Here is a 144,179-nt window from a genome sequence, read left to right on the forward strand (position 1 = left end):
TACCTTGAAGGTAGAAAAGCGCTATACAAGTACAACCCATTTATCATTATCATTATAAGTCGCTCCTGAGTATAAGTCGCACCCCCGGCCAAACTATGAAAAAAACTGCGACTTATAGTCCGAAAAATACGGTATGTACATACTATTGTTCTTGTGATGAGCTGAATCTGGGAACTCAGGTACACAATGTTGTGTGCTGGTATGACAATAAAGTAAATCCTTGGAATACAACATGCACACAAGCACAGCCATGTGCTGCATGAGCTCGTGCTTGCTCCCACTTCCCCATCTCTGCTGGCGTTAGTGTGTGTGAAATGTCATCATTTAGCTCACCAGTCGGTGATTGTGCGACCACGCGTCCTTCTGCCATTGTGTTTGCGCATAAGAGTCATTCCCCAAGGACATTCCCATCAGGCCGTCCACCTGCCCCTCCTCTCGTGTCATCAAATGCTGGTGACAAAGGAAAACGCCCTTCACTTGTTTTTGTGTGCCAAGCACGTTTTTAGGATGTTTTCGTGCAATTGTATGATAACCAGCTATGGTCATTTGCTTCTAAGATAACAAAGGAATCTGGACATTTCAGTCCCTTCCAACCTCAATGAACTGATAACCTTTAATGGTAAAGGTGCTTACACATTCACAGCAGATTGGGATCAAGTCCAGATACGTTTAACAGCTTCTAGAGATTTATCAAAGTTGTGCCAATCTTTAACAGTTAGTTAATTATAGATGTCCTTCAAGAGGTCTACTTTGTAGCCACACTCTCTATGAGGGAACAATAATTTATACATCTATTTTACTTCAGCTGGTTTTTCATTGTCAGCAATAGCCATAGGGACTATGGCTATTATTAACTCACATGACCAAATATGACTTAGTTTTACCCTGAATGTCATTCCTGGTGCAACCCTGGCCAGGAATCGAACCTCTGTTCCTTGCCATGAAAGAAGTGTACCATTAAACCAAAAGGGCTCCTGGATTATTCATTAATGTCACCACATATTTAGCACACAAAAATAAATGTTGGCAACTTGAAATACTGGGCAGCTTCTTTAGCGAAGTAGGTTTCTTTGTTGCCGGTGATGGGGTTTCAGGTGGGTGATATAGTTGGATGTGCGTCTATATACAGTCGTGGTCAAAAGTTTACATACACTTGTAAATAGAGATGTCCGATAATATCGGCCTGCCGATAAATGCGTTAAAATGTGATATCGGAAATTATCGGTATGGTTTTTTTTTTATTATCGGTAGGTTTTTTTTATTTTTATTAAATCAACATAAAAAACACAAGATACACTTACAATTAGTGCACCAACCCAAAAAAACTTCCTCCCCCATTCACACGCATTCACACAAAAGGGTTGTTTCTTTCTGTTATTAATATCCTGGTTCCTACATTATATATCAATATATATCAATACAGTCTGCAAGGGATACAGTCCGTAAGCACACATGATTGTGCGTGCTGCTGGTCCACTAATAGTACTAACCTTTAACAGTTAATTTTACTCATTTTCATTAATTACTAGTTTCTATGTAACTGTTTTTATATTGTTTTACTTTCTTTTTTATTCAAGAAAATGTTTTTAATTTATTTATCTTATTTTATTTTATTAATTCTTTTAAAAGTACCTTATCTTCACCATACCTGGTTGTCCAAATTAGGCATAATAATGTGTTAATTCCACGACTGTATATATCGGTTGATATCGGTATCGGTAATTAAAGAGTTGGACAATATCGGAATATCGGATATCGGCAAAAAGCCATTATCGGACATCCCTACTTGTAAAGAACATAATGTCATGGCTGTCTTGAGTTTCCAATAATTTCCACAACTCTTATTTGTTTGTGATAGAGTGATTGGAGCACATACTTGTTGGTCACAAAAAACATTCATGAAGTTTGGTTCTTTTATGAATTTATTGTGGGTCTACTGAAAATGTGACCAAATCTGCTGGGTCAAAAGTATACATACAGCAATGTTAATATTTGGTGACATGTCCCTTGGCAAGTTTCACTGCAATAAGGCGCTTTTGGTAGCCATCCACAAGCTTCTGGTTGAATTTTTGACCACTCCTCTTGACAAAATTGGTGCAATTAAGCTAAATGTGTTGGTTTTATGACATGGACTTGTTTCTTCAGCATTGCCCACAGGACTTTGGGAAGGCCATTCTAAAACCTTAATTTTAGCCTGATTTAGCTATTCCTTTACCACTGTTGACGTGTGTTTGGGGTCATTGTCTTGTTGGAACACCTTACTGCGCCCAAGACCCAACCTCCGGGCTGATTATTTTAGGTTGTCCTAAAGAATTTGGAGGTAATCTTCCTTTTTCTTTGTCTCATTTACTCTCTGTAAAGCACCAGTTCCATTGGCAGCAAAACAGGCCCAGAGCATAATACTACCACCACCATGCTTGACGGTAAGCATGGTGTTCCTGGGATTAAAGGCCTCACCTTTTCTCCTCCAAACATATTGCTGGGTATTGTGGACATTCAGCTCAAAAGAGCGCTTGATTTGCTCAACCTAACCTACCTACAGCCCAGTATGAGCAATCTTACCTTAATTAAGTGTTTTTTATTTATTTATTTATTTATTGGTTATCGGATCTATTTTCAATGTTACCGGATTTATCAGTATAACCTCATTGTTTTTCATATCAGCCTGATAATTACCCATCCCGATATTTATGGTGCACCCATAGTGAACATATTAACACAGTCAGATTTTTTTTCAGCTATTTCTCGTTTAGAGTTTTTCCCAAGTGCACATTTTTTTGTTAGCTTCTGCCTTCTCCTATACACACTGCCGGCATGTCGATGATTCTAAGTATTTCAACCATTCAGATTGCAAATAATTGTCCTCCATTTTGTTGGCCATGTTTTCTGTTCTTGTTTTGTACTCTGTCCTTTGATTTTTTTTTTTACTTTTCCGTTGCTCTGTATTGCCTTGCGGTTTTCCTTAAAAAGCATTTGTTCTTACAAGCGTTTTTGCTCATAGTTGTGTTTACATTTTTGTATAATAAAGACTGTACAACATTCAACCCTGCGACTCATTTGGCACTCGTAATGGCACTCATCAAATCACTGGGGTGCTGGAGCCTATCTCAGCTGCACTCAGGCGGAAGGCGGGGTACACCCTGGACAAGTGGCCACCTCATCGCAGGGCCAACACAGATAGACAGACAACATTCACAATCACAATCACACACTAGGGCCAATTTAGTGTTGCCAATCAGCCTATCCCCAGGTGCATGTCTTTGGAGGTGGGAGGAAACCAGAGTACCCAGAGAGAACCCACACAGAGGAGAGGGTGGCAGTGTTGACAACGCTGTGGAAACTTCCTCAATGTTTCAAATCACACATTGCTTGTCCATTGCTTTCTTTGGCAGTGATGGGAAAGCTACTCGGAAAATGTGGTAAGCTAAACTACAAGTTACTCTTGTTTAAATGTAGCTAGGCTACGGGGGAAGCTATCCCCAGAGAATTATAGCAAGCTAAACTACAGGCTACACGGCAAAATTAGATTGCTACATCAAAGCTACATTTAACGGCATTTCTATCTATGGATCCACATTTATAATATCGATGTTAATGTAGCTGTGAGTGTATAAATGGACCCAATAAGGGCCCATTACTATTAACTATCTGTCATTTAGCTGAGGACACCCTACAACTACCTCAAGAGGTCCCTGCACCCCACTGTATGTATTTATTTAGTTTGCCTTTCCTTTGGCGCGCCCCTATAATGTTATTCATTTTTTTTACCTACGGTAAACAAACAGCATGTCTTTGGACAAAAGAAATGACTTGTGTGTTGTCTGGGAACAGTTGGTAATGGTTATGTGCAGAAAAACTTTTCATGAACTCAACTCACCTTAATGTGTGTTCTTAAATTTGTGTTGGACAGAGCATGACGTCTGAATCCCTAAAGGAAAAATCTAATCTTGTGGGAGAGAATTTCTCTGCCGTTTTCAAGTATGTTTCTTTTAACTCTTTTTTCCGAGTCGTCTGCTTGAAGCGAACCTCTGTCTCTGATTTCCTGTTATATACTGTTATGATTTTGCTTACTACACTGTAAAAAAAATCCTATTTTTATGGTTAATTTACTCTAAATTTCTACTGTAATTTTTCTATTTTTTTTTAAATAGTTTATAAAACTGTAGAAATGAAGACATTATCTGTAAATAAACAATCCGCCTGTTATTTTAAGTAATATGCCAGTAATGACAAACTATGTATATTTCTATTTCTTTTACAGAAAAATAGCAAATTAATTATTCATAGCATTTTCTGTTTTCTTAAATTACTTTCAAATTCATGTAAAATTACAGTAATTATCTTTCATTAAATATGTAGCTTGTTATATAAAAGTCTATGTCCATACTAACAATCTGTAGAATAAAGGTATTTTTCTGCAGAACTGTTTGCATCGTCACTTTATTAAAGGGGGTTGATCTTAACAATTCAGAAAAAATCTGTAAAATAATGGTATTTTTCTGTGGAACTGCCAGCATTGTCACTTCATTAAAGGTGTTTGATCGTAATAATTTGGAAAAACTCTGTAGAATAAAGGTATTTTTCTGCAGAACTGTTTGCATCATCACTTTATTAAAGGTGGTTGATCTAAATAATTTAGTAAAAATCTGTAAGATTACGATATTTTTCTGCAAAACGTTTCATGAAAATTTCTGTAAATATAATGTTCCGCCCGATTGTAGCTGATATAGGCTCCAGCACCCCCCGCGACCCCGAAGGGAATAAGCGGTAGAAAATGGATTGATGGATAATGTTTTTGATCATTATTTGGTTTACAATGTTTTACTTTAATTTTATGGTTTTCGTTTGGCAGCCGTAGCTGCCAGTAGATGACCGTTTTTTTTACAGAATTTTTTTTTACAGTGTAGTTTTGATGACCCACCTTTTCTTGCTTCTGATTGGCCAGTTAGTAATGTTTCGCCCTAACCTTAGCCAATTGTGACTCAGTATACGAACACCAACCAATCATCGTAGATTTTCTCCGTATGTGTGGATCTTCTCATTCATACAGGTTTTTGGATTTTCTAAATTTTTTGGGGGGTGGGCCTAGATTCGTAGTCTATTTTCTCTCTTTGTAGATTGTAGCTTTGATGTAAGGTACCTCGCTACATAGGTCTAAAAGTAACTAAACTACAGGAAAAGCTCATCGTTAAAAAAGTAGCTGAGCTACTTGAAGTTAAAGTTAAAGTGCCAATAATTGTCACACACACACTAGGTGTGGCGAATTTACTCTCTGCATTTGACCCATCACCCTTGATCACCGCCTGGGAGGTGAGGGGAGCAGTGGGCAGCAGTGGTGGCCGCGCCCGGGAATTATTTTGGTGATTTAACCCCCAATTCCAACCCTTGATGCTGAGTGCCAAGCAGGGAGGTAATGGGTCCCCTTTTTTTAATCTTTGGTATGACTCGGGCGGGGTTTACTTCCAAGCAACTGGAAAATGTTAAGCTACATAGCTTAGCTACGTGTAGCTTGTTCCTGCCCATTACTGTTCTTTAGCCAGCAAAACTAAAGATATGTCGTAAAAAGGCTAAAAAAATATATTTAAAAAAAAGTACTGTAGCACCAACAGCAGCATTCTGCTGACTGAATGAGCCAGTCCACAATGGATGTGCTGCTGGGCACAATATGGTTGCCCTGGGAGCCTCAAAATGGGTGGATGAAAGGTTCGTACACAGAGACAAGCATATTTTTGTATTGAGTTAATGGTTCGTAAATTGAAAGGTTGGTAGAAAAAAGGGGTTTGTAAATCGAGGTTTCAATGTACTGTACAATATGTATGTCCAGCACAACATCACATCAACAGTAAAACCAACCAATCCATCCATTTTCTATACTTTGTGCCTTAATTAGGGCCACTGGTGAGCTCGAGCCCATCCCAGCTGACTTTTGGGAAGATACACCTTCGAGTGGTCACCAGCCATTCACATGACATATATATATGAAGTACATACGGTTAAGGTCTACAATTGACATAACCGTGTTTTTTTGGACTGCCATGCTGATTATGTGGCAGATATCCAACGAGTGTGCATGGAAAAAAAAAAACACACAAACGCATGGAGAGAACATGCACACTTCAGCTTCGAACCCAACGTGCTAACCACTTAACCACTGTGCAACCAACAGACAAGTCACCAGTAGCAATTGCTGTAACTCGTTATTTAATTTGTCCGGGCATGATTTTGGGTCAGCATTGTGCAAGATCAACATGGTTCTAGTTTAGACACTAGCCCTGGAAACGCTGGCAACGTAAAAGTCTAGCGTTTCCAGTTCCTTCTCTCAACAATTATCCAGTACCTCCAGGATTTTACGAGCTTTTTTGTTATTGTTGCAGCCTGAAATGACTGACAGATTGTTTGATTTTATAAATGTTTCATCAATGTTGTAAGTGTTCCTGTTAATTTTAGTCTTAAAAAGTACACGCTTTCAACAAAAGTTTAAAAACAAATAGTCTATTGATATTTTACTCCTTTTATACCTAAAAGTTTTAGACTTAAAAGTAAACAATAGAAGGTAATAAAGGCTCATACTCAGAGCCCATTGTCACAATTGGTAAGACATATTATCTGGCATTTTCTTTCACAATATTATGCAAAAGCAACGTTTCTTACCTTCTGGTACCTGCTGATCTGTATTTGGGATCTGCATAAATCCTTAGTCAATAAGCCTCCTCTTTTTCTCTATTTTGTTGTTATGGGACATTGATCCATAGTTGCCATTTCTAATATAAAGTAGTGTAAAGTTCTTACTTATATCTGTCAGTAAACTCGCCATGAAAGCGCTAAAACATACCGGTGTAGTGAGTTTACATTATTCACCCAAGGAACTTTAGTTATTACAGTTCCGGTCAGACGGTTTTTCACGGGACACATTTCCGGTGTTGTTGCTTCCGGATGAGAAGATACTGCTCCGTTATTGATTGAAGTAAAGTCTGAATGTCACTAAAACAGTTAGCTCCATTTTTTGAAACTTCTTCCACACCGCTACAACAAAGATGACGGGGAGAAGACGCTGCCGAAGGTGAGCCACGTCAATAAGACCGCCCACAAAACGGCGCATCCTGAAGCGACTGTCAGAAAGCGGCTTGAAGATGATCTGTAAAACATAATCTATGCAACATTTTGACCAAAGAACCACCATTACATGTTATGTAGACCACAAGGAAGTGTTTTATATTTAGAAAAAAATATGAATAATATGACTCCTTTCATCCGCCCTATAATCCGGTGCGCTTAATATATGAAAAATGATAAAAAAATAGACCATTCATCAGCAGTGCGCCTTATAATCTGGTGCGCCCTATGGTCAGGAAAATACGGTATTTGATTACCCTGAAGGCTTAGCTCTACTATAGGAATCGGAAGTAGGTCTGAACTGCGGAGAGGAGGATGACAATTGTATCCTTTGAGCAATAAAGAGTTGATTATTGCACGTTGTTGTTTCTGCTTCGTCTACACCAGTGTTTTTCAACCACTGTGCCGCGGCAGACTAGCATACCGTGAGATATTGTCTGGTGTGCAGTAGGAGATTACGTAATTTCACCTAATTGGGTTAAAAATATTTTATGCAAACCAGTAATTATAATCCGCAAACGTGTCGTTGTTGAGTGTCTGTACTGTCTAGAGCAGTGGTTCTCAAATGGGGGTACGCGTACCCATTGGGGTACTTGAAGGTATGCCAAGGGGTATGTGAGATTTTTAAAAAATATTCTAAAAATAGCAACAATTCAAAAATCCTTTATAAATATATTTATTGAATAATACTTCAACAAAATATGAATGTAAGTTCATAAACTGAACATCAAATCAAGTAGGCTATTCTATTCATTACAATGCAAAAATGCAACAATGCAATATTCAGTGTTGACAGCTAGATTTTTTGTGGGCATGTTCCATAAATATTGATCTTAAAGATTTCTTTTTTTTGTGAAGAAATGTTTAGAATTAAGCTCATGAATCCAGATGGATCTCTATTACAATCCCCAAAGAGGGCACTTTAAGTTGATGATTACTTCTATGTATAGAAATCTTTATTTATAATTGAATCACTTGTTTATTTTTCAACAAGTTTTTAGTTATTTTTATATCTTTTTTTCCAAATAGTTCAAAAAAAGACCACTACAAATGAGCAATATTTTTGCACTGTTATACAATTTAATAAATCAGAAACTGATGACATAGAGCTGTATTTTACTTCTTTATCTCTTTTTTTCAACCAAAAGTGCTTTGCTCTGATTAGGGGGTACTTGAATTAAAAAAAATTTCACAGGGGGTACATCACTGAAAAAAGGTTGAGAACCACTGGTCTAGAGCACGGCACAGTAACTGTGTAATACCCTTCCATATCAGTAGGTAAGCAGGTAGCTAATTGCTTTGTGGATTTCGGGAACATGGTTTGTCGATATGCAGACGACAGCGGGAGGCAGTGTGCAGGTAAAAAGGTATCTAATGCTTAAACCAAATATAAACAAAAGGCGAGTGCCGCTAAGAAAAGGCATTAAAGCTTAGGGAAGGCTGTGCAAAACCAAACTAAAACTGAACTGGCTGAAAAGTAAACAAAAACAGAATGCTGGACGACAGCAAAGACTTACAGCGTGTGGAGCAGACGGCGTTCCACAAAGTACATCCGTACATGACATGACAATCAACAACAAAATAAGAAACACTACACACAGGAAAACAGCAAAAAACTCAAAATAAGTCACAGCATGATGTGACAGGTCGTGACAGTACACCTACTTTGAGACAAGAGCTATAGTGATGCATGGTTGGTTTTGGTTTGAAGTCATATCCAACAATTGCGAGAACGTCTTTTTACTGTCAATATCGGCTGCTGAGTTTCATTTTTTTATGTTTTCTGCTAGTGGTGTGCCTCGGGATTGTTCCAATAAAAAACAAAAGTGCTTCGGCTGGAAAAACACTGGTCTACACAAGAAACAAACATAAGTTTTGATTAGACAGCTGATGTGCGCCTTCGAGCGCTGCTAGGACACAACTTTGATTGGCCATAATGTGCGGGAAAGTTGAAGACATGGGACAAAGTTGCAAGGCCGCTCACAAATCGGATTAGTAAAATATAAATACACAGTGGGGATGGATTTCCTTCCAGCCCTTGTAATAGCACATGTCCTTCCATAAGGCCTACAACCTGCGTGCAGGATTCAGTTCTCCAGTTAGGTCAGTATTGAATAATGCAGACCCCTGTTACATTTCATCACCCAAATAGAAAAGCTGCAGCCGCTCCTTTGCCTTCACACCCATTATTCCGCTCGGATGGCCAAAACGCTCTCTCCGATTTCTTTGTGCACAAGAGCACCATTGCATTTACCTGCACCTTTAAATGTCAAATACATAAACAAGTTGGACACAAATATACAATGCCATGTTTTCAGTCTATTTTCATTTTTGTGCATCTAAAGTGCGTTCCGAGGGTACCACACGCTTCCCATCGTGCTGCACGGCTCCTCCTATCCTCCGAACCCCAACCACCCACATATACGCAGCCTCCTTTCTCTTCCTTCATCTTTTCCTCTTCTCCTTGAGCTGTTCCCACCTCCTCCGAGAGTCACACCTCATGAATTATTTACACCTGCAACGCCACGGGGGACCCCTGCCGCACCGCCTGACCGTTTACGCCTCAAAGGCAGCCAGAGAGGGTTTTCAAAAAGAGTGTAGCACCCTCGATTTTTTTTTTTTTGCTTCACACGCTGACGCACCGTCGAGCTGCAAAAAACAAACCATATTAAAGAAATAAAGAGAGAGGCAGGGCACGCCTTGTTTGAGTGCCATGTTGATTATGTGGAGGACATCCAGTGGGATGGAGTCATCTTCAAGACAGTTTCATAGCAATTTCAATACATTTGGACCGCCGCAGTAATGAAAAATTAATGGTGGATTTATCGTAACCTTCATGCAGCATGCAGTGATTCAGAAATAAAAGTGACTGTGGACCCGCCACGCCCTACAAGTGCCCCCGCATTACGGTTGCCTCACATGCAAACATGCCAGCTCTGCACATATATTAGTACTGATACATCACGCCTCCCAATCATGAAATAGCTTGGAAATGCATCTCAATCCTAGCACCGCGACGCTAATTTTGATTTACAGCTGTCTAATTAGAGGATACCTTTTCCATCGCTTCAACAACAATGGCCTCTTAATTTGGAGCACTTGGTGTATGTGTGTGTGCGGCAGCTGCAGGGGAGCTTGACTGTTAAATATCAATATCCTATAAGCATGGGACGCATTTTGAACGTCTAGAATGTTTTTCTTTAAGGTTTCGCTTTGTTTCATATGTAGGAATAGGCTGCTGCATGTGTTGGGGGAAGCCACACCCATGTGCCTCTTAATAGAGAAAGAAAAGAGGCGCGCGCACACACAGATTGAAGTCACCAGTGAGGTGTGAAAAGAGGCTACTATATGCGTCTATCACCTCTTCCCCCTCACCCATTGCATTATCTTCATCGAGGCTACAAAATGGAAGTGTATATTATCAATTATGTATTCTATCAGTTGTTTTATGTACTCATGTAATGTACAAAGTACATTTGTGTTTGCGGCAGCACCTTTGGCACTTAAATCTTGAAAATGTACATTTTAATATTCTTTTTTTTTTTTTTTTTTGTCCTGTCCAGCTTCTCAAGCAAATCATATAGTTGATGTAGATGCCCATATCGGCTGTTTAAATTTACTTTACAAAAGAGAAGTGTAGGATACTTCTCTTGTTGCCTTATTTGTATTTGACTTTATTAAATGTATTTATATTATCATTTGGTGCAGAAGGGCCGGAGCAGGAGGGGATAGAAAGAGAAAAAAAAAGAAGACAAAGGGGGAAATTGTGGGGACAAGAGGAGGATTAGACAGAGAGACAAAAGCAACAACAGCAAACACAACAACAACAACAACAACAATAGAGCAACATCAGCAAATACGATATGTACAAATATGATGGTAAAAGTAATAGCAAATAAGCAGTTAGCGAAAATAAAAAATAATACAGAAATGACAATGAGCATTATTACACTACAAATGGAGCAATACAAATACCAATAGAAATAGCGCTATTGATAATGAACAATACCAATACTTTACCTTTATTATCAACAATACAGTTGTTCAAATGCAACAATACATATACGTAATGACAACTTGAGATACGAAAGAATGCAGAAAAATGGAGGGGGAGAAAGAGAAGCAACCTACATTAACCTTGTAGATTGTTATAGTAACAATAGGTTAAGCTTTGTCAGTGTGCCATGCCATTTTAATATTCTGAATATTAACAATATTCTGTACTATGTTTTGAATTGATTGATTGAGAAGTGTATTGACATCTTAAAGAATTGAATCCATGTCATGCTTTAAATAGGGTGGCACAAAAAGCCAAAAGGCTTGTTTCCATTGTGGTCCATTAAATATTCATCACATTTGATACATTCAACAATAAAGGATATATAACGTGTAACATGTACATAAAAAATTACGTTAAAAAAAATGGATAAATTATGTACATATACACAGTATACATGTCAGGTGATTTGAACAACAATATATACGTTTGTCTTCATTTTAACGTCAACTTGCCAAGGGACTGAAGACGTAAATTAGCCTTAGGCTATAATCCCACATATTTACATGTCAAATGTTTGTTAATATGGATTTTGACTTAGACAAAATGTATTGATGCACCAGAGAAATTGTTCCACACAGTAGCTCAGTTTCAAAGGCTGTAAAGGCTAAGGATGGAAAGGATAATGCAGGTATTAAGTAGACTAAAAATGTACCATAGTAGCAATATAAAATCTAACATATATGTAATATTGATATATTATATATACAGTGTATAATATATATTGATATATTATATTATATTTGTATATAATATATTCAATACATGTACAATATTACAGTATATGTAACAGCTGCAGGAAAAAAAAAGGGCAGCATAAAATAGAGAGTAGATCGAGCAGAAAATATACATTATAAACAAAGAGAGGTAGCTAACATCAGGTAATAGACATATATCATTTATTGCTGTATGGCGAGTGATTATACAGCTTGATAGACTTAGAGTTAGACTTAGACTTCCTTTTTATTGTCATTCAAATTTGAACTTTACAGCACAGATTTCGTTACATATGCTCATGGTAGTGCAGGATAAAAAAGCAATAAGGTGCATATATAAATAAATAAATATATATAAATAATATATATATATATATATATATATATATATATATATATATATTTATATATATATATATATATATATATATATATATATATTATAAATATATATATAAAAATATATATAAATAAATAAATAAATAGATTACTGTACAGATAAATATATTGCACTTTTTCACATGCGTCCACGTTTATGGATGTATGTTATATTGTCTTGTGCGGAATGAGAGAGTTCTTGAATCGAACACTGTGAGATACTGTATGTATTGTCCCCTTTTTAAATAAACTCAATTTAAATCTAAAATGCAGTGTTAGTCGTTAAAGTATTGTGTATATAATGCCCTCATTTTTGCATACTTGTATCGTCTCGTATCTCTAAACTGGAACATCAGATGACAGTCATGGGTTGGAACGTATACTGTGTCTTTTACGCGTTTGTTTTCATAAATGTGCCTTGGCACATTAATTTTAACTATGGGGTGCTACTGTATGTAGTGAATTGTAAAAGCTGCCATGCCTCATCGCACCTGCATTGCTTTATGTCACATATCCAGAATTTGAATAGCTTTTTAATGCTACCAACATCAAAAATACATGTGGCATTGCCAATACTTTATTGTATCTTTGAATGACACATCTTTTGTTTTTGACAAACAATGAGAAGCAGTTATGCAATGAATATACGCAGGTGACCACACCCTGAAATGCTGATGATAACACCAGTGTTCCCCCGCAGCCATCAAACAACCACACACTGAAAAAAGCCCCCTGCAGTGTTACACAACAGATTTCTGCTTGTGCTGCAGACCCTTCTTTTGTCCAACTGTATCAACGAGCAATTATGCGCTGAAATGAATGCTTTCGGTAGTGTGAATGTGCATGGCACATTTAGAGGAACTGGCTATTAAGAGAAACAGGGCGTGTGTTCATTCACATTTCTAGGCCCACTGTAGATGCTTTAAAACTTGAGTTAATCAGGAAAAGGACAAAAGAGAATATGATGCTACCATTACTCGGATGATTCTCACAATATTGATGCATTTAGGGTGGGGTATCTGGCAGCATTTTCCTTTGTCTTTTCTGCAACATCTTTGACACAATATTAAAGAAGGTCATTGTGTTGGGGCTCCCAAGGAGGCCAGTGGTGTTGTATGACTAAACTGCCCCCACGTGGTAGAAAATGGTACTTGTCTTGTATTAAAGGGGCTCTAACTTGTATTGCCTGATGGTACCTGCTTGAGTGTGTTTGGGATCTGCATAAGTCATGAAAATATGAAATATGCAATTGCAGAGATATTTATAAAAAAAAAAAAAATATTGCCCTCCTTTCTACTTCCTCCAAACGGTCCACTTAAAACAGGGGTGTCAAACTCATTTTAGCTCAGGGGCCGCATGGAGGAAAATCTGTGCACACGTGGGCCGGACTATTAAAGTCATGGCATTAAAACAAAAAAATAAAGACAACTTCGGATTGTTTTCTTTGTCTTACTTTGGCCAAACATACAACAAACACATTCTGAAAATATTACAATAAAAATATAGAGACAAATACCGGGGGTCTCCAAACTGTACGGCCCGCGGGTTGGATCCGGCTCGCCAGTGTCCAAAATCCGGCCCGCGGGAAGAACACAGTTATATATATATATATATATACATACATACATACATACATACATATATATATATATATATATATATATATATATATATATATATATATATATATATTAGACTTAGACTTCCTTTTATTGTTTGGATAAAAGAGCAATAAGGTGCAGATATAAATAAATAGATTACTGTACAGATAAATATATTGCACTTTTGCATATGCATCCACGTTTATGGATGTATGTTATATTGTCTTTATATATATATATATATATATATATATATATATATATATATACCGGTATATATATATATACAACAGAATACAATGATTTGCAAATCATTTTCAACTTATATTCAATTGAATGGACTGCAAAGACAAGATACTTAACGTTCGAACTGGAAAACGTTATTTTTTGCAAATATTAGCTCATTTGGAATTTGATGCCTGCAACATGTTTCAAAAAAGCTGGCACAAGTGTCAAAAAAGACTGAGTAAGTTGAGGCATGCTCATCGAACACTTATTTGGAACATATCACAGGTGAACAGGCTAATTGGGAGCAGGTGGGTGCCATGATTGGGTATAAAAGCAGCTTCCATGAAATGCTCAGTCATTCACAAACAAGGATGGGTCGAGGGTCGCCACTTTGTGAACAAATGCGTGAGCCAATTGTCCAACAGTTTAAGAACAACATTTCTCAACAAGCTATTGCAAGGAACTTAGGGATTTCACCATCATGCTAAAAAGGTACATACCGTACAGGTTTTAGAGCAACATATGTTGGCATCCAAGCAACGTTATCATGGACGCCCCTGCTTATTTCAGCAGGACAATGCCAAGCCAGGGTGGCTTCATAGTACAAGAGTGCGGGTATTAGTCTGGCCTGCCTCTAATCCAGACCTACAGGCAGCTGATGTACGACTTCAGCTGTACATCAAGCAAGAATGGGAAAGAATTCTACCTGAAAAGCTTCAAAAATTGGTCTCCTCGGTTCCCAAACGTTTACTGAGTGTTGTTAAAAGGAAAGGCCATGTAACACAGTGGTAGAAATGCCCCTGTGCCAACTTTTTGGCAATGTGTTGCTGCCATTAAATTCTAAGTTAATGATTATTTGCAACAAAAAAAAAATTTCTCAGTCCAAACATTAAATATCTTGTCTTTGCAGTCTATTCAGTTGAATGTTAGTTGAAAATAATTTGCAAATCATTGTATTCTGTTTTTATTTACGAATTACACAACGTGCCAACTTCACTGGTTTTGGGTTTTGGCCCACCTCTTCCAATTTGTGCTAGAGGAGGGAAAGTGTGCTCTGCTCGGGTGCAGCCAAATTAGGACCCAAGCACGCAACAATTGGTCTGGTGTGAAAACACCGGTAAGTTTGCAATCTTTGCAAATGCATTTACAATTGGGAGAGTATGACAAATAATGACTTTTGGCACAAATTGTATGTTTTTCTACATGTGGAAAATGCTTGCTATTGTTAGTATAAAGATGTATACATATAAAATAAAAATGCTTTAGAAATTTTTTTAAATATGCAATTACCTAAACAATGTTACTTAACATAATACATTACTGAAATTAACTAGTTTTTTCCTTGTTTTTCTTTTTAACTTTTGATTAAAGAGTTAAAATGTCACCGGCGAGTTGTGAATTGAAATAGACCTTGCACCACGTGACTACCAAGGCACCCTCTACTCGTGACGTAATTCAAAGCCAGCCAATCAGGTGTTTGTATGCAGCACCACGAGGTTTTCACTTTTTTTGTACCGCTGCACATGCGCATTTCATTTCAAAAATGGCGGCCGTGCAAGGCGGTATGGCCGACGTAGATGAAATAAAGGACATTAAAACGGAACCATCAATAGATGGCATTGCAAACAACAACGCGAACGACGGGAAGATACACTCCACGTCCCCCGGTCCCGGTGCTTCGGGTGGAGGTAACAAACCAGCGCCAGGAGCCCCTGAGGAGCAGCAGACGTTGCTGGCAATTCTGCAATTCCTGAAAAAGAACCAACTGTCGGAGTCCGTCGACATTTTGCGTCGTGAAGCTGGATTACCGGAGAATTTGTTGGATTTGAAGGCGGGCGATGTGTCCGCGGGTTCTGCGGGTGCACCAGGAACTGTGGAGGGAGGAGGTCTGGATGCCAACTCTCTTCTAAACCGTGTGACATCATCTGCGGGAGCACCAGCGCCGGTCAAAGGTCTGGTAATTAATCATGATATTGTTACTTATTTCAAAATGTATGTTTTTATTACTACGTTAATTGTGATGCGTCAACGATATTTGTGATGAAGAGTGTCTACTGTACCGAATACGATTTATTCATGCTGCACAAGTTGTATTCCAGTCTAGTGTATGATTGATCGATTGATAGATTGAAACTTTTATTAGTAGATTGCACAGTACAGTACATATTCCGTACAATTGACCATTAAATGGTAACACCCGAATAGGTTTTTCAACTTGTTTAAGTCGGGGTCCACGTTAATCAATTCATGGTACAAATATATACAATCAGCATAATACAGTCATCACTCAAGTTAATCATCAGAGTATATACATTGAATTATTTACATTATTTACAATCCGGGAGGTGGGATGTGGAGGGTGTTGGGGCGGGCGGGTTAGGTTTGGTTGATATCAGCACTTCAGTCATCAACAATTGTATCATCTGAGAAATGGACATTGAAACAGTGTAGGTTTGACTTTGTAGGATATGTACAACGAGCGGTGAACATAGTGAGCTCAGAAAGCATAAGAAAAAGTATATACATTTGATTATTTACAATCCGGGGAGGTGGGATGTGGTGGGGGGAGGGTGTTAGTCTCGGGTTGTAGTTGCCCGGAGTTGTTCTTTTAGTGCGGTTTTGAAGGAGGGTAGAGATGCACTTTCTTTTACACCTGTTGGGAGTGCATTCCATATTGATGTGGCATAGAAGGAGAATGAGTTAAAACCTTTGTTAGATCGGAATCTGGGTTTAACGTGGTTTGTGGAGCTCCCCCTGGTGTTGTGGTTATGGCGGTCATGTACGCTATGGAAGTAGTTTGACATGTACTCCGGTAACAGGGCGGTGTAGCGAATTTTATAGACTAGGCTCAGTGCAAGTTGTTTTACTCTGTCCTCCACCCTGAGCCAGCCCACTTTGGAGAAGTGGGTAGGAGTGAGGTGGGATTTGGGGTGGAGGTCTAGAAGTAACCTGACTAGCTTGTTCTGGGATGTTTGGAGTCTAGATTTGAGGGTTTTGGATGTGCTGGGGTACCAGGAGGTGCTAGAGTTGCTGTGCTTTTACATTGTAATTGTAAATAAAGTGTCAGTTAACATAATACATGGCGACAAGTTTTAAGTTGCAGATAAATGACCAAATTAAGGTCCTATTCTGCAAGTGGAATTCTTTTAAGTGAACCACACAAGAGGTCTTCCGTTTACAAACAAGTTCCGTTCTTACAATGTGAAGTAAGTCTGTTTTTAGGGTATTGATTGATTGATTGAAACTTTTATTAGTAGATTGCACAGTTCAGTACATATTCCGTACAATTGACCACTAAATGGTAACACCCGAATACGTTTTTCAACTTGTTTAAGTCGGGGTCCACGTAATCAATTCATGGTAAGTTCGGAACGTCTGATGGCCGACAGACCCCTGAGATCCACAGAATGCGGAAAGGCAGCAAAACATCACACCGCCATTTGCCGTCCAGCAATCCCCACTGCTGTTCTGTTGCAGCACCGCCGTGCAACGAAATAGCGCAGACCTCTACGAGATCTCGCGAATCCGCGCATAATGATGTGATAAAGTAAACACAATGTCTTGAGCTTTGTCGTCCATCAATACCCACAGGCTGTGACGGCGTTGACTTGACTCGTGGAAAAGACAACTGTTTTGCCTTTCAAAAACAGCAACTTAATATTTTTTCAATCAATCATCCATCCATCCATCCATCCATCTTCTTCTGCTTATCCAAGGTCGGGTCGCGGGGGCAGCAGCCTAAGCAGGGGAGCCCAGACTTCCCTCTCCCCAGCCACTTCGTCCAGTCCAATATTTAGGTTTACTACGCTATTGTATTTTAATGTTGGTCATTATGGTGATACTTGGAGAGCCAAATTTTTTCTGAGGTGGTACTTGGTGAAAAAAGTTTGAGAACTACTGCAGTACATCATAGTACTTGTGTGTATGTGTATCGTAGTGAACATACTCACTTTTCCAACATGCTGTGTTTCATGGGGAGGTATTTAAAAAGAAAGTTTACCTGCAAAATAGCGTACTGATAAAGATATTTGTGATACCGTAGAAGAACTAAGAGAACATTATTAGACCTGGATTGGAGCAGAGCTATTCTACAAACTACAATAATTTGTGCATGTGAAGATATGAATTAGGTGGGCTTTCTGTATGAAAGCTATGCACTCAGAGCGAGCATAGTGTGTATTTACAGCAGAGCTGGGCAAATATTTCGACTCAGAGGCCACATTGACAGAAGAAATGTGTCTGGTAGACCAATGTGTATATGTGTATAAATTATATACAGCAGTGGTCCCCAACCACCGGTCCGTAGACCGATTGGTACCGGGCCGCACAAGAAATCTTTAAAAAAAAAAAAAATAATATTTTTTTTTTTTTTTTTTTTTATTAAATCAACATAAAAAACACAAGATACACTTACAATTAGTGCACCAACACAAAAAAACTCCCTCCTCCATTTACACTCATTCGCACAAAAGGGTTGTTTCTTTCTGTTATTAATATTTCTGGTTCCTACATTATATATCAATATAGATCAATACAGTCTGCAGGGATACAGTCCGTAAGCACACATGATTGTATTTTTTTATGACAAAAAAATAAAAAAAATACCATACCCCCACCCGGTCCTTGGGACAAATTTCCAAGCATTGACCGGTCCGCAGTTACAAAAAGGTTGGGGACCACTGATATACAGTATACGCATTTATCTGTAAAAATCTACTGTACAGTATGTGTGTTTGGGTCCCTTTTTTCAGGAACACTAATAACAAAAGTCATGAAAACGAAATGGAATTTTAAAGTTTTTTAATGAGTGGGACACTCAAAATGTACATGAAAATAAAGAAAGTGGTTTTTACAATATTAACTATGAACAATAAAACACTGAATATTAACAACATTAGAACATCGCTCCTCTTTTACTTCTCAGACCAGCTCCTCGATAGACATCTTCTACAATCAAGCAAAACACAACAAAAATGTAAAAAAACCAGCAAAAAATTAATGCAACATGTAATTAACACCTACAATATGATATATTATCACTTTTATACAGAAATGTGTTGTAAAAATCTGCTTCCGCATCTTTTTCTGAGACACGCGTTTCGGACTGGCTGCTCTGAAAACAAACCCCGCCCACTCTACTTTGTCCTCATCTGAGCTGCTGTGACGTAGATTACAGTAATAACTCAAAAGCACAGATTTCAACCATTGAAATACTTTCTATAGTTCAAAAACAAAAGTTTTTAAAAACAACACGGCACATCATAATGGCAGCTACAGTTTTGATGTTGTAGGTCTAAAAAAATATGTAGAACGTCCGGCAGGCCGGATTGAAAATCTTAATGGGCCGCATGTGGCCCGCGGGCCGTATTTTGCCCAGGTCTGATTTACAGTATATGCTCATATTGATAATATGCTAACTTGTCTTTCAGCACCCGCGGGAGAGGACCAACCAGATGTGAGTGTGGTTCTGTCAGCCTACAGCCAGCAAGGAGACCCCACTCTCTACGAAACTTACTACAGCGGCTTGAAAAAGTTTATAGAGACGGTTCTGGACTGTCACAGAGCAGAACTGTCCCAGGTGTTCTACCCACTGTTTGTGCACATGTACCTGGAACTGGTCTACAACAACAACGAGAATGAGGCCAAGACGTTCTTTGACAAGTGAGTGTTTGTGACCGAGTTCAGTGTTTCCCACTGGACAGCAATCTTTTTTAGTATCTGAAAAAAACAACAAGTAGGTCTACACAATGTTATTAAGTTAGTTTGTTAGTTAGCGACATCGCTCAAAAAGTAATGGCGGGACTTTGATTTGACTCTCAGAAAATATTAGAAATGGAATAATGACAAACTAAATACATTTGTGGATTTAAGATGTTTTCTGGCTCTCTCATGTAATGACAAACGCAATGTCTGCCTCTTATTTGCACATGAACTCGGGATGTAATTATATGAAAATTACATATCACGGTTCCTGTGACCAAAATTATAACGGTTATCATTAGAGTTGCGCAATATAGACAATATACAATACAAATTACGTTAGGTCATGAAAAAAATACAGAGGCTATTTCATCCCTACAAGCCTGTTTCGCAGGTTTCTCTGCTCTTCAGGGGATTTTATATAAAAAAAAATATTTTTTATATTTTATATAGGGGATTTTATATAAAAAATAATTTTGTTATATAAAATCTCCTGAGGAGCACAGAAACCTGCGAAACAGGCTTGTAGGGATGAATTAGCCTCCGTATTTTTTCCTGACCTAACGTATACCGTTCTACCCCGGTGGAGGTGTGCATTCTAAATATTAAATAAATGCGATCAAAAGTCTGCTTACAGTGGAGCCTATGGGAGCCGTTCAATTCTGCCTATAAAGCCCCTAAAAACATCCAAACACCTCCATTAGGGTTTTATATACAGTACATGATGTAAGTATGTATGTAATGTAGTAACAAGCACATTAATGAAAACATTTTAATATTAAGGTATTTTGGTCATTTTAAGCATACACGGCATATTAATTTCAAAAACACATTAGGTTTGTTTTTTTCCCCTTCATCACTGATTTCTGCTCACTGCAGACTTCATGAGAGCCAACAAACATAATAAAACATCACTTACAATGTCTGCTGCCATTAGGATGCCGACTGCTAGGATTTTCATATATTCCCATTTAGATTAAGAATGGCTCATAATCCTCGCGAAGAAACGGGATGGGGAGCGGGGGGTTGACCAAGCTCTTTTCGTGTCGTTCTTGCCAGTTCCAATGGCTGTCAAAGTGTCCCAACTTTATTTTCTCAGCCATCTACTTTCCAGGTGAGATGCATGATTTATGATCTACAATAAACTTCCAAGGAGCAGGGAAGCGAGGAAACAGCAGACCACTTGATGATGTAAACATAGGGACACACGGTAGTGATCACGTCACCGCTATAAATAGTTTGTCTGCGTTAGCGCTTATAATAACTATATCACTAATACTTGGTTATTAGTCAAGTCACGAAATGTAAATGGAGTATTGTTGACGCTTTTTGAATGGTTATTTATCAGATTTTATAGGCGGAATGGAGGACCTCCTATTGGCTCCGCTATGAGCTGATATTTATTTACGTTTATTTAATATTTACAATACATTAAAAAAAAATCCATCCGTTGTCATGTCTATTATAATGATTGTGAACGATAGGCAAAATTTAAAAACAAAAAGTGCACTGTGTACTGTGCTAGCTTGCTTCTCCAGTTAATGAGCCGTATCATCAGTCCGAGAGTTTATTGAAGTGCGGTTATCAATCATGGTTTATTGATCACTTTAATTTGAAACAGTAACACTAACCGCCGGGAGTTTTACCGCAGTTTATCATTAATTCTGGTTATCTTACACCCCTAGTATTAACTGAAATATAAATAAAAACAATTAGGGCTGTGACAATTAATCGATGAAATCGAGTAGAAAAAAGCTTTGACTACCGTAATATTCTGTTGCTTCGATCCGGAACTTTAAATACGCGGACATAGTTTCTGCACAGCCGCTGCAAAGAGTGGTGTCTGTGGCGAGATCTGTGTGGCAGCGAACAGCAGTGAGTTTTCAATTTGGAATATATTTATGAATTCACACATGTTAAAAGGGAAATTTCAATGTTAGTGATGTGGATTTCTTCGAAAAAAGAAAGATTATGGCAAGCGGAAAAATCTTGATTATTTCAACTATTTTCCCTAAAACATGCATTGAGGCTAAAACATGTTTTATCTGATTAATCGAACAAATTAATCAAAGGATTATTCGATTAGTAAAATAATCGATAGCAGCAGCCCTAAAAACAATGGCATCAAATATACTTGCATATAGCAAGTGTCAATCAAACTGTAGTCTAGTATCAGTATTTGCAGGTTAGCCATTTAAGCTAATTTGTTTAGCAGTCAGTTGCTATTTACTAAATTAAAGACGGCTTTTATTCCCACTATAATGATATCAGGACATGGGTAAAACATATCACATATTTAATGCTTCAAATATCTTTCTTAAAGTGTTAAAAAACAACTAATCGGCAATGACTTGTGCTTGTGTGATCTTACACATAAGCAAAATCGAAAGCAAAAGTGACACATCTAAAATAGGAGTCTCTCCATAAACTTGTATATAAGTGGAGAATTCTTAAGAGGTAATGCAGAACATAATCGTGGCGGTCCAAATTTATCTGTGGCAGGCCGCCACAGCTGAATGTATGGAAAGCACTGGTATTTTCTTCTTCTTCTTCTGCTTGCTTGACATTTTAAACTGCCTTCTACTCAATTTTAGGTTCAGGGGGGATCAAGAGTGCTATTATAGGGATGACCTGCACATTTTGTTGGGTATAACAAAGAAGGAGCATATGCGAGGCAACGAGACCCTGCTGGACTTTCGCACCAGCAAGTTTGTCCTGCGAATATCCCGGGACTCATACCAGCTGCTCAAGAGGCACCTTCAGGAGCGCCAGAACAATCAGATTTGGAATATCATCCAGGAGCACCTCTACATTGACATCTTTGATGGCATGCCACGCAGCAAGAGTCAGATTGATGCCATGTCTGGCAGTCTGGCAGGAGAGGGCAAGAGAGAAGCTAATAAGGCTAAGGTTGGCAATATTTCATTCCCCTGCTCGCTTGCTATTTTCCATCATTGTCTTCAAAAGAAGTGTGTAAAGTTTTGGCTCTTAACTACTCCCTTCTAGGTTTACTATGGATTGCTTAAGGAACCGGAAATTGAACTTCCACTTGATGATGAGGATGAGGAAGCAGAGAATGAAGAGGGTAAACCCAAGAAGAAGAAACCCAAAAAAGACAGCATGGGCTCCAAGAGCAAGAAGCAGGACCCCAATGCACCTTCCCAGACAAGGTGTGTATTTTTTTCCTTTGTTTGTGTTTTATTGGCACACATGAATGTACTTTTATTTGAAGCATGTATTGAAGCAAATTTCACGTCCTGTGTTTTTCAGAATACCCCTTCCAGAATTAAAAGATTCTGACAAACTGGACAAGATCATGTACATGAAAGAGGCCACCAAGAGGATCCGACTGGGACCAGATAACCTTCCTTCCATTTGCTTCTACTCTTTTCTTAATGCATATCAGGTCTTGAACTTCTTGTCACTCTTTAATGGATGTTCAAAGGTGTCAAGTGGACTAAATATAAACTAATTTGTCGTTTTTTTCATGTTGCCTAACAGGGTCTAACAGCTGTGGATGTCACAGACGACTCCAGCTTAATTGCAGGAGGCTTCGCTGACTCCACAGTCAGATTGTGGAGCGTCACTCCGAAAAAGCTTCGCAAAGTCAAGTCGGCTGCAGGTACAGTAAATAAACAGTGGCACTCTCCGTTAACACGGCTTTAAAATGGGCCAAATTGATAACAAACCCAGACTAAGAGTCCCAATATAGTTGACAAAAATATATAAAATCCTTTGGGTCCTATATAACAAAACCGAATTGGTGCTATTTGGGTCCCCAGCAATCAAAACATATAAACGCATATTAAGATTACCTGTAATATATTTATTTTAATTGAAGCAAAGTGTCTTGAACATTGATCTGATTATGAATACATACAATTTAAATTATGAATTAAAACTACCCTGAAGACTGTAAAACTAGCATTTGTTGTATCATTCAGTTGCTCCGCTGGCCATGGGGAGGTCGATAGTAAGTTCACTGTTTTTCTGTATTGTTGATAATATGACAGCACAGTCCTGGTGCCTGAATCATTTTTTTAAGTTATTTGTGTATTTTTAAAATACAATCTGTGTTAAATTAGTGTAATGTGCTTAGTGTCAACATGCTATTGGCATACCGGTACATGCTATGTGGCTATATTTGATGTATTTGCTAGTTATATGCTAAAAAGTTACTTCAGTTACTTTCAGTAATTTGAAAAGAGTTACAACAAGACTTGTTTGGTATACCTACTCAGTGGCCTAGTGGACCTACTCAGTGGCCTAGTGGTTAGAGTGTCCGCCCTGAGATTGGTAAGTTGTGAGTTCAAACCCTGGCCGTGTCATACCAACGACTATAAAAATCGGACCCATTACCTCCCTGCTTGGCACTCAGCATCAAAGGTTGGAATTGGGGGTTAAATCACCAAAAATGATTCCCGTGCGCGGCACCGCTGCTACCCACTGCTCCCCTCACCTCCCAGGGGGTGAACAAGGGGATGGGTCAAATGCAGAGGACACCTAGTGTGTGTGTGACAATCATTGGGACTTTAACTTTTGACTTTACAGTCGTCCTTCGCCAAAATATTGCGGCTTCACCACATTGCGGATTTATTTTTTTCCCCCTTCTTTTTGTAAAGCATTTTAGACAACATTGTTGGCCTAAATTTAACATTTTCAAGCATAAAATGGCTAAATCAGCTAAACATACCAATACTTTAGTAGTTTTGGCCACTCGAGGAGACCAATCTAATCAGAGCGCGCTGTTCATTATTATGGCCACTGATTGGCTCAGCTTCAGCCAGCATTACTATATTGGATTAAAAGAGTGTCAATCAATGAAACTTAATTTTTATAGCACTTTTCATGCATATAATATGTAGCACAAAGTGCTTTACCGTACATTAAAAACATTTATAAAACAGTGCCTCCTGCCCTCATTACATAACCCCAGGCTCAAAGAGTCAGCCACTCCCCAACTCCATACCGCATTTTACCCCCACCACACACATACACACATAATAAAGGTCACTAAAATGTTTCTTCAAGTTTAGAGGGCTCTCATGATGTTGAAAAACATATTCTAAAGGTTGTAAACAGTTTTTTATGCTCTCGCTGTAAAAATATTACATTTCTAATCAATGATTCCTACTTTTTAAATGTTGTTTATTGCGGTCATGTCCGGAACCAATTAACTCCGATAAATGAGGAGCGACTGTACATCTTTTGACACTGCAAACACCCAAAGATTATATTGCATTTACATAGCATATTGTTTTAAATCTTTATTATATTTTTATTGTTTTACAAACTATGGCCACATCCTGGAGAAAATACTTAAAATGGCAAAAATGTAAATTGGTTGAGATGAACTCTTGGCTGTCGTCCAGCACAAAGCTACCTTTGGTTTGCTCTTCCTTCTTTTTCTCAGACTTGAATCTGATTGACAAGGAGTCTGATGACGTGCTGGAGAGGATCATGGATGAAAAAACATCCAGCGAGTCCAAGATGTTGTATGGGCACAGTGGTCCTGTGTATGGTATCAGCTTCAGTCCAGACAGGTAAAAAAACAAAAACCATCAGCTGTGCTGCATTATTCACATTCTCTGGATGAATCAAAACATGCTATGGTGTGTGTGATCATCATAGTAAAAGCTGTCATGCACTTGTAGAAACTACCTACTGTCAAGCTCCGAAGATGGCTCAATCAGGCTGTGGAGCCTGCAAACCTTTACATGCCTGGTGGGCTACAAAGGTCACAACTACCCAGTGTGGGATACCCAGTTTTCTCCACATGGGTACTATTTTATCTCTGCAGGACACGACAGAGTTGCTCGGTAAGAATTGTGGGCTTTTATTTTCCTCACTATATACAGCACTTTTTTTCTGTATGTCAGTGTCACCTATCAGAATGTTCAGTTTGTTAAATACATAATGATACCATAATCAAACATCATCCAGAGGTAAAAATGTGTCAACTTGCCTACTTTTTTTTATATCGAAGCACACATCTTTTATGTAATATTCTTTGGAATAAAACATTTTGTTTTGGAGGAAAGCAGTTTCTGATGTGCTTAAAATCACATACCATGTAGCTACTAGTCAAGAAGTCACATTTAACTACTAGATAAGACAATTTCTGGACAAATTGTGTACGACTGCTGTAAAAGCTAAAGCTGAACTGAAATGCTGATATATTCAGAACAGGCAATCTATCTGGTAGTCATAGTTTATGCATAATATGGTACTGTGGTCTTCAGTTGTGATGAGACGCACCAAATTGAGCTAGGAAAATTTGTTCATCGGCAAGAATAGATTTTGTCTCTTTTCAAAGCAAATGTTTTCAATTAATAGCACAGTAGAAGACAACGTCATTGTGCTTATACTTGCAGACTGATTCTTTGAGATGTGGGTTTGCATTGAGCTGCCTTAAATAGCGAAGGACCATTAGCTGCCTAACAAGGCGCTTGATTTAAAAACACTATATTTAGCTCCTTTGATATAATTGGTCAAAATTTGATCTATGGAGGCATATTGCTTGTATTTCGTCACGGGACTTCTTCCCAGAAGTGAAAAACTGGTGGTCAGCAAGCAGCGCACAAAATATATATGAACGCAAGGGGCCTAGATCTTCCTGCAAAAAGCAGATACGGGAAAAAAATCTATTCATGCAATCGAATCGATCTCTATACTTTATCAAAAAAAGATTTGGCGAGTGATATCAATGATTATCCGTCCGTATAGTTACCAGACATATCGAACTATCTTGTGCTCCAGACGTCATTCTACATGACAAAACAGACTCGGAAAAGCATGGAGGTCTACAAGTTTTTTGTGTGTAGCTGTGTCAAGGAAATAATATCAAGACTCTCCCGGAAAAATATGCATAGTTTTGGCTCGGGTATTTTTGCATTTTATGATTCATTTTGGCGTCTTGAGAAGACACGTCCATGTAAACAAACTGACGACTTGCACCCGACAGCTGACACCTGTGACTGCATATCCATTTAACAAAGTAACAATTACTGAATCATCACCATATTTTATTTTTGTCCTCTTGTCATATGTACTCTTATTTTTGTACAAAATAAACAAGAGGGGAGACGTAGAAGTACTTTCCTGACAATTTAGTATCATTGATACTGACTTTCTGGTTTCTGTTTAAAAAAAATATAATTCAAACAATATCAAGATAATACTTCAATGGGAAATACTAAATGAGTAAAGTATACAAAAAATATATCAAACAAACCTTAACGAAGTAATCACTGCAACTTGTGCGTTCTTTGCCTCTGTTCCCGCGGACTGTAGCACGTTTCTCGTTGCACTCTTCCACCCTTCTTGATTACCTCTCGAGGAACTCTGAAGAAACATTTATCCTTTTCGCGATTTGAACGGTTCGTAATGCCGACAACGACGCATGTATGGGGCATTTTTCTTCGTGCTAGGCTAAATGGCGCCTAGTACCCATTGAGAACAGACGCTAGCATGACCACCACACATATCTAATGAGCCAGACCTGAGCCGGATGTGACTTCATGTAAATCCAAGCAATTGAACCAATCATCCAAGGGTAAACACTTTTCTTCCTTTGAGATGGGTTAAATGTAACCCAAGTAAGCTAAAATGTCCTTTTGAAGGGGACGAGTGTGAGTTCTTTGAATTCTTTGCAGAAAATGTAGACATTTTTTGGAAATATTGATAGATGGCACATGTGTCCTGAATGAGCTGAACATTTTCGTCTTTGATCAATATGAATCGGTTGAGAAATGTAGAAGACAAACCTGTCAAAAAATGGCTGGGATGATAATTAGAAAGAAAACTATACAGGACTGTCTCAGAAAATTTGAATATTGTGATAAAGTTCTTTATTTTCTGTAATGCAATTAAAAAAACAAAAATGTCATACATTCTGGATTCATTACACATCAACTGAAATATTGCAAGCCTTTTATTATTTTAATATTGCTGATTATGGCATATATCTTAAGAAAACTCAAAAATTCTATCTCAAAAAATTAGAATATTTCCTCAGACCAAGTTAAAAGAAAAGATTTATAACAGCAAAACAAAATCAAACATTTGAAAATGTCAATTAATGCACTCAGTACTTGGTTTGGAATCCTTTTGCACGGATTACTGCATCAATGCGGCGTGGCATGAAGGCAATCAGCCTGTGGCATTGCTGAGGTGTTATGGACAGAGGTGGGACCAAGTCATTGTTTTGCAAGTCACAAGTAAGTCTCAAGTCTTTGCCCTCAAGTCCGAGTCAAGTCCCGAGTCAAGTCCCGAGTCAAGACAGGCAAGCCCCGAGTCAAGTCCAAAGTCAAGACTGGAAAGTCAAGTCAAGTCCTAAGTCCTGCATTTTGAGTTTCGAGTCCTTTCAAGTCCTTTTAACCACAGACTAATATATTAACACAGATTGTGTATGCTTTTTAAACGCTGTATTTATTTATTAAAACAAGTGCATTTTAAATTGCAGGAAAGAAAATTGTGCTGACATTGCACTTTATAATAGCACTATTAACCAGTCATTTTAAACATTAACTCATTCCTTTACAGAACAAACACATTGAAAAATAAAGTGCAAATGTACTTATTTGTACAAAAGTGTTAACATTGAAAAAACATGACATATACGTGAACATAACAAAAAAGTTGTACCGTACTTTTTATATGTCAGGGCCCTATGCTGCATTGCATTTGCAAAAGACCAAATTAGCCAAGAGTCTGTCAGTCATTTGTGCACGATGGGGGCGTAGTATGATGCCACCATGGCTGAGAACTCGCTCCACTGGAGCACTGGAGGCAGGCACTGCCAAGACTCTCATGGCCACTCGGAACAGTGAAGGAAGAGTCTTCATGTTCAATGCCCAGAACAAAAGGGGGGAGAGAGTTGTTTTGGGTTGGTGCACTACTTGTAAGTGTATCTTGTGTTTTTTATGTTGATTTAATTACAAAAAGAAAAAAAAAAGAAAAAATTCTTGTGTGGCCCGATACCAATCGATCCACGGACCAGTACCGGGCCGCGGCCCAGTGGTTGGGGACCACTGAGGTAAACAACCAACAGTATGTCAGAAAGCTAGCTAAAACGGTACACATATTCATAATATAGTATACTGACCTTTATTTTACTATTTTTGTCTTTTTTTAGGTGGCTAAAATACGCGGTGCTGCTGACCGCCGTCTAACGTTACGTGTGATATATTGACTAACGTAACCCTGCTTAAAAAAAATCACTGAACAAAAAGTATGAATAAGGTAGTGAACTGCAACAGATTCCCGTGTTTGCAACAACGTTATAACGTTAGCAGTGAGTTTACAGCCTCACTGATTTAACTACACTGCAAATAAAAGTCACGTTACTTAGCCAATAAACGTTATCTTACATTCAAAACTTACCGTTCTTTGTGCAACTTCAAATGCCGGATGAAGTTGGAAGTTGTTGCCTCTCCATCAGTAATTTTCGAACCGCATGTGTTGCATACTGCAAACCGTTTTGTGTTGACCACCTCGTAATTTTTATACCCAAACGAAATTATTTTAGGTATCATTTTTTGTTCACTGGCGTGTGGTTTGGACATGTCTTCTTCCTGCAATTTGATTGGATGAATGCTGTGTGATGAAAACAAAGTAGATCTAATTTGATTGGCTGTTGTACTGAGACCACACCAGCTGACACACGCAACGCTGATAGACAAGTACACAATGAAAAATACGGAGCGCTCCCGAATAACTTTTTCATCTTTGGGTTTTGGGGAAAGTAGCAAGTCATGTCAAGTCATGTCAATTCAAAAGGCTCAAGTCCAAGTGAAGTCACAAGTCATTGATGTTAAAGTCTAAGTCGAGTTGCAAGTCTTTTTACATTTTGTCAAGTCGAGTCTAAAGTCATCAAATTCATGACTCGAGTCTGACTCGAGTCCAAGTCATGTGACTCGAGTCCACACCTCTGGTTGTGGATGCTTCAACAGCGGCCTTTGGCTCATTTGCATTATTGGGTCTGGTGTCTTTCAGCTTCTTCTTCACAATACCCCACAAATTCTCTATAGGGTTCAGGTCAGGGGAGTTGGCAGGCCAATCAAGGACAGTAATTTCATGGTCAGTACACCAGTTACTGGTGGTTTTGGCACTGTGCGCAGGTGCCAGATCATGTTGGAAAATGAAATCATCATCTCCATAGAGCTTTTCAACAGATGGAAGCATGTAGTGCTCTAAAATCTCTAGAAGCGTCTGACTTGGGCTATGGAAAAGAAGCACTGGACAGTTGCAGAGTGGTCCAGAGTCCTGTTTTCAGACGAAAGCAAGTTTTGTATTTCATTTGGAAGTCAAGCCACTAGAGTCTGGACGAAGGCTGGAGAGGAGCAAAATCCAAGTTGCTTGAAATCCAGTGTGACGTTCCCACAGTCAGCAATGGTTTGGGGAGCCATGTCAGCTGCTGGTGTTGGTCCACTGTGTTTCATCAAGTCCAGAGTCATTGCAGCTGTGTACCAAGAGATTTTAGAGCACTACATGCTTCCATCTGTTGAAAAGCTCTATGGAGATGATGATTTCATTTTCCAGCATGATCTGGCACCTGCCCACAGTACCAAAACCACCAGTAACTGGTGTACTGACCATGGCATTACTGTCCTCGATTGGCCTGCCAACTCCCCTGACCTGAACCCCATAGAGAATTTGTGGGGTATTGTGAAGAAGAAGCTGAAAGACACCAGACCCAATAATGCAAATGAGCTAAAGGCCGCTATTGAAGCATCCTGGGCATCCATAACACCTCAGCAATGCCACTGGCTGATTGCCCCCATGCCACGCCGCATTGATGCAGTAATCCGTGCAGAAGGATTCTCAACCAAGTACTGAGTGCATTAATTGACATTTTCAAATGTTTGATTTTGTTTTGCTGTTACAAATATTTATTTTTTACTTGGTCTGAGGAAATATTCTAATTTTTTGAGATGGGATTTTTGAGTTTTCTTAGGCTGTATGCCATAATCAGCAATATTAAAATAATAATAAAAGGCTTGCAATATTTCAGTTGATGTGTAATGAATCCAGAATGTATGACATTGTTTTGTTTTTAATTGCATTACAGAAAATAAAGAACTTTATCACAATATTCTAATTTTCTGAGACAGTCCTGTATGTGCAGCAGTCACGCAACAGTGAATGCTGATCCACAACACAATACAGTACTAAAACTGTACTACATTATGAAGGGAGCCACAATCTAAACAAACCATTGTAAGCACCTGTTGGCGTGTTGTTAAGGTGTGCTCAGTTGTTTCTCTCACTCTCTTATTTAGTCTGTGGGCTACAGATCACTACCAGCCACTGCGGATGTTCGCTGGTCACCTGGCAGACATCACTTGCACCCGCTTCCATCCTAACTCAAACTACGTGGCCACAGGGTCGTCTGACCGCACCATCCGCCTGTGGGATGTTCTGACAGGGAACTGTGTCCGCATCTTCACTGGTCACAAGGTTAGAACCATAACAGTACTTCCTCGCTATAAGTATCCCAATGAATGTAAATTTTTTATCAATACAGGTCACAGCAGGTGAAAAAAAATGTCTTATGTTTACTACGTATTCCATCCTCTAGGGTCCAATCCATGCGCTGTCATTTTCTCCCAATGGAAAGTTTTTGGCTTCGGGGGCTACTGATGGCCGAGTTCTCCTGTGGGACATTGGTCACGGTCTCATGATCACAGAGCTCAAAGGCCACACAGACACCATCTACTCTCTAAGGTTCAGCAGGGACGGAGAGATTCTTGCCTCTGGTGGGTACTTCACTATTTTGTGCCGTGGACTAGTTTAAAATTCTCTAATATATTAGGCGTGTAACGATTGATCGATATATCGATAGATTGATTTATATTCCTAAATTTCAAGTATATCGATCTGTGCTCAGCAAGTTTTCCTTCCAGAAGATAGGTATCGATCCAAGATCGTTTTAAAAGGGAATTGATCAATTATATCGGTACTAGAAAAAAGAAAACATTGGATTCAGGAACAGCAGACTTTATGAAGTTCATCACTTTTAAAAATAAAGGCATTAAACTTTAAGTCTATTTGACGTCATCAAGACAAAAATTGACGTCATCAAGACAAAAATTGCGGACAGCTAAGGTGGTTGAGAAAGGTCATAACAAATGCAAACGCCACAAGACAATGTCATAAATTACAACACAAAAACTTTCAGCTACAGCACGATTGCAAAACCCCAACAAATACAACACAATAATATGAAGCCATAGCACAACTTTAAGCCACAAAAGACACAACAGAAGTGACAGCTACGGCGACGCACCGACTTCCTTAACACAACACGAAGCGACAACAACCGGCAGCCAAGCAAAGGTAAATTCATCAGAAATAAATAAATAGAACAGATGAACAAATCAATCAGGGAGGCTATGGAAATTAGAAAGCGAGGGGCCAAAACCAATAACATGGATGAGGGGGCATACATGCTTCCACACACCTGGAACACTGTCCTTCATCGGGGAATTTTATTTAGGAGGTAAATCAACAGTTTAAATGTTGAAAAGTGATAAAGTGTGTGAATTCTGAAAATGTCAGCAAAAAAGGTTTCCTCTTGCTAATTCAACCTAAAGTGTTGGTTGCACTTTATTCAAATAAGATGTAAATGCATTGGCCATTAATTGTTGTTTAGTCATTTGTATCCATAATTAATTTTTATACCTAATTCCCTTACAAAAAATTACAGGAATATAGGAACCTTTACCTGCAGTTTCCAGTATTTATTTCCCAGTCACACAGCTTGATTTTTTTTTTTACTAAAAAGTTACTGAATCGATTTCAAGTCACTGAATCGTTTTGGATCGTATCGTTCTAAAAAAAAAGAGAGAGATCGTCCCTGAATTGTATCGGCAACCACAAATACTGAATCGAATCATTACACTACTACGGTACTTGAAATGCTGTTTTAAACACGTTCTTTGCATTGATGGAAATCATTACTTCATCCTGATTGTATACGTTTATTCAATTCAAAATAATGAACAGTCAATGTTTTTGGCAGCTCTATTTGAACAGTGACAGTATAAAGAACAAAATCCAGATGAAAACATTAGATAAAAGGTTGAGTTTGAGTTAAAATGCATTTCTATTTTTTAACAACATTTTTGATCCCATAGAACAATACAGGGTAGTAGATTGAAAAACTCCTTTTAGCACTAAGGTTAGCGGTTTCTTATAGTTTTTGATGCTGTTGCTTGGCAACTAGTTCCCACTCCCTCTTCAGATTGTCATTGTAATCAAGGGAATGACAAGCATACATTGACATACATGGTCTTAAGTAAGGCGACCTAAAATCTTTCAAGTTTTAGGTCTTTTGGTCGTGAGTTCAATCCCGGCCTCGGGATCTTTCTCTTCCTCTCACCTCCAAAGACATGCACCTGGGGATAGGTTGATTGGCAACACTAAATTGGCCCTAGTGTGTGAATGTGAGTGTGAATGTTGTCTATCTGTGTTGGCCCTGCGATGAGGTGGCGACTTGTCCAGGGTGTACCCCGCCTTCCGCCCGATTGTAGCTGAGATAGGCTCCAGCGACCCCGAAGGGAATAAGCGGTAGGAAATGGATGGATGGAATGTTTGCTGTTTATCCAGAAGATTTTTAAATCAAAGGTCACTGAAAGTTCTCAATTGTAGTTCATAAAAGTGTTTTATGTGGGTGCCATTCACACAAAACTCATCCAAAATTTGCTCTAATAAACTTTGCACAGAGGCAGAAAAGGGCCTTACAGTGTAGATTTAGGTTGAATTAAGGCCTAGACGTTAAAGTCAAGGAGGTAAAAGGCAAACCTGTGTGTCTTCTATGTGGAGAATGTGCGGCTGTAATGAAAGAATATACTCTAAGAAGGCACTATGAAACGTCAAAGAAACACAAAGACAAGAATATGTACACGAAACAAAGGCCACAGAAGGTGGAAGAATCAAAACGAGGTCTTTAAATTCCGACAGGCTCTGTTCACAAAAGCCACATCACGAAGCTATGGTGCTGGTTTTGTTAACTGACACCATGTTTAATTGTAATATTTGAATGATGATAAATGAATGTGTTGTGACAGCATGCGGATTTCACCAAAGCGGCGGTTTGTGGAAACACTCGGTTGCTTTTCCAAACATTTTTAATAAACTGCCAAGTTAGAATGCTAAACAGGAAGTGATTAAAAAGTTTAATGACTTTGTAAAAACACTGACATAGTCTAAGTTCATTGTGTTTTTGAAACTGCACCAATTTTGTCCTCCGTTTTCAACTTACGTCAAGTGTTTTGCCAAGAGCATTATTTGTAGTATGTACATTTTCAGAATATACTTGTTCTATTTTTGGCCAAAGTAAGACAAAGAATCTGAAGTTGTCTTTATTTTTGAAAGGGCAACAAAAGGGCATTTTATGACTTTTTTCTTAATATTTGTGTATGATTTTATTGTCGTAATTTTATTGCATGATTTTTGTATCCCTTTAATTTAGGTAGCCAGGGACTGCAGATGGAAGTTAGCTATTTAGCTATAATCTGGTACAGAACATATCTGTCTTTGAGCTTAATGTTTCTGTGCATTGTCCCTTCAAATAAAGACTAAAAAAAAAGAAAGTTATTATGCCATGATTTTACCAGCTCTACCCGCGTGGGAATAGATTTTCCTTCATGCGGCCATTGAGCTAAAATGAGTTTGACACCCCTGAACTAAGGAATGTAGTCCAAATTTATGATTAATTCTGTAAATTTTTGTCTCTATAAAACATGTTTTGTCTCGCCAGGCTCTATGGATAACACCGTTCGCCTATGGAACGCCACAAAAGCATTTGATGATTTGGAGACTGACGACTTCACTGCAGCTACAGGACACATTCACCTACAAGATAACTCACAGGAGCTTCTGCTTGGCTGCTACACAACTAAATCCTCACCTGTCATACATCTTCACTTCACCCGCAGAAATCTACTGTTGGCTGCAGGTGCCTACAACCCTTAAGACTTTATTGAATTGAGAAACCAACAAAAGCTTGAAATGAACATTTCTTCCATAAAGTGACTGATAGTTTTAGGCAGTGGGAAAATACCTGATGATACATTTTGTAAATTATGTTTTGTAACTACTACACTGGACCTAAAGGAAGTCCTAAGAATGTGCCACTGTAACTGGTTATTATGTTAGAAATCATTTTGTATTATATTATTTTATAGCTAAACATGTAAATAAAAAAAAGTGTTTTTTATGTTTTGGCCATAAATGATCTTTATTGTCAACATAAGGAAACCAAACAGTTATTTTATTACAAGTACACCCAGATGCCTTCTCCACTCCCAGCAGTCAGACATGGTCAAGATCTGTAAAGGACATACTCATGTTAGTTAACTAATACATGAATGTGTTATTACATTAGGTAGTATGTACTTACACTACTTTTCAGTGACGGCGGCTTGTTTCTTGGGCTTCAATTTGAAGAAAAGGCCAATAGCGAGTAGGGAGGCATATGTGGCTAGAACACACTTGAGGAAAGAAAAGTTATAAATCAAACTTGAAAAATAGGTTAATAGCGTATTTACATAACTACTGCCAACTTACATTTCTCCTGCCTATGATGGTGTATGAGTTGAAGTACTTTGCAAGTCCAGTGAACTGGGGATGCGAGCCGCTGTCATGACCTCCCATGATGGATGTTATTAATCCTATATTAGGATGAAGACAAATGGATGTATTAGCATACTAATAAACAACACTGTCTCGGGCTGCACCATTAATCGACATTGTTTTAATTTTTTCTTTGCCGTCACTGGCATTTGAATGACAAACATGTTCGCAAATCAGAATTGTCGATCCTCGCGTTTGTTCGTGTTTCTCTTTAAACAGGGAGAAAGACGTTTCACAGGGTAAGACTTTTTTAAGACCATCTTGAAAATAATTTAAGACCATTTCACATACATACAGACAAAAAAATACAACGACTAAGTAAAATCAGAGGTCCAGAATTAATTGTAAGTACCGTATTTTCCGGACTATAAGGCGCACTTAAAGTCCTTTCATTTTCTCAAAACTCAACGTTGTGCCTAATGTACGGAATAATTCTGGTTTTCCTTACCGACCTCGAAGCAATTTTATTTGGTACACGGTGGAATGATAAGTGTGACCAGCAGATAGCAGTCACACATAAGAGATATGTGTAGACTGCAATATGATGGCAGTCACACATAAGAGATACATGTGGGCTGCACTATGATGGCAATATGACTCAAGTAAACAACTAAATCGTTGAACTTTTACTTACCCATCTTATGCAAGTCATTTGGCTTTGCTTTGGGCTTTCGTTAAGTTTTCGCCGCTGCCATGCTTAGCTGTAACAACGCTGCGCGTACAGCACATTAGCTAGTGGTGCTCAATAAATTCTGACGGGTCAGCACAAATAGCCTACTTTAGTTCCGTTTTAGCGTCCTCAAAAATCCAAACATTTAAAAAGCAAGATTGACGTTTATGCATGTTTTAAATAAAAGTAGCGTCAATAGATTAAGACCTTTCAAAATCGTATTTAAGACCTTTTATGGGATTTTAGGAGAATTTGACATTTTAAAACCTAAAATTCAAATTATTGGATTTAAGACTTTAGACTTTTTAAGACCCCGCGGATACACTGTTTCACTGTTTGTATCGCTCTCAGCGCGTCTAACGGTAGAATTAACTGAACACAGTGAGCTCTCTTTTTAGTCATTTGCAATCTTTGTTTCAGTGGGTGGAGAGCGGGGCACCAGATTTGCACACACAGGAAGCCCGTACAGAGCGCCTCACTACTCGCCAGTGAGAAGTAACTAAGTGGGAATATTTCAGCATCAAATTGGATGGGCGAACAATGGAGAATGCCGTGATCGCGTGAAACAAAAAGACAACGTCCAACCTTGTTTTTACAACTGGGGAAAAAAGTTAAAAATTAATTCAAGTTAAATTTTTGCTTCCTGAAATGAGTCAGTTTAAATGTTTTGATTTGCTTATTAATGATGAAGTCATTTACCTTCCAATTACTGTACAATGGCAAACACGTTCTACAATAATGACAAAAAAGTTAATATCCTTTTAAATGGTTACTTACATTATTATCAATCAATCAATGTTTATTTATATAGCCCTAAATCACAAGTGTCTCAAAGGTCTGCACAAGCCACAACGACATCCTCGGTACAGAGCCCACATAAGGGCAAGGAAAAACTCACCCCAGTGGGACGTCGATGTGAATGACTATGAGAAACCTTGGAGAGGACCGCATATGTAGGTAACCCCCCCCCCCCCCCCCCCCCTCTAGGGGAGACCGAATGCAATGGATGTCGAGTGGGTCTGACATAATATTGTGAGGGTCCAGTCCATAGTGGATCCAACATAATAGTAAGAGTCCAGTCCATACTGGGGCCAGCAGGACACCATCCCGAGCGGAGACGGGTCAGCAGCGCAGAGATGTTATGATTACATAAAAATAAACAATATATCGGTTTTTTTTTTAATCGGTTATTTCGTTTTAAAATATGACAAAAACGCTCTAAGTCTACCTACATAAAGCCAAATCAAGTTAATTATTGAATTTTGTTCTAATGTGTGACACCTATATCAGGGTTATAATGATTGACAGTCTAAAAGTAACATGTCTTCCTCCATTCGTTATTTTCACATTTTAATGTACACAGAGCCCCAAAAAAAGTCTTCGGGCTATAGAGCGTTTTCTATTCGGGCTCCAGTACTCTGGAATGCCCTCCTGGTAACAGCTACAGATGCTACCTCAGTAGAAGCATTTAAGTCCCATCTTAAAACTCATTTGTATACGCTAGCCTTTAAATAGACCCCCCTTTTAGACCAGTTGATCTGCTGTCTCCTTCATGGAGAGGGGGGGCACAGATTAGGTGACCACAGATGATGAGCGCTAGATGGACCACTCATCTGTACATCAGTTGGGGACGTCTCTGCGCTGCTGACTTGTCTCCACTCTGGATGTTCCCAGCTGGCCCCACTATGGACTGGACTCTCACACTATTAACTAGATCCACTCGACGTCCATTGCACCGGTCGCCCAGGGGGCGTCCCCACATTTGCAGTCCCCTCCAAGGTTTCTCATTGTATTGGCTTGAGTTTTTCCTTGCCTTGATGTGGGATCTGAGACGAGGATGACGTTGTGGCTTGTGCAGCCCTTTGAGATACTCGTGATTTAGAGCTATATAAATAAACTTTGATTGATTGATTGTAAAATGAACAATGTATAAAAAAATTTTTAATCTGTTATATCTTCTTAACATATGACAAAACCGCTCTAAATCTACTTACCGTATTTTTCGGACTATAAGTCGCAGTTTTTTTCATAGTTTGGCCGGACTCCAGTGCGACTTATATATGTTTTTTTCCTTCTTTATTATGCATTTTCGGCAGGTGCGACTTATACTCCGAAAAATACGGTACATAAAGCCAAATCAAGTTAATTATTGCATTTTGTTCTCATGTGTGGCACCTGAAAACAAGGTTATGATGATTGACAGTCAAAAAGTTATTTTCACATTTTAATGTATAAAAAATGTTGGAGAGAGAAATCACAATTAAGTTTTTTTCTCAAACACTTGTCAAGAAGGCCATGGGAAATTCACGTTAGAAATCTATTCGTACGGTTTACACTACAGTAAGTTTATCCATCCATTCATTTTCTACCGCTTGTCCCGATTGGGGTCAATAATTTATATAACTCTTTGCAACGATCCTGCCGATGTCACCTCAGTGTGATAGCCAGATAATTCCGATGTAACAAAGTTTGAGGTCTTTCCTGACTTTATTTAACCAATTTTGCCCCTTGGTAATCATTTTTACCAGCAACCTGACATTGACTTGTTTTACCTTGTTAGCATAGCAAGCCAGAGTACTACAGTGAGCTATACTAGCTAGCACATTTGTTAAAGGCGCAAATTACATTGCAATGCATTTATTTAAAACTCATACATTGACAGCAAAGAGTAAGTAACAAGACGCCGTGTTCTTACCTCTAGCACACAATCCTTGAGAAAATAGAGAGACGTGTGCCCTTCAACTGAGTGAGGCCTCGACGCTGAAACTGAAGGGAAGTCCCGCCTACTTAGTGTTGTTACAATCTCTGTTACTATTGGTTGAAAAAAATGACGTAGTGAGACGAAGACAAAACGTGATTACTGAATGGTCAAACAAAATGTCAATCATTTTTGCTTCATCCTGATTCGCCAGAGTTGGACACGCCCACGCTCATTCTTCTTCCGGGTCACAGATATGGCGTGCTGAGCAACATGTGAGTTTTTAAAAACCAACCGTCTGTGCGTTAATTAATAGAAACGTAGCTTTAAAGTTGTATGATGGACTGCAAATAGTATTTAAATTGACGTTAAAGGTGAAACGGTGTTGGTAGTATGTTGGTAATTTTATTTATCCCTCGTTGTAAGTTCTGAGCGATGACCGTCATGGCTAACAGGAACACAACATGAGTTAAATTTACTATTAAACATAATAACCACGTGTAGACTGCCATTTCAGACGATTTACAAGTTAAAGATAAACATTGTTAACAAGTAATCATGTGTAATGTAACTTAGATAATGGGTTTCACTATGTAAAAGCGCTATAAAATATAATTCACTTCACGTATCCCTTTGATTGATTGATTGATTGATTGAGACTTTTATTAGTAGGTTGCACAGTGAAGTACATATTCCGTACAATTGACCACTAAATGGTAACACCCGAATAAGTTTTCAAGTCGGGGTCCATTGATTCATGATACAGATGTATACTATCATATATACCAGTGTTTTTCAACCACTGTGCCGCGGCACACTAGTGTGCCGTGAGATACGGTCTGGTGTGTTGGCCCTGCGATGAGGTGGCGACTTGTCCAGGGTGTAACCCGCCTGCCGCCCGATTGTAGCTGAGATAGGCTCCAGCGCCCCCCGCGACCCCAAAGGGAATAAGCGGTAGAAAATGGATGGATGGATGGATGGGTTAAAAATATTTTTTTGCAAAACAGTAATTATAGTCTGCAAATGATGTGTTGTTGTTGAGCTTGGCAGAGTAACCGTGTAATACTCTTCCATACCAGTAGGTGACAGCCGGTAGCTAATTGCTTTGTAGATGTTGCAAACAGCGGGAGGCTGCGTGCAGGTAAAAAAGTGTCTAATGCTTAAACCAAAAATACACAAAAGGTGAGTGCCTCTAAGAAAAGGCATTGAAGGTTAGGGAAGGCAATGCAGAACGAAACGTCAACTGAACTGGCCACAAAGTAAACAAAAACAGAATGCTGGACGACAGCAAAGACTTACTGCGGCGCAGAGACGGCGTCCACAATGTACATCCGAACATGACATGACAATCAACAATGTCCCCACGAAGAAGGATAAAAACAACTGAAATATTCTTGATTGCTAAAACAAAGTAGATGCGGGGAATATCGCTCAAAGGAAGACATGAAACTGCTACAGGAAAATACCAAAAAAATGAGAAAAAGCCACCAAAATAGGAGCGCAAGACAAGAACTAAAACACTACACACAGGAAAACAGCAAAAAAGTCCAAATAAGTCAGGGGGTGATGTGACAGGTGGTGACAGTACACCGACTTTGAGACAAGAGCTATATTGATGCATGCTTGGTTATGGTTTAAAGTCACATCCAACAATTGCGACAACGACTTTTTACTGTCAACTGAGTTTCTTTTTTTAATGATTTCTGCTGGTGGTGTGCCTCCGGAATTTTGTCAACGCAAAAATTGTGCCTTGGCTCAAAAAAGGTTGAAAAACACTGATATATACTATCATCATAATACAGTCATCACACAAGATAATCATCAGGGTGTATACATTGAATTATTTACATTATTTACAATTCGGGGTGTGGAGGAGGAGGAGGGGGGGTAGGTTTGGTTGTTATCATCAGTCATCAACAATTGAGAACAGAGAAATGGATATTGAAACAGTGTAGGTCTGACTTGGTAGGATATGTACAGCAAGTAGTGGACATATATATAGAGGGAGAGAGATCAGAAGGTATAAGAAAAATATCTGCATTTGATTGTTTACATTTGATTATTAACAACAATCCGGGAAGGGTGTTAGTTTAGGGTTGAAGTTGCCTGGAGGTGTACTTTTATTGCGGTTTTGAAGGAGGATAGAGATGCCCTTTCTTTTATACCTGTTGGGAGCGCATTCCACATTAATGTGGCATAGAAAGAGAATGAGTTAAGACCTTTTGTTAGATTGGAATCTGGGTCCTGATGGCTTCATCTGGCCAGGATCTTCAGCTCTCACTGGATCGGTTCGCAGAGTGTGAAGCGACTGGGATGAGAATCAGCACCTCCAAGTCCGAGTCCATGGTTCTCGCCCGGAAAAGGGTGGAGTGCCATCTCCGGGTTGGGGAGGAGATCTTGCCCCAAGTGGAGGAGTTCAAGTACCTCGGAGTCTTGTTCACGAGTGAGGGAAGAGTGGATCGTGAGATCGACAGGCGGATCGGTGCGGCGTCTTCAGTAATGCGGACGCTGTATCGATCCGTTGTGGTGAAGAAGGAGCTGAGCCGGAAGGCAAAGCTCTCAATTTACCGGTCGATCTACGTTCCCATCCTCACCTATGGTCATGAGCTTTGGGTTATGACCGAAAGGACAAGATCACGGGTACAAGCGGCCGAAATGAGTTTCCTCCGCCGGGTGGCGGGGCTCTCCCTTAGAGATAGGGTGAGAAGCTCTGCCATCCGGGGGGAGCTCAAAGTAAAGCCGCTGCTCCTCCACATCGAGAGGAGCCAGATGAGGTGGTTCGGACATCTGGTCAGGATGCCACCCGAACGCCTCCCTAGGGAGGTGTTTAGGGCACGTCCGACCGGTAGGAGGCCGCGGGGAAGACCCAGGACACGTTGGGAAGACTATGTCTCCCGGCTGGCCTGGGAACGCCTCAGGGTCCCACAGGAAGAGCTGGACGAAGTGGCTGGGGAGAGGGAAGTCTGGGCTTCCCTGCTTAGGCTGCTGCCCCCGCGACCCGACCTCGGATAAGCGGAAGAAGATGGATGGATGGATGGAATCTGGGTTTAACGTGGTTAGTAGAGCTCCCCCTGGTGTTGTGGTTATGGCGGTCATTTACGTTAAGGAAGTAGTTTGACATGTACTTCGGTATCAGGGAGGTGTAGCAGATTTTATAGACTAGGCTCAGTGCAAGTTGTTTTACTCTGTCCTCCACCCTGAGCCAGCCCACTTTGGAGAAGTGGGTAGGAGTGAGGTGAGATCTGGGGTGGAGGTCTAGAAGTAATCTGACGAGCTTGTTCTGGGATGTTTGGAGTCTAGATTTGAGGGTTTTGGAGGTGCTAGGGTACCAGGAGGTGCATGGGTAATCGAAAAAGGGTTGAACGAGAGTTCCCGCCAGAATCTTCATGGTGCTTTTGTTGACCAGTGAAGAGATTCTATCGAGAAATCTCGTTCGACTGTTGACCTTTTTGATTACCTTGGTTGCCATTTTATCACAGGAAAGATTAGCCTATAGAATGGAACCTCTAGATAATAACATTGGATTTTAGACGAGCAGCAAATAGGCTAAATTGTAAGTTTCAAATCGTATGTCCACTAAACGTTCTATTGTGTTGAGTTAAGTTTGAGTTTATTTGGAACATGCAAGCATACAACATGATGCATCACAATTTCCAGTTTCTCTATTCAACATGTTCGAAAAGGAGTAGGAAAAAGCAGAGCTTATTTAATCCTACCCCTTTTCCTTTACAAAGCAGTTGCTACAACTTTTGTTCACTTCCTGTTCTGAATTTATTCACAATATACTCCATAAGTAATAACAATAAAAATAAATAACTGGGGAAGTAAGTTATATTTCATATGGTGAGATGACTAAGATTAACTTGACAATGAATGGATGAATGATATAAATTCAGAATGTTTATCATGGTTCTTCTTCTTTGTACTTTGTAAACACTTTTTTAAGTTTGAATAGTTTCTTGACGTGGATCATATTAGTCCATTGTTTGATTTCTTTTCTTAAAATTGAATCTGTAGATTACTGGAACAACAGAAACCATGGCTGCAACAGAGGAAGACTTCCCTCGAGGTGGGGGGGTTAAGAAGACCACCGAAAGTAAAATTGTAGCCACACGGACTGAGTTGGACAATCTTTTCCAGGTATCATTGTTTCATTTTTCACTAATGCCACAAAATCTTCACTACTCTCTCCTTTCGGCTTTCTCTGATACATTGTAAGCAGTCCAGCATCATTTTTAATTACAGTCGTGGTCAAAAGTTTACATACACTTGTAAAGAACATAATGTCATGGCTGTCTTGAGTTTCCAATAAATTCTACAACTCTTATTTTTTGGTGATGGAGGGGTTGAAGCACATACTTGTTGGTCACAAAAAACATTCATGAAGTTTGGTTCTTTTATGAATTTATTATGGGTCAACTGAAAATGTGACCAAATCTGCTGGGTCAAAAGTATACATACAGCAATGTTAATATTTGGTTACATGTCCCTTAGCAAGTTTCACTGCAATAAGGCACTTTTGGTTGCCATCCAGAAGCTTCTGGCAAGCTTCTGGCTGTATTTTTGACCATTCCTCTTGACAAAATTGGTGCAGTTCAGATAAATGTGTTGGTTTTCTGACATAGACTTCTTTCTTCAGCATTGTCCACATGTTCTCAATAGGGTTTAAGTCAGGACTTTGGGAAGGCCATTCTAAACAATTCTAGCCTGATTTAGCCATTCCTTTACCACTTTTGACGTGTGTTTGGGGTCGTTGTCCTGTTGGAACACCTAACTGTGCCCAAGACCCAACCTCCGGGTTGATGATTTATGTTGTCCTGAAGAATTTGGAGGTAGTCCTCCTTTTTCATTGTCCCATTTACTCTTTGTAAAGCACCAGTTCTATTGGAAGCAAAACAGGCCCAGAGCATAATACTACCACCACCATGCTTGATGGAAGGCAGTTGTTCCTGGGATTAAAGGCCTCACCTTTTTTCCTCCAAACATATTGCTGGGTATTGTGGCCAAACAGCTCAATTTTTGTTTCATGTGACCATGGAACTTTCCTCCAGAAGGTCTTATCTTAGTCCATGTGATCAGCAGCAAACTTTAGACGAGCCTTAAGGTGTCGCTTCTGGAGCATGGGCTTCCTTCTTGCATAGCAGCCTGTTAGTCCATGGCGATGCAAAACACGTTTGATTGTGGGTTATGACACCCGTGTTCCAGCAGCTTCGAATTCATTGCTGACCTGCTTTTTGGTGGTTCTCGGTTGACTCTTTATCATTCTGACCAATTTTCTCTCAGCAGCAGGTGATAGCTTGCGTTTTCTTCCTGATTGTGGCAGTGACAAAACTGTGCCATGGACTTTATACTTACGAACAATTGTCTGCACAGTTGCTCTTGGGACCTTAAGCTGCTTTGAAATGGCTCCAAGTGTCTTTCCTGACTTGTTCAAGTCAACAATTCGTTGTTTCAGATCTGTGCTGAGTTCCTTTGACTTTCCCATTGTCGCGTTTGTAACCGAGTCTAATGACTGCATCACATGAGCCCCATTTAAATGGGCTCAGAGAAATCAACAGGTCTCGTCAATCATAATCACTCGCATGAAGTTAAGAGGCCATGCCATGAAGCTAATTTGATTTGATTGTAACTTTTCTACATCACCAAAATTGATAATGTATGTTGCTGTATGTATATTTTTGACCCAGCAGATTTTGTCACATTTTCAGTAGACCCATAATAAATTCATAAAAGAACCAAACTTCATGAATGTTTTTGTGACCAACAAGTAAGTGCTCCAATCACTTTATCACAAAAAATAAGAGTTGTAGAAATTATTGGAAACTCAAGACAGCCATGACATTATGTTCTCTACAAGTGTATGTAAACTTTTGACCACGACTGTATGTTTAATTATGTTCTCTCTCACTGTTCAACCTGATAATGTTTCCCAGTGAAAGTATGTTTTCCCATTCCTGCAGGCAAATGAACGTAGAGAAACTAAGAAAAGGACAAACACTTCCAAAAATGACAGAAAGACAACGCAACATGTTCCTGAGCAGAAAGATGTCCTGACACTCAATGCAGCTGCAAAATGTGTGGAGATACTACATAGCAAGGTACCAGTTACTGTTTGTGCGCCCCATCTCTCCTTAAATTAATTAGGGTCTGGTTTAATGTGGTATGCAAACCAACATACTGTACACAGTGCAAATTAAATTTACCCTAGAGTGATTATAATTGGTAAAATACATTAAAGTTACATTTTACAATACTAATACTATTTTGCTGAAGGTATAAGCAACACACTTTTCACCAAGGGAGTATAAATTTACACACTTGGGGTTAAAGACATTTGGTAAAAATAAATTCCACTAGTACTTCAATATTTGTTCGCCCCTGCGAGCAAACTAGGTTTGTAAAGGTACTTTGTCACATATCAGTGTTTTTCACAGGACTGCAATCAATCTGTGGCATTGGCCATCTTGAAATAATTGGCCATCTTGAAATAATTGGCCATGACGCATTGGCTTGTAATTTTTATGAGTCACTACGTTTCCATGCACTAAATTAGTCTAATTTCCTAAAGAGTGTTTTTTTTTTGTATTTTCACACCTATGTATGAAGTCCCAAGTGTCAATACACTGTTTCGAATGCGACTATTGGTCATAAGCCATGTGCCTCCTGTACAATGGGGGGCGCTTGTTTTCTGTTTAGTGCGGATAACTGAATTGCTCCTCCGGTTGACCTACGACATCATGCTAAGCATTGCTTATCGTTACAACTTGTTCTAACTGATGTCTGCTGTAATATCGGCACAGATTACAAATATTATGTCTTTAATGGCTGTGCTGATCAGGGTTTCCCTCAGCTTGAAATATACATGTGGCAGTGGTGGGGTTGGCTAGGACCGTGGCCAATGTGACATCATGATATAATTTGCTTAATTGTTTGTGTGTGTGTATAGTATATACAGTATATATATTATTTTTTAATGCTAAAAATAATTTACATACATTTTAAAAAAGTCTGTTTTGAGTAATTAGTATTAACATTTTAGTTATATAATGTTGCTCTATTTTTATAATTATTATTGTACAATGTAACACAGTATACCAGTGACAGCTGCTGGTCTTTCTAGTAGGGGAAGCTATTTTTCATCCATCCATCCATTTTCTACCGCTTGTCCCTTTTGGGGTCGCGGGGGTGCTGGAGCCTTTTTTTCAGACACTCTTTAAACATGATTATAGTCTCCAATAACAGATGAATGATATAAACATGCATATAAAATATACATACATAAAATTTATTATTACGTGCATTTTCATGCTTCACACCTTAAATATGAATACTTTACTTTGACATGCGGAGAACATAACATAACATAAACGGAAATGTATGTTATTGTTTGTGCCGTAGCGCCATATTTTGAACGAGTTTCCTTATACCAGGTGCTGAAGAATAAGCAGTGACTTCCACTGTAAACAAATATGGCTTTGTGCATTTCTTCTTGGCCGACGTTGTCATTGTCTGCATCTTATATTATATAACCTGAACATTACGATAAGCAATTCCTGCCACAAATAAATACATTATTATAGTGTCTCTCTAGGGTCTCATTTAATGTTGTGTTCGTGTGTGCTGACGTCTTTACAGGATGTAAAGGAGGGCATGTTGATGCTGGGATGTGTGAAAGATGTATCAGACTTTGAGGTCACTGTTGGTTTACCTGGTGGCCTGCAAGGTTTCCTCAGCATTAGGAACATCTGTGACTCATACACCAAGCTGCTCACTGAACAACTAGATTCAACTGACACAGAGGTACACTGGCGGATTATTAAGTTCTGATGTGCCTAAAAATAAAAGCATATTTGGTGAAATTAAATGTTTTTTAATTATTTATTTTCTGGTTTCTTGTGACATATTGTCCAATTACACATACTGTAGGTCTAGCTAATAACAGGACCTCTTTTTTTCCCACAGGATATTTGTTCTTTGCCACACCTCTTCTATTCTGGCATGTTGTTGAGATGTGTGGTTGTCAAGTTGGACACTACTAAGGGAGGTTTTGTCAGCATCCAGCTGTCAATCAATCCAAAGCTGGTCAACAAGGCGCTCACATCAAATGCTCTGACAGCTGGCATGGTGAGTCGGAAGCTAACACCGGTGAAGCAGCCACAGACTCATATTGATTCTCTTGTCGCTATTTTGTAATGTCTCAGGTGTTGAGTGGATGTGTTGAGAGTATTGAAGAGCATGGCTACATCATTGACATTGGCGTCACTGGAACTAAACCCTTCCTGCCCAAGAAAAGTGAAAAAGACAAACAGAACAGTAACAATGGTATTACCATTTTTACTAACTTTTTAAATGATTTTCTTCCCTGAAACAAAGCGGTTATTTTTAGTCAATTGTATTTTTTTTTGTCATTTGTCCAGAGCTGAAAGTGGGCCAGTATATGACATTTCAACTCCAAGAAGTGAAAAACAATGGACGTTTAGTGCGACTGTCTGTCTGCTCTTTAACTACCAGCCAAGCTTGTGCAGAATCCCAACAGAGATGGACTTTGAATAACCTTTTGCCGGGCCTTTTTGTCAAAGCCACTATTACTAAGGTGGGAAGAGTTTGCATTTTGTCTGTGAATTACAACATAATAGTTTATCACATGGTGTCAGAACCATGTTTAAATGACACTCATGTGTTTTTCTCTATTACCTCTTCACAATTTCTGGACGGTTTATAATTACAGATTTTACAATGGTGAAATCGATCATTCTTGTTTTGCAGGTAACCAAACACGGACTGCTCCTGGATTTTCTGTCTTCCTTTAGTGGTCAGGTAGACATCCTCCACCTGGAGCGAGACAAAGCTCCCAGCTACGCCAACGGAAGCAAGGTAACGTCATCCTGGCAGATGATCCTATTACTGTTTACTACTTAATATGTCCCTTTTATATATCATGGCCATATCTGTATACGTTTTGGGTCCGAATTGTGCCTGTTTCAAGCCTCAAGTTCCAGACCAAAATATTGAAACCAAAATAGATAATCTCTCCATTGCTCAGATGTTTTGAGTGGAAACACTTATATTTCTGTTGATAATGTTCCGTCTTAAATGACAGAAAATATCAATGCCTTTTATCACAATCAAATATTTGTCATTAGAGGACATTCTAGTCTGGCTGACTACTTCATTGTTGCTTAGCAGGGTATGCATCTCAAGTAATGTCAGTTAAAAAAAGATTGTCATGTTTTCAAATACATTAAATTAAATTGCAGTTAATTGTTTAATTCCATGCTATTTTTTTGTTTAAAATATTACAAGGCTTTACCCGTCTATAGTAATAGAGAGAGACTTCTACAGATTGGTAATGTGCCCTTAAAGCACACAAAATAGTCCTGTTTCTTTTAGAAGAAACTTTGTGAGTTAGAGACCGCTGTTGACACACTGTTTTCAAAATGGGTAAAATACATGAGAACACCCCTTTGCTCAGGATTTCCATGCAAGCTCTTACCTCAAGGTCAGAACACGCAACGTGGGTTGTGGTTGAGTCCTTCAGTATGGCCATTATCCAAAATATAGGGCTAAGTAAAAGTTTCACTTCTCACTTTGTTTCAAAAACCAAGATGCTCATTAAGATTCTGGAGTTGACCTTATCCAATAAAACAATCTGTGGAGAGATTGGGAACTTTAATTGCCAAGCAACAGCCTCAAAACCATTTTCTGTGTCTTTGTAACATCTGTTTAGGTTCAAGCTTGCGTGCTTTACATTGAGCCAACCACCCGTTTGATAGGAATGAGCCTGCGTAGCTACCTTGTTCAGCCTGAGACCAGAATCATTACCTCTCCTGCCTCCGGCGACCGCATTGGGGAAGTGGTGAAGGACTGCAAGATTTCCATGCACCCCATGTCTGGAGCCATGTTGGAACTTCCTGACAAAACACTGGCATTTGTACATGTAAGTTGTATTAATGGTCAGGACATTTGATGATGAATACATACTTCCAGTTTGCCTGATATATCTATATAGCTAGAAAATATGTATGTATTTGTATATACAGTGGCACTTAAAACTTACGAGTCCTTGCATTTTGAGATATGAGGTGTCTTTTGGCTTCTTGTTATGCTTTAAATTGTGAGCGTAGTTTAAATTACTAGTGGAGTGCCGTAGGGATGTCACGGTACGGTATGAACATTTCTTATTACAGTTATTGTGACCAAAAGGATCACGGTTATCATTATTGCTGTAATTTTAAATGTGCTCAAAATTTTGTAAAACTACTTATACTGAAATCCTTTACCAAGTTTTGTTAATAAAAAACCCCCAGAAACAACACTTTGAAAATGTATATGTGTACCTCAAGTAGAAAGTTGAATGTGCATATGAAAGCAACACAAACATAAACAAAGTAATGTGGCAGAAACAAAATAATACGATAAATAAATAAAAATAAATATTAACATTTCGCAAGATGGCACCTTATGGACATAAGACGTAACTGCACTTTTTGTCCATATACTGTATATAATAATAGTGTTCATATATGAGGTGTAGTCTTACACATAGGACTGCATATTTATGGGATAAATAAAAATTAAGATGATTTTTATCAATATTGAAATCATGATTATTAATCAGGATTATTCATTGTTTGGTAAAACAGTGTTGGGGTGTGAACGCAACGCCATCATGCAATTTTTAATATCTAATAAAAATGTACTAGATAAACGTTATCTATATATTTAAAGAAAAATCGTTTTTGTTCATTAATAGTATCAGCGTGTCAGCTTTTTTATTACATGATGCCTTTATCTCTATTTTTACATTTTCATTGAGAGAGGTATTTTTTAAGTTACTTATATACATGTACTAATGTATGTACATAATGTATCGGGACAGATCCATTAAGAATTTGAGCAGAAATCTGTCGTATAGGTATTAATTATACGCCATAAAACATTAACAAAGTGCTATGTCACATGAATGATTATTAAAGGAACTACTTTGTGGAATGAAAAAAACAAATATGTCAAACATGGTGTTTACCTTTTGATATCAATATAAAACACAAAGCAGTTTGGCTGATGAAGATAAAGTCAAATAAACAAGCTTTGTTCTTCTCCAACAACCTTGTACTTTAGTGCAACAATTTAGCCAACAAAAATAGACAGGAGTGATACCTTGCACATCTAATACACAATCTTTGTACCTCAACAACAACTCAGCCTGTGTTCAATTCAATGAAATAACAAAACATTTTAGCCAGTTAGCAGTTAAATTAAAGGATGAGTGAGCATCCCAATAAACTAACGACTTTATAAACAAGTTGTGGCCACGTTCCCGACACATCGCCTGCTGCATGGTAACCCTCAGTCCCAGCAGCTGACGGATGGACACTAGTTGCACGTTCAAAATGAAACAGCACCATCAAATATTTTTCTCCTCCAACAGCATTGCGCTCTTAAACGCACACGGAGACGCCACGGAAGTAGAAGCGATTGAAATGAAGTGAAGCGAAGCGATCGGCTTAGTTTACACAAAGGGAACATTTTCAAAGCAAAGTCTGTGTCGTCGGCGCCATGTTTTCTTGAGCCGAATGGCTCTGGTGCGCAGGCACTGTGGCGCTTCAGTTTTCAGGGAGTAAGCAGTGTTGCCTAAAATGCATTAATAAATGACGGTTTTTCGGTAATTACAAATTAAGACGGTATTACTAACAGTCTGGAATTTTACCATGGTTTATCATTATACCGTTTACCGTTACATCCCTAGAGTGCCGATAGAGAGGTGGCTCAGAAAAAAAAACAAAGTGGGAAGTGAGCAAAGGGCCCAGAGAAGATGAGAGGTTTTGCGATTACAAGAGATTGTGGTAAAATGTTTGCACTGTCAAACGGCGCTGGCATTTCACAATAGTATTACATTAATGATACAGAACATTACCAGACAGCACCCTGTGTATTTAAAGGGGAACAACACTTTTTTAGGAATTTTGCCTATCTTTCACAATCCTTATGAGACAAGAACACACAGGTTTTTTTGGGGGGGGGGGTTGCATTCAAATTAGCCATAATCTGCTCATTCTAGGTGTTTATCAATGCAGCTAATGGGAGTAATCCATGTTCCCTCTAAATCACACTAAATGTATTCGAAAACAGCCAACAATACTTGATTTACGTTTTGTAATCTGGAAATGACCAAGCTGTAGTGACATTATTGTAAGACGATCACAGCCTGTCACTGCTACGGCATTAGCAAGAAGAAAGCTATCCTCTGTGTCAGCAGCTAAACCGCCAATCTGTACTGACTGAAAAACCGAAACAATCATATCACAGTGTCTGTAAAGTATTAGACCACATTTCATGTTTTGTTTGTACACTGCAAGCTTGAAAGTGTATGTAGTTCTATTTATAAGCAGGATGTGCTGCATGTTTCATGATCAATATTGCAGTGACTTACTTGATGGATAGTTGTCCGTTTGGTCAAGTTGGCCTGGGACGTTTCCAGTTGACTTTGGGTGGGTGGAAAAAAGTTTCTACCACTGCAGAGTTTTTGAGCGCTGACAGTTTGTCTTTCGTTGTGATTGAGTTTCTTTAAGATGCAAGAAGCCTTTCCATCGATAATGACATCATGTGCCACTCCGTGCAGAAAAATATCTCTATTTCTGTCTGCATAGCTTGGCGAACTCCACCGTTTGTTGAAGGAAATAGGAAGTACGTTGCTATGAACACTGCAAATAGTGTGTCTAGGAAAGAAGTTCTGGTCATGCTTAAAATTACTGTAAATATTGTACATATTACATATTGTTGTGAATGGGTCTGTTACTACATTATATACACACTTACCAGCATGTATTTAAAACGTTGATGGAGGTTTTTAAATTTTTGTTTGAGGGCCACATCTTGCAAGAGTTTTTTTGATATTTAGAATCATAAAAAAAAAGATGTGTTCTTTTCTCTTATAAGGATTGTAAATGATAGGCAAAATTCCAAAAAAGTGCAGTTCTCCTTTAAGAACAGCAAACAAGCAGAAACTAGGTAAACGTCTATTTTGCCAGCTAAAACTATTTTAAACGTTTGACTTGCCTCACAAATGTTTTATTCAAACACGTGAAGACATGTTATCATCTACAGTTTTGCTGTTTTGTTTGTTAATCCAAAAATCAAACATTCTTCCTCCAACCAAAAAACACTGTCACTCAATTTGTCAATTTTTATCAGTCTTTTTATTTAGTTCGGCCATTTATTATTACCTGGTTCATGTTCATTTGGCTACACAGTCTTTTGTTTTTACTCTTTTTAACTTGGTTATTTTTTAAAGGAAAGTAATACTGTATATAGAGATGCTCCATTGTAGACGTGCAATTACAGTGCAGCTGGAATAGCTTCCAGCACCCCCCGCGACCCCGAGAGGGACAAGCGGTAGAAAATGGATTGATGGATATTTATAAGAAGAAAGAAGAAAGGTCATTAGAAAAATCCTTGTCTATTTCATCTATTTTCCCTAAAAGTCACATTGTTCTAGAGTGTTTTATTTCATTACTTGATTCATCAAACAAATTAATTCATAAATTGCTCAATTACCAAAATAATTGATAGCTTCACCCCTATGACCAGCCTTCCCTCTGTGGTAACTTGGCTTGTTGAAAATGTTGAATCTAATGAAACAGAAACGGAATACATCACTAAAGTCTCAAATTCCAAACGGCTTGTTTGGAACAAGTTTGGAAGAAAGCAATATTGTTTTATAAATATCTCTGCCATGACTCCATGGTTTAATTTCACATTTTTGGGACTTATGGGGATCCAAAATACACAAAAATAGGTACAAGCAGGCTGGTTTTGCGTTGTAGGACTTCTTAAAGATACGCTATTCTGTGTTACGAGTTTGGTCGTGGAATGCAAGGTGCTCATAAGTGAACGTACAACTGTAGATGTACATTTATGTTTTCTCTTGACAGAGGAACCACCTGAAGGAGTCTGATGAACCATTAAATGAGAACACATTGCTGCCTTTATCTGAGCACACTTGCAGAATAATAGACTTCAGTCCAATGGAACAAATTCATTTTGCATCTCTGCGCAAGTATGTGTATTCCTCATTGCCTTTTGTATTTGTCCTCCTTGTCAGCATCCAACCGAATTCCTTAAAACCTTGTTCTTCTTTCAGGAGTGTGATTAACAAAACCTTCTATAGATACCATGATCTTCATGCCGGTCAGGATGTAGAGGTACGGTATATTGTGGCATTGAAGCTGTTAAAACGGGGAATGTGCAATGTGCAATAATACCAGCAATTTAACTGACTAGGCCAATGGAGATGTGTATTTTTGTCCTTCAGCACAGTTATTATATGTAACAATTTAGCATACTTGCACTTTAGTACTCTAGCATTTCTCCATCTGCCTTACGCACTTTAACTTCAATGCTAACTTTATTCCTGATTTGTCCTGAGCTGATGTCATGCAGCAACCTACTTTTTATATGGGTCTCCATTTTATTTTTATTAATATATTTGAGTCTGTGTATTTTATTGTACTGTGTGTCTGATGTTGGTGCTATCTAAATTAAGGTTTCATGGACCTTTTTGCCATCAGCCTGCCGAGGATTGCAGATGAAAATCAGATTTTGGCTACAATGTGGCACATTTACATTTATTATGTTCATTAATGTGCATTGTGCAATGTAACATATATAAAACAAATGGCAACTTCCTTACAGGAGTTTTATTGTGCATCTATAAACAAGCTTATTGGTGAGTTCTAATGGGACAGACCAAAGTTAAGTAAAGAAAATGCGGTCGTTAAATTACTTAATGTTTCTGTGCGGCCTGGTAGCAATGTGTCACGGACCGGTACAGGTCCCTGGACTGGTGGTTGGGGACCATTACTTTAGAGCAGTGGTTCTTAACCTTGTTGGAGGTACCGAATCCCACCAGTTTCATATGCGCATTCACCGATCCCTTCTTTAGTGAAAAATAAAATGTTTTTTTTTTTTCAAATTCAAGACAAAGTTATATGTTTTTGGTAACACTTTTGTATGGGGAACATATTCTAAATAACAAAGACTTAATTTAGAGTTATTTGGTTAGGGTTCGGGTCAGGGTTAAAGGGTTAGGGTTATAATAAAGCCATGCCGAATAAGGCATTAATAAGTACTTAATAATGACTAGTTAAGAGCCAATATGTTACTAATTTGCATTATAATAAGCAACTACTTGATGGTCAATATGTTCCCCATAATAAAGTGTTACCATGTTTTTTTACTGGTGCACAAAATGAACCGTGTATTAACATCACCTTGTTCAAAGAACAAAGCCAACACAGTGCATAAACTCACAACAAATTACACACCTGCAAATCAGTGTGACTTCTGCTGTTGCCGTATCCTTAATACGCCGATAGGGAGAAGTTTGTATTTACACGATGAGTCGGGTGTGTCTTGACCTCCGCCGAACCCCTGAGCCCGACTCACCGAACCAATGCTTTTGAGTCTTACACATTGTTGTAATGTTGCTTTGTTTTTCCACGTGTCTTTTCCTTCAAGGGGACGGTATCAGCCATGTTGAATAATGGGATGATGGTGCAATTGTCTAGTCACATTAAAGGACTGGTGCCTCTTTCCCACCTCGCTGACATTGTCCTAAAGAACCCTGAGAAAAAGTACAAAGTTGGCATGGCAGTCAAATGTCGGGTGAGTCCTTTCTTCGCATTAATAATAACAAACACCTTAAGTCGCTTTTTACTTATCTTCTATTTGTGTCCTAAGGTGTTGTCAGTCGAACCAGACAACAAAAAGCTGTTTTTGACAAGAAAGAAGGCCCTTGTTGAAAGCTCCCTGCCCTTGTTCCTCAGCTACATGGACGCGCGTCCTGGACGAGTGTCCCATGGTTTCATTGTCTCTGTCAAAAACTTTGGCTGCATTGTTCGATTCTACAACAACGTCAAGGGTCTAGTGCCAGTCAATGAGCTCAGCTCTGAATTAATCCTCAACCCTCAGGAGGTTTTCTATGTTGGTCAGGTGAAGAAATCTTAAAATGTGATTGTAATAATAATAATGTTGAGTAGCACCCTTGGGGTATGAACTAAGTAAGTATAATGCTCTTCTTTGCATATGATATTGTAGGTGTTGAAGACAAAGGTTCTACAGTGTGAACCAGAGAAGGAAAAGATGCTGCTGTCATTTAACTTTGCAGTGGGCGGAGACACCAAAGAAGCAGCAAGAGTGCAAATTGAATCTGAGGTATGAAAGCTAAGTTGAAATATTTTCTTGCGCTGTTATTCTACACTATCGCTGCTTTTTATTTGCCGTGGGATTTGGACTCATGATTTTTTTGATGGGGTCATGTCAAATTTTCACCTTGAAAAAACTGGATGTCTGGCTCCAAGATTATATGATGCAATCCAGACAATTGGGAAGTATTTAATTGTAAATTGTAGACTACAAAAAATGCAATGAAATGTTGCACACAAACCAATAGCGGCACTTGCATAGATTCAAATTCTGTAAATACAATATTCACTATTTATTGATTATACTATATATGGGCAAAAGGTAGTTCTTCCTGGAAGTTGTATCAATCACTGTTTTGCCTCTTCATACATTTGTTTGTTAAAATTTTGTTTTTTTTATCATTATCAAGGTTGCCAGAAGACACCATGATTGTTGACAATCTAATCATGTATTTAGTAATGTTTTTTTGTCCACTTTGAGACTTTGTGGCAATTTTTTCTACTGTGATAGTTCCAACTGTCTGGGAGTCTCAATTGGACTGAACAGAAATATGAGCTTAGTATTATATGTGTGAACCTTTTTTGATGTTTGACAGCAATAGTTTACACAATGCTCTCTCTTTGCCCTCAGTTCGTCTGCATGCCCATACTTAAAGGAGCTAAAGATCCGGGCCGTTTAAAAAATAGGAATGTCCAAATAAAAAAGTTTGGTCTCGGATCTTGATTCGATTTTTTTAGCCTCCGATCCGACACTTTTATCAAAAGTAGATATAGAACTGAACATGCAGGGTTTCCGCTGTATGTATCTGATCGTGGTGCGGCACCGTGGCTAAATTGAATCCGCCAGACCTTTTTTTTTAAATGTTTTAATATTTTACGTGGAAACAAATTTAAGTAATATATTGTATGAATGGATCAATATAGAAGGGCTGTCAAAGTTAACACGATAACGCATTGCCTATAAATTTCAATAACGGCACTAATATTTTTATCGGGCAATTAACGCGAACACTTCCTTTTTGACACGTTCAAAAGACGCGTTCAAACCGGTGTTCTGGCAAGACACGCACAATCATGGAATTCACACATGCACCTCCTGCATGTGTGAGGTAACAAGGAATATGGAAATGTAATTGTGTCTCCCTGAGTATGCGTCCCTTGTTAAAGAAATATTTAGCACGCATACTATCTTAAAGCCATGTGCACACTGGGAAACAGCTGTGGTAAAGGCAAGTTGATATGATCCCATGATCGGGAATTGGACATCTCTAATAACAATAGTTACTGTTTTTTATTAATTTAAAAGTATTTCTTATATGATGAGTACAACAATATTGATAACATTTAGCAAATTAATTGGTAGTAACAGCTGTATTTCCCAATGCTCTCTTGTGTCACAATGTTTTTGTACTGTCTGTGTAGAGACTGGAGGCCAAGGTGGTTAAGAAGTTGGTCAATGGTGTGGAGGTGTCCATCCTTTCTGATAAGATCTGTGCCCTACTACCCACAATCCACCTCTCTGATCACATGCCCAACTGCCCTCTGCTATGGGAGAGTCTGCAGGTGGGAGATACCATTTCAAACCTTGCCTGCATCTCCAAGAACAAGAAACAAATTGTATCCTGGCTTTGATTGGAACCAAAAGTGTCACATCATAATGTCATTGCTTGAACTTGTACTAGATGTGTTCCCATTACTGCTCGTATTACTTGTCCTTAGCAGTTCCTCAGATTCTCACCAAAAAGCCGACAGTGATATGGTCACTGGAGGAAGGAGACGTTGCTAAGGATTTCTCCGAGGTCACAGTTGGAATGCAGATGATTGGCTGGATCAAGAACATCATGGACTACGGTGTTTTTGTCGAGTTCCCGAATGGCCTTGTTGGTCTGGCACCAACGTCTGTAAGTGATAGGTCGTCATCGTCAGGGATTCATAAGTACCTGTGTTATGTAACGGTGTGATAATTTTCTGTTTTCTGTACACTTTAAGACCATGTCAGACGAGTTTATCTCTGATACAAGGACAACATTCCAGTTGGGCCAGACCGTGATCGCTAAGGTATCGAATTTGGATGAAGAGAAGAAGCGAATCCTGGTCGTGCTAAAAGTTTCTGTGGTCACTATGCCAGAAGGAGCAGTCCAAGCACGACTTTTTAATACTGTGCAGGAGAAACTCGCTATGACTCAAAGGATTTTATTGAAAGGTACGTGTACCCCAACCCACCACTGACAGATTGCAGTCATGTCGGAAACACTATGCCATTAAAACTGTGTTTAAATTGTTACTCAGCGATTATCTCCTGTGTGTTGGAAGAAAATAAATTGTGGTCATGTCAGATCTTAATTGTATCAAGCCTCCAAAACTAAAATGCTACCCACACATTATGGAAGAAAATTCAAATAAGCAGTGGTGTTTGCTCTAAGACTGCAAGGGTAGCTCAGCTTTCCCTAAAATATATTTAAAAAAAATAAGTGGTTGAATATTCACTTTAGTATTTGCATTTCATTGACTAAATGTGCGCTAGAATGCATTTTAACATTTGTTTAGAGTGTGCTACTTTGGCGACAGCTGACGTGATTTTCTTCTCATTGTGGTTGTGTCACTGTGCATAAACAGTTTTGAAGCAGAGTGTCCATTCACTTCAATGGGTAGCAAAGAGTAGGCTGTTCCACTGCAGCCAAACTAAACAGTCATTGGATAAATGCTCATCTTTGTCCCGCCCATTGGACACTGAGCGTCTTTGGAAGTGTAGGAAAAGTAAGCTGGCCTCGACTGGCTTGGACGCCAGGCTTCTTTCTGCATGATGATTGGGTGATCTGTCTGAGGCTGACTCCCTTTTTTATTGACAGCAAAATGAGTAATCTGGAAATATAAACCACTGCCGGAGCTTGTTTCAAGTTGAATTCTGCTGTTACGAGATATGGAGAACTTTGCAATCCTCTAAGTGATGTTTTCTTTATAAAAATTTAATATAGATATATCTTATCTGTTAATGGAGACTGTACTCGTGTTTAGGCAGTAGCTGAAAATGAGCTTCCACTATTTGAAAGACCAGCAGCCACCACTGAAAATAACTAATAATTATTGTTTTGTAAACATATTGTTTTTTTAACCTACCGTATATTTATATTGACCTATTGTTTATGTGATAGCTGGGTTTAATGTCTGTGTTGTTCTTCAGATGCCAGTGATCTTCGCGAACAGCTCGCTGCCTTATCTGTCGGCCAGAGGCTAAAGTTGGTTGTTGATACGGTGAAGGACGACGATGGTGCCGACTTCAAATCGGACGATTTGGTTGGTGCGACCATACTGGCCACAAAATATCATACGGCAGGTATGTCTGACCTGAAGTTTAATAACGTTGTACACCAGATATTATTGTAGATGTCCTAATCTTTTCTATCTCAACACATTTGTATGTAATTGTGAAGGTAATTTATTATTCGCCAGCTTGTGCACACCTACTTGTTGATTCATTGTAAAAGGTTGTAGCATGTGTGCCCTTTTTTGCAAATTAATCATATTGGTTCTGTGTGTTAGGTTAGAATGTATTCTAAACAATACAGCTAATTATGTGTGGAAAAAACCTGCAAATGAGTCTTTTTTCCCCCTGTTGACTAACAAAAATTTGCTTGACAAAATTTTAACTGCATTTTCCACCCCTTAGAATATTCAAAGTTCTGGATAAACAAAATCTGATGCAGTTAGTAACTCTTGTTTAGACCTCACCGCACTTTGTTCTAATGATGTCCTCTTGGCATATGTGTTGCAGGTTTTCAGTTGACCTCTGGACAAAAGGTTAATTCAGTTGTCATTTCTGTTGATATTTCTTCTACTACGGTCCATGTGTCTCTTCTTCAAAAGTTGGTTGGTAAAAAGAAAACGGTGAGTTATTTTAACTGGGCTTGTATCCCAAAGCACATAAAGTGCCTTCCTTTCATAAGTATTCACCCCCACTTGGATGTTTCAGCATTATATTTATTTTACAATACATGAAATAATGGTCAATGTAGTTGGTTTTTTTTGACAAGAATTAAAAAAAAATGGTATCAATTAGCTAAAAACGTATAAGGTAAAGTACACAACTGCATAAGTATTCACCCACTTCAGTTCAGAATTTAGTAGAGGCACATTTGGCTAAAATCACAGCACTGAGGTTTTGCCTGGATTATTGTTGGTCCGAATATAAGATGACCCTGAACATACACTTTACACACAAATGTACATAGCACTTGTTTTTGTTTCCATCGTTGAGCTGAACTCTAAAATATGTTTTATTTTAATATGTACACAAAAGACCAACTTCTCTCAAATATTGTTCAAAAGTCTGTCTAAATCTGGTTTAGTGAGTACTTATCGTACTTTATTTACTCCTTTTGCCAAAATAATCCATCCACCTCATTTGTATTACATATTCACAAAGTGGATTAGACAGTATAATTATTGCACAGATGTGCCTTAGGTTTTAGGAGTGTGTACCAAATGTTGTACTTTTATAGGTACTGACCAAATTCTTTTATTACTATCGGGTACTGATTCCCGTAGGGAAGGCCTTTAGGTAATGCAATTTTCCATGCCAACATAGCAAGTATGCCTAATAGAAAGCGATCAAAAGTAAGGCTCTACTTTTCAAAATACTCTATCTCAATGCTAATTTACGTTGGTTTGCCGTAAGAATTAGTATTATCAATTTTACATGGCGATTTTCACACCTCTAAATTTAGTAAGTAGGGTGTATGTTACCGTACGACAGCTGGTGTTTAGTAAGCACAATACTTCCAGTATAAACACTTGGTTGGGATCGACAAGAGACAAGACCTGGTACATTCAATGTAACACCAATAGACTACTTCCTGACTACTGCCACATAGAATAAACTGAAATAAATGCATACTTGCAAATACACTCAGAAGTGTAACAGAACAATATATAACATAACATATCATTGTCAGCTCAAATTGGGAAAATAAACACTTTTAACCATTAAATAAATTTGCATATATTACTACATTAAAACAATTAGTACTTTTGACTATCTGTATCGATTCCCAGGTACCAATAATTGGTACCGAAACGATTTAAATGTAAAAATGTACTGTATTGGGGTTGCCCGGATGTGTCTGAGGTTTGTCCTAAGAGTGTGTTTATTTTTTACAGTTGACAGAAAAGGGCAAGTACGCCGCCATGGTGCAGCATGTTGACAAAGACATTGCTGTCATCTCATTAGAAGGCACCGCTCATCTAACCATCATCCAAACACAAAAACATCTGAATGAGATGGAGTCAAGCAAGCTGAGAGTGGGAATGCATTTGGCCACTGAAGTTGTTGAACCCACCTGCGAGCAACTGCTAGGTCTCCCTCTTGTGTCGTGGCAGCGTACTGCACCCAAACGACAGCGCAGGGCAACCAAACGGCAGCGCACGGTCTCTGAAGGAGGTCACTGCTTTGGAGAAATTGTGCAGGGCAAAGTACGGACAGTGAAGCCGACCCACATTCTGGTGACATTAGAGGACGGAAGCACTGGTAGTGTGCACGTGTCTGAGGTGATGGAGGCTACAGAAGTGTCACCAGGATCCTTCCCTACGTCCTCTGTTAAAGTAGGCAACGTGGTCACTGGCAGGGTCATCGGAGGACGAGACACCACCGGTCACAGGTTATTATTCCAAGTGTTCTTAATATTTTGATGAATATGCTCACAGTCACCATTTCAATACTTTAAAATTAATCGACCTACTGTTTTTGTTTAGAGTTTTACCCATTTCCCATCCGCGATTCACATACACGATCCCTGAGCTCACACTAATACCCAGGTAACTGTATTAGATAATTACTATTACAGCCACTATAATTAGCCAGCTGTGTTTTTAGAGTTCACATCACCACTTACCATCTTCTGTCTATCCAGCAAATTGGACGAAAAAGTCAATATCAAGTCGTCAGCAAAAGACAAAGCAGGCAGTTACCAGGTTGGGGAAGAGATAATATGTTATGTTTCAAAGGTAGGTTGCAGTTTGGCGCCCGATTATTGTATTCTGCAAAGCACTGCTGATTTATGTAATTTTTGTGATTATGTTCACAGTTTCATCCAGACAGCAAGACTTTGGAGCTCGCCTGTGATCCTTGTGTCTCTGGCAGAGTCGAGCTGTTGGCCATGATTACCGACCCTAATGTAAGTTCCTTCACCACCCTGCATCATTATTATTGTTAGCAAATTTATGAAACATAATACATGTTTTATAATGATCACTGTTAAATTTAAATGCATTCACAGTCTGCCATGTGCATGCCAAAAGTGGTGCTATAACGCTTAACCATGAAATTAAACAAATACCAGGAGGTCCTCGATGTATGTAGGAGTTCCTTTTACTACAGCAGTGTTGTAAGTCAACTTTTTGTTTACGTCGGAACTTATACACGAATTAACACTTGAGTCACTCACACTGTATACACAGAACACATGGAGGACATATGGAGGACGTATAGAAATATAAAGATTAAATACAAGAATTTAATGAAACGTTATAAAAAGCTAACTAAAAATACCAAAAGTGATGACGTGCTTCTTCAGTGTAGCACACATAACTAGCTATCTTAATTTTTTTGACACTGTATTGTACATGTATGCATATATGTATACATATACATTTCTGTATATATACATATATGTACATACACGTGTGTGTGTGTGTATATATTAGGGGTGTAACGGTACGCGTATTTGTATCGAACCGTTTCGGTACGGGGGTTTCGGTTCGGTGCGGAGGTGTACCGAACGAGTTTCCACACGGACATATTAAGTAGCGTACTGCATGTTGTGTAAACAATACTCAAAATGCCGGACATTTGAGGCATTTAAGAAACTCCGCCCTGACAGCTCTGCAAAAGAGGACATGTCCGGTGAAAAGAGGACATATGGTCAGTCTTTACGTAGCCCGTTAGCTGCTAGCATGCTAGCAAAAGAGGACATGTAGGACCTAGCAGCGATCGCTAGGTCCTGACCATACGTCCTCTTTTCACCGGACATGTCCTCTTTTGCGGGGCTGTCCGGGCGGTGTTTCTTAAATGCCTCAAATGTCCGGCATTTTGAGTTAAGGTTGCGTGTATTAACAATGTACGTTCAGGGTTAAGAAGGTTAAAAACAAAACAAATTGTGCGCGCAGCAGCATTGGTGAGGAAGGGTAAGAGACAGAGAGACCGCGAACAAGAGAGTTATGATAAACGCGCATGCGTCGCCAGGCTCCTGTTTTTTATCCATAGATTTATCAGATTTAATTTTTTATTATCTATAGCAGGGGTGTCAAAAGTGTCCCCCGGAGGCCATTGGCGGCCCACAGCTAATGTTTTAAAGGCCCACGGCACATTCTAAAAATACTATTAAAATAAACAAAAACATAACAAAAGTGAAATAAAAAAGCTTAAAGGTTAAATGTAATTTAGAAAAAGTTGCAATGTTGACTAATAAAACAAAGCTGTTTTTTTTTGTTTTTTTTCAAACGGTCATTGCTCAAAACATAATATTGAATCAAAATCAGTGTTATTATGAATTTTTGACCTATCCAAGGTTCCGATTACTTCACATCAAATATTCCACTAAGAAAAATATTTTTGGTGGAAAATTTTGCAAATTTGGTAAATGAATAACCAAAAAAATTATATTTTGTTGTTTTCTTACTGTACCGAAAATGAACCGAACCGTGACCTTTAAACCGAGGTATGTACCGAACCGAAATGTTTGTGTACCGTTGCACCCCTAATATATATATATACATACATATATATATATATATATATATATATATATATGTATATGTATGTATATATATATATGTATATATATGTATATGTATACTGTATATATATATATATATATATATATATATATATATATATATATATATATATATATATATGTATACTGTATATATATATATATTTATATGTATACTGTGTATATATATATATATATATATATATATATATATATATACTGTGTGTGTGTATATATATATATACTGTGTGTGTGTGTGTGTGTGTGTGTGTGTGTATATATATATACTGTGTGTGTATATATATATATGTATATATATATACGGTATATGTATATATATATATATATATATATATTAGGGCTGCAACTAATTTGATAATTGATTAATCTGTCGATAATTACTTCGATTAATCGATTTAATAATCGGATAAAAGAGACAAACTACATTTCTATCCTTTCCAGTATTTTATTGAAAAAAAACAGCATACTGGCACCATGTTCTTTCAACTTGCCAAATAAAACAAGGAACATGTTACAAAAATGTTTTTTTTTATAAATCAAATCAAATCAACTTTATTTATAAAGCACATTTAAAAATGTACCACAGGGGTAGCCAAAGTGCTGTACAATAGGCAGGTTAAAAGATATCAAGAGAAACGAGCAAGCACAACACAACACAAACAGAGCACGATAAAAAATAAATAAAGAAAACATAAAAACAGGTTCACAGCAGGTGCATTGTGGGACGCCATAGCAAGATGGAGATAACTCAGTGTTAAAAGCCATGGAATAAAAGTATGTTTTTAAGAGCGATTTAAAAACAGGAAGAGAAGAGGCCTGTCTAACACTCAAAGGTAAGTCGTTCCAGAGCTTGGGAGCAGCAGCGGCGAAAGCTCTGTCACCTCTAAGCTTCAGCCTTGTGTCAGGGACCGTCAATAGCAGCTGATCGGCTGATCTTAGAGATCGGGGGGGGGGGCAGTAAGGCTGAAGGAGGTCGGAGAGAGGTTGGAGCGAGGTTGTTTAGACATTTAAAAACAAATGGAGTTTAAAATTGATTGGGTAACGCACAGGGTGCCAGTGAAGGGACGCTAGTATAGGGATAATGTGCTCACGCCTGCGGGTCTGTGTTAGCAGCTGCAGGCGGGCGAGGGAGGCCTGGCTAATAAAAATCTCCTCGTTAACAAAATATTAAAAACACACAAAGACGGACACAACGGATCAATGTACCCGGATTATGGACTTAAAAAGTTACGTACCGTGAGTTCTTCCCTTCATCCATGGCTCCGACAAACTATCCGTACTGTTTTCCTCCGCCATTTTTCGAATGTTTCCAGCAAAGGAGACTGCGTCGTCACGTGAGCTGCACATGACACATCATTGGCTGGCTTACTGCCACCTCATGAGACGTAGCCTCAGCGCCCCCCTGGCGCTATTGTGTACTGTTTTTGTATTGTTTTTGTACTTATTTTGATTATTGTTTCTCAGCGGTTTGTAAACGTTGCAGTTTATAAATAAAAGTTTATAAAAAAAAAATAAAAAAAACGTAGCCTCTGCGCATAGCATAGATCCAACGAATCAATGACTAAATTAATCGCCAACTATTTTTATAATCGATTTTAATCGATTTACCGGTAATTGATTAGCTGTTACAGCCCTAATATATATATATATATGTATATATATATATATATATATATATACGTGTGTGTGTGTGTGTGTGTGTGTGTGTGTGTGTGTGTGTGTGTGTGTGTGTGTATATATACGTATGTGTATGTTTATTTCTAAATGGGTGCACCAAAGAGGAGGAAACATAACATATCTTAAAGGTGTAATGTTTTTATACCAATTACATTATTATTTTGTTTGTATATGTGGATTTAATTGGATATATGTACTATATCTTGTAATAATATACAGAATATTGTTATATCAGGTGATTATTGTATGTTGATCAAATATCAACATTCTTGCGGCTCCTTTTTTTAACACAGTTTTTATTTTATTTTATTAAAGTTGTTTTTTATTTTGTTTTTTTTCCAAATAGCAATATTGTGTTGAAGATGACATTTTTTTTCTTTGACTTGTGTAGATGAAGAATGTTTTGGGTTTGTTGTGTCCCAAAAAAAAATGATGACAGTGTGTCGATACGCTGTAACCCAAAACACAGTGACATGGGGACTCCCTGGAATACATTAATAAAAACAAAGTAGATAGTCACAAGTAAAAATGAATGGCTTTTTGGTGTCCTATCCAGGAGCCAAGACAAATACTACTTATGGACTCAAGTCAAATATTGTGGAATTTTTGTTACCAGGATTCCAGCCACCCAGAGAAGAAATATAAACTTGGCCAGGCGGTCAAGGCCCAAGTGGTCGAAGTGACTCTTAATTCTCAGTGCCTAGCACTGTCACTCACAGGTAGGAGGAGCACTGGATCTTTCTGTTTATTACACTGTTTATTCTTATTCAAAGGTAATGGTTGCATTGTTGAAGGGTACCAAAACTGCTGTGTACCTATCTGTGTTTTTGAAGGCTTTCATAAACTGGCGGTAGGAAGTGTCACTTGGGGGCTGGTTACAGGTTTGCATCAGCACATCGGCCTCCAGGTAAAACTTCCCTTTGGTTGCAAAGGAATTGCGGCCATCACGGACCTCGCTGATGCATATAGGCCCAAACCATTGGCAGCATTCAACAAGGAACAGCTGCTCAGGTGAGGGAACCAACACAATCCGCGGTTGGTTAACATGTCTATTTAGTGTCTAAGATATGTATAGAGCTGGATGTTATTCTGTCACAGGTGTTACCTTTTAGGCAATGAAAATGGCAAGTGGCTGTTGTCTCTACGACCTTCAAGGTACACTGTTTAAAAACATATATAAATCCAATATTAAAAACAGTTTTACTCTTATTGTGGAGTTAATGTCACTCTTTGCCACCAGGTTGAACCCAGAATGGGCCAAACCAGCAAAAGACCCAGAGGTTTTGTCCTTTAACGACTTGTGTGCAGGCCAATTAATTAGAGGCTATGTCAAGTCTGTCAGTGAGCAAGGTGTCTTTATAAGGTAAACCAGTGGTTCTCTTAAGTGGCACCCATGATTTTTTTGGCTACACTACCATAGGAGATTGCATTGAGCATGATTTGTATTTACTACGTCCTTTTTTAAAAAAAATGTAATTATTTTTTTTTACATCTTTTAGATTGTCAAACAGCATTACAGGAAGAGCAGAGCTTCGGCATTCCACCAAGTACTTTGTCATCAAGCACAAGGTCCTCTCCGATCATCTGCCTCCCGATACTCTGCTGACAACAAAGATCCTTAGGTAAAAGTTGTGTTAAACACCAAATTTCACAAAGGTTACTGACTAACCACATAATAAAGCACTCCTGCCCAATGAAATTAGGCTCAAAATAAGAGCTGTCCTAATAATGATGCCTATAGAGAGATGTTTTCCAATGACAATAGAGACTATTCTATTATGAGATTGATATAAATGTATGTACCGGTAATATGTTCATTGTTTGCAGTGCTTCATCATAATGCCAGGTGGTTCTAATATTTATCTTCTCTTGTATCTGCTTAAGGTCACAAAGCATAACTGTTAACCCTCCTGTTTTACTCAGGAAAGGCTAGATTTTCAGAGTTTCCGGTCCGCAATTATTGCAATCTACTACTAATATGGGTCAATTTCGACATGACACATCCTGTAGCTGGTAAAGTCTTCGAAATTAAAGCACGCCAGTATAATAGAACAACTCCACATCACAGTATGGTTACAGTCAAGTCTAGTGGATTTTCTAGTTGAAAGACCAGTGTTTCACTTATTTTACCTTATTTAAAAAAAAAAATTATGCAGCATGATATTAGAAACATCTCTCCGTATAACGCAGTTCCATGACAAACTAAAGCAAAAACAATCACAACTTCACATTAAGTTTGTAAAGTGTATCTATGAGATTACAAACACTTGTACTGTTAATGTTTTGTCTTAATATGCCAAACATGAGGGAATTTTTGTATTTGGCATAACTGTAGAGTACCTAATCCGCAGCTTTGTATGTTCTTGTTCTTTAGTATTGACAATAAAGAGAAGACTGTCAACTTGTCTCTACTCCTCGAGGACACTGGGAAGGCAGACATCCTTCCAGAATCCCTCAATCTGCCATTGCGTTATATAGGAAAGAAGAAAAAGGAGTATGACCTGAAAAAGAAACGCTCGCTGACTGAATGTGAAGAGGTAATTAAACAGCGTTCTTGCTCTTTTCTTTCAACTTAAAGGGTTTTCAATAGGTATTATTTTCAACATAGAACGTCTTTTAGCACTCAAGTGGTTTGGCTGCTGGACCAATCACCATCCTAAAATTATGGTGAGCCAAATAGGGAAACATTTTTCATCTTCTATTTAATGAAAGGACTCAATTTAAAACAGTCATATTGAAAAACTTTATACATTTAATACATGTGTAATGGCGGTGCTTTCGTCAAAATTTTGTATAGATTTTGTTATACAGACCATCTTCGAGCCACTTTCTGCCAGAGCCCTTTGGATTTACGTGCCTCCACCTCGACTGTGTCTTCTCCCTATCAGCCATATTGTAGTTTTTAGCACTTCTATGTCGAGTCTACTAACAGATATCAGTAACTATGCTACTTTTTATTATATATGGCAACAGCGGAGGATTTCAGCATGCATGAGCATGTACGAGCAAGTCTGCCCCCACAACAAGAGGATAGAGAAAAAGAAAGAACTAGGTTACTACAACTTGGTAAACTAAAAGAGCTCTGCTCCCGACACTACAGTTTTAACCAAAAAAACTGTAACTTCCTGACTACTGATTGTGATCACAGCTACAGGACAGCTTGCCAACATATTCGACTTCAACTCTGCACAGCGGGAGGCACAGATTCGCTAAAGTAAGCGAACCAAAAGTGCCGAAAAGCGGTGGGCTAACTAGCTAGACATAGCCATAGACAAACTTTATTGATCCACAAGGGAAATTGTTCCAAAAAAGCTAAATGCTAGCTCAAAGCTAAACAGAAACCCAAAGCTAAACAACAAAACCAAAGGAGTTGGACATTTTTTAAGACTTCTGACCTCACAAGAGATCTACAAGAAAGGCTGACCAACCTCTGGCAGGTGCAAGATATGTTAAAGAAAAAGAAAAAAAAACGCCATAGAGCCGCCGCTTGCCGCAGAAGCTAACACCAACGGCTTCACTAAGCTGCCAAGCAACCATGAGCACGACAAGAAGCCGTCAACGGAGCAATACACCCTTACCAGAGGTGGAACCGGACTTAAAAGAGTTAGTAGGAACTCTACAAAACTATATCAATAAGACACAAAGCAATGTTGACAATCTCCAGGAACAGATGATCAATGGTGTACAAAAATATGTTACAGATTATCAAAGACAGAAAATAATATTGTAATGATATGATGGAATTTGGAAAGTTCAGAGAAGAAATGAAGATTCTCTGTGAAGACAAAGCATTAAAACGTGAGGTAGAGAAGCTGAAAGAGAAGAATGCAACATTGCGCCAACAGTCGAATGACAAGCAGCAAAACAACACCCATTGGGATAACAGCAGTGTTGTGGAGACCATTAAAATTGCGGCAACAGTTGCAACTAAATAACACTTATTTGAAGAACTTCAGGGAGGAGATGGCTGCAAATGACTATTTATTTAATGTGTTTACTTACTTATGGTATATTATTTATTTATTATTTATTCACTGTTCTGTTACAAACAGAACAAGGGAATGGGATAAAATGACTATGGTATGAAAAGAGGTAGGATTAAATAAGCTCTACTTCTTCTTACTCCTTTTCGGACGTGCTGTAATGAAACAACTGGAAATATGTGATGCATTACATTGTATCGTACGCATGTTCGAAATAACCTGAAACTGAACTGAACTGAAATAAAGTTTGGACTCGCTCAAAGCTCTTTAACCTCTACCATATATGGAGATATCCACTGACGTACCTATGGCAAATTACGTAACCAAAGTTCCAAATTCCAAACAGCTTGTTTGGAGGAAGTATGGAGGAAGGCAAGATTGTTTTATAAATATCTCTGTTATGACTCAATTTAAATTTACCGGACTTAAGCAGAGCCCAAATATAAAAAAACAGGTAACAAATAAGTAAGACAATTTGGTTTTGCATTATAGGGCCTCTTTAAGGTAGTGCAAAAGAAAGGTGTGTCAGCACAAAATAAAACGTACTGATCATTTCAGGAACAATTCAGTTTGATCCACAATCTCACTATTTTTTATTTTTTTTAAACAAAAACCGCCTTTAAAGGTTTTCTTTTCGGATCCTGCTCAAATTTGGTATCAGCGTTGCCAGACGTACAACAGCTATTGTATTTGTAAGTTCACCCTCTGTATCAATCATTAATTAAAAAAAAATAAAAATACAATTTGCCCTTTTAATACATGCCTATCAGCAAACACAAACAGGACCCCAGTTATGGGCAGTAACAAGCTATATGTAGTTAAGCTACGTAGCTTTACTACATTTTCCAGTAGCTTGGCTGTAGCTTAGCTACTTTTTTAACGAGTAGCTTTTCCTGTAGCTTAGCTACTTTTAAACCCATGTAGCGAGTAGCTTAGCTACAAAGCTACAAGCTCCAAAAAGAGAAAAAGGACTGTGAATCCAAGCCAAAAAAAAATACGGAGAAAATAAAATGACCTGGATGAATGAGAACATCCATACATATGGAAAAAATCCAAGATGATTGGTTGGTATTTGTATGATGAGTCACAATTGGTTAAGATTAAGGCGAAACATTACTGACTGGCCAATCAGAGGCGAAATAATGCGGGCCATTAGTTAGCAAAATTGTAATAGTCATGCACTCGTGTCACATGACGACGAGGGAGTCTGTGGTATACTTCAAGCTGCCGACTAAAAAAAAAAAAACATACTTGAAAGTGGCAGAGGGATCCTCTCTCGCAGATTAGATTTTTCCTTTGGTGATGAAGACGACGTCCAGGAAACCCACAATAATGCATGTCCTTGGCCATATTTAGAAAAATATATGCATTTAGAGAAAACAATGCCCAAAACCTTAGTTTTTAGTTGTTTACTCTGTAAACCTAAAAAATAACTGCTCTCTTCATCTAAGACGTCCAACACCAAATTTAGGAACACACATTACGGTGAGCTGAGTTGATGAAAAGTTTTACTGCATGTAATGATTACCAACTGTTCCCAAACAACACACAAGTCATTGCTGTTTTTTCTTTTACTGTATGTAGAGAAAATTAATAACCGTTTAAAGGTGGGCCAAAGAAAAGGCAAACTAAATAAATACGTACAGTGGGTTGCGGGGACCCCTAGAGGTAGTTGTAGGTTGTCCCCAGCTAAATAACAGATGACAGTTAATAATAATGGACCCTTATTGGGTCCATGTGTACACTCAGTTACATTAACATGGACAATGTACATATGGACCCATAGATAGAAATGCTATTAAATGTAGCTTTGATGTAGCAAGCTACTTTTGCCGTGTAGCTTGCTACAGTTCTTCGGAGATAGCATCCCCTGTAGTTTAATACATTTAATCAAGAATAGCTTGTAGCTTAGCCACATTTTCCAAGTACTGGTAGCTTGCCCATCACTGCAGGACGCATCCTGCGCTGCACCTGATGATGTGCATTGCTTCATGTGCCTCTTTGCAGCCTTGAGGGGGCACTATTGTAGTTTTTGCCAGCATTGCTGTTATTTTTTCTAAGGTAAAACTGCATTATGTAAGACAATACAGTATTTAGTAATGTTATTCTTTAGCATATGTTCGTGTATATTTTCTAGTATATGGTCCTAACATCAAATCAAATACAGTATGTGCTATAGTTTTACTCAAAATATGATCATTAGAATTAGAAATACTACCTGAAAGGGACAAGTGGTAGAAAATGGATGGATATAAATCTTGCAAGTTTCTATATGATGATTTGTGTTTTCCCATCTGGCAACACTGTCAGGGGTTCTTAGTAGAATCCAGTTGACTTCCATTTCAGAGCCTTAACTTTGAAGCAGTATAAACACTGAATAAACAGAAATAAAGCATGTACATGATAACTTACATATGTATATCTCTGTAACATTCATCACACAAAATGCATGTAAACTATACTGTGCTAACACACTGCTAATTTACATTGAAAATTTGCGATTTCACATGGTGATTTTAAATGATTACACATTTGACAATTAAATAGACATCGAGAATGTACATTCAACTTAAACAGCGGACGTAATATGCATAAAATACTTGGAGGCAAACATTTTGTAAGGCTCAACAAAAGACAAAACTGACATAATATTCAACATCTTATTGGAGTAAACTACTAACAAACTTGGATGCGTCTCTTCTATGAGGGTTTTGAATATAAGCACTACAGAGCGTTGTCGCCACTGTGCGGAGGATTAATTTTTCAGAATTTGCTGTATGAAAAGAAACCCTTCAAAATAGAAGCAAAATATTATTTTTGGTCCGTTTTTTTTCTCAGGCAAAGACCCCTGACCCACTTAAAAGGGGCACGAGTCGCAACCCACCAGTTGAGAATCTCTGTTCTAGTAGTTCTTCCTTTGTGTGATGGTTAGGAAAAAAAATGTTCATCTTTGATTATCTTGCCAGAACCAAACCGAGGCACCACCGAAAAAGAAGAAAGCACGTCCAGTAACAGTGACCGGACAGGACAGTGACAGTGGGGTTGAGGTGTACTTCAGAGAGGACGAAGATCATGAAAATGTAGAAAAAACAAAACCGGCAGCAGTAAAAGTAAGCAAAATGATTGCCATTCCGTCTTGTGTTTTAGTTTTCAAAATTTTAAGATGCAGTTCAAATTACATGTTTCTCATCAGGTTCCAAATTCTAGTGGGCCAACCATACTGCAGGTGGCAGCTGGATTCTCTTGGGATGTAGGCCTGATCTCACTGAAGCCTGCCACAGCAGACAAGGATGCAGACCTCAGTGATGGAGATGACCAAGAGGAAAGCAACAAGGTGAACCATCTGTTTTTAAATGTTACATTTCCGCTACTATCCTCATCACTTTTTGTTGTTTTTTCTTTGGATATCACTAGTCTCAGAAGAAGTCTCGATATGAGCTACAGCAGGAGAAAAAGGTAGCAGAGAAAGCCCTGGTGCAGCGGGAAATGGACCTGATGGACCCTCAGCTCAGGCCTCAGGATGCAACGGCATTTGAGCGCCTCCTGCTGGCCTCGCCCAACAGCTCGCTCCTCTGGCTTCAGTATATGGCTCACCACCTGCAAGCCACGCAGATTGAACAGGCCCGTGCTGTGGCCGAGAGGGCCCTTAAAACTATTTCTTTCAGGTAGGATGCTGACACAATGTTTTTTTACTTTAAAAAAAAAAGAAGAAAAAATAACAATTGGAAGGGTGTAAAACAAATCCAGTTAGCAGTGTTTTAGTTGTCACTATTGCACTGTTCCAAAGCTTCCTTAATTATTGTCCAGAGAGGAGCAGGAGAAGCTGAATGTGTGGGTAGCCCTCCTAAACCTGGAAAATATGTATGGCACAGAGGAGAGCCTCAAGAAAGTGTTTGAGCGGGCCCTGCAGTTCTGCGAGCCCATGGCCGTCTACCAGCGGCTGGCTGACATCTACTTCAAGTCTGACAAGATCAAGGTAGACACAATGCTTTTCTAGATGTATAACTTTACTTCCTGTGTTGTAAATTGGATCTGAAAACTTAAGGGCTGTATATGTCTTTGTTTGAACCAGGAGGCAGAAAACCTGTATAAGTCAATGGTGAAGCGTTTCCGTCAAAACAAGGCGGTATGGCTGAGCTATGGTAACTTCCTGCTTCAGCAGGGGGAGAGTGATTCTGCCACCGCTCTCCTGCAGAGGGCGCTCAAGAGTCTCCCTACCAAAGAAAGTAAGTGAAATTGTTTAGAGTAGGGTTGTCCCAATACCAATATTTTGTTACCGGTACCAGAATGTATTTCGATACTTTTCAAAATAAAGGAGACCACAAAAATTTCATTTTTGGCCTACCGTAATTTTAATAAAAACATCTTACAATACCTTAAACATATCGCTCTTATTGTACTCAAAACAATTTTAGAAGATTAAAACAAAAAATAAAAGGCATTGGGCTTTTATAAGTGCAATCAAAGAACAATTTTATACATTACATGTAGTCTGCCAGGATTAGATTAAAATATAAATCTTTATTGACCTTGTATTAAATGCTTCGTGATTATTGTTGCACCTCTTGGTCTGTGCTTTAAGACAAATAAATCATTAGTAAATATTTAAATCAATACTATAGCTGAACGTACACAGATATGACATGTTGCAGGTAAAACGAACATTGTTGAAGATGAAACACAAATTCTAGCATTTTGTTACAAAATTCAATCATTTCTCGTGCATTAGTTTGCGCTACGTAGGCGGTTTGGACGCTAATATTTGGCATTAAGAGAACTGGTTAACTACATTACCTTTAAACTTATTGTGCAGGTCTGGATTAATGTTGTTTAAATGTTTACCTAAGTTTAAAAGAGCAGGTAGCCTTGCCACCTTTGGTTAGACATGTTTTAATGCACTGCTTGCATCATGGCGCTTCCGTGTTTAAAAGTCACCTTGATTGATAGTTTTGAAGCCCAGATACCTCCATATTGTGCTTCACACACCCTCTTTATAAACCAGTAGAATTGCCTCTATTTGCCATTTTTTCTCTCCTCACTGTATCTGCTTGTGTGCTGTGTGTGCACGCGCTAACACACTCAACATGTTCCTTGGCTCAGCAATGTCACGGCAGCATGCGAATGGAAAAAACCAAACTGGTAATTTCCAAAGGCAGTATAGTACTGTTTTCAATTAATTGGTACCACAGTATTTTATTACTTCCGGTTTGCCGTACAACTCTAGTGTAGAGTTAATGCATTGCAGGCACATCTTGTTTTAAAATTTTGTGCTAAAAATTTTCAGGAGTTCAATTAAGATAAAGAGACTTATTAATGGCTCAAGACATTTTTGTTCAACTTTATTTGGCTGATTAGAGCTTGAACCAGTAGTTAAGAATATCAAACTTTTTGACAATTTTTCAAATTTACGAGGTACTCATTTCGGGTTTTTTATTAACTGTAAACAATAATCATAAAACCTATTACGTACCTTTTTGCAAGATGTCATGCCTAATAATGAGTGTTAGTCATCTTTGTTGTAAATTTTTCAACATCTGCTGGACATACAGGAAAAAAAAAAAAAAAGTTCCTCTGAACCACTGTGTGAGCTAACTGGGGGAAAAAATAATAATTCAGATATACAAAATTTACAGGATAATGTACAAAAATTTGACTTTTGCAAGAATATGTGCATTTTGAAAAAAGAAACGCATTCGCAAATGTGCAAGGATGTGCACAAACTATCTAAAAAAAGAAACAATGCCAACAACTAAATGTGGATTGAGATCCTACAAGTCCTCCTGCTCAAGAAGACATGTACATACAGGCTTATCTGAAGTTTGCCAGTCAACACCTGAATGAGAAAAGTCTTGGAAGAATGTGATGTCGTTAGATGGAACCAAAAATGGATCTCTTTGGCATCAACTAGACTTACCATTCTTTGAGGTAGAGAAACCATCAGTATTTGGAGAGGGTTGCAAAGAGAACTGGGCCAAAATCTATTCTGAGATAGGTGACCAACAACATGAAATATCTGCGCTTGCCAGTAAGAGTTTCTGCACCAAGTATTAAGCCATGTTTTGCTTGGGGATCAAATATTTATTTCAGAATATCAAATAAATAAAAATATTGTATAACTTTTTATTTGGGTATTTTTTTGATGCTATTCTGTCTGTTGAAAAACCTGCTTTAAATACCTTTTTCTATTGTGTATATCACATCAGTTTTTGAACCGTTTTTTTTGTCCTCAGGTGTGGATGTGATTGCCAAATTTGGCCAAATGGAGTATCGCTATGGTAATGCTGAAAAGGGTCACGCAATGTTTGACAAAGTCTTGACAAGCTACCCCAAACGCACGGATATCTGGTCAATTTTCATCGACTTAGTGGTCAAGCATGGGACACAGAAGGAAGCCAGGTGAGGACAAGTTGTTTTGTTTGCTATACATTTCAGTCAATCAAACCTGTCTGTAGCGGTCACTCAAGGGAAACGGGTAAAGTGGCTGTAATAAGCAGGTTGGCATGACAAACTCACATGTTGAAGCTGAATATGACAGGAAGCGTTGGATTAGTGGTACAGTAATAATAATTTTACTTATATAGCACTTTTAAAATATACTCAGACACTTCACATTAAAAAAAAAGGACTGTGGCTTTCGTCTAAACGTCAATGTGACCTGAATGCGACAAGTATGTGACTTTTTCTGTCATTTTGTGAGCAAAGTTTTTTTTTATCGACAGCCAAATTTTCAATGCTATAGTCAATAGTGCGCAAATAGGCTATATGTAATATATGAAGATACATTTTGAGTCCAATTGTTGAAGGACTGGAATTGACGCGGTGGCGTATTAGCTTACATGTTACGTACATTGCGTAAGTTGTTAACGCAAGTGAGTTGAAAAATAAAGCTACCATATATCCACGCTGATGTCCGTGTTGCAGCTACTTAACAGCCATAAAAAGATTAGAACCCTCACAAATATATTACACTATATTATATCCATTCATACATTATATTACTTTAATTTATTTTCACATTAAAAACACTAATTTTTAAGGAGTGACGCCCATTAGGAGGTTTGAAGGTCTAAACAGAGTATTTTATTTTGAAAATAAACCAGATGTTTTTTTGTGTGTCTGTGCAAGACTTCTTGATGCTATGATATTTTAGTGGTCTGCTAGCAAAGTGACAATGCTAAGAAAATGCCAGCGAAGTGCAGCTAATGTTTCTGAACAGCCAGATAGTAGCGATGTGTACCTTTGGCGAAAACAAGCGGGCCTATATATTTGCGCTTTTGGGCCTGCTCTGCACTTTAATACTCTTACTGCTATTAGTGTTCTAACAAACAGCATAGTGCAAAGCCTAAACTACTATTTGTTCAACAAATGTATATTATACGTGAGGCTTTGTGATGGGGCAGAAGTAAAGACTACATTTGTCGGAACTGAACTAGGAGGAGATGTATCTACTGTAAATGTGCCTGGTGTCTTTTTGTTTTAGAGAGGCATTATACATTTCAAGGAACTGTATTGTCAAAGCAGCACACAAGACACGAAATGTTGTATCCGAGGTCCCAGATTTAGCCCAATGAGTACCACAAGAACAATAGTATGACCTTAATTGGTTTTTGAACATTGTTTGTAAATCGAAAATTTCATGTAGTGAAGCAGAGTTCCCCAAATAATCTTATAAGAACATGAATATTGGGTTCTAGCCTCGACAAAAGTCTTTACTTTTTTTTTTTTTAACTTCACACTTTGAAGACACTTTACTGTGTATAGAGTATATATATAGCCAACATCATAACAAGGGGTAATTACCAGAGGTGGGACCAAGTCATTGCTTTGCAAGTCACAAGTGAGTCTCAAGTCTTTGCCCTCAAGTCTCGAGTCAAGTCCCGAGTCAAGACAGGCAAGCCCCAAGTCAAGTCCAAAGTCAAGACTGGAAAGTCTCAAGTCAAGTCCCAAGTCCTGCATTTTGAGTTTCGAGTCCTTTCAGTCCTTTTAACCACAGACTAATATATTTACACAAATTGTGTATGTTTTTAAAACGCTGTATTTATTTATTAAAAAAGTGGATTTGAAATTGCAGGAAAAAAAATAGTGCTGACATTGCACTTCATAATAGCACTATTAACCAGTCATTTTAAACATTTAACTCATTCCTTTACAGAATAAACACATTTGCAAAAACAAGTGCAACTGTACTTATTTGTACAAAAGTGTTAACATTGTATTTCCATGGCATATTGCATTGTAACTATTTCCACAGCAGTTTCTATCCTGTTCTTACCTTATCTCATTGATCTCATCTCATACTGCATGTGTGTTTATGTGTGCGTACACATGAAAAACATAACAAATACATGAACATAACAATGAACAGAGTTGTACTTTTTAGATGTCAGGGCCCTATGCAATATGTACACATATTCTTAATATAGTATACATTTTAACTGACCATTATTTGACTATGTTTGTCTTTTTGTAGGTGGCTAAAATACGCGGTGCTGCTGACCGCCGTCTAACGTTACGTTACTGTGTGTGATACATTGACTAACGTAATGTTATGTGTAGGTACCTCATGAAACCCTGCTTAAAAAAATCACTTGACAAAAAGTATGAATAAGGTAGCGAACTGCAGTGGACGCAACATATTGCCGTGTTTGCAATGACATTATAACCATAGACATCTTATAAGTAGACACAGCATTGATTGCTGTGACGCGAGCAATTTGGCTGGCATCTTGAAGTGGTGATGAGGAGCCGGCAAGCAGCCTAAACTGACAGTTGACAGGTAGAAAACAAATATGTCGGGCTGGTGTTCAGCGTTTTCCTGCTCAAATGAGCGGACTGTTGAAAATAGGAATCAGGGGATTACTTTTCACAAGTAAGATTTAACATTAACGTACTATTGGTTGTATTTTATGAAAATAATATTAGCACAGAGTTGAGAAGGAGCAAAGATCTTCAATATTTGTATGTGAAAATCACAAATAAATCTTCTGGGGGAGGATGACGCCCCTACAGGCGTTTGGTTTACAAACTTTCAGCCCCACCTAAAACAAAATTCACCAGCTGCCACTGATTATGATGTATTCTCATTTTAGGCAAAATATAAGACAATACTTTCTTAACAGTATAATTGTAACCAGGAATAAGTCTTCAAGTAACAATATTCAAATACTAACATTGTTGGGTAAGACAGCATTTAGTTTTATTCTGAATCCAGTGAAACAGATTGGTGGTTTTAGTTGATATAAAGACTTTCAGGTGTTTATATATGTTTAAGTGTTTGGCAGACGCTTTTATCCAAAGCGACAAACATAAAAAATACATATATAACAATCACTGTGAACATTATCATTTAAGGGAAGAATGTAATACAAAATATCAATACAAAGTGTCAAGACAGAATAAACTCTGCTGCTGCAGCAACAGAGATACAGTCTATAGGTCCCTAAGATATCTAAAGTATTCATACATTGTTTATGTATGATATACACATGTATATAACCTAATCATATCGTTTCTTCAATTTAAAAATAGCTGACCGTTTTTCTCCCCTTTCTCTGGGATTATATTCCCAGTTTTGATCTCGGACGTCTGGTCACTTATAGCGTATAAGAATATTCTATTACTGTTAAGCAAACTATGAATAATAAAACACGCAAAAACTTGTGTCCGTTATCATAGCTACACGTATGACAAAAAAGCGCGTGAAAATCAGTGGTATTTAGTGAGGTAAAATTAACTAAATGCGCTGACAGTTCATTGCTCCTGCCAAATGAATTGCACTGAGTGGAGCGGATCACCACTCCAAGATGGCGGCCCCGCGTCTCGTCTGCGCCAGTAGGCAGTAGCGCCCGATGCTGTGTCTACTTATAAGATGTCTATGGTTATAACGTTAGCAGTGAGTTTACAGCCTCACTGATTTGACTACACAGCAAATAAAAGTCACGTTACTTAGCCAATAAACGTTATTTTACATTCAAAACTTACCCTTCTTTGTGCAACTTCAAATGTCGAACGAAGTTGGAAGTTGTTGCGTCTCCGTCTGTAATATTCGAACTGCGTGATTTGCATACGGCAATTCGTTTTTTGTTGACCAAGTCGTAGTTTTTATACCTGAACGAAACCAACTTTGGCATAATTGTTTCTCACTGGCACGTTGTTGGACAACTCTTGTTCATTGGTTCTCCTGCAATTTGATTGGATGAATGCTGTGTGATGAAAACAACGTAGATTTAATTTGATTGGCTGTTGTACTGAGAGCACATCAGCTGACAACACGCTGATAGACACACAAATACAAAATGAAAGATACGGAGCGCTCCCAAATAACTTTTTAATTGTTGGGTTTTGGAGAAAGTAGCAAGTCATGTCAAGTCAAAAGGCTCAAGTCCAAGTGAAGTCACAAGTCATTGATGTTAAAGTCTAAGTCAAGTTGCAAGTCTCTTTACATTTTGTCAAGTCGAGTCTAAAGTCATCAAGTCATGTGACTCGAGTCCACACCTCTGGTAATTACTCACCAATATCTTTTATATCCAAATAACATTATAGCAAGCTTGAATGTCAACACGCACGCACACAAAAGTCTCGTTGTTGACCTCCAAAACATTAACCATCATATTGCTAAAATAAAAAAACTAAATAAGAAAAATCATTTTACCTAGTGTCTGCAAATATTTGTGGCGTTGTTGGACATTCTGGGAGTTTTGGAGTGATAAAGGAGCACTGGCTTCACGTATTCACCGCTAGCATTACCACAAACTGGTAGTGTGAGGCGATTCTTCATCGACTTGTGTCCCAGTAGTGCTCCTTCGCTGTAGCAAAGGTCCGCTGTGGCATCTTTTTCGGTCTCATCACAGATAAAGACTTGCTGTGAAACAAATCCCCCTTCGCTGATAAAATCCTTGAACTGAAGGGGCCGCAAGCATTTAAAGCGTTTCGGATCACACAAAGTGATCTATAAAACAGGCTGACACAGCTCTGAAGGTATGACAATTGTGGAAATACGCTCGTAGGGGGCTCCGCCTTATAAAAACAGCCGTGCCTGCATGTACAGGAAGTGATGTCATCAAAATGGAAACCCTAGATTGGGTCAAGCGGCATGCAAATTGAAAGAATTAATGATTAAAGCGTTGGTACGCGGAGCCGTGACTCGCACAGAGAGGCATGTTTGGCACAATGTGAAGGTGTATGATGTAAAGGTCGCAATTAGAGGCGTTCGTAAATCAAAGTTCCACTCTACCGTATTTTTCGGACCATAGGGCGCCCCGGATTATAAAGCGCATCAAAGGGTCCCGGGTAATATTATGAATTTTTTTCTACATTTAAAACACTTCCTTGTGTTCTACATAACATGTAATGGTGGTTCTTTGGTCAGAATGTTGCATAGATTATGTTTTACAGATCATCTTCAGGATGCACTGTTTTGTGGCCGAGTTTTATTTACGTGGCTCCACTTCGACAGCGTCTTCTCCCCGTCATCTTTGTTGTAAATGTGTAGCGTGTAAGGGCGAGTGTGACCTATGCAACCCAATAATTGACTACGGCGTGGACTACAATGGCGGAAGCGCACATTTTTGGGACTTATTAGAGATCCCAAATACACAACAGCAGGTACCAATGTAGGTAAGAAAAGTTGGTTTTGCATACTAGGTCGAAAGAATACACAAGATAATGTCTCCTAACAGATGCCATTTTGGGGGTCCTTATCCACACACCATAATAATATGTTGAAGCACAGTACTCTGACTACGGTAGCCATAATGGTCTGACAATCCATCAAACAGTGCGGCGTTGTAGCTTACTAAAGTTGTACGAAAACATTTTGACAGACTTTTGAGCACCATGTGTAATGTTCTATACTCTCAATTAAATTGAAGTTTTGAGCTTGCTTGCTAGCGTCCTATATTGAACAAGCATCAAACTGCAGTACACACATATCTCTGTGTGACTACCATCTACTGGTCACACTTATCTTTACACCATCCATCTATCCATCCATTTTCTACCGCTTACTCCCTTCGGAGTCGCAGGGGGTGCTGGAGCCTATCTCAGTTACAATCGGGCGGAAGGCGGCGTACACCCTAGACAAGTCCCCACCTCATCACAGGGCCAACACAGATAGACAGACAACATTCACGCTCACATTCACACACTAGGGCCAATTTAGTGTTGCCAATCAACCTATCCCCAGGTGCATGTCTTTGGAGGTGGGAGGAAGTCGGAGTACCCGAAGGGAACCCACGCAGTCACGGGGAGAACATGCAAACTCCACACAGAAAGATCCCGAGCCCGGGATTGAACTCAGTACTACTCTGGACCTTTGTATTGTGAGGCAGACGCACTAACCCCTCTACCACCGTGCTGCCCTCATTACACCATGTACCAAATAAAATAGCTTCAAAGTCGGTAAGCACAACCAGAATTAATCTGTACATTTGGTACACCGGGTTATAAGGTAAACTGTCAATATTTGAGAAGATGAAAAGATTTTAGGTGCGCCTTATAGTCCGAAAAATTCGGTAATTTGTTTTCGGTGGTGCCATTGAGATAAAATAACTAGAAAATTCAATAATAGAAAATTCAGTGAGGTTTTGAAGAAGTCATGAAAAGTCATTGATTAATGAGTGTACGAACCTTAATAACACTGCTATTCTCCACTAGGAAGTGTTTGTGGCAGCCATAGACATGTTTGACTGTAATAATATTGACCAGCTAGTTGTGTGTGCGTGTGTGTGTGCAGATTAAGATATATATGTATATATATATTGTATACATAACATAATATATATGTTTTATATATATTCAGGATTTCCCCTTAATGTAATTGAATGTGGCGCGCCGGCACTGCATTTTTATTACCGCCACACTGTAAGTTTTTTTTTATTTTATTTTTTTTATTATTACTTGAAAACAAATGAAAGTAATATATTGTAGACCCCAGAAGAAATCACAAAGTCCGAACGCTATTTTTAACTTTCATCTCGTGAGTCCACGCTTCTCCGGACTCACAACACTTCTGCAATGTGGATGTAATTGTTACATTTATGCTCGCTGCAGCGCTCTTCTTTAGTCAGAATTTAGGACAGAAGTTAAGAGTCTCTAAAAAGGAGTACGTTTTATAATAACACCAGAAGATGCTACATTTGTTGCTAGTTGTTTTTAATTTTAAAAGTCATTAAAATTCTGGAAACACCTGGAAAAAATCTCAACAAAGTACATTGTACAAAAAGCAGCAACAATTGAAAATATGGCAAAATTATAAATAATATGTTAATACTAATTCATAACAGATTTGTTTTAAATGTATGTAAAAATGTGTTGAGTCTTTTAAAAGAAAATCATATCATTGCAAATTACTTGATGATGTCATGGTGATCACGCCCCCACCGCCACAGGTATCTTAGCAGTTTAGGGGAAACCCTGATAATATATATATATATACTTACATTATATATAATGATGTATAGTATATATATAGTATGATATGTGTGTTACATTATAGACAATATACATTACAGGCCAAAAGTTTGGACACACCTTCTCATTCAATGCGTTTTCTTTATTTTCATGACTATTTACATTGTAGATTGTCACTGAATGCATCAAAACTATGAATGAACACATGTGGAGTTATGTACTTAACAAAAAAGGTGAAATAACTGAAAACATGTTTACTTATTCTAGTTTCTTCAAAATAGCCACCCTTTGCTCTGATTACTGTTTTGCACACTCTTGGCATTCTCTTGATGAGCTTCAAGCACACCTGTGACGTTAAAACCATTTCAGGTGACTACCTCTTGAAGCTCATCGAGAGAATGCCAAGAGTGTGCAAAAAAGTAATCAGAGCAAAGGGTGGCTCTTTTGAAGAAACTACAATACAAATCATGTTTTCAGTTATTTCACCTTTTTTTGTTAAGTACATAACTCCACGTGTTCATTCATAGTTTTGATGCCTTCAGTGACAATATTCAATGTAAATAGTCATGAAAATAAAGAAAACACATTGAATGAGAAGGTGTGTCCAAACTTTTGGCCTGTACTGTGTGTATAAATATGTATATTATATATACTGTATATAATATTTATTCTATTTTCCCCATAGGGCTCTCTTTGATCGCGTCATCCACCTGAGTGTGTCGGCGAAGAAGATCAAGTTATTTTTCAAGCGCTACCTGGAGTACGAGAAGAAACACGGCACGCCGCAAAGCGTGGAGGCAGTTAAAAAGAAGGCTGTGGCTTTTGTGGAAGGCAAAGGCAAACATGATTTCCACTAAAGACCAAATGTACAATTTCATATTGTATGTGATGGGAATTGTTCCTGCACATTCTTAATAAGATTCGACAACATTCTGAAATGCTGTAACCTGAAGATTTAAACCCTTTGTAAAAAAAAAAAAAAAAAATTTAAAGCGTGTGCATATATCTTCAGCAAAAATGCCCAACCAACATTTTGCATTTCATCTCAATTCTTTTAACATTTGTTTCATTATGAATTTTTCCCGTGACTCAATAAATCTACTACTATTACAATACATTACATGACATTTTATTTAAAAGCAACAAATACAAAATAACAATATACAGGGACACATTTAGTACAATACATACAGGCTAGTTTACTATCCATCTTTCAAAAGAAACCTTCCTTGGACACACAATCTGAAATGTTGCCTACGTACATCCGTCCTGCTGGTTGCGTCATCCAGACGGCGAGGCTTCCATTTGACTGCTGGAGTGTTTCAGCGACCCACACTGTGGCAGTATTGATTGTAAAATGCATGTGGGGTTAATGTGTGGACTATTTGTGCTGGCTGGGTTGGTAACACCCGTGAGGTGGAAGAAGTATCTGTACCACCGCTCCTGTTGTTCTATTGTCCAGCAGTGCAGAACTCTGTTGCCCCTTTTCCAGTCAGGCTGTTGCTGAGCAGTGTGTTATGGGAGTTAAGCTGTAAAGAAAATATCCCTTCTTTTGATCTTATACCAAATCTTCTGTCAATTCCACCCGGTTTGTAATATTGCTTAAAAGTCAGCAGCATCACGGCCATCTGGGATCATAAACAGATATTTTTGCGAGATGTCCTGTGAGTCGATGGTCATCTCGAGTCGTGTTTTAAATGGATGTGTTCTTTTTTTTTTAAGAAAAGTCCGCTCCGATCCTCCCAGCCATGCTCACACCTCCTCCGGCTCCATTGGAGCCTCAGCACCCTGCGGGCCGTCTGTGTGGAGCCGGAGGATGGGCTTGTTGCACATTGGACATACGCTGCGGATCTCCAGCCACTTGAGCAGGCACCTGAAGAAACAATAGGGGTCACCTTAAAACACTTTTTTTTTTCTCTACAATGTTCTCAATTTATATATTTTATTGTATGCTTGGTTGGCGCTGTGTACCGTGATAAATAAATGATTGCACAGTAGGAATCCTAAATCAATTATTTTCATCACTAGACCAATAAAAAAAAACTACAACCTTCAAAATGTTATTCAATAGTATGAGAGCCTTTTATACATTAAAATACCCTTTAGTCACATTTACTCTTTTAATCCAATAGAGCACAGGTTAAAAACGCAAGGCTCGCCACATCATTTTCTTACTATCCATCCATCCATTTTCTACCGCTTATTCCCTTTGGGGTCGCGGGGGGCGCTGGAGCCTATCTCAGCTACAATCGGGCGGAAGGCGGGGTACACCCTGGACAAGTCGCCACCTCATCGCAGGGCCAACACAGATAGACAGACAACATTCACACACTAGGGCCAATTTAGTGTTGCCAATCAACTTATCCCCAGGTGCATGTCTTTGGAAGTGGGAGGAAGCCGGAGTACCCGGAGGGAACCCACGCAGTCACGGGGAGAACATGCAAACTCCACACAGAAAGATCCCGAGCCCGGGATTGAACCCAAGACTACTCAGGACCTTCGTATTGTGAGGCAGATGCACTAACCCCTCTGCCACCGTGAATGTATTTATTTTTTCTATATTGACAAAAAAAATACATGTAGCCTACTGCATGCAACTTCATATCTTTTCAACTTTCTTTAATGCATCAAATATTATACATTCCAAATATTTGTATTTCATTAAAATAAACACTATCTATCTGCTTGACTCAAAGCAAGCTATCCATCAAAATGTGCACCGTAAAAATGACAGTGGATTTAAAAAAAACAACTACAATTTTTCCCTTTACAGTTATATGCTGTGAAAAAAACATTGTACATTTTGCAGTAAAACTGCACAGGTTTGCTACCATGTAAAGACTAACTAAAAAAAAAAAGATTTTACGCTAAAATCTAGCAGCTCAGTTGCCAGATTTTAGCGTAAAATCTTTTTTCTTTTTTTTTAAAGAGTATACGTTAAAAAGAAATGCATTGTTAATTGTGTATCAGATCATCGTGAACAGTGTGGTTTTCGTCCTGGTCGTGGAACTGTGGACCAGCTCTATACTCTCGGCAGGGTCCTTGAGGGTGCAAGTTTGCTCAACCAGTCTACATGTGCTTTGTGGACTTGGAGAAGGCATTCGACCGTGTACCCCGGGAAGTCCTGTGGGGAGTGCTCAGAGAGTATGGGGTAACGGACTGTCTTATTGTGGCGGTTCGCTCCCTGTATAATCAGTGTCAGAGCTTGGTCCGCATTGCCGGCAGTAAGTCAGACACGTTTCCAGTGAGGGTTGGACTCCGCCAGGGCTGCCCTTTGTCACCGATTCGGTTCATAACCTTTATGGACAGAATTTCTAGGCGCAGTCAAGGGGTTGAGGGTATCTGGTTTGGTGGCTGTAGGATTAGGTCTCTGCTTTTTGCAGATGATGTGGTCCTGCTGGCTTCATCTGGCCAAGATCTTCAGCTCTCACTGGATCGGTTCGCAGCCGAGTGTGAAGCGACTGGGATGGGAATCAGCACCTCCAAATCCGAGTCCATGGTTCTCGCCCGGAAAAGGGTGGAGTGCCATCTCCGGGTTGGGGAGGAGATCTTGCCCCAAGTGGAGGAGTTCAAGTACCTCGGAGTCTTGTTCACGAGTGAGGGAAGCGTGGATCGTGAGATCGACAGGCGGATCGGTGCGGCGTCTTCAGTAATGCGGACGCTGTATCGATCTGTTGTGGTGAAGAAGGAGCTGAGCCGGAAGGCAAAGCTCTCGATTTACCAGTCGATCTACGTTCCCATCCTCACCTATGGTCATGAGCTTTGGGTCATGACCGAAAGGACAAGATCACGGGTACAAGCGGCCGAAATGAGTTTCCTCCGCCGGGTGGCGGGGCTCTCCCTTAGAGATAGGGTGAGAAGCTCTGTCATCCGGGGGGAGCTCAAAGTAAAGCCGCTGCTCCTCCACATCGAGAGGAGCCAGATGAGGTGGTACGGGCATCTGGTCAGGATGCCACCCGAACGCCTCCCTCGGGAGGTGTTTTGGGCACGTCCGACCGGTAGGAGGCCACGGGGAAGACCCAGGACACGTTGGGAAGACTATGTCTCCCGGCTGGCCTGGGAACGCCTCGGGATCCCCCGAGAGGAGCTGGACGAAGTGGCTGGGGAGAGGGAAGTCTGGGCTTCCCTGCTTAAGCTGCTGCCCCCGCGACCCGACCTCGGATAAGCGGAAGAAGATGGATGGATGGATGGATCATCGTGTAATTACAATATCATAAGCAAATCCTTATGCAATATATTATTCAATTTTACAAACGGCCCTCTGAGGGCAGCTATAACTGTGATGTGGCCCTCAATAAAAACGAGTTAGACACCCCTGCAATATAGTGGCCACGAAGCTGAACAACGTGATCTAATTGAATTACTGCCTGTGGCTGAGCCAATCCGTGGCCACAAAACTGAACAAGATGGTCTAGTTAGCCATTGTCAAAGGTCAAATTGGTCCATGCATGTTCATTTACAGCTTCAGGATCTTTATAGTGTTCCATTCTGTAGTTTTTGTCTTGTGGAATTACAATTTAATCTGTTTTGTTTATTTAAAATTCAGGGGGGAAAAAAAGACGAACCAGTCATTTTGCATGCCAACTAATTACGGCTCCATAGTAACGGGATCAACATGGCAGTGTTGCAGATCCTCTAACGCCGTGTCTAAATAGCAAACGTACAAGTAAGTCCTCAATGTTTTCACTTTAGTACCACTCACTTCTTGTGAAATGCATGAGAGCACGGACACACTCCCAGTTCATCTCTGGTCCTGAACTCTTCCAGACACACTGCACAGGTTTGCTGCCAAAACCACAAAAATAATGCAAGTCAGACAAAGTCAAATGTTACATCCCGCATTTATTGTAAAACACTTTGTTTGTATGAATATTTAATTAAAAAAACAAAAACTTCCTAACACCTCTGTAAAATGTAAAATGGAGATGTGGCATTCGCGAATGAGTCAAGTCTTTTGAACGGCTCTGTTAAGTCTGCAATGAAAACCGATTCGCGGTTCGTGTTTTTATGCACATGCGCATTACGCGTCACTCAAAAATGTATTTTTATTTTTTCAAAATATTTTTATTTTTAATTTACTTTTCTGGCTCATTGGTCACACCTTATCTTATAACTGCTTTCAGTGATTGTTTCCTTGATGACAAAAAATAAAATAACGAGCAGGTCTTTTGAACGGCTTTTCATAAAGACCATCTCTAAATTAAATGCAGGCATAAAAAAAATAATTTTATAAAGAGCTACTCATGCAGTACACGTACAATTAAAGGTTTAAAAAAGTAAAGGACTTACTCCAAGAAGGCTTAGTTTCTTGCTTGCTCCCTTCAACACCACCTAAAACGGGAAAGAGGATACGGAAGCACACATAAACACAGTATAATTAGTGCCAGGAATATTAATGTAATTCATTACAAGGACCACGAGATGGCGACAAAGCTAAGTAGTACTTTTTTTTGAAGCACAACGTAGAAGACCAAAGTGTGTTTGTTTACATTAGCGTCACCGCCATTACGATGATGGATGGCCTGGCCCCGTCTCTCGTTTGTAAGTATTTTAACTTATGTTTATTGTATTGTAGTGTCTCCCTCAGTTCTCCCAACTTCCCAAAAAACATTTTGTAAACAATTGTCAAAATAACGTGTTATTGTTACGTAGTTTTTTATAACTACCGTGATAGTAGTTACTGTCGTGCTTATGTAGACCACTGTTCATTGTTAAGTTTATATTAGTGGCTCTCAAACTTGTTTCAACAAGTACCACCTCATAACAAAACGTGTCTCTTCAAGTACGACCATAAAGACCATCATTAAATACAATATCTGATAGTATTTATCTGTATCATGAATCAATTGAAGTGGACCACGACTTAAACAAGTTGAAAAACTTATTCGGGTGTTACCATTTAGTGGTCAATTGTACGGAATATGTACTTCACTGTGCAATCCACTAATAAAAGTCTCAATCAATCAATCAATCAATCAATCAATATCGTAGTAGACTTGTATTTTATTTTGTAGTAGTAGTAGCGACTTCCTTGTTCATTTACGGAATCTGGTCAACTTCCTGCAGCTGACCCCAAAAAGGGACAAGCGGTAGGAAATGGATGGATGGGTGGTCAGCTTCCTTTGTTTACACTGGAGTCTGATAAAGATCACATTTTACTTGTAGTGTAAACAGTCAGCTGGAAAAAAATCTAATTTGTGCAGTTTTGGCCTGCAGCGTAGTCCTAGTCCGGGGGTCAGCTACCCGCGGCTGTCGAGCCGCATGTGGCGCTTTAGTGCCGCCCTAGTGGCTCCCTGGAGCATTTTTAAAAACGGATTAAAAATGGAAAAAGATAGGGTAAAAAAAAAATGTTTTTTTTGTTTTAGTATGTTTTTTGTTTGAGGACAAACATGACACAAACCTTCCCAATTGTTAGAAAGCCCACTGTTTAATATGTGTGTGTGTATGATTCACTGATGAGAGTGTTTGGTGAACGTCGTTTTGTCCTGCTAATTTTGGCGGTTCTTGAACTCACCATAGTGTGGACTGTGATGCAGCAGTTTGTTTACATGTGCAATATTCCACTCCTTCTTCGTCTTATTTCGTCCACCAAAAGTTGTATACTGTGCGTGAATGCACAAAGGGACGCTTTGTTGATGTTATTAATTTTCATTTCATTTATTTATTTATTTCAGGCAATGACATAAAAAAGTACAAAGTTGACAACACATAATAATATAAATTAATATAGTGCAAGAGGTAAAGTATAGATGTCCAGTTTAGCCTGAAAGGGAGTGGGAAGAAGATCATTTATTTAATCCCACCCCCAGTTCTCCATTCAGTGATTATTCACATGAGTTTCACTCTTACTTTGTTCAAGGATTATAATACAGATGTTGTGTCATAGTGGCATTACCACAGGTAACAATAATTATTACACTGTAACAATAATTTGTATCAACAATGTAGAAATAATGAATATACCAACAATGGTAATAGACAACATAGCAATAATGGTAAGGAAACATTGAGCCCATGTTAACACTTTGAGACAGAGTATAGCAGCAGGTCAAATTAAAGGCCCCTCATCTCTATATTTGAACCAGACCCCATGTTTGTATAATAGTTTAAATCGATTAATAGTTTGGCATTGCTTGTGTTGTAAGTACAGTTTGTTCCATAGTTTTACTCCGCATACAGACACACAAAAACGTTTACGAGTGGTTTGAGCTCTCGGCAATAAGAAATATCCACTATATTGACTTGTTGGAGTGCTAATCAGGCATATTTGGTCAGCTCATGACTGCAAGCTAATCAATGCTAACATGCTATTTAGGCTAGCTGTATGTACATATTGCATCATCATGCCTCATTTGTAGGTATGTTTGAGCTCATTTAATATCCTTTACTTTTATCCTCTTTGTATATAATTTAGTATTGCATGTCTCATGACATTGGCTGCATTTCAGATAGTTGTTTGTGTGCCATGTTGTTCCAGACCACAGCAAACATTACCTAGCTTGCCAAATATTGTAATAAATCTATTAAAAGAAGACAGTCTGCCGTTTCCTTTAACGTGGACACACATCTATACTTTTGGCCATTAAAAGGCAGTAATTTCCAGTTATCTCACCTTCTGAGTAGCCTCTGATTTACTAATGGTTTCTAATGTTGTAAAAATGTGTAGAATAAATATAATAAATTTCAACATTTCTGTCAACGAAGATTTGCTTCAGCCTGCGACATATAGTCATTTTGATAGTAGGCTATTATAGCTAATATAGACACTTATGTCATGTGTTGCCTTCATTATAAGACTTATATAAGGCTTTTCATTTTTTGCGGCTGCAGACAGATTTCCATCCATCCATTTTCTACCGCTTGTCCCGTTCGGGGACGCGGGGGGGTGCTGGAGTCTATCTCAGCTGCATTCGAGCGGAAGGCGGGGTACACCCTGGACAAGTCGCCACCTCATCGCAGGGCTCCAGACAGATTTGTTTTTTGTATTTTTGGTCCAATATGGCTCTTTCAACGTTCGTACAATGTTTGTCGTGCAAAAAAATCATTTCGGACCATTTTTTCTATTTTAATTTCTGAAACAAAAGTTGGACAATTATTTAATGACATTTAAAAAAAAATGACAATAAGACTCCTGCTAAAAAAAGTTGTTACTGTTATGCTAACAACATGCTACATGCAAGGGAAAAGCTAAAATACTGCTTCCGGTTCAATTTGTCATCACACAGATAACCATGCGTTTTTGCATTTTGGGTGAATTTTTTTTTTGATGTTTGTGTTTATCTGGGAACATTCAAATCCATAAAAGGAAAACAGCACAAAATTCAATTTTATGGCATTATTTTAATGAAAATCAACCCTTTTTTTGGCCGTTTTAAAATCTGCCATGAATAATAAAATCGAAAATCGGCCCTAATGACATTTTTTGACTTGCGTTTCAGAATTGGAAATAGAACGAACGGAAGGTACACGGACCATATATGATACAGTTAAGACCTTTTTGCATCACCACAATGCTTTTAGGTATTGTAATGTACCGGTAATGCAATTTATTAATTGGGGTATTAGACTTTTTTTTCCCAATATTTTTTTTAATTCCGTATGCAAATTTTCTACTACTAATTTACTCCTACTATTTTTTCAACCAAGGTAAATATATTTAAATACACATTAACAACAATGCACTAGCCATTAGCGCGCTAGTGGCCAGCTAGCTATTATACTGTATTGTTTGAATACCTTTTGCACAATAACAAGGTACCTTTTGGACAAGTTTGATTTAAAACACGATTATATACATGATATATAATTGGGGGATCCCCGCTACATCTCTTATTAGTTTGGGGGCCTTGGCCTGGAAATTGTTGGAGACCCCTGCTTTAGCATTATCAGTATTCGCATGCTAAATTGAATCTGCATGGTGAGCATCAATTATCCCATTCTTTATTAAATTGTTCTCATATTTGCTGTACTTATTGTCACTCATTCTCACACTCATCTTGTATGACTCGAGCGTTTGCGATAACCAAAACACGACGTGGAAAGCAAACCTATCATACTTGTGTTTTTGTTTATTGAGACAACCGAGAGATACACGTAGACACAAATAAGCAACCACTCACTAGAAAACAAGCCCAACGTCGCGGATAATAACACATTTGGTGATATTAGTTTTACTTGGTCTCCTAGTACACAACAATGGTGCGTTCAATGAAGGCTAAATAAAGTGGGAATAGTGACCACAATGAAACAAAAAGACATAAACATGCAAAAACGGTGGGCTTTCTGACAAAATTTTGTTTTCCCAAGGATTTGCTTCTTCCTACTCCTTTTCGGACATGATGTAAAGAGAAATTATATGACATTATGTGTAATGTATTATATTATAAGTGTGTTCATGTTTGAAATAAACTAAACTCAATCAATCAATCAAATAATTGCGACCGGTGTCCAGGAGTTGGTGACCTCTGGTGTAGCCTCCGTTGCTACATATACGCCATACATCAGCAGCCAAGTGGAGCTTTTGTAATCTGTCAAAGAGCTGCACGATTTTGAGGAAATTGTTGAAGTATGTGTGATTTTTTTTGCTCCAAAATTGCAATTGCTGTTCGATTTGCCAATATACCATTTTACACATAAAAATGCATAAAACCGTGAAAATAACGAGTGAAGCAAGACATGTTACTTTTAGACTGTCAATCAACATATTCTTGTCATAAGGTGCCACATTAGAACAATACGCAACAATTCACTTAAAAAATATTTGGTTTTATGCAGACAGACTTAAAGCTTTTGTCTACATCAGGGGTGTCAAACTTACGGCCCGGCCTGCGAACAGGTTTTATCCGGCCTGCGAGATGAGTTTGCCAAGTATTATAATAAGCTGCTTTTTTTTTTAACGAAAGAAACTGCTGTTCTAAATGTGTCCACTGGATGTCACAATAGCAATTCTGTTTGGCAAGCAAACGGTTTATACCGAGGCTAAGCAAGAGGTACACAGTAAAAGGTGACTGTGGCTCCTCCTCCTCGACCCACATGAAACTTAAAACCTGCCGTTTTATGTCTTCTGCTTCGAACACGTCGTCATTTGGTGCCCTTACTCCCCCATAACGTCTCTGTCAAACACAAGAAAAATTAACTTAACCCTTTTGAATAGTTTTTACCGCCGTTTCTTAAGGTTTGTTGAGTTAGCACTGGATTGATACGTGGACATGACAAAGGAGGTACTTGATACCTCCAAGAGTTTACATGTTGTGTTTTTTGTTTTAATCCCAGAAAGACTGTGACTTAATCCTGGCTTTGTAGATAAACTGAGACAAAGTCTAAACCTATTGTGTTTGTGAAACTGCACCAATGTCCTCAGAAGTTTCAACAAACTTGCAGTGTTTTGTCCAGAGGACTATTTGTGATTTGTACGTTTTCAGCATGTGCTTGTTCTATTTTTGGCCAAAGTAAATCGAAGAAAACAACCAGGAGTTGTCTTTATTTTTAAGTTATCATGCCATGATTTTACCGTTCCGGCCCACTTGGGAATAGATTTTCCTCCATGCGGGCCCTGAGCTAAAATGAGTTTGACACCCCTGGTCTACATCATGCTCTTAAATTGAGGAAATAATAGATACAACTGTACAGTGTTTATAAAATAATCATAATATATAATAATAATGCAAGTAACCATTTGAAAAAATATAAACTTGTATTTATTATTACTGTGGAATTGTTTACCATTGCACTGTAATTGGAAGGTAAATAACTTTTATACTAAACAAACAAAGAAAAAAAATGCACTCTCATATCTAAGCAAAAATGTAACTTAAATAAATATTGAACATCTTAAAGTGCATTTTTTTCCCAGTAAAACGAGGTCGGACATTGTCTTTTTGTTTATTTTCATGACGTCCGTGGTGATGGGCATATATTGCCCATCCTGTTCTAAGCTGAAATATTACCACAACGGGACATTTGGCTTTGTAATCACTTTTTTTTTTTCCCTCCTATTTTTTTGTTGCACCTCTCACTGGCGAGTCGCGAGTAGTGAGTGTAAAGCTGGCGTCCCGCTCTCCTCCCACCGGGACAAAGATTGTGAATAACTGAAAAGAGGGCTCACGGGTTACAGTTAACTCTACTGATAAATAAAACCGCTCAAATGCTGAGGGCAATGCACAGAGTGCCACTCAAAAGCCAATGACGACGGAGAAAAACAAAAAACATTCGCCTCTTGCAGTTACGTTATTGCACTAATTAAAACCTCAATGTCGAATAATCGTGAAGCCCCGATCTAACGGTAATTCCCCCCCCCAAGAAAATAATTACGGCTTGTGTTCTGGGGTTTGTGACCTGTGGTGTAGCCTCCGTAATGATCCTTTGTAGTTATGGATACGTCATACATCAGCAGTCAATAGGAGCTTTTGTAACCTGTTTCAAAACGTTTTATGATCATTTTTATGCCAAATATTATATTGCGAGAATAGTTTTGAATCAAGAATCTTTGTTAGCTGAATTGAATCAACGCCCCAAGAATCGGAATTGAATCGAATCGTGAGTTGTTGTAAGATTGTCATACCTACTGTATAGCATATCTTATTTATGTACTACAGAACAGTATATGTCTTTTGTCTTGTCTCTATTATATCTACCATATTGGATAAAACAAGTATAAAGTTTAATGTTAGGAGTGTAATTTAATTTCTAGAGGACTCTAATAATGTTTAAAAAAATATTAAGAAGGTCATTGAATTTTCTTTTTATGCTTCGGTCAATTTATAACTAAAAATTCCTACTTCGCTAAAATTCACTCATTGCCAACTGACAGCGATAAATTTAAAGTCAATGTGGCATCGTCTTTTCAGTAAATATAAAATATGTAGGTCGCCACTTGCCATTAAAGTGACTGATTGCAATTGTTGTGCTGCTGCTTCGTAAGCATTCAATTCTGTCGTAACCCCATGTAACACACTGGCATATTGTGTGTTGCCAGCTAATGATTGCCATTTGGCAGAGTTTAGTTACTAATATTAGCTATCATTGAATGTATATTCTATCATAACAACATGATTGCAAATTTTTACTTGCGTCTCTTGAACCGGCTTTGTTTATGTCGGGGATCAACAACCCGCGGCTCTTTAGCGCCGCTCTAGAGGCTCCCTGGACCTCTTTCAGAGATGTGTAAAAATGGAAATGTTTTAATATATTTTCTGTACGAGAACAAACATGACACAAACCTTCCTAATTGTTAGAAATCCCACTGTTGTTATACATGCTTCACTGATGAGAGTATTTGGCAAGGACCGATTTGTCCTACTAATTTCAGCGATCCTTGAACTCATCGTAGTTTGTTTACTTGTACAACTTTCTCCGACGCTGCCACAGAAAGACGTGTTTTATGCCACTCCGTCTTTGTCTCATTTTGTCCACCAAACATTTTATGCTGTGCGTCAATGTACAAAGGTGAGCTTTGTTGATTTTATTGATATGCCGGAGTGCTTATCAGGCATATTTGGTCAATCCATGCAAGCTAATCGATGCTAACATGCTATTTAGGCTAGCTGTATGTACATATTGCATCATTATGCCTCGTTTGTAGGTACATTTGAGCTCATTTAATTTCCTTTACTTATGTTCTCTGTGTATTTCATTTATATTTGCATGTCTCATGACACATTATCTGTATGTAATATTGGCTGCATTTCTCATAGTTGTTTGTGTGCCATGTTGTTCCAGACCACAGCAAACGTTACCCAGCTTGCAAAGATTGTAATAAATCCATTAGAAGAAGACAGGCTGCCGTTTCCTTAAACTTAGACAGACACATCTATACCTTTGGCCATTCTGAGCCAGTAATTTCCAGAAGTTATCTCATCCTGTGAGAAGCCTCCATTATACTAATGATTTCCAATGTTGCAAAAATGTGTAGAATAAAAATTTAAATACACCATTTCTGTCAATGAAGATTTGCCTCAGTCTTTGATAGTAGGCTATTATAGCTCATATAGACGTCATGTGCTGCCTTAATTATAACACTTATATAAGGCATACTTGCCAACCCTCCCGAATTTTCCGGGAGACTCCCGAAATTCAGCGCCTCTCCCGAAAACCTCCCAGGACAAGTATTCTCCCGAAAATCTCCCGATTTTCAGCCGGACCTGAGTGAGGACTGCCTTTTTTCACGACGGGAGGACAACAGGGTGACAAGAAATAAATCATCCAGCCTAGAGATAAATTGTATTATTATGTTTATCTTACCTAAAAATAAATATATTTCCATCCATCCATCCAAAAAAAAAAACCTAAATAAAATGTTACTATATTTTGCTAAAAACATCAACATTTATTGCAATTTTATTTTTTCTGACTCCTTATTACATCCAGCCATAGAATTATACATTAAAATAAACATATTTGAAATAATTAATTTTAAATTATCATAATAATTCATTTAAAATGACCATATTTAATTATTAAAATAATTGCTTGTTTATCAACAACTTTAGCATTTTATTCATTATATTTTGAAGCTCTCAGAAACCAAGTTATGTTATATACCTTAATATTTATTTATGCAAGTTTGAAGTATCAATTATCTAAACACAGTTTTGTTTGCATATTTTCAGGATATATATATATATATATATATATATATATATATATATATATATATATATATATATATATATGAAATTCTTGACTTGGTGAATTCTAGTTGTCAATATACTCCTTCCCTCTTAACCACGCCCCCAACCACGCCCTGCCCCACCCCCGACCACGCCCCCACCCCCCACCTCCCGAAATCGGAGGTCTCAAGGTTGGCAAGTATGATATAAGGCTTTTAATTCAATTTAATTTGTATCTTTTTCTAAATTTTAACTTTGAGCAAGTTGCAAACATACCCTTTAAGGGGTTATGGTATGTTCCGCAGCTAAACCAGTTGGGAAGTGAGAGCGCCTGCATTAGATGACCTTTATATTTTCTAAAATGACTGACCTCATATTACTCTTTTGGTGCATCATAAAGATAATCTAATCTTAGCATTTAGTTTACACTTCTTCTGATGGTCTGCGGTGCACTTTCACGCTGTCAATCAATGAAGTATTTGAAATGAGAGTGTATGTAATGCTATATAGAACATGGTCTAAGTCAGTTCTGGGTGTGGGGCCTTAGGTTGCATGGCTTGCATGGTTGAATTAAAAAAGCCCGACATGCTGTGGTAGTATTTAGAGAGTGTGTAGTTCAACACATACAGACAGGGCAGTGATATACCTCGTTGTAGCTGAACTGCTCCCTTGTTCCTTGTTGTTTCAACCTGGCAGAGAGACAAACGGCACACAATCATCATTTTATAGACACAAACAATACACTTGATTACTATTCATGCATTATAGCACCTTATGAGCACTGTCATGTGTAACTGAAAAACACCACTCAAGGCTTAAGGATGATTAGAAGACAGGCAGGCATGTTAGACCTTTGTTGATTTGAATGCATTCAGTCAGTTTCTCAAATAATCAGACTATTACTGCACAATTAATCAAGTTTTAATCACGGTTTTGGTTGCCACGCTTAACATTTAACATTTAAAAAGCAGGCTTTGCTGCATGTCAAATCAAGCACTTTCACATTTGTGAGGGCAGAAGAGCATCTCCCGCACACCCCAGAGATCTATGACCACGCGACCACTTGGCCGACTGGCATTAACTCAGTTTTCCCGAGCTCATGCAGCCGGTCACCTCACTTCCTTACATCGTTTCACTTCTGTGGAGTCCTCGGCGCGTGCGTTAAAGACCACACCGCTGTTAACAAACAGCGACAGGTGTGAACGCCTGCACAAGACGCTGTTTCGCTTGTTTCCTTGGAGTCCCACTAGCAGGACTAACGGCTAGCTAACGTCCTAATCAAGTCTGGAGACACTTCTCTATCGAGTGCCAACACTGGAATTCAAGCATCTGCGCATGTGTATTATCCATTATTACACTAAATAACGCAATATAATTTTTTGTTTTGTCGTTCAATATACATGTTTCACACTACAAACAATCAAATGTATGGGGTGTCTGATTGATGACGCACGGGTAGAGCCGGGGGTTACAGACGAAAAAGTATATCTCGATATATTTTTACTTAAATTCGATATATATCTCCATATATCTTTCGGTGAAAGTATACATATAAAGATATTTTTTTAGCGAGATTCACTGAAATTGAAGTGAATGACAACTGTCCTGTAAACAGTCAGCGGCACTTTGATTAACCCAGTTAGTCAAGATGGGTATTAACAACACAGAAAATAAACGGTTTAAGTAGCACAGAATTACATAACATAAATAAAGTAGGAAAATATTCTTTCTACGTAAAATTATTAACATAGCTGTGCAAATAATACAAAATTGTCATGTCTGTGTGATCATGTTTTGTTTTAGTCTTTGTTTTGTTTAGTTATTGGACTCTTTAGTTTCTGTTTACGCTCCATTGTGTTCGTTTCCATGACGACCCATTAGTTTCACCTGTACTCGTTTGGACTCACGCACCTGTCTCATTTGTTTGAATCACACCTGTCGCTAATCAAGACATCACTATTTAAGCCTGTAGTTGCCAGGCAGTCAGGCTGGCGACATCACTCTTGACACACTCCTGACACTCTGTTTCATGTTCATAGTCCATGCTGCCCTGTTCACGTCATCGCAAGTAAGTTTTGTTGATTTGTGCCACAGTTAGTGTCTTTTGTTTTTTTGTTCATAGTTCTGCCTTTGTGTGAGTTTTTGTAGCTGGCAACATCTGTCAGGACTGGGACTTTGGCGTGGATTGTTTTCCCGAGGTGCAAAGGATTTGGACCGGACACGGCGTGAAGGTGAATACATATTTAATTTTAACACTCAAAAAAGGAATAAACAAAAGGCGCGCACAAGGGCGGAAGTACAAAACTTGGCAAAAAAAACAAAAACTTACCCAGTAGAAGTAGTAATATACAGAAGCATATGTGTACGTACTACTATTACCCAGTAGAAGTAGTAAATATACAAGAGCATATGTGTATGTACTACTATTACCCAGTACAAGTAGTAAATATACAGGAGCATATGTGTACATACTACTATTACACAGTAGAAGTAGTAAATATACAGGAGCATATGTGTACGTACTACTATTACCCAGTAGTAGTAGTAAATATACAGGAGCATATGTGTATGTACTACTATTACCCAGTAGAAGTAGTAAATATACAGAAGCATATGTGTACGTACTACTATTACCCAGTAGAAGTAGTAAATATACAGGAGCATATGTGTACGTACTACTATTACCCAGTAGAAATAGTAAATATACAGGAGCATATGTGTATGTACTACTATTACCCAGTAGAAGTAGTAAATATACAGAAGCATATGTGTACGTACTACTATTACCCAGTAGAAGTAGTAAATATACAGGAGCATATGTGTACGTACTACTATTACCCAGTAGAAGTAGTAAATATACAGGAGCATATGTGTACGTACTACTATTACCCAGTAGAAGTAGTAAATATACAGGAGCATATGTGTATGTACTACTATTACCCAGTAGTAGTAGTAGATATACAGGAGCATATGTGTACGTACTACTATTACCCAGTAGAAGTAGTAAATATACAGGAGCATATGTGTACGTACTACTATTACCCAGTAGTAGTAGTAAATATACAGGAGCATATGTGTATGTACTACTATTACCCAGTAGAAGTAGTAAATATACAGGAGCATATGTGTACGTACTACTATTACCCAGTAGAAGTAGTAAATATACAGGAGCATATGTGTATGTACTACTATTACCCAGTAGTAGTAGTAAATATACAGGAGCATATGTGTACGTACTACTATTACCCAGTAGAAGTAGTAAATATACAGGAGCATATGTGTACGTACTACTATTACCCAGTAGAAGTAGTACATATATACATGAGCATATGTGTACGTACTACTATTACTCAGTAGAAGTAGTAAATATACAGGAGCATATGTGAACATGAGTGTGAATGTTGTCTATCTGTGTTGGCCCTGTGATGAGGTGGCGACTTGTCCAGGGTGTACGCCGCCTTCCACCCGAATGCAGCTGAGATAGGCTCCAGCACCCCACGCGACCCCGAAAAAGGGACAAGTGGTAGAAAATGAATGGATGGATGGATGGACTCACAGAGTGCATTGGTCAGATAAATAGATATCCAGTCCTCAATAGTAATTTAATTCAGGAGGGTTGTGGAAAATGTCTGTGTCCCAAGGAGGGTCATGACAGAAAATAATTGAGAAGCGCTGCATTAAATTATGTCAAAGGGTCCAGCTAAAAATAATTGGGCTTTCTTCCACAGCGAATGTGGAAACAAAACACCATAATAAGGTCACGACCAAGTGGGTGACATGAAGATACTCACAAGTCACCAACTTGCATGACGGTACTTTGGAAGTCGCCCTTGGGAGTTACGGGGTTAGCTGAGAAAGATAATATTGCTTGCGGTGTCCAGCCTTTGTAGATATTATGTGCACAGTTCTTGTTTGGAAGTGTAGTTGTTCACGGAGCTGACTTGCCTTGTTGGTGGGATTGATTCCCACTCATTTGCATATTGCCCTACGATTGACTGGCAACAAGTGTAGACTGTAATCTACTGTAAGCCTGCAGTTTACGCGGTATATTAAAAATATGGATGGATAGTTTGGACCCATTTATCGTCATATTTAATCCACGCTAGGTAAAGTATGTCAGGCTGGGCTTTACAAGGATGTTGGGTGTCCCAGGAGTGCCTGTTGGCCAGGATAACACCAGTGTCCTTTTCCTACAGCTACACAACTCCAGGTCAGTGCCAACTAATAATAATATGACTAAATATCGAAAGATCGATTTTTGAAACAAATGAAGTGAAAGTAAGAGCAGCCACCATAAAATAGTGTGATCTGTAATTTACATGACAGATCTCATTGTGTAGTATTTTTTACATTTGTAAATGCACAAAATGGACCCATCTATGCTGGAATTTAGAGAAGGGGTTCTTAACCTTTTTCAAATCGGGGCCCACTCAAATATTGACTCTGAATCAGTCAGTAATCTCACTCTTGATTTTAATCATATTAAACAATTATAACTAACCTATTTACAGTTTACACACCTTGTCAAATGATATGAAACCATTAGTCGCAAAGATTATTATTTATTTAACTAATAAACCTTAGGCTTAGGTTAGGTTGATTAGAAAAATAAGTACTAACCAAATATACTTCATAAGAAGGGATTCATAAAAAACAGACACATTTTTTTACATACAATTATGTTGTGCTGAAATAGTTAAATTAATAACTATTATAGTTAAACTAAATTAATAGACTGTCAATAAAATTACTGGGCAAATGAAAATACAGCTTTACCACTTTAGTCATAATTTTTGCGCTGAAGAAATTTAGCTCAAGACTTCTTCTGTTAAATCAGACCTAGGCAATTATTTTGACTCGGAGGCCACATTGAAAGGAAAATATCTATCTGTGGGCCGATGTGTATGTCTGTGTAATATGTATGTATTTATATATATATATATATATATATATATATATATATATATTTTTATTTTTATTTTTTTTTTTATTTTTATTTTATTTTTTTTCGTTCAGAGGTGTGGCGGACAGTTTTTATTTTTATTAATGCACACATGTTAAGTGCAATTTCAATGTTGACGATGTGCATCTATTTGCAAAAAGTATGATGATTATGGTAAGCAGATTTGTTTCCCGTTAAAACACTCATTGAAGGTCGAAGATATTTTATCCGATTACTTAAGTAATCGAACAAACTCATAGATCACTAAATTAATCGATAGCTGTTGCCCTGTTTAAACACGCTTTGCACTTGTCTAACGTGAAATGCCATATTTGACACACGACATCACGTTATTGAGTAGGACTAGCAGATTAGCAACACTAGCATACCACTACAAGGTTAGCGCGGGTTAACCTTGTAGTCACATTTTAACAGCAACTTCCCACTCGGTTAGCCTATTTGCTGAAGAAAAACACAATCGACAAATTTATCTCTTCCAAGTCTGAAGCTAATCGACTGATATCTGGCAGCTATTTAGTACGGCTGTGCCGATCGATCGGCCACCGATCAGTATCGGCTGATTTTCATGAAAAACTATATGATAGCCATTGCCGATTGATGCCTTGTAATGCCGATCACAAATGCCGATAATTTTTGGCTGAAACTGTTTTTATTTTAAGTCCACTGTCTGCCAAGCTAACTGCTAATTATGTGTTTCCATACTCGGTGTGGAACCTTTCCCCTTAGTTAATAATGTTATTCTCCATTACGGCAAATAAACTACATGTCTTAGTATCTTAACTATTATTATCAAGTATTATTATGACTGGAGGACAAGGCTAAACATGTTGCACACTGCAAGCAAGCCAGAAGCTCGCATGCTAATTGCTAAGCTAACCACTAAGCTAGCTTTATACCACACCAAGAAATGGTGTTGGGTAAACTGAAGTGTAAATGGTAGCAGAAAGTAAGCAGCTATTAACAGGAAATTCATAAATTGGATCAATCCATAAATTGGTTGTGTCAGTACCAAAGGTAGTATCATTATATGATCAATACTAGCGTAACTATGTTGACATTTTTATTTTCTCAAAATCCTTTATTTGTTGTTTTTGTTCATGTTTACAAACTCTGTTTACAAATAACTTGCTGGACACAGTATGACTTTGAGGGCAATAACCAAAGGATTTAAATGAGTAGCAGATACTATTTTTTGCTTTTGTTTACTTAACCAGCTCAGTGGACTGGTGGTTAGAGTGTCCGCCCTGAGACTGGGAGGTTGTGAGTTCAAACCCCGGCCGAGTCATACCAAAGACTACAAAAAATGGGACCCATTACCTCCCTGGTTGGCACTCAGCATCAAGGGATAGAATTGGGGGTTAAATCACCAAAATGATTCCCGAGTGTGGTGCACGCTGCTGCTCACTGCTTCCCTCACCTCCCAGGGGGTGAACATGGGGATGGGTCAAATGCAGAGGACACATTTCACCACACCCAGTGTGTGTGTGACAATCATTGGGACTTTAACTTTAGCTTTAATGTGTACTATTGACTCAAACAATTGTATGTAATAAAAATAATATGGAACTGGTTTAAATGGTGTGTTGATATTGTTAAACTGTCAATAGCACACACTATAAATACATTTCAAAATGTACAGTTAATATATCAGTACCGGTATACCAACACCAATACCGGTATATTTCAGTCATGGAAGGTCGGTATCGGAATTGGCACCATAAAACTCTGATCGGAACATCCCTATTATTTACAAATCCGTCCTGCGTGACATGGTGGGCGTATCGCACATACACACTAGGCGGCCTCCTCCTGAGATGATACATTTTTCTAATTTTTGGTGGTCAAATAAGCTCTAGGGCCATGTAGTACTTAACTGTAAATTTTCTAATAATAAAGGACATTTCACAACACGTCAATATGATTAGCAACCAGTGGTGTGCCGTCGGGGCAAGCAAGGCCTTCTCTGCTGGCCTAACATAACCAGAAATCATGATCATAATTAAAGATAAAAAAATGTTTTATTTACTTTCCCTAAATATCTAAAAGTATTCATATTCTCTTCATGTCATATTATGCTCCTTCCAGTGCTGTTTTTAGTTTTAGTTCGTATCCAATCAGAATTCAGCTAGCTTATGTTGCCATGCTGTACCAAATCTGCCCGTAGCCTTCAGAATCAACAATGCGGGCGTCCGTGCACTGTAAGTGAACGGGGACATACTGTTGATAGACAGTTGCGATAGCCAATCAGATCACGAGTTGTTGTCAGTAAGGCCTTCTAGATGGCCTCACGTTGAACGTGACATTTACGCCTTCCTGTGATTGGATACTCACTGGGACAGTTATCGGATGAATTTGAGAACACATACAGTTGATAGACAGTTGCGATGGCCAATCAGATCACAAGTTGTTGACTGTAGCTGTTCTGTTACAACTAAAAGTTGTAAACTCTTGTTGTTAAAGTGTCATGCTTGTCATTTAATTAACATTGTTACGTGTGTATTTGTCGCCATCATGTAGTCAGGGCAGTTAATATATCTTTGAGAAGTGGGTTCTTTGAATCAAACTTTATTGACCGGAGGTTGCACAAGCCTAGCAGAGACATTTACGGTATATGTTTTAATTGCTGATGCGTTTTAATTTATTTTTAAATGCGCCAGAAAATAACCCGTTTTGTACACTGTTGATGTGTTCAATGCGCAGTAGGGTGTAAATGTGTTCCTATATAGTATTTCTCCAGCAATGATGTGGTAACATCAATGATGGTATTTTGAGAGGTAATCATCGAAGTCAGAGATCACTGAAGGCCTAGGTGGGAAACGCACGGCCCGCCACTGTTGGCAACATATGTGTAATGCTAATGCCAACTTTTGTAGTGTATAATAATGATTTTCTTAGTCTGTCCCAAGGCAGCTTAACAAACCTCAACTAAGTATACATGTAGCAATGTGTAAACATGCTGGCAATAAATCAGTTTTTAAGGTAACAATCTGTCTCTATATTTGTTAATATCAATTAATAAACCAGTTGTTTTTGCAATGGCGCGCTGTAGAGGAGGAAGCAGTAATCGTACAGTTTTAGGCTGCAAACTAAAAATAGCTTGCAACAAAAACACTCTGCGGAAGTGTGACAAGACATTTGGCACATACTGTCATTGGATCCACTGATATAATATTCTTCTGTTGTAAAAATAGTGCGCAGCGTGTCTAGGGGGACAAAATACGCTAAAGAAATCAATAAACACTGTCAGCTCGTTCCTTAATGTTCCTCACTGGTGCTTTCATCATCATGTTTTGTAAATTGTTCAAAAAATATTTTTGTCCCTATTTCAACCTCACTCATTTCCTTCTTCGCTTCCTGTCCAGATATTAGTCAGCGAGGCACACTTCCACCACCTCGTGTACTTACCGGAAAAGGTAGCAGCAGAAGATTAGACTGAGCATGAAGACGAAGAGACCGATGCCCAGCACAATGACGTACACATTGAGTGGCAGGTGATACATGTCGGACGTCATGATGCAGTTGTGTTCAGAGCTCTGAGAATTCAAACCACACAAGCATCCTGGGAAAAACAAAAAAAAAACAGATCAACATGTTGGTGCACTCAAATACTCATGTTTTTCGGACCATAAGGCGCACCAGATTATAAGGCGCAAAGTCGATGAACGGGTCTATTCGGATCTATTTTCATAGACAAGGCGCATCAGATGATAAAACACATTAAAAAGGTAAAATTATGATTTATTTTCGACATTTAAAACACTTCTTTGTGGTCTACATAACATACAATGGTGTTTTTTTTGGTCAAAATGTTTCCATAAATTATGTTTTACAGACCATCTTCAAGCCGTTTTCTGACCGTCTCCTTAGGATGCGTGTTTCCTCTTTGACTGCGTCTTCCCCTGTCATCTTTGTTGTAGTTGTACGCGTATCCATATGGAGTCTCCTAACAGATTAAGTTAGAACTATACGCGACTTTATATTAGAAATGGCAACAGCGCAGGATGAATGCCCCACAAAAGGATAGAATAAAAAAAGGAGCTTATTGACTACGGCGGACCTGCACACATTTTTGGGTCTTATGCAGATCCCAAATACACAACAGGGGGTACCAATTGGTAAGAACAGTTAGTTTTGCATAATAGGGTGAAACAAAAGGCCCGATAATGTCTTCTAATAGGAGCCATTTTGGGATCCTTATACACAGGCCATAATAATACCCTTGATGCTGAAGCACAGTATGTCTGACTATGGTAGCCGTAATGCTCCGACAATACATCAAGTGGTGCGACTTCGTAGAGTACCAAAGTCGTACTAAAAATGTTTTGACAGATTTTGAGTGCTGTGTGTAATGTGCTATGTTGTCAATGAAACATGAAACAAAAAGAATCACATTCTTTAAACATTTTTAAAAAGCGTCCTAAGCAAAATGTATTGCGACGTTATGCTTTGTACATTTAGCACACCCCTTATGGTTGAGGAATTCACATTAGTCGCATAATTCTGGTCTTGACCTCTGTATGTATGATGAGATTATCGCAGATCTTCAAGATGCAACCTTTTAATCAAATTTGCACAATAGGATATTGACACTGATTTGGTGGATTTAAAGATTCCTTTTTTATTTATAAATGAATTTGTAAATGGGTATTTGATTGGGTAGATTTGACATGTATTGGATTGGACTGTATTTTGTATATTATATGATGATGTATAATTTAACTGTGGGTCCCTGTTCATACGCTATGTGCTTCTAGGGATGACCTTTTTGCAGAACGGACTCTGATACTAACAAAATAAACAATAATCTAATACAAAATGATGTCTGTCTGTCAATAAATAAATAAATAAATTAAAAAAACATCAAAGTTTTGATGTTGCTTGCTAGCCTCATTCATTGAACAGGCGTCAACCTGCAGTCTAAACGTACATCTTATGTGCAACTGCCACCGACTGTTCACATGTATCATTACACCATGTACCACATAAAATTGGTTGAATTAATACATACACAAGGCGCACCCGGTTATAAGGCGCACTGTCGATTTTTGACAAAATGAAAAGATTTTAATTGCGCCTTATAGTCCAAAATATAGGGTGAGTTATTGTCATGACTCATTGGTGACTTTGATAGCAAGATAGCCAGAGATTTTGTAGATCAAATAAAGTTCAGTCAGGCCTCACTTAACCTTTTGAGACCCAGAAAAATGTTAAACATTTTTGGAATTACATAATTGGGTAACACTTTAGTATGGGGGACATATTCTAAGTAACAAAGAGTTAATTTAGAGTTATTTGAACACTAGGGAAACATATTGTAAGTAACAAAGACTTAATTTAGAGTTATTTGGTTAGGGTTAGGGTTAGGTTGTATAATAAGGCCCTGCAGAATAAGGCATTAATAAGTACTTAATAATGACTAATTAAGAGCCAATATGTTACTAATTTGCATGTTAATAAGAAACTAATTAATGGTGAATATGTTTCCCATACTAAAGTGTTACCCATAATTGATATTTTTAATAGTAAATGTATTTATTTACTTTTTTATGCAATAGTGCAAAACAGTCGTCCTTCATCACATCGCACTTCAAAGTTTGTGGTTTCACTCTGTTCCAGGTTTTTGTTTGTTTTGGGAATGTTCTACGGTTTTTTTTTGCCTAAATCAAGCATTTTCACGCAAAAAATTAACTAAAAATAGAAATACTACAGTAGTATTGGGCATAAGAGGAGACCAAACCAATCAGAGTGTGCTGTTCTAGAAAATAGTGATGGGCCGATACGATCAATAAACAGCTAGACATCGACTTAAAGTAATTTTTTCAACACTATTTTTTAGGAAACGCCGGACCACTAGCGACGTAATGTTTAATGCAGCACTAATGGTGTGGGTAATTTAGCATCTAAAAACATAAGGGGATTTCGCCAACACCTTTATTGCGTGTGTCTAAGTCAAGGGGCATCAACATTTGCATTTTAAAACATGGGACATCGCCTTTATAAAAATATGGGATTTCTTTCTCTACATCACAATAACTTGCCATCTAATCAATGTTATACAAGTTTATAGCAGTTTTATGGATTTAATACATAGTAAGGTTTCCTTGTGAGGAACCCTGAAATATTGTGAACATTTAAATCAAATACATTCTAGGTGCGTTCACGTTGCTTATAGATGAGACATTTCTTCCTGGATGTTACAAAAAGTATGAAAATGCTGCCTCTTCTTCTTTACTTGTATAGTAATTTCTCAATATATTAACACAACATCGGGATTTTTCGAAGGGATATCTTTTCTGTCATCTTCATGTCAATTTAATGACATCCGTTGTTATTTTATTGTATCGCTGAAACTTGAAACTCGCCGCGCTCCATTAGGATTGTTCAGTTGGAGTAGCAAACAAAACGGAACCTGTAAGACGCCGGGGAAGAAGAACAAAAACTGGATTCCCTGGCAAAAAATGCAAGTTTTGAAAGCTAAGCAGAAGAGCTCAGTCCGTACTTGTACTTTTTGAAGCGACCAACAGTGTAGGACAGTGGTAGGGAACTTATGGCTCGCGAGCCAGATGTGGCTCTTTTGATGACTGCATCTGGCTCTCAGATAAATCTTAGCATACATTGCTTAACACGATAAGTAATGAATAATTCACATTGGAAATCACAGTGTTAAAAATAACGTTAAAAATATAAAACATTGTCATGAATTTTAATCCATCCATCCGTTTTCTTCCGCACCTGTTCAAAGTTGCGGGTGGCTCAGCCTATCCCAATGTTGGTCTTACTTAAAAATGCACGCATTTAGTTGCATTCAGTGTTAAAAAAATATTTAATGGCTCTCACGGAAATAAATTTTTAAATATTTGGCTTTCCTGGCTCTCTCGGCCAAAAAGGTTCCCGACCCCTGGTGTAAGAGGAAGAGAAAGTTTTTAGTATTTTTTAAATACTAAATACTGGTATCATATGTGTATATATTGTATCTGCTGATTTAGTTATGTTGTAGTAGTGTAGAGACCGATACACGTCAAAATGCCAAATATCGGCGCCGATATTCTGTCGATCCATAGTTCTGACTTTGTGTGATATAGTGCTATTGCCACTGTCTTGTTTGTACAGAATAGGCCTTACTACATTGCTGCTATTGGAACCTAATTTTCCCTCAGGGCACTCACTTAGGTGATGAATAAAGTTCTAAGTTATCTAGTATAGTTTGACCATTGTGGAATGTTTTGCTTTTGAAATAAGGCTCTGAATTGCTTGTCCCTTACAGAGGACAACAATTGATTACTGCGTCTTGAAAAAAAAGTTAACAAAACAGCAAAACCTTTTCTCATATAAGTATTGTATCTTCAATTGCACAACATATATTTAGTTGAAACATCTTTAAAGTACCCAGGGAGCCAGAAGCGTTTTTTCCTTGTTGGTCAAAACAAAATAGTTGACAAAGGTGGGATGCAGGTGTGTCCATGGTGCTGTGGCTGTGGCACAGTGGTGGCAACCCGTGGCCTCTTAGGGCTGCACATTAATTGGCCGTGAAAAAGACAAACACAGCAAAGTGACACACACAGCACACCGCCATCTGTTCCCCAGACCCAATAAAGGAGTGTAGTAAAGATGTGTATGCAAGGGGTTGAAGTATGGAGTCGTTTGTAGTGTGTGTGCATTTTAAAGACCAACAATGTGTGTGTGGCAGGTGGCAGGGGGGTGGGGTATATTGAAACAAGAATGAACTTGGGACCAATTGGCAAAACAATAGTAGAGGAAGCCCCACTTCCACTAACCACATGTCACCCTATTAATTTGCAGCAAGCAGGCTCTTTGCCAGACTTTAAACGCCCATGTGCTCTTTGGAGTCAATGAATGGGTGCAGCTTGCACAGTGTGGTATGGCTAGGATCTGGGAGGGGGGTTTTAAAAGAGGGGGAGTTAATGAGAGATGGGTATAATGGCTACCAGACCATTACACTTAGAGTAACTAAATATAGAAGACTTGCCCCCCACTTTGCCCAGCTTTTATCTTCTGGGATTACTTTCTACAAGATGTTGGAGGGTGTCGGTGGGGAATGTCCATTCATCCAGAAAAAAAAAAAATACTTGGGTTGTCGCTGATGTTGGACAAGAGACTCTGTTGGGGATTTAGGTCAGGGCTCACAAGTTCTCCCAAGCATGCTTTTATGGACCTTGCTCTGTGCACATGCTGCATTCCCCAAACTGTTCACAGTTCCCATTATTGTTATCGCGTCAATTCATGCAAATTCAATTCGGGCTGCAATGATTCATCAATTAGTTTGATTAGCAAAAACTTTGACTTGTATTTTGTTGTGTCGTTTCCATCCATCCATTTTCTACCGCTTGTCCCTTTTGGGGTTGCTGGAGCCTATCTTAGCTGCATTCGGGCGGAAGGCGGGGTACACCCTGGACAAGTCGCCACCTCATCACAGGGCCAACACAGATAGACAGACAACATTCACACTCACATTCACACACTAGGGCCAATTTAGTGTTGCCAATCAATCATTTTTTTCCCCCTTAGACTGCACATGACAGCAGTGTACCTACAGTGATATAGATCGTGCTCCGGGTGTTGTGACCTGTGTGTGTGGCAGTGACATCAGAGTGTGGAGATAGGTGACTCAACGAAGAGAGAGAAAGAGAGCAAAGGGCCCAAAGAAGAAAAAACGAAGCTGTCAAAGGTCTCATTTAAAAGTAAAAAAGACAGACATTGTGGTGAAATGTTTGCACTGTCAACAGGAGCTGACAATAGCACACTTTCACAATAGCACCACATCAATAATGCTGCATTTTACTCGACAACATTATTCATGTGTAAGTGTAGTAAAAACGTAAAATCAAGTTAAAAGTCTATTTTGGTAGCTCACGTCATCTTATATGTCTGACTTGCATAAGACATGTTTTTTTCAAACACGTGAGCTGGTGACTTGTCCAGGGTGTACCCCGCCACCTGCTCAAATGCAGCTGAGTTAGGCTCCAGCACCCCCGCAACCCCGAAAGGGACACGCGGTAGAAAATGGATGGATAAATGTGAGGACATGCAAACACATGTGAGGACAAAGTGTATGTGTTAAATTGTTAAATATATTTTTACTAAATGTATCCTACTTTTTAGTTTGGTCCTTTGTTTCTTATCTATTACTTGGAAAAAAAAAAAAAAGTAGTATATAGTGTCAATCCCATGTTAAAAGTGTAATTTCAATGCAATGTGTCCATGAATGTTCTCATTCATCCAGGTCATTGTAACCTCAGGGCATTTAATCGGAAATCCGGAAAAAAAAAAGGTCATCAGAAATATTTTTGTTTAGTTAAACATTTTCAGTAAAATACGCATTGTATTATAAAATGTGTTTTATTCAGTTACTTGATTTATTGAACAAATTGATCAATAGATTACTTGATTACTAAAGTAATTCATGGCTGCGTCCCTTAATTAAACCAATCCCTGTGAGTTATGCGCAACCTCCAGTTGTGTCCAATCTCTGCCATTTTTTTCGCACATTCTGACTAATTGTCTTGTTTGCCAATCAAATTTGCCCACGTCAACTGTCTATCAAATGTGACCTAGCATCACCTGTCATGTTTGCTTTTTGTGTAAACATATCAGGTACAGCAACAATATCTCAACTCTTTATTGTTCTAATACCACAACTCTCGTTTTTACCTGGAGCTCCGACTATTTTCCGGTTACCGTCCACAACGCTGGGTGATGTCGTGTGCAAACATTTGTCACGTCCTCACTTCCTTTTTTAAAATTTAGTTTTTTTTACATTTACAGGTTAGATTTGTTGAGATACTGGGATTATTAGGTTTAAGACTAGGGATGAGTACCACGTTTTTACTTGTATAGGTACAGCCCAAAGTCCGTCAGTACAATTGGGTACCAACCCACGAAAAATCTCAAACATTTTAAAAACAACCAGTCAAGCACTCAGAGCGGACTCAGCCAGACTGCCTCTATGTAATGTTACAATTGTCAATGCTAACAAAGCAAACAGAAGGTGCTAAAACGCATAGTAAGGCTTAACTTTTCAAAATACCCTAGTTCACTGCTAAGTTACTTCAAATTTGCCATGGGCACCGATGAGCATAAGGGATTTTACATGGCAATTTCAACACCTCCCAATTTGGTAGTGAAAACTACAACTAAGATGCATGGTACAATCAAACAGCTGGTGTGTAAATAGTACAGTATTTACAGTTTAAAATCTTTGTAGTACTCAACAAAAGAAAAGACTGTCACATTCAACTTAATGGCAAAGACTACTTCCTGGCTAAGGCAACATACAATCGTCTATACACTACTGCCGTCTATTGTCCTGAAAATATAACTGCATGCAAAGTCGACTATATAATATTTGCAAATGAGACACAAAAGTCAAAGAAAAGATAACAACTGGACGGCACAACTCAGTGTTAAATGTTAAATAAAAAATGTTGAGGACTTAAACCATCTATCCATCCATTTTCTACCGCTTATCCCTTTCGGGGTCACGGGGGGTGCTGGAGCCTATCTCAGCTACAATCGGGCGGAAGGCGGGGTACACCCTGGACAAGTTGCCAGCTCATCACAGGGCCAACACAGATAGACAGACAACATTCACACTCACATTCACACACAGGGACAATTTAGTGTTGCCAATCAACCTATCCCCAGGTGCATGTCTTTGGAGGTGAGAGGAAGCCGGAGTACCCGGAGGGAACCCACGCAGTCACGGGGAGAACATGCAAACTCCACACAGGAAGATCCCGAGCGCAGGATCGAACCCAGGACCTTCGTATTGTGAGGCAGACGCACTAACCCCTCTGCCAAAGTGCTGCCCTAGGGCTTAAACCGTATCGATTAAAATGTGATGGAACACATTCCTAGTTAAGATTATAGGGAACTCTTAAAACATTGACAACAAATCCCTAAGATCAAAAGCTGATGTAATGTGTTTGAAAAAAGTAAGCCTCAAACATCGCAACTTTTTGAAAAAACTGCCTCGAAATCAAGCATTTTATGTTGCAACAATCACCAAATAAGGCTAAGAAATCCTGGAGGGACGAGTTGAAAATATTTTTGTATGATGGTCAGAATTTGATGAAAATCCAGCTTCTACTGATGGTAATCATTCAAAAACAAGATGGACACAGACAAAAGAATCCTGGGAGCTCATATCACTGAAATAAACACCATCTTGAATCTTATTTTGTGGGCTGTCTGCCACTTGCATCCAAACACTCAACTCAGACCTCTGAGATTTCCTTGAAGCCATTAGGCAGAACCACTAAAGCAGAAACTGAGGTTGTGCACTATAAGTACGCAAAGTACATGCACCTCTTTAGTATTAACAGATGGCGGAGAAATCCACTCACTTACCGTTACACCATTGGAATGGTTGCATGAAATTGGATTCCTGGGCCAACAGCAATAAATTCAGACCCTTTTAAAAAGAAGGCTGAGCCTGAATGGAGGCCAAACTCTTGGACTGCTGGTTGGTGCCTGGGATCAGTCACTGTATGCTGAGCTCCTCCAGATACAAGCCTTAAGTTTTTCAGATTTGCTCAGATTTCCATAAATCCTTGAGAGGTGTGGTTTTGTTGGCTCAGCAGTCTGTGCGGCCCAGCATTCCCAAATCTGGATTAAGCACCCCGTGTTAAGATTGGGATATTTGGGACATGAGTTTGGACCTGGACTGAAGACCTCATGTGCTCTTGGATGCCAATGATGTCACCAGCGCAGACAAAAGAAATGTTGTTGTGTTGCTCGGCCCGTCACTTGCCTCATACCATGGGTTATTTCGCAAGTTGTTGTCAAAATTCGAATCATGCGCAGTCATAACATCATCAGGAGCACAGTCAATATTTACACTCTCAGGGGAAAAACGGCCCTCCTTGTCTTTTTGCAGGACGGCGTCCAAATAATGGACACAGTGACAGTCCGTCAATGAGGGTAATAATCTGGACTTAGTCTGCTTTGTCGTCCCCGTCTAAAGCTGCTTTTTTTAACAGAGGATTTTCACGGGTATCATTCACCCCCACCTCTCATGTCCTCTGCTGTCTCCTCCTCCAGTCCGCTGATGTTGCAGAGGGTATTCCTGCCAAAAAGATCCCCGCAAAGAGCGAGGAAGAGCTGCGCTCGACAGTCCTCAAACTGGCTTCGCTGTTGTTTGTTTCTCACTCCGTGCATGTGTGTGCTTATGTGGCGAGGGGGATCCTCTCCCTCCAACCATCTGCTCCTTCAATTGGGGGGGAAAAAACAGAGAGACAAAGGCGATGTGTGTAAGCAAAGAGTGTGTTCTGTCGCCGTCAGTCTGCAGCACCTCCAGCTGGCCTTGTCGTCTTCTCCTCTTCCTCCTTCAGTCCGTAACGGTGCTGGGAGTGAGCTCGCGGTCTCGCCTTTTCCCTCCTGACGCCTCCTGCGCTGCTCGGATCTGCCTTGGGTTTGTAAACAGATCCGTGCTCATGTGACCATCAGTTTTGCCTCGCAACTCTGCTCGGCCTCGGCCCTCCCTTCTGCCTCCGTCCTCCAATCTGTAGGCAGAAGGAAGGCAGAATGAGGCAGACGCTGACGAATGGGGCGCCTGCAAGCATGCTGATGTGTATGTGTCTGTACGTGTTCACCTCTTTGCATTTATATGTGAGAGGGACACCAGGGGTAGGAGGGGGGCTCTTGCAGCAAAGTCAAGGGAGGCCCCGGTCAGCTGCATGCATGCATAGCTGATGTCCTCACAAACAAAACAATGTCTTTTATGCCAAGTGGATGTCTGCAAAATCGCATCAACACCTTTTTTTTCTTAAAGGCCTACTGAAACCCACTACTACCAAACGCAGTCTGATAGTTTATATATCAATGATGAAATCTTAACATTGCAACACATGCCAATACGGCCGGGTTAGCTTACTAAAGTGCAATTTTAAATTTCGCGCGAAATATCCTGCTGAAAACGTCTCGGTATGATGACGCCTGCGCGTGACGTCACGTATTGTAGAGGACATTTTGAGACAGCAGGGTGGCCAGCTATTAAGTCGTCTGTTTTCATCGCAAAATTCCACAGTATTCTGGACATCTGTGTTGGTGAATCTTTTGCAATTTGTTCAATGAACAATGGAGACAGCAAAGAAGAAAGCTGTAGGTGGGAAGCGGTGCATTGCGGCTGGTGTTGTGCCGGATAACGCACCCCAGCCGTAGAATGCACCTCCTGACTGTTGTGCCGGATAACACAGCCGGTGTTTCATTGTTTACATTCCCGGAAGATGACAGTCAAGCTTTACCATTGGAGAACTGGGACAACAGAGACTCTTACCAGGAGGACTTTGAGTTGGATACGCAGACGCGGTACCATAAGTACGCATGCAGCTGCGGCTTCCAAACATTTGATTGCTTGCCCGTACGTGCGTGCCGCTATGTGCATGTCACGTACGTAACTTTGGGGACTTTGGGGAAATATATGTGCTGTATGAACTTTGGGGAGGTGAACGGTACTTTGGGCTGTGGGATTGAGTGTGTTGTGCAGGTGTTTGAGTTGTATTGGCGGGTTATATGGACGGGAGGGGGGAAGTGTTTGTTATGCGGGATTAATTTGTGGCATATTAAATATAAGCCTGGTTGTGTTGTGGCTAATAGAGTATATATATGTCTTGTGTTTATTTACTGTTTTAGTCATTCCCAGCTGAATATCAGGTCCCCCCCCCCCTCTCACAGCATCTTCCCTATCTGAATCGCTCCCACTGCCCTCTAGTCTTTCACTCTCACTTTCCTCATCCACGAATCTTTCATCCTCGCTCAAATTAATGGGGAAATAGTCGCTTTCTCGGTCCGAATCGCTCTCGCTGCTGGTGGCCATGATTGTAAACAATGTGCAGATGTGAGGAGCTCCACAACCTGTGACGTCACGCGCATATCGTCTGCTACTTCCGGTACAGGCAAGACTTTTTTATCAGCGACCAAAAGTTGCGAACTTTATCGTCGATGTTCTCTACTAAATCCTTTCAGCAAAAATATGGCAATATCGCGAAATGATCAAGTATGACACATAGAATGGACCTGCTATCCCCGTTTAAATAAGAAAATCGCATTTCAGTCGGCCTTTAAATCTAACATTGTAAGTATTTTATACACGCTTGCCAGGCAATCAAAACAAATATATGAACATAATACTGATGCTGTCAGAGAGGTATTGATTGGTATATTTTGTATGTTCTATATTCCAGTCAAATATTTTGTTTGGATAAGAAAGAATAACAACACCGTTCTTGATTGTAAAATGTAATCAAACTTGGGCTGCAGCTATCCATTATTTTAGTGATCGAGTAATCCATCAGTTAGTGCAGGGTTTTTCAACCACTGTGAGATACAGTCTGGTGTGCCATGGGAGATTATGTAATTTCACCTAATTGGGTTAAAACATTTTTTGCAAACCAGTAATTATAATTTGCAAATAATGTGTTGAGTGTCTGTGCTGTCTAGTAATCATGTAATACTCTTTCATATCAGTAAGTGGCAGCAGATAGCTAATTGCCTTGTAGATGTCGGGAACACGGTATGATCATAAAATGCAGACGACAGCGGGCGGCAGCGTGCAGGTAAAAAAGTATCTAATGCTTAAACCAAATATAAACAAAAGGCGAGTGCCGCTAAGAAAAGGCATTGAAGCTTAGGGATCAAACAAAACTGAAACTGAACTGGCTACAAAGTAAACAAGAACAGAATACTGGACGACAGCAAAGACTGACAGCGTGTGGAGCAGACGGCGTCCACAAAGTACATCCGTACATGACATGACAATCAACAATGTCCAAACAAAGAAGGATGAAAACTACTTAAACGGTCTTGATTGCTAAAACAAAGCAGGTGCGGGGAATAGCGCTCAAAGTAAGACATGAAACTGCTACAGGAAAATACCAACAAAACAGGAAAAGCCACCAAAATAGGAGCGCAAGACCAGAACTAAAACACTACACACAGGAAAACAGCAAGAACCTCAAAATAAGTCACGGCGTGATGTGACAGGTGGTGACAGTACACCTACTTTGAGACAAGAGCTATAGTGATGCATGGTTGGGTATGGTTTGAATTCATATCCAACAATTGCCAGAACGACTTTTTACTGTCAATATCGGCTGCTGAGTTTCTTTTTTTTTTTACAATTTCTGCTCGCGGTGTGCCCCGGGATTTTTTCAATGAATAAAATGTGCCTTGGCTCAAAAATGGTTAAAAAACACTGTGTTAGTGTGTTCGATTAATCGCATAAAACACACTTTATGGCCTCAATGCGTATTTTAGGAAAATTGTTCAAATTAATACACTTTTCTGCTTGCCATAGAGTTAAAGTTAAAGTAACACTGATAGTTACACACACACTGGGTGGGGTGAAATTAACCACTGCACTTGACCCATCCCCTTGTTCCACCCCCTGGGAGGTGAGGGGAGCAGTGAGCAGCAGCGGTGGCCTCGCTCGGGAATCATTTTGGTGATTTAACCCCCAATTCCAAACCTTGATGCTGAGTGCCAAGCAGCACTTTGGTATGACTCGGCCGGGGTTTGAACTCACGACCTACCGATCTCAGGGCGGACACTCTAACCACAAGGCCACTGAGCAGTTAGTGGCCTTGTGATATATATATATACATTATATAAAGAGAATAATAATCTTATTCTCTTTTTCATCATCATTGAAATTGCACTTTTCACATGTGCATTAATGAAAATTAAAAATATTTGCTATTTGCCACCAATAGATCACAGCACCCACACACCACCGCTCTCATGTGTGCTCTTTTGCAGAAACTATGTCCAGGTAGTTGATCAAGTATTTATTTATTACTACTCATTGAACTAATAATCAAAGCAACAGAATATAAATCAAAGAGTTTTTCTAAACTAATTGATTGATGAATCCTTGCTGCCGTAAACCAATCAGTTATGTAACTATATATTACTAGCTTTGTGCAGAGGTGGCCATTTGCTGACTGCAGCTAATTTTTTTTATCGGCCTGCAGCACATTTGACAGATACTATAATTTTAAATCATAAAAAAGTGGAATAAAAGAACAAACAAGAGAAATGTAACGTGAAAAATGTGCAATGTTGACTCTAGTAACACAAAGATGCCATGCAGGTTGTTTTTTCCCTTAAAAACTGTGATTGCTCAAAAAAAGATAATCAATCAAAATTAATGTTGTTATGAAATATTGACCTGTTCAAGGCTCCAATTACATCACATCAGATATTCCACTTTGAAATATTTTTGTAGGGACAATATTGTGAATTTTGTGTTTGCCATATAAAAACAAAGTTTTCTTTGATTAAAAAGTCATAAATCAAAATTTTTAAAAAGATAATAAAAACTTATAATCGACAGATGGGTCTGAAGTTGGGTCTAAAAAGGGAACTCCACTTTTTTTGGAATTTTTCCTATCGTTCACAATCATTATGAAAGATACGATGGCGGATGGAATTTTTTAAATGTGTCATGTCTGTGTAATCATGTTTTGTTTTAAGTCATGTTTTGTTTAGTTTCTGGCTTTTCACTCCCTTGTCTTGTCACCATAGTTACCCATTAGTTTCACCTGTCATGTCACGCACCTGTTTTGAGTCACGCACCTGTTGTTAATCATGTCTGTGTTATTTAAGCTTTTCATTTTCTGTTGTTCGTCCTGGAGTCATAGCCTTTCTCACCCTGCTATCCTCGCGTTTCAAGCCCTGTTCACGATCCCATGCCACAGTAAGTTTGTTTATTAAGCCACAGTTAGTGTTTTGTTTAATTGTTCATAGTTTCTGCCAATGTGCAAGTTTTGTGTTTATAGTCTAGTTTTGTACCTCCGCCCCTGTGCGCGGTTTTTGTTTGATCCTTTCTTTGTAGTTATAGTGTTAAATAAATCATGTACCCACCTTCAAGCCATGTCCGATCCAAATTCTCTTGCATCTTGGGAAAACAAAAACTTCATAGTCCAAGTCATGACAATATGACTCCAGCAAATCGCTTTCCCGCAAAGAATTTGGTCGAAGAAGGAAGTTGGGAGTCGTTAGGAGCCATGGTGGAGCGAGACCTGACGTGGGGGCCAAATGGGAAGCTTATTCCTATTAGCTCCATTTGGTCCGAGGACGAGGCTGCGTCACCGCAATCCCGGAAGCGCCGCTCCAGACCGAGGACGTCAGGGAAGGCGGGCAGACCGCACGCAGCGCTCCCGCAGGCTCCTCCCACTCCGTGCGGAAGCAGGCTGCTGCCAGCTCCGCAGCTCCAAAATGACGTCACAGACCAGGATTTTTTTTTCAACTCTTTTTCTTTTGATCACTCACCTCCAGCAAAAGACTCCAATCCCATGACCATGATTCAACACTACCAAAATATGATTTTGAACATTAGATCGTGTCAAGACAAGCCACCCAAATTTCATGCCTCGCCCCCCAGGACTCAAGTCACGCCCAAGTCACAAAAAAAATGTTTTTCACCCGCAAAAACACAGGTACAAAAAAGACAATTTGGACAATTTAATGGGGAAGTTTCTGCCCTCCTCCGCCCACCCCTACAGCGAGTTCCAGACCGCAGGGAGCGCGTCTGGTATCCGCCCCTTGAGGGGGGGGCTAGGGCTGGGAATTGTTCAGGTGGGGTGGCTCAGCATCACGATGTCAAGCCACAGCCTCCAGCACGGCCGCCCTCACCAGTCTTCCGACCCGTCAAGCCACAGCCTCCAGCACGACCGCCCTCACCAGTCTTCCGACCTGCCAAGCCGCAACCCCCAGCTAGGCCACCTCCACCTGCTCCACGGCTAGCACCACGGCTAGCTGCTCCAAGGCTAGCACCTGTCGCCGCTCCAAGGCTAGCACCTGTCGCCGCTCCAAGGCTAGCACCTGTCGCCGCTCCAAGGTTAGCACCTGTCGCCGCTCCAAGGCTAGCACCTGTCGCCGCTCCAAGGCTAGCACCTGTCGCCGCTCCAAGGCTAGCACCAGCTCCTCCACGCCAAGTCCAAGACCAAGACCCTCCACGCCAAGACCAGGACCCTCCACGCCAAGACCAAGACCCTCCACGCCAAGTTCAAGACCAAGACCCTCCACGCCAAGACCAAGACCCTCCACGCCAAGACCAAGACCAAGACCAAGACCCACCACGCCAAGCTCCGGTACCAGCTCCACGACGCCAAGTGCCGCCAGTCGCAGCTCAACAACGCCAAGTGCCGCCAGTCGCAGCTCAACGACGCCAAGTGCCGCCAGTCGCAGCTCAACGACGCCAAGTGCCGCCAGTCGCAGCTCAACGACGCCAAGTGCCACCAGTCGCAGCTCCAAGACGCCAAGTGCCGCCAGTCGCAGCTCAACGACGCCAAGTGCCGCCAGTCGCAGCTCAACGACGCCAAGTGCCGCCAGTCGCAGCTCAACGACGCCAAGTGCCGCCAGTCGCAGCTCAATGACGCCAAGTGCCACCAGTCGCAGCTCCAAGACGCCAAGTGCCGCCAGTCGCAGCTCCAAGACGCCAAGTGCCGCCAGTCGCAGCTCCAAGACGCCAAGTGCCGCCAGTTGCAGCTCCAAGACGCCAAGTGCCGCCAGTCGCAGCTCGACGACGCCAAGTGCCGCCAGTCGCAGCTCGACGACACCAAGACCCACACCAAGACCAAGACCAAGACCCGCCATGCCAAGACCAAGACCCGCCATGCCAAGACCAAGACCCACACCAAGACCCACACCAAGACCAAGACCCGCCATGCCAAGACCAAGACCCGCCATGCCAAGACCAAGACCCGCCATGCCAAGACCAAGACCCGCCATGCCAAGACCAAGACCCGCCATGCCAAGACCAAGACCCGCCACGCCAAGACCAAGACCCACGCCGAGTTTCGCCGCCTGACGTGCCACGCCGAGCTTCGCCGCCTGACGTGCCACGCCGAGCTTCCACGCCTGCAAAGATGACGACGCGCCTGTCTCCTCGTCGGCCACGGATATGGCCGCTACCTGGTCGCCCGCCACGCCAAGTGCGCCCACCTCCCAGTCGGCCACGGATGTGGCCCGTCCCGGGTCGCCCACCTCGCCTGCTGCAGCGGCGTTCCACTCGCCGCCGCCACATGACTATGCCTCGATGGATTCGGGGCCACTTGGGCTGGCGACCCACCGCCATGTCCCCCTCCCGCCCTCCCATGACTCTTGTTAATTTGTTTCTTGGACATCTGGGATCTGTCCGTAAGGGGGGGTTCTGTCATGTCTGTGTAATCATGTTTTGTTTTAAGTCATGTTTTGTTTAGTTTCTGGCTTTTCACTCCCTTGTCTTGTCACCATAGTTACCCATTAGTTTCACCTGTCATGTCACGCACCTGTTTTGAGTCACGCACCTGTTAATCATGTCTGTGTTATTTAAGCTTTTCATTTTCTGTTGTTCGTCCTGGAGTCATAGCCTTTCTCACCCTGCTATCCTCGCGTTTCAAGCCCTGTTCACGATCCCATGCCACAGTAAGTTTGTTTATTAAGCCACAGTTAGTGTTTTGTTTAATTGTTCATAGTTTCTGCCAATGTGCAAGTTTTGTGTTTATAGTCTAGTTTTGTACCTCCGCCCCTGTGCGCGCTTTTTGTTTGATCCTTTCTTTGTAGTTATAGTGTTAAATAAATCATGTACCCACCTTCAAGCCATGTCCGATCCAAATTCTCTTGCATCTTGGGAAAACAAAAACTTCATAGTCCAAGTCATGACAAAATGTATTCTAAATAGTAAACAAATGCTATACAAGTCCGCTTACAATGGAGCCTATGGGAGCTGCTTTATTCTGCCTACAAAGCCCTTAAAAAAACATCAAAACGGCTCCATTAAGGTTTTATATACATGATGCACACATTTATTATCAAATTCAATATTTACATATTTTGATTATTTTAAGCATACCCTGCGCATTAATTTAAAAAACGCATCACAATGTTTGCTTTTTTTTCTTCATCACTGATTATTACTCACTGCAGATTTCATGAGACCCAACAAACATAATAAAACAACACTTACTGTACAATGTCTGCTGTCATTGGGATTCCGACTGCTAGGATGTTCATATATTCCCATTTAGAAGAAGAATGACTCATAATCCTCATGAAGAAAAGGGGGGTGGAACCAAGCGTCTTTTCGTGTCGTTCTCACCATTTCCAAGTCTAAATTAGCTGCCAAAGTGTACCAACTTGTCAAGACACGTCTACGTCCTTCTCCTGTCCAAGTGAGAGGCATGATTTATGATCTAGAATAAAGGTTGACGAGTAAGGAAACGAGGAAGCAGCTGATCAGTTGATTATGTCAACATAGGCACGCAAGCTTGTGATCACAGCGCAGCAATAAATAGTTTGTCTGCGTTAGCACTTATAATAACAATATCACTAATACTTGGTTAATAATCAAGTCACGAAATGTAAATGAAGTATCTGGCGTTTTTTTTAATGGTTATTTATTGGGTTTTATGGGCAAAATAGAGGACCTCCCATTACCCCCGCTGTAAGCAGACTGTTATTTATTTTTATTTACGAATTAGAATACATGAAAACAAATCCATTCGTCGTCATGTCTTTCATAATGATTGTGAACGATTGGCAAAATTCCTAAAAAAGTGCAGTTCCCCTTTAAGCGTTGAAAGTTTATAAAACTGTCATTGTTAAAAAACTAATAATGAGGTTCAAGGTTCAAGGGTTTTATTCGTCACATGCAGAGTACACCACAGTGAAATGCTTTTTTCCATGCTCTTCAGATATTGCATACAGTGGGATACAAACACTAGTTGCTGAATCTAATACACTAAATACAAAAAATACAACAATTTGAATAGCTCTGATGTACATTAATTACAAGACAATAAGTTGCACAATAAGTCCCAGTAGTTATGGTAGAAGTATCAGTACAAGTAAAAGTACAGTAGTCACATACAGTACCAGTGCAATATCAAATAGTATAACAGTATATACAGTATACACAGTATATACAGTATAGGAAGTAATAAATATTAAGGTGTCTACAGTTCTTTTGGCAGTTGAGTAGTGACAGTAGTATGAACACAGGTAATGGAACAGTATGACTTCTTTATACTCTTGTTTTTACATTATTTACAGTCATTGAATGAAGAGTATTGTAGTCCGGTAATTACAGTGGTAAGTAAAGTGATTCTTGTGCGTGCGGTTTTGTGCAATTGTGATAAGTGTTAATCAGCGGTGCAGTTGAGCAGTCTGATGGCTTGGGGATAGAAGCTCCTCCTGAGTCTCCCCGTGTTGGCCATGAGACTCCGGTAGCGCTTGCCTGACTGCAGCAGTGAGAAGAGGCAGTTGCTTGGGTGGCTAAAGTCCCTCACTATCCTCTTGGCCTTGGATCTACACCGCCTGGTGTAGATGTTGCAGATGGTTGGGAGCACACCTCCGATGGTGCGCTCGGCTGATCTGGCCACTCTCTGCAGTCTGTTGCGGTCGTGTGCGGTGCTATTCCCAAACCAGGAGGTGATGTTTCCAGTCATGACACTCTCTGTAGTGCATGAGTAGAAGTTTCTGAGGATCTTGTGGTTTAGTTTGAACTTCCTGAGTCTCCTGAGGAAGTAGAGACGCTGTCGTGCCTTTTTCACCACGTTGTCTACGTGTGTGGTCCAGGACAGGTCCAGGACATGAATTAAAATTAATGTTGTTATGAATGATGGACCTATTAAGGCTCCAATTACTTCACATCAAATATTCCACTTTGAAAATATTTTTAGGGGAAATACTGCATATTTGTGTTTTTGCCGTAAAACTTGGTTTTGACAAAAAGAGCAATGAACATAAAAAAACAACTCTATATTGACAGAAAATCTGAAGTTCCATCCGTCCATTTTCTACCGCTTATTCCCTTCGGGGTCGCGGGGGGCGCTGGAGCCTATCTCAGCTACAATCGGGCGGAAGGCGGGGTACACCCTGGACAAGTCGCCACCTCATCACAGGGCCAACACAGATAGACAGACAACATTCACACTCACATTCACACACTAGGGCCAATTTAGTGTTGCCAATCAACCTATCCCCAGGTGCATGTCTTTGGAGGTGGGAGGAAGCCGGAGTACCCGTAGGGAACCCACGCAGTCACGGGGAGAACATGCAAACTCCAAACAGAAAGATCCCGAGCCTGGGATTGAACCCCAGACTACTCAGGACCTTCGTATTGTGAGGCAGACGCACTAACCCCTCTACCACCGTGCTGCCCAAATCTGAAGTTGACCTAGAGATTTAAGCGTTGAAAAAAAAGTACTAATATATTATTCCTTTTTAAATATTGTTATGACTAAGATCCTTTCAGGTCCCAGGGACCAAATTTGAGGGGAGCCGAAAGGTTAAAAAAATCTATACATTGTATTGGGGACGGCGTGGCGAAGTTGGTAGAGTGTCCGTGTCAGCAATCGGAGGGTTGCTGGTTACTGGGGTTCAATCCCCACCTTGTACCATCCTAGTCACATCCGTTGTGTCCTTGGGCAAGACACTTCACCCCTTGCTCCTGATGGCTGCTGGTTAGCGCCTTGCATGGCAGCTCCCGCCATCAGTGTGTAAATGTGTGTGTGAATGGGTCCATCCATCCATCCATCTTCTTCCGCTTATCCGAGGTCGGGTCGCAGGGGCAGCAACCTAAGCAGGGAAGCCCAGACTTCCCTCTCCCCAGCCACTTCGTCCAGCTCTTCCTGTGGGACCCCGAGGCGTTCCCAGGCCAGCCGGGAGACATAGTCTTCCCAACGTGTCCTGGGTCTTCCCCGCGGCCTCCTACCGGTCGGACGTGCCCTAAACACCTCCCTAGGGAGGCGTTCGGGTGGCATCCTGACCAGATGCCCGAACCACCTCATCTGGCTCCTCTCGATGTGGAGGAGCAGCGGCTTTACTTTGAGCTCCCCCCGGATGACAGAGCTTCTCACCCTATCTCTAAGGGAGAGCCCCGCCACCCGGCGGAGGAAACTCATTTCGGCCGCTTGTACCCGTGATCTTGTCCTTTCGGTCATAACCCAAAGCTCATGACCATAGGTGAGAATGGGAACCTAGATCGACCGGTAAATTGAGAGCTTTGCCTTCCGGCTCAGCTCCTTCTTCACCACAACGGATCGATAAATGTGTGTGTGAATGGGTGAATGTGGAAATACTGTCAAAGCGCTTTGAGTACCTTGAAGGTAGAAAAGCGCTATACAAGTATAACCCATTTATCATTTATCATTTATTGGTTTAGAAAATGAAAAATATCAAAATGGCCCCAGCATGCTTACATTTTTCGGTGTGCAGCCCTCAGTGATATCAATCAATCAATCAAGTGTATTTATATAGCCCTTAATCACAAGTGTCTCAAAGGGCTGCGCAAGCCATAAAAGACAAAAGTTTGGACACCACAGGCCTTATGCATCTTAAACGACATGTTTATTACTAATCCTAGTGTGTGCTGTCATCAGTGGAGACAGTAGGCCTATTTAAATAATAATAATTTCTCAGTCTTTGTAAAATTTTGTGCAAGTGCGGTACTTTCGCTCGCATCCTGTCCATCGTCTGGGGGCCAAGCCTCCCCTGTCCTTCAAACCGGGTGATGTCATGTCGAGCTGAAAGATGTGTATATAAAAAAGGACTCTCAATTTGGCTAATAACATTACTCAACTACCTTCATAGACCTTAGATTGAGGCCCCTTCTACACTAACTAAGGTTATCCAGGGTAAATCTCACCTAAACTTATCCTTGTCCACACACACACAATGGTCGTTTAAGACCCCCTCCCCCCGTCCGTCTGCTGGCGCAAAGCGACCTAGTACGCACGTCATAGTCACCTCCAGTGTTGCTTTGTGTGCAAGTTCTTAAATTTAATTTAACTTATCTGAACAATATCCAGTGTTGTGGTATTTCAATTAACTGGAATCCAGTGTGCTGTGGGGCCCTATTGTAGTGAATCACACCTGAGCCATCATAAATGAATCAAATCTTTAATAAACACGAGAAAGTAAACAATGTGATAAAGAACATTTGACATCAGTCAAACTAGGGATCTAGATATCTGGTCAGGACACTCCTCACTTTTTTGCCTTCACCTTCATTGTCCATTCCTTTTTGGTGACTTTATATACTCTGGACCTAGACGTTGATTGATTGATTGAAACTTTTATTAGTAGATTGCACAGTTCAGTACATATTCCGTACAATTGACCACTAAATGGTAACACCCGAATAAGTTTTTCAACTTGTTTAAGTCGGAGTCCACGTAAATCAATTCACGTTCAGTCCGCGACATACATGGCAGACAATAACTGTTTCTGCTTTGCCAGTCCAAATGCATTCGCCGTTTTCCGTAGTCTTCCTTCGACGGCCAGGTAATACAAAGCACACGCTACCTTTTTTCTAAATCACATCCACGGAAGCCCGCCTTCTCGTTGTCTCTCCTTCGACAAATGGACAAAGTTTTTCGGTAAGTAGAATCACAGCTGACCTGTACATCCGAAAGTTCTGTTGCCGTCTGAGATGTGTAGTATCCCAAATAGCTGCAATCGCGCGTTTCCTTCACTTAAGGTATTAATGTGGTAACCTTAAACGCTGGATTAGTGTGGCTGAAACGGGGTTTAGGCTAAATAATTATTTGTTTATCCGGTTTAGTGTCGTCCGTTTAGCGCAGTCAAGGCGTTGAGGGGATCTGGTTTGGTGGCTGCAGGATTAGGTCTCTGCTTTTTGCAGATGATGTGGTCCTGATGGCTTCATATGGCCAGGATCTTCAGCTCTCACTGGATCGGTTCGCAGCTGAGTGTGAAGCAACTGGGATGAGAATCAGCACCTCCAAGTCCGAGTCCATGGTTCTCGCCCGGAAAAGGGTGGAGTGCCATCTCCGGGTTGGGGAGGAGATCTTGCCCCAAGTGGAGGACTTCAAGTACCTCAGAGTCTTGTTCACGAGTGAGGGAAGAGTGGATCGTGAGATCGACAGGCGAATCGGTGCGGCGTCTTCAGTAATGCGGACGCTGTATCGATCCGTTGTGGTGAAGAAGGAGCTGAGCCGGAAGGAAAATCTCTCAATTTACCGGTCGATCTACGTTCCCATCCTCACCTATGGTCATGAGCTTTGGGTTATGACCGAAAGGACAAGATCACGGGTACAAGCGGCCGAAATGAGTTTCCTCCGCCGGGTGGCGGGGCTCTCCCTTAGAGATAGGGTGAGAAGCTCTGCCATCCGGGAAGAGCTCAAAGTAAAGCCGCTGCTCCTCCACATCGAGAGGAGCCAGATGAGGTGGTTCGGGCATCTGGTCAGGATGCCACCCGAACGCCTCCCTAGGGAGGTGTTAAGGGCACGTCCGACCGGTAGGAGGCCGCGGGGAAGACCCAGGACACGTTGGGAAGACTATGTCTCCCGGCTGGCGTGGGAACGCCTCGGGGTCCCACAGGAAGAGCTGGACGAAGTGGCTCGGGAGAGGGAAGTCTGGGCTTCCCTGCTTAGGCTGCTGCCCCCGCGACCCGACCTCGGATAAGCGGAAGAAGATGGTTTAGTGTAGACATAGCCTGAGAAATGTACCTAATGTCGTGACTTTATTGCAGTGAGCAAACAAAGCAATTGCATAGGCCACTAAGGGAGAGAACAGCTGCTGGGCTACTGGGTGAGCTGTGAGACGGTCAAGGGGAGTGCTTGACTAATCCCCAAGGGGGAGGGAGGGACTACAATGGGATCCAAGCCATTTTCATTCACCTCCCCTCCTCGCCTCCCATGTTAGTCATGTCCTTGCAGGCGAACAGCTGGATGGTCCGTGACGTATTGCAGAGAACAGAAAACATGATCGGATGTTACTAACGGCTTGCTGCTGATCACTTGTTTTGTCAAACAGAGAAACAAGGAATCTATTCATTGCTCGTAGCAAAATAAGAACATATGTGAGTGAGGTGGATGCAAATGTTGACCTCCTGTTCTTAGCAACCGGTAAGTTCTTTTGACTGCGGCAACCTTTCCTTTTGCATAAATCAAATATGGCACAAGTGGAGCAAAGAGTAGTACCTGCCCGATTCTTATCTACATGCCAGTATTTCTGCCTGTTTGTGTCATGTTATCACTTTGTGCATCAGACCTTGGCAGTTTTCACAGTTTGAGCAGCACAGACATTTGTTATGAGTTTCATCTCTGAGTTACGGCTAAACCGGGGGGGCCACACTTTGTTATTTATTGACCCAGAAAGTCAAACACAATTACAAATAGACGGAGTAGACATTGAAAGGGTAAAAGAAAACACATTTTGGGGTGTAATAGTAGATGATAGAATGAACTGGAAATCTCATGTAAAAAATATACAACATAAAGTAGGAAGAAACACATCAATAATAAATAAAGCAAAACATGTTCTGGACCAAAAATCACTTCATAGTCTTAACTGCTCGCTAGCGTTACCATATCTGAGTTATTGTGCAGAAATATGGGGAAACAACTACAAATGTGCGCTTCATTTACTATGTTACAAAAAAGATCAATTTGAACAATGCATAATGTTGGATATAGAAAACATACAAACCCTTTATTTATTGAATCAAAAATATTAAAATTGAACGATTTGGTGCATTTGCAAACAGCTAAAATTATGTACATAGCAAACTATAACCCGCTACCCAAGATTGTACAAAAATTATTCTCAACAAAAGAGGAGAAATATAACCTTAGAGGAAAATGTAATTAAAAATATTTGTATGCTCGTACAACACTTAAAACCTTTAGCATATCCGTATGTGGAATTAAATTATGGAAGCAAAATAAAAGCAGCCACTCCTTAAAAATGAGTTGTTGTTTTTTGTAACGTTAACACAATTTTAAGTAATATAATAAATTGTAGCGTCCAGAAGAAGTCACACAAAGTCTGACGCTCTTTTTAACTTTTATGGCCAATTTTATGCTATCAACAGGTCCAATTCCAACACGTATTTTCTCCCGTGCACACATGTCCGTCTCCGTACTTCACTCCCAGACACAACAACATTTCCTCATTCACCGCCAATCCCCTTTCAGGCTCGGTATGTTCATGATCATGGAAACTGTCAACATCAATAACACATGAACAGGTCGTTAGAGTGGATCAATGGATGTATATAGGCTATTATTTGTGCACTATTGTAGAAAATGGATGGATGGATGACTAGTGATGCACCGAAAATTCGTTCACAGACAAAAGACTTTGATCGCCAAAACTGGATGTTGTGATGACATAAGCAATATACACGGGATTGTCTGAAGTGGAGGCAGCATGTCTGGGATGTGGACGTTCTTTAATACATCGCAGATGTACCCGCGGACAGCGATTTACAAAATGAGCAATGTGCAAATATTAAGGGGAGAAGCAAGCATGTGTGACGTCAGGCTCGCTGCAGCTCTCACTGTTTTGTCACGGACATGAGGTGACAGAAGTAAAGAGTCTCTAAACACTGCTGTCTCCAATAACACCTTTGCAATTACTCCAACATTCAGCAGCACGTGTCCTGACGAAGACCAGAAGGCGGGCTCACATTACACCAGTTTTAAAATCTCTGCATTGGCTCCCCGTGTGTTTCAGGATCAATTTTAAGGTTCTTCTTATGGTTTATAAATGTTTTTATGGTATTTGGCCTTCTTATTTTTCCGATTTGCTTTTACCTTATAAACCTTCTGAAATCTGAAAATCCTCCGGCACTCATCTCATAATTATTCCAAAAGTTCTATTTATTTATTATTTATTTACTGTATATTCATTTTATTTTATCTTTTATTTATTTTTTTTCTCTATAACTCTTCATATGTCTTACTTGTATTTTATTCTTTATCTCTACTCATGGTTCTTACAATTTTACAAGTTTTATTATTTTAACTTTCCAGCGTTCCTCCGATGAGCCATCTGCCTCAGGGGTTGCCGGCCGTGCTTGTGGGGGCGCTTTTGGGTCAGCGTCCTGGCGGCCATGGTCTGATGACCTCCTGGTGCATATGGCTCCTGTGATAGTGTTTACTCACATGTCTCCTCTGTACTCAGCCATATAGTTGTATATGTGTGTATGTTGTGTGTGTGTGTGTTTGTGTTTGGTGTCTTGTGTCCGTGCGTACGTATGTGATAATGGGGCATATGGGTCACTGGGGTATTGTTTTTAACTTTGTAAAGCACTTTGCGTTGCATTTCTTTTATGTATGAAAAGCGCTTTATAAAAAAAGTTTGATTTGATTTGATTAGAAAAAGATGCTAGTTTTGGTGCTAGTCGTTTTTGATAAAGAAATTGGAAAAGTCTCTAGAAACTTGAAACATTCTCAACAAAGCGCATTATGTACAATAAGCAGCAACAATTGGAAAATAGAGCAAAACAATATTTAAAAATATGTTATTACTATTTAATAATCACACATATTTGTTTTTAAATGTATCAACAGTTTTTTAGACTTTTTAAAGAAAATATATATATCATCGCAGATTATGCTGACATCATATTGACGACGCCGCTAGCCACGCCCCCACCTCCATAGGTATATTGGCAATCTTGGAGAAACCTTAAGCCGCAATAAAAAAAAAGATAATTCTGCTATTTTCCGGACCATAGGGTGCACTGCCGATGAATGGTCTATTTTCGTTTTTTTTTTTCATATATAAAGCGCACCGGATTATAGGGCACATTAAAGGAGTCATTATTTTTATTTTTTTTCTAAATGTAAAACACTTCTTTGTGGTCTACATAACATGTAATGGTGGTTCTTTGGTCAAAATGTAGAGGATGCATGTCACATAACAAGAAGATAGAGAATAAAAAGAAGCTTATCGACTACGTCATCGGTACGGACGGACGCAATTTTTCAGGATTTATGCAGATCCCAAATACAGATCAGCAGGTACCAGAAGGTAAGAAAAGTTGCTTTTGCATAATATTGTGAAACAAAACGCCAGATAATGTCTTCCTTTATACACGCACCATAATAATACTCGTATGTTTAATGTGCCGACAATCCACCAAGCGGTGCGGCTTCATAGCTTACCAAAGTCGTACTAAAACAATTTGATAGATTTTTGAGCGCCATGTGTAATGTTCTATATTTTCAATGGAACATACAAAATGTTGGTTTTGTTTACTTGAATCATATTGCCATCATACCTCTTACCACATATCTCTTATGTTTGACTGCCATCTACTGGTCACACTTGTCATTACACCATGTACCAAATAAAATTGCTTCGAGGTCAGTGACCAAAACCAGAATTATTACGTACATTAGGCGCACCGGGTTATAAGGCGCACTGTCAAGTTTTGAGAAAGCAATTTTTTTTTTTTTAAGTGCGCCTTATAGTCCAGAAAATATGGTAGATCTCAGCACCCACACACCCCTGTTTTAATGTGCGTTCTATTGCATTGGCCATGCGGAGACTATGTGCACATTTGTGAAGTTCCAATCACTTCAAACCTGCTCAGTGGCCTTGTGGTTAGAGTGTCCGGCCTGTGATCGGTAGGTCGAGAGTTCAAACCCCGGCCGAGTCATACCAAAGACTATAAAAATGGGACCCATTACCTCCCTGCTTGGCACTCCGCATCAAGGGTTGGAATTGGGGGTTAAATCACCAAAATGATTCCTGAGTGCGGCCACTGCTGCTGCTCACTGCTCACCTCCCAGGGGGTGGAACAAGGGTCAAATGCAGATGGTAATTTCACCACACCTAGTGTGTGCGTGTGACTATCAGTGGTACTTTTAACTTTAACTTAACTTCATGCAGTCTGGGATTGATCAAGTTTTATTAGGACACTCCTTAAATGATTAAGCAAAGCAACAGAATATAAATCTAGACTTTTTTAGAATCGATGACTCATTGCAGCCCTAATGCATATTATCATATTCAATAAGAGCAAATTGAATGTTGAAATCTTCGAAATGTGTAAAAAAGAAAGAAAATGCAGCATATTTCTCCAGATATTTTCAGAAAAGCAGTTTTTTGTTCTTTTGCGGTCAGACTTTACTGTAGTACACCGCCCATTCCTTTTTCTCCACATTAAGGGTGTGGCTGTTTGCAAAGCCGTTTATTGTTCCGTTCCCGTTCAGTTTGTCTTGGTTTTCCCCGTTTGTTTGTTCCGTCCTCAGTGCAAGAGCTGGCTTGCAGGTGTGCCAGTTCCACAAAGCTTTATTCATGTCATCCTGCGCCCTTATACCCAGGAGTTTCTCTTCATCGTCCCCCTTCTTGTCCTCGTCTTCATAGTCACCGTCACACTTGCCGGCGCGATGGCCGTGGAAGCTCCGGATCTCTCCGCTGATGTTCTCAAAGTACTGATGGATGCAAACTTTGGCGAAGCTCTTGGCGTGCTCCTTACAGGTTTCATCGAACATCTTACGCTCTATGTCGATGTAGTGGGACCAGTATTTGGTTTTGAGAAAAGCAGCCTGAGTGAAGCACGGTCGGATGGCGCGGATCAAGAAGGCCGTGAAGGTTATCATCAGCAAAAACATCCAGCCACAAGCCTGTGAAATATAGACACACAATTAAACACATCTGTTTGCTCTCAGACCCCCTAATTATCAGTAAAAATGTGTTCATATTGGACTTTGAAGCCAATAAATTGTCTTCATCTGATCAAAGAGCTAAATAAGCGAGTGGGCGTTTTGAAAGGATGAAAATAGTTCCATGGATAATACATTTGGAAGCGTATCTTTCTTAATATTAATCCAATAAAAAGCCACAATGAGCTCAAAGTTAGCTGTAGATCTGCTTTGTCATCATATTCCTCTTTAAAGTGTGTAATACGTAATGACAAGTTTTTTTTATGATGATTTTAATCTACATTAAAAAAAATATATTTGTCTTCAAGATCAGTGGTTCCACCTCAGAAAACCTTTGGTACCACCATAGTGACCAACATTAAAATATAGTCGCATAGTAGGCCTAAATATTCATTAAAAACAAATCAGATGTTTTATTTGACAAATATATTTAATATTTTTGGCCAATTAATTACAAACAGTTTGAACAGTAACACTGTGTTAGAATATTTGATCAAGTGATTCTTCGGCGTACCACTAAATAGAGCCTGCCTACCACAGTTTGAGTATCACTAGTCTAGATAACATGTATTAGATATGCTATGGTGTAAATTTTGGGAGATTTTTGTTCCACAGTCACTTTTATAACCAATTTGTTTAGTGTCTTTGTTAAAGAATGATTTTCTTGAACTCAAAATGACGGCCCATCCATTGAATAAGCGTGGTGGTCCAGCCAGTGTCTGTTGTCAATGGGTACTAGGCGCCATTTAGCCTTTCTCGAAGAAAAATGCCCTATGCATGCTTTGTTTTCGGCATTACGAACCGTTGGAATCGTAAAAAGTGCAAGATTCTATGAAAGACAACAACAAAAGTACCACTCACTCCAGTCCAAGGGAGCAGAGTCGAAGAATGCATGAATTTGCAATGTTTGTTTGATATATATATAAAAAAACAAAAAACAGGGAAGTTGGAACGTTGTGTAAATAAAAACAGAATACAATGATTTGCAAATCCTTTTCAAACTATATTCAATTGAATAGACTGCAAAGACAAAATATTTAATGTTCGAACTGAGAAACTTAATTTTTTTTGCAAATAATTATTAACTTAGAATTTAATGGCAGCAACATATTGCAAAAAAGTTGGCACAAGGGCTTTTGTACCACTGTGTTACATGGCCTTTCCTTTTAACAACACTCAGTAAACGTTTGGGAACTGAGGAGACCAATTTTTGAAGCTTTTCAGGTGGAATTCTTTCCCATTCTTGCTTGATGTACAGCTTAAGTTGTTCAACAGTCCAAGGTCTCCATTGTGGTATTTTAGGCTTCATATAGCGCCACACATTTTCAATGTGAGACAGATCTGGACTACAGGCAGGCCAGTCTAGTACCCGCACTCTTTTACTATGAAGCCACGCTGTTGTAACACGTGGCTTGTCATTGTCTTGCTGAAATAAGCAGGGGCGTCCATGATAATGTTGCTTGGATGGCAACATATGTTGCTCCAAAGTGGCATTCCTGTATGTACCTTTCAGCATTAATGGTGCCTACACAGATGTGTAAGTTACCCATGCCTTGGGCACTAATACACCCCCATACCATCACACATGCTGGCTTTTGAATTTTGCGCCTGTAACAATGATTATTTTCCTCTTTGTGTACACGACGTCCACAGTTTCCAAAAACAATTTGAAATGTGGACTCGTCAGACCACAGAACACTTTTCCACTTTGCATCAGTCCATCTTAGATGAGCTCAGGCCCAGTGAAGCCGGCAGTGTTTCTGGGTGTTGTTGATAGTAGAGTTTTAACTTGCACTTCCAGATGTAGCGAGAAAGTGTAGTTACTGACAGTGGTTTTCTGAAGTGTTCCTGAGCCCATGTGGTGATATCCTTTACACACTGATGTCGGTTTTGGATGCAGTACCGCCTGAGGGATCGAAGGTCACGGGCATTCAATGTTGGTTTTCAGCCTTGCTGCTTACGTGCAGTGATTTTTCCAGATTCTCTGAACCTTTTGATGATATTACGGACCGTAGATGGTGAATTCCCTAAATTCCTTGCAATAGCTCGTTGAGAAATGTTGTCCTTAAATTGTTTGACATTTTGCTCACAAAGTATCGCCCCATCCTTGTTTGTGAATGAGTGAGCATTTCATGGAAGCTGCTTTTATACCCAATCATGGCACCCACCTGTTCCCAACTAGCCTGTTCACCTGTGGGATGTTCCAAAAATATGTTTGATGAGCATTCCTCAACTTTCTCAATCTTTTTTGCCACTTGTGCCAGCTTTTTTTAAACATGTTGCAGGCTTCAAATTCCAAATGAGCTAATATTTACAAAAAATATAAACGTTTTCCAGTTCGAACGTTAAGTAAGTAAGTATCTTTGCAGTCTATTCAATTGAATATAGGTTGATAAGGATTTGCAAATCATTGTATTCTGTTTTTATTTACCATTTACACAACGTGCCAACTTCACTGGTTTTGGGTTTTGTATTATTATTTATTGAGTTAATTTTATTTAATTTTTCAGTATCAAATGGTTCAGGTTGGTCAAAAAATGTTTATAGTTTTAAAAAGGCTGATTGAAGCTCTTTAAATCTTAAAAGACTAGGTTGAAATCAGTTATTTGTTGTGTTAAGTTGAAGTTGAACCATATTTATTTCGTCTTATTTGGTTTCTTTAACGTTAATAGGGATACAATGTTATACAGAGGTGTACTTATAACAATTTTATAGACAAATGATGCTATTTATAGTCGCGGCGGAGCTTAATTAGAGATCCTATATTGTTAATAGTTGTGAGTGTGAATAATTGTTTATTTACGTGTTCCCTGTGATTGGCTGGAGACCAGACGAAGGTGATCCCAGCTTCTCGCCCAAAGTCCCCTGGTATATTCTCTGTCTACAAAATGCTGTGAGCTAACAACATTTGCAAAGAAACAATGAAGCATAAGAAGATAAGGCCACCTGTGATATGCATTTGATGTACCGTGACGCCGCCACTCGTATTTCTTGATGCTCAAACAAGTCCTTGCAGGGGATCTTTGCCAGGAGTCTTATCTTCTCAGTCTCGGGCATCCCCTGGATGAGACTGTAATTCCCAAACCTCTCAATATCCAAATTGACGCTGAAAGCGCAGAGGAAGCTCTTGCCATCCATGAGAGTGACCGACACCCAGACTGCAGGCGCAATCAAAGATCTCTGCGTGATGGAACACAACATGTAGCGAAGGATGGACGGATCTTTCTCCCGTTTCCCCGTCGGCCTTCGCCACTCCTCGGCGAGCACGGACACGTTATTGTTCAACACAAAGCCCAATAAGAAGAACCATATAGGAGGGACGATGAGCAGACCAATGCCGTAGCTGTGGTTATATTCGGGCATGCAGGGGCAGCTGAACTCAAAGGCAGAATACATCTGAGCACTGGCCAGAGCCATGATTCCACAGATCCCGTTCATGAAAGATTCCTGGTTGGACTGAAGGAACTGGAACATCATACGGAATTTATCCATCTCTTCTCAGGCCTTTCGCTTAAAAGTGATATCTGTCAAAAGAAGGACATCGGGGTGTTTAATTGATTGGAACACAATGGTGCCAGCCTTCAGTAGGTCATGTGACAATGCAATTCAAAAGTATGAAGTCACTTGCGACGTCACCAAATCTCGTGCTCAGTGAGAATACAGAACCTCCATTTGCGAACCACTCTTTGTACGAACTTTTCCATTTATGAACCGCAAACCGAGGAAAATATGGTTTGTCGTATAAACCTTTCTACTGTGCTAATTGCTACTTTATATGCCTTTTTTTTAGCCTTTTTACAGTATTTTTCTAATTTTGCTAGCTCAATAGGAGTCCAAAGAAGGCAATAGACAAGTGATGTGTGGTTTGAAATAATTCCTAAGTACCCACAGCGTTGTCGATGCCGCCCCCCCGCCCCCCCCCTACCTTTTTCTTCCGCTGCAGCCAAGATGATTAACCGACAAAGTAAAACAGATTTTATTTATCATTGCCTATATGTAAGGAAGCTGTGAAAGTTGAAATAGCGCAAGGAAAATCAGAGCAATACAGTCAGGGATGGGTACCTTTCCATTTGAATCGATACGGTATCAATTCCAGTACTTGGGAATCGATACCAGTACTCAACGATACCGATTTTTGGTACTTTTGTGTGTATTCATATGTTTGTCGTTTCTTGTCCAGTTGTTGTAATGTTTTCCTACATGTGTGTCTAATTTGCAAATACTGTACTGTATTATATAGAAGACTTTGCATGCATTTTGCAATCATAAGATGGTAGAGGGCAGTAGTGTCTAGGCCAGGGGTCGGCAACCCGCGGCTCTTGCGGCTCTTTAGCGCCGCCCTAGTGGCTCTCTGGAGCTTTTTCAAAAATGTATAAAAAATGGAAAAAGTTGAGGGGAAAAAAATATTTTTTTTGTTTTAATATGGTTTCTGTAGGAGGACAAACATGAAACAAACCTCCCTAACTGTTATAAAGCACACTGTTTATATTAAACATGCTTCACTGATTCGAGTATTTGGCGAGCGCCGTTTTGTCCTACTAATTTTGGCAGTCCTTGAACTCACCTTAGTTTGTTTACATGTATATCTTTCTGCGACTTTCTAGGACGTGTTTTATGCCACTTATTTTTCTGTCTCATGTTGTCCACCAAACTTTTAACGTTGTGCATGACTCCACAAAGGTGAGTTTTGTTGATGTTATTAACTTGTGTGGAGTGCTAATCAGACATATTTGGTCACTACATGACTGCGAGCTAATCGATGCTAACATGCTATTTAGGCTAGCTATATGTACATATTGCATAATTATGCCTCATTTGTAGCTATATTTGAGCCCATTTAGTTTCCTTTAAGTCATATTAATTCAATGCATATCTCATGACACACTATCAATGTAATATGGCTTTTAATTTTTTGCGGCTCCAGACAGATTTGTTTTTGTATTTTTGGTCCAATAAGGCTCTTTCAACATTTTGGGTTGCCGACCCCTGGTCTAGGCTATACAGTGTGTTGCCTTGGTCACAAAGTAGTCTTTGCCATTAAGTTGAGTGTAACTTTTCCATTTATGAACCACAAACCGAAGAAAATATGCTTTGTCGTATGAACCTTGTCTCAGTGTACGAACTTTTCATCCACCCATTGTTTGCCTGCAGCACAGTTATTTTGCGCCCGGGTGTGATTGAGCTCCAGTGATTAGTTCATCAGCACAGCAGTGCTATTGTTAGCTGCTGTGCTAATTGCTACTTTATACGCGTTTTAAGGTTGTTTTTTGTAGCCTTTTTACAATATCTTTCTTATTTTGCTAGCTCAATAGGAGTCCAAAGAAGGCAATAGACAAGTGATGTGTGGTTTGAAATAATTCCTAAGTACCCACAGCGTTGTCGATACTGCCCCCCCCCCCCCCTTTTTATTCCCCTGCAGCCAAGAAGATTAACCGACAAAGTAAAATGTATTTTTTTTATTATTGCTTATATGTAAGGAAGCTGTGAAAGCTGAAATAGCGCAAGGAAAATCGGAGCAATACAATCAGGGATGGGTACCTTTCCATTTGAATCGATACGGTATCAATTCCAGTACTTGGGAATCGATACCAGTACTCAACGGTACCGATTTTTGGTACTTTTGTGTGTATTCATATGTTTGTCGTTTCTTGTCCAGTTGTAATGTTTTCCTACACGTGTGTGTCTAATTTGCAAGTACTGTACTGTATTATATAGAAGACTTTGTATGCATTTGCAATCATAAGATGTTAGAGGGCAGTAGTGTCTAGGCTATACAGTGTGTTGCCTTGGTCACGAAGTAGTCTTTGCCATTAAGTTGAGTGTAACTTTTCCTTTTTTAAACCACAAACCGAAGAAAATATGCTTGGTCCTATAAACCTTGCTACAGTGTACGAACGTTTCGTCCACCCATTGTTTGCCTGCAGCGCAACTATTTTGTGCCCGGCAGCACATCCATTGTGGCCGGGTGTTGTTAGCTACTGTGCTAATTGTTACTTTATACACCTTTTAAGGTTTTTTTTTTAGCCTTTTTACAGTATTTTTCTCATTTTGCTAGCTCAATAGGAGTCCAAAGAAGGCAATAGACAAGTGATGTGTGGTTTGAAATAATTCCTAAGTACCCACAGTGTTGTCGATACTGCCCCCCCCCCCCCCCCTCCCTTTTTCTTCCGCTGCAGCCAAGATAGTTAAACGACAAAGTAAAATGTATTTTGTTTACTATTGCCTATATGTAAGGAAGCTGTGAAAGTTGAAATAGCGCAAGGAAAATCGGAGCAATACAATCAGGGATGGGTACCTTTCCATTTGAATCGATACGGTATCAATTCCATTGAAATACTTTGTATTGTTCAAGACTTACGGTCATTTGAAAACATCACTGCACATCATAATGGCAGCTACAGTTTCCATTTTAAAGATCTAAACAAAATTATTTGGGAATGTCCGGCGGGCCAGATTGAAAAGCTTAAAGGGCCGCATGTGGCCCCCGGGCCTTAATTTGCCCAGGTCTGGCATAACCTATACAATGTGTTCTTTGACTGCATATTCAGTTTATAATTGTCCAAAATATGTTACACAGTAACTATTAAGTGTCTGCTTTGCTCATTTTGCATCAGGTGACTTCTCACGGCTCTTTCCTACAGGATTAGAGATACTTTACAACACAGCAGAAATGTTCTTAATAAGGATTTTCAGCTGACTAATAAATTGACACCAACCCTTGATAAGTGTTACCATATGCTCTTAAAGTACCAGCTTAGTCAAAGCCAGCTTGTATACAGACAGCCTGCTGTTAGTGGATAAATATTGATCAAAGTGTAGGACAAATAGCAACACTTACTGGATTGAAACGGACAGCTCACACATTTAAATCGTTCCTTTTCAAGTAATTTGCTGTTCTTTTGTTGTGGTCATCCCATCGCATGTCAGACTGACTGAAAGGTGTTTCTCTGAGCCTCTGTGGGGATGCTCACAGCCAATCAAAGGCTTTGTCATTACACCCTGCCCCTCATAGGCACCTGTGCATGCAAAAGATTCTCATTCATTACCTGTGACTTTTCCCAAAGACGATACAACCAATGCTGAATAGCAAAAATACACGTTTAAGTGGGTTTTTTTGTGCTTTTTTTTTTTTTTTTACTTTGCTGAAGGTTGTATGTTTGCGTTTGGAGTGAACCAATTGACACATGCAAAGTGCATTCAAACGTGTTTGTTTGCTTCTGTAAACATTTCCATACCAGCTAGATAATGCCTGATTTCTTAAAAATACACAATCATTGTTGAAATTGTTTCTCGGTATTTATGAAAACAAAGGATCTCAATTGTACCTATAGTGTACAAGGGCCCTTCCAACAAATGGGTGCTATTCGCATCCCAAGGAAATCAATGTATAAATACATGACGCAATTAACTGTAAAGCACATTTTAAGCAAAGTATCTTGGAGATCAAACGTACGAACAGGTTTTATCCGGACCGCGGGATGAGTTTGCTAAGTAGAAAAATTAGCCAAAATTTTTGAATGACAGAAACTGCTGTTCTAAATGTGTCCACTAGATGTCACAATAGCAATTATTTGTATCGTTGAAGATGATGCTACATATGTACAAAAAAATAAACCACATGTTAGTGCACCGGTCGAAGAAAATGAGCAAACTACATAAATAACAACCTGTAATTTGATTTTGATATTATTTTTTTATCTTGATAGATTGATAAATGAACACCAATGAGTTGACTGATGAACGTTATCACATAATTTATTAAGAAAGTATAAATAACGACAAATACAGATAGAATACTATTAACCGCAACATGTAAGTGAAAAAAAACCCCCAACAACATTATGATTTGTACATTTTCAGAATGTGCTTGTTCTATTTTTAAACAAAAAAAACTATCTGAAGTTGTCTATATTTTTAAGTTATCGTGCCATGGTTTTACCCACTTGGGAGTAGATTTTTATCCATGTGGCCCCCAATCTAAAATGAGTTTTGACACACTGCTGTAGATTGATCTGATTGCAATACAATTAAAAAAATAATTGAAACAACCTTGAACACTGGAATAATAGTGCCAGTTCCTACTTTCTAAAATTAGACATTACCATAAATAAAATCATTTAAATCCTTCAGAAATATTCATACTTAAGTTATGTCCGTGGGTTTCCACATAGCCCTGTAACTCTTTTTTTTTCTCCACCAATTTTTTTTTAAAACACAACAAACAATTCAAATAATTAAGCATCTCCAATACAATATCTTCATCAGCAAAAAAAAAACAACCTATAATATGAAAAGTAGCAGTAGCAAAGCTCATATTGTCTTTCCCCATCACTCAGATAATTGGATTTTTAACCATCGTTACAATTCATAATCACCTAATAATTGACAATATTAAGTATATTAACAGTATACATATTATATTTAATTTTATTCACATACAGTGCATCCAGACCAGAAAATATTCACAGCGCTTCACTTTTTCCACATTTTAAGTTGCAGCCTTATTCCAAGATAGAATCAATTCTCTTTTGTCCTCAAAATTCTACACAAAATACTCCATAATGACAATGTGATTTTTTTCAATTTGGCAGATTTATTGAAAATAAAGACAATTTCAATAATCAAATGTTAAGAAAATTATAAAATATATTTTTTCTCATTGTCTGAGAGTCTTTCAGGTGCATTTTGACAAACTTTTCACTAAGACAGAGCTTCCGTCTGGCCCCTATACCATACTGGCCTGATTGGTGGATTGCTGAAGAGATAGTTTCCCTTCTGGAAGGTTCTCCTCTCTCCACAGAGGAATGTTGTAGCTCTGACAGAGTGACCAGTGGGTTCTTGGTCCCTGACTAAACTAAGATGAATGCAGAAATGTACAGAGACATGCTGGATGAAAACCAACGCTTCCCATCCAACCTGATGGAGCTTGGGAGGTGCTGCAAAGAAGAATGGGCGAAACTGCCCAAAGACTATAAGGCGCACTTAAAATCTTTTTTTTTGCCCCTCAAAACTCGACAGTACGCCTTATAACCCGGTGTGTCTAATGCAGGGGTCCCCAAACTTTTTGACTCGGGGGCCGCATTGGGTTAAAAAAATTTGGCCGGGGGCCAGGCTGTATGTATATATGTATATGTGTGTATTAGAGATGCGCGGATAGGCAATTATTTCATCCGCAACCGCATCAGAAAGTCGTCAACCATCCGCCATCCACCCGTCTAACATTTGATCAGAACCGCACCCGCCCGCACCCACCCGTTGTTATATATCTAATATAGACGATGCAAGGCATTAGTGAGGTTATAAAGCTTTTGCCTGTTAAAGAAAGGAGACTGATCCAATGCAGCACAGACATTCGCGTGCCACGCTGTCACGACCCAGACGCACACCAGTGCGCAATCATATGGGAGCCGCGCTGAGCGCACCTCCAAGCGCGTCTCGCTGCCGGCGACGGCCGGGTATGGGCCCGACGCTCCAGCGCCATCCATTTTCAGGGCTAGTTGATTCGGCAGGTGGGTTGTTACACACTCCTTAGCGGGTTCCGACTTCCATGGCCACCGTCCTGCTGTCTATATCAACCAGGGTGAGCCCCACCCCTTTCGTGAGCGCACTGCGCGCGGAGTGACCCCTGTTACGCGCCCCCGGCAACAGGGGTGGCGGGCAGGTAAGCTGCGCGGGCGGAGCGCGCGGAGTGACCCCTGTTACGAGCCCCCGGCCACGGGGGTGGCGGGCAGGTAAGCTGCTTACCTGCTGCGCGTGACGCCGGCCGCGGCGAAGGCGGACGAGGCGGGGTGTCGGTGCGGTGGGCGCGGTGGTGACCCTGGACGTGCGTCAGGCCCTTCTCGCGGATCGCCTCAGCTACGGCTCCCGGTGGGGCCCTCTCGGGGGAAGGGGCCTCGGTCCCGGACCCCGGCGAGGCTTCCCTTCTCCGCTCCGTAAAAGTGTCCATCTCTTTTTTTTTTTTTTTTCTGTTGTGGCATATGCAGCAGGTGCCTGCTCGTTTTTCGTATGTGGGTAACAACATTTAACTATGTATATATATTTCCAAATTGGTTTAACTGCCACCCGCCTGAATCTATTTAAAATCTAATTTTTTTTTATTTCAACCGCCCGATCCGACCCGACCCGCGGATAAAATCTAATTTTTTTTAATTTCATCCGCCCGATCCGCGGATAATCCGCGGACTCCGCGGTTGTGCCCGCAAACCGCGCATCTCTAGTGTGTATATATACATATATACATTGTCTTTATAATCCGTTTTGTCATTTAACATCAATTAACATTGATGTTCATCAACATTTAACATTATCACGTTATCGATGGGAAAATGCATTTTTAGACAATATATTTTGCCTGAGCGGCTAGGAGACACCATGAGTAACAAGCAGTAGAAAATGGATTAGAAAGGAAAGATTAAAAAAATTAAAAACATTTTTTTTTTTTTTTATAAAAAAACATTTTTTTACTTGGGACTTCCTGTGGGCCGGATTTTGGATGCTGGGGGGCCGGATCCGGCCCGCGGGCCGTAGTTTGGGGTCCCCTGGTCTAATGTAAAGAAGTTTGGTTGAGCTTACCCACCTCAAAGCTATTTTATTTGGTACATGGTGTAATGATAAGTGTGACCAGTAGATGGCAGTCCAACACAAGAGATAAGTGTATATTGCCACTATGATAGCAATATGACTCAAGTAAACAACACCAACATTTCAAATGTTCCATTGAAAATATAAAACATTACACATGGCGTTCAAAAATCGATCAAAATGTTTTAGTACGACTTTGGTTAGCTATGAAGCGCTGTGAATACTTTCTGGATGCACTGCATTGTTTCCTCCTTTTGTTGTACCTATGTATATGTGTATTTCCTTTTACAGTATTTTTCGGACTATAAGTCGCAGTTTTTTTCATAGTTTGGCGACATATATGTTTTTTTCCTTCTTTATTATGCATTTTCGGCAGGTGCGACTTATACTCCGGTGCGACTTATACTCCGAAAAATACGGTAATTTGAATTGTGTTTTTGCCTCATTTTATTTGCTCATCTTATGATAACACATTAACCCCTCTGAAAAATTAGAATTATTTCACGAGTCAAATGGTGTACATGCATCATTCATTTTTTTTATCTAGTTTGTGTTAACTTTCATGCCAATTGTTACACTGTGAGATCTCATTGACAATACAGTCGACAGGAAACATGACTAGTGTGCTTGTTGTACTGTATTGCACAGGAAAGTGTCACAACAGAACACACCAAGCGGGTGCACAGGAAATAAGTCATTAACCAAAAACAAGTCACATTAAAATAGGAAGTGACTGCAGAGGCCGTGACGGTTTCAGGTTAGTCTCTCGTTTCCGCCAAAACCATCCACGAATGACTGAAAAAGTCCAAAAAAAGAGGTGAACATTTTATTCTTCTATTGGCAATATAATGAAAATATTTCATAAATTATATTATTTCTTGCTTTGCTTGACTGCTTTTCTGCATTTTTAAGTTTTATGCCTTTTGATCCATTCACAGACTATGCAAGGGAATCTTCTGCGAGTGTTTGTCTTTGGCCTTCTTGTGTATCTCAGGGACGAGCCTGCGACTGAGGAGCAGGGCGATGTCGTCTTTGAACAGCGTGATAAGAGGACATTCAAGGACTTGGAGACCCTGGACAATGAAATAGGACGTGGGAATAAGGAAAACGTGCGTACTGATGCCAGGCGGTCTTGGGATATTTATGCATCTCTTCTTCTGGACCAAAATGTTTCAGGACAAGATGTAGCTGACAATCAGGAGGACTATATGCCAAACACTGACATGCATTGTGAGCGTGCAGAATCAAAGAGGACAATAATCATTCAGTCACACACGTCAGAAGAAGGTTCAAAGATGGTCAATGCTGATTGGGAAGGGGATTATCTTTGGGGCGTATGGAATATATTCTCCTTCATTTCAGTCATAAGCTTTTTCAGGAAATATTTGCGGAATGGTTCTAAGACGGCACGAGAAAAAAACAACGTCTTCTCTGCTGCTGAAGTTCTTCTTCCAGACAGCGGCGCTCTTCACAAACTTCACTCTAAAAGTCTTCGGGTTTCATCCCGGAATAAATGGAGGGAGGAGGAATTCCTGGAGGGGTTTTTGGACGACCTGCTGGAATCCATGAGGGCTGCTTGCGATACAGATGCCAGTCTTGTAATTGGAGACTTTCAGATAATGGACGTCTGTGACGTCATCGTCCCTTTGACTCTTCCTCGTCCTTTCACCTTTGAATGTGTGCTCTGCAGAAAGCAGGCAACAGACCTTCACCTCTGCGGCCAGATGCGACTGGTGGAAAAGAAAATCCCAAATGGCTGCCTCTGCCTGTCCCCGGATGCAGATGACATGGTTTGCTTATTGCATGGTGAGAATAAGGAGTCCAAGACGAAAGCCTGCACAGAAGCTTTCAGTAGTCGTTTTTGTGTAAGAAACAGCTCATTCTTGTCAAAGTCTCGGGTGAGCAGATGGTTTCATAGCATCACAGGTGAGGCTTGGGCAGAGATTTCTCATAAATACAAGTTTGACTTAATTACTCATGCTCCAGGTTCGCTTGTAGTGCGCTTTCAATCAGGCAAGAAGCTTAGATTCAACCTGAGGCCTGTGTTCAAGCTCGACTCAGAGTCTTACCTCTACGTCCTCCCGTCTTCAAGCAACTTGGATGAAACCTGGACTCTGTCCCTGCACATCTACGAGGATCGACTTTTACGACACGTCTCTCTACATCTACCGGAGAACTCCTGTCACTTTCAAACTTTAGAAGCAGTTTGTTTCCTCGTCAGGGGACAGGAAGCGCTGTCGGGCAGCAGCGCTTTGACGGCCTGGCATTGTAAACTTGCTTTAACGCGTCTGCTTTGCGCCACCAAGCCTGCGCAGTGGAGGTCAGAGTTTGTGGCCGACAGGCTGCGGGACTTACTGGTCTTCCTAGAGAGAAGTCTGCGGGAGAAGTTTCTTTGCCATGTTCTTATTGGGAACCCTTTGTCCCAAAATGCCATTGCTCTCCCTGACCAGCTGACATTTGCTAAGCCTGTGAATCTCTTCCATCCCCTTGTGGTGAACGAAAGTATTTACAGAAATGCACTTACTTTTTTCCAGGAGATGCTGAGAAACGCAAACATGCAAATACTTGATTATGTAGGAAACTTCGGTGATTCTTCCACTTGATAGGGCAGGGCGATACTGGGAATTTTGGTATCGATCAAAAACCAAGTAAATACAGGGCTGGTATTGCTGATACTGATACTTTTGACTTGAAATGACATGTTTAGGGATGTTTTCGACTAAAGATTTTCATTGTCAAAT

The 144,179-nt window shown here is 39.6% G+C and overlaps 6 protein-coding genes across 6 annotated transcripts in view; 3 read left to right on the top strand and 3 right to left on the bottom strand.

Annotated features, from left to right (window-relative positions):
• The first annotated feature begins 15,636 nt into the window (after positions 1-15,636).
• taf5 (TAF5 RNA polymerase II, TATA box binding protein (TBP)-associated factor) lies at positions 15,637-35,016 on the top strand. Its single transcript, XM_061988288.1, has 11 exons — positions 15,637-16,045; positions 19,523-19,754; positions 22,388-22,703; positions 22,800-22,963; positions 23,064-23,199; positions 23,295-23,415; positions 25,207-25,336; positions 25,448-25,612; positions 31,076-31,253; positions 31,375-31,552; positions 34,558-35,016. The coding sequence occupies exons 1-11, from the start codon at positions 15,637-15,639 to the stop codon at positions 34,770-34,772; spliced, it is 2,244 nt and encodes a 747-aa protein (XP_061844272.1). The 3' UTR covers positions 34,773-35,016.
• atp5md (ATP synthase membrane subunit k) lies at positions 35,010-38,895 on the bottom strand. The gene is made up of 4 exons (XM_061988289.2): positions 38,798-38,895; positions 35,367-35,470; positions 35,200-35,290; positions 35,010-35,128 (listed from the first exon to the last, which is right to left on the bottom strand). The coding sequence occupies exons 2-3, from the start codon at positions 35,451-35,453 to the stop codon at positions 35,201-35,203; spliced, it is 177 nt and encodes a 58-aa protein (XP_061844273.1). The 5' UTR covers positions 35,454-35,470; positions 38,798-38,895; the 3' UTR covers positions 35,010-35,128; position 35,200.
• A 122-nt stretch (positions 38,896-39,017) lies between these two features.
• pdcd11 (programmed cell death 11) lies at positions 39,018-83,866 on the top strand. The gene is made up of 36 exons (XM_061988286.2): positions 39,018-39,075; positions 42,818-42,940; positions 44,761-44,898; positions 46,436-46,600; positions 46,763-46,924; positions 47,002-47,122; positions 47,218-47,393; positions 47,567-47,674; positions 48,528-48,737; positions 52,735-52,859; positions 52,944-53,004; positions 54,320-54,466; positions 54,542-54,793; positions 54,899-55,015; positions 56,428-56,622; positions 56,736-56,906; positions 56,995-57,208; positions 58,187-58,339; positions 58,778-58,890; positions 60,163-60,659; positions 60,754-60,816; positions 60,912-61,005; positions 61,086-61,175; positions 65,089-65,191; positions 65,306-65,483; positions 65,571-65,627; positions 65,713-65,835; positions 65,972-66,094; positions 66,847-67,009; positions 71,422-71,565; positions 71,649-71,789; positions 71,870-72,120; positions 72,263-72,431; positions 72,528-72,681; positions 74,686-74,851; positions 82,551-83,866. Exons 2-36 carry the CDS (start codon positions 42,839-42,841, stop codon positions 82,720-82,722), a joined length of 5,418 nt encoding a protein of 1,805 aa, XP_061844270.1. The 5' UTR covers positions 39,018-39,075; positions 42,818-42,838; the 3' UTR covers positions 82,723-83,866.
• LOC133624593 (RING finger protein 122) lies at positions 82,973-112,943 on the bottom strand. Its single transcript, XM_061988287.2, has 6 exons — positions 111,803-112,943; positions 103,841-103,994; positions 96,119-96,161; positions 87,155-87,196; positions 86,568-86,650; positions 82,973-83,738 (listed from the first exon to the last, which is right to left on the bottom strand). Exons 1-6 carry the CDS (start codon positions 111,825-111,827, stop codon positions 83,618-83,620), a joined length of 468 nt encoding a protein of 155 aa, XP_061844271.1. The 5' UTR covers positions 111,828-112,943; the 3' UTR covers positions 82,973-83,617.
• Positions 112,944-130,133: 17,190 nt separating this feature from the next.
• calhm1b (calcium homeostasis modulator 1b) lies at positions 130,134-137,803 on the bottom strand. The gene is made up of 3 exons (XM_061987829.1): positions 137,696-137,803; positions 133,804-134,381; positions 130,134-130,818 (listed from the first exon to the last, which is right to left on the bottom strand). Exons 2-3 carry the CDS (start codon positions 134,347-134,349, stop codon positions 130,312-130,314), a joined length of 1,053 nt encoding a protein of 350 aa, XP_061843813.1. The 5' UTR covers positions 134,350-134,381; positions 137,696-137,803; the 3' UTR covers positions 130,134-130,311.
• A 4,379-nt stretch (positions 137,804-142,182) lies between these two features.
• Positions 142,183-144,179, top strand: part of LOC133624338 (inositol 1,4,5-trisphosphate receptor-interacting protein) — a 3,403-nt gene continuing 1,406 nt past the window's right edge. The window contains exons 1-2 of the mRNA XM_061987828.1: positions 142,183-142,255; positions 142,377-144,179. The exon at positions 142,377-144,179 is cut by the window's right edge and continues 1,406 nt beyond it. Of these exons, the coding sequence (XP_061843812.1) occupies positions 142,380-144,041 (1,662 nt within the window). The 5' untranslated portion in view covers positions 142,183-142,255; positions 142,377-142,379 and the 3' untranslated portion in view covers positions 144,042-144,179. The remainder of the gene's footprint in view (positions 142,256-142,376) is intronic.

This window comes from Nerophis lumbriciformis, linkage group LG27, assembly GCF_033978685.3.
Source record: "Nerophis lumbriciformis linkage group LG27, RoL_Nlum_v2.1, whole genome shotgun sequence".
In the NCBI taxonomy this organism is placed as follows: Eukaryota; Metazoa; Chordata; class Actinopteri; order Syngnathiformes; family Syngnathidae; genus Nerophis; species Nerophis lumbriciformis.

What these genes read in the sequence shown, in the direction of transcription:
- atp5md (XM_061988289.2), bottom strand. Translation starts at nt 35,453, where the DNA reads ATGGGAGGTCATGACAGCGGCTCGCATCCCCAGTTCACTGGACTTGCA. An exon ending in CCATCATAGGCAGGAGAAAT is followed by an intron (nt 35,291 to 35,366) that starts GTAAGTTGGCAG and finishes TCTTTCCTCAAG; the next exon opens with TGTGTTCTAGCCACATATGC.
- taf5 (XM_061988288.1), top strand. Translation starts at nt 15,637, where the DNA reads ATGGCGGCCGTGCAAGGCGGTATGGCCGACGTAGATGAAATAAAGGAC. An exon ending in GCCAAGACGTTCTTTGACAA is followed by an intron (nt 19,755 to 22,387) that starts GTGAGTGTTTGT and finishes ACTCAATTTTAG; the next exon opens with GTTCAGGGGGGATCAAGAGT. An exon ending in GGACACGACAGAGTTGCTCG is followed by an intron (nt 25,613 to 31,075) that starts GTAAGAATTGTG and finishes TCTCTTATTTAG; the next exon opens with TCTGTGGGCTACAGATCACT.
- calhm1b (XM_061987829.1), bottom strand. Translation starts at nt 134,349, where the DNA reads ATGGATAAATTCCGTATGATGTTCCAGTTCCTTCAGTCCAACCAGGAA. An exon ending in ACATCAAATGCATATCACAG is followed by an intron (nt 130,819 to 133,803) that starts GTGGCCTTATCT and finishes TATATTTCACAG; the next exon opens with GCTTGTGGCTGGATGTTTTT.
- LOC133624593 (XM_061988287.2), bottom strand. Translation starts at nt 111,827, where the DNA reads ATGCAACCATTCCAATGGTGTAACG. An exon ending in ACCATTCCAATGGTGTAACG is followed by an intron (nt 103,995 to 111,802) that starts GTAAGTGAGTGG and finishes TGTTTTTCCCAG; the next exon opens with GATGCTTGTGTGGTTTGAAT. An exon ending in TCTCATGCATTTCACAAGAA is followed by an intron (nt 83,739 to 86,567) that starts GTGAGTGGTACT and finishes TTGTTTCTTCAG; the next exon opens with GTGCCTGCTCAAGTGGCTGG.
- pdcd11 (XM_061988286.2), top strand. Translation starts at nt 42,839, where the DNA reads ATGGCTGCAACAGAGGAAGACTTCCCTCGAGGTGGGGGGGTTAAGAAG. An exon ending in TTGGTCTGGCACCAACGTCT is followed by an intron (nt 56,907 to 56,994) that starts GTAAGTGATAGG and finishes GTACACTTTAAG; the next exon opens with ACCATGTCAGACGAGTTTAT. An exon ending in CGAGACACCACCGGTCACAG is followed by an intron (nt 60,660 to 60,753) that starts GTTATTATTCCA and finishes GTTTTTGTTTAG; the next exon opens with AGTTTTACCCATTTCCCATC.